The sequence below is a fragment of the Coregonus clupeaformis genome, chromosome 10 (genome assembly GCF_020615455.1).
Source record: "Coregonus clupeaformis isolate EN_2021a chromosome 10, ASM2061545v1, whole genome shotgun sequence".
NCBI lineage: Eukaryota > Metazoa > Chordata > Actinopteri > Salmoniformes > Salmonidae > Coregonus > Coregonus clupeaformis.
In genome coordinates this window covers 50,077,407-50,221,585 of record NC_059201.1, presented here as the reverse complement: position 1 = coordinate 50,221,585, position 144,179 = coordinate 50,077,407, and the positions used below count along the sequence as shown (strand labels likewise).

Here is a 144,179-nt window from a genome sequence, read left to right as displayed (position 1 = left end):
CCCTGTCAATCAAGGAGAGAGCAGTTGATCAGATGGATGCAAGAAGATGTTTGTGCAAGCATGTCACCACCATGTCAACATCTTGTTGCATCTATCTGACCATGCAGACTACTGAGTGAACGGCAAGGAAGTCCTCGTGACTCTGTGGTCGAGCAACTGCTCTCTCCTTGATTGACAGTGGGCATGCAGCAGGAGGAGAGGAAGACCACTCAAATAACAAGTGCAGTCACAAAAACCATCAAGTGCTATGATGAAACTGGCTCTCATGAGGACCGCCACAGGAATGGAAGTCCCAGAGTTACCTCTGCTGCAGAGGATACATTCATTAGAGTTATGGAGTGCTGCATCAGATGACCTGGCCTCCACAATCCCCCGACCTCAACCCAATTGAGATGGTTTGGGATGAGTCGGACGGCAGTGAAGGAAAAGCAGCAAACAAGTGCTCAGCATATGTGGGAACTCCTTCAAGACTGTTGGGAAAGCATTCCAGGTGAAGCTGGTTGAGAGTGCCAAGAGTGTGCAAAGCTGTCATCAAGGCAAAGGGTGGCTATTTGAAGAATCTCAAATATAAAATATTTTGATTTGTTTCACACTTTTTGGTTACTACCTGATTCCATGTGTTATTTCATAGTTTTGATGTCTTCACTATTATTCTACAATGTGTTTTTATTTTTTTTTAAATAAAGAAAAACCCTTTTGAGTAAGTGTGTCCAAACTTTTGACTGGTAGTGTACATACACAAACTAATAGTATGTATTTTTTTGTGTGTATCTTACGGTCTGCTAGTTTATATCTTCTTAGCAAGTTGTGGCTAAAATACATCTGGTTAGCCACTAATGCGAATCACTAGTTAGCTGGCTAGCTAGCTTGCTAAATGTACTAAGAGTCAGAGCAAACATGGCTATCTAATACAGCCTGGTGCTGGTGTAGGCCTAGATAAGCATGTTTGTGCAACGGAATCATCAAAATCAGAGAGAAATAGGTGAAGCATGAATATGTTACTTAGCTACATGAGGTAAGAGAACATGTACCGGTAATGTAACTTGGAAACTTCTGACCAACACTTTGGTTCCTGCCCTGGCTTATTTGTTCGTCATGTCAAACAACAATGTATTCAAGGTGCTGCCCACTATATTCCAACAATAGAATTAGAATAATCATTCTATTTCCATTATTCCACAAATTTAACTGGGCCTAGATATCATACAGCCCTGCGTGGAAATGGTAAGTGCAGGAAATGCAGAAATTAATGAGAAAATGCTTTTTTTTCTCTTTTTTGGGGGGGGGATTGAACAGTATAAAACAATCAGATTGGAGAAAGCCCCATTGAAATCTATTGTAATTTGTTGCCACCCTAGGTTTATGAACTGCTCATAAAGCATATTTAGAACTTATTATTATTCAAAAACATCAAACACCGTCATACCGTGAAAAATGTAAACGGTATCATGATATGATATTTTGCCCATATCGCCCAGCCCAACCACAACCATTCAGTATGTCACTGTCAGATAAACCTTAGGCGTACAGTGCATTCGGAAGGTATTCGGACACCTTCCCATTTTCCACATTATTCATGGTACAGTGGCCAGACGGAAGCCACTCATCAGTAAAATGCACATGACAGCCCACTTGGAGTTTGCCAAGAGGCACCTAAAGGACACTGACAATGAGAAACAAGATCTCTGGTCTGATGAAACCAAGATTGAACTCTTTGTCCTGAATGCCAAGCGTCACGTCTGGCGGAAACCTGGCAACATCCCTGCAGTGAAGCATGGTGGTGGCAGCATCATGCTGTGGGGAGGTTTTTCAGCGGCAGGGACTGGTAGACTAGTCAGGATTGAGGGAAAGATGAACGGAGTAAAGTACAGAGAGATCCTTGATGAAAACCTGCTCAGGACCTCAGACTGGGACAAAGTTAACCTTCCAACAGGAAAACGACCCTAAGCACACAGCCAAGACAACGCAGGAGTGGCTTCGGGACAAATCTCTGAAAGTCCTTGAGTGGCCCAGCCAGAGCCCGGACTTGAAGCCAATCTAACATCTCTGGAGAGACCTGAAAATAGCTGTGCAGCGACGCTCCCTATCCAACGTGACAGAGCTTGAAAGGATCTGCAGAGAAGAATGGGAGAAACTCCCCAAATACAGGTGTGCCAAGCTTGTAGCGTCATACCCAAGAAGACTCGAGGCTGTTATCGCTGCCAAAGGTGATTCAACAAAGTACTGAGTAAAGGGTCTGAATACTTTTGTAAATGTGATATTTCTAAAAACCTGTTTTTGCTTTGTCATTATGGGGTATTGTGTGTAGATTGTTGAGGGGGAAAAAAACAATTTTAAGGCTGTAACGTAACAAAATGTGGAAAAAGTCAAGGGGTCTGAATACTTTCCGAATGCACTGTATATGGTATTACCTTTAGTTAAATAATGCACCGTAAAAAGTGTGACCCGAACACATCCTCTTATTGGTTTACCCTCGAAATCACGGAACACGGAGTTCTTTGCATAGAGACATTTCTCAACCGATGGTCACATTACATCACATTCTTTCACATCACATTACACTGAGTGTCTTTCACAAGATCTGATACTTTTCATTTGCGAAGTGTGAATATTGTCACCAAATAGTCTCAGCTTAATGTAGAGTGCACGTTGGGAATGATTTAAAAATATTTACTTTACAATTGTATTCCACTTAATCATCAAGTGGGAGTTATTGACTACATCATGTACTTGTTGGACCTTTCACTTTACTCTGTGTCCTCGATGCCCTAAACATTTTTCAATCCATCCGCTGCATAATAAAGATCAAATAGGCACCAAAATCAATGTATTCTGCAACCCTGTTCTCATACATAAATGCGTAATTAGTCTAGACCAGGGATCTGCAACTTGTGGCTCCAGAGCCGCATGTGGCTCTTCCACTGCCCCTTTGTGGCTCTATGGGGATCTATAATTAGTCAAATGTGAGTCGCCTGTCATTTTACCCTAGCTAAGCTTCCACTCTCTCAGGAACGGTAAGGTCCCGGTGAACGACGAGGAACAGACCAACGTGCCGCACATCTACGCCATCGGAGACATCCTGGAGGGCAAGTGGGAGCTGACGCCTGTGGCCATCCAGGCTGGCAAGCTGCTGGCACGCCGGCTGTACGCGGGAGCCTCGCTCAAGGTAATTATCGGACAGCGGGCCTCAATTCACCACTTGGGAGTTGACGTGCTTTTCTGTTGATAGACCATGGCAGTTTGTCAGTATGACCCTTCGCTCTGTTGTCCCTCTGCTTTAATAAGATTGGCTTGTGTTGCTTTCAAATGAAAATCGTAATGTTGGCCCTCGTTGATGTTATATGGTGGGGCCTTTGCTCCACACCTAAAATGTAAAAACTAGGAAAAACCCTGTAAAAATTGTCCCTAGCTTTCTATCATCATACTGTAGTATATTCTGTCTAGTGAACCTCAGATGTGACACCACCTGGTACAGACTGTACATTGTCATGTCTTGTTTGTTATTATTAACTGCGGTTGAATGTTGTCGTGTGCAGTGTGACTACGTAAATGTTCCCACCACTGTGTTCACCCCTCTGGAGTATGGCGCCTGTGGGCATTCTGAGGAGAAAGCTATTGAGCTGTACGGCCAAGACAACTTGGAGGTAGCTACTGACGCCACACACACACACACACACACACACACACACAGAGTCCACTTCCAGCCTAGTGGTACTACAGCCACATCACACACTACCAGACCACTTGCACTTAATATTACACATCGGAACGATATCAACTGACATTCAGGCTCTGCTCCAATATGCATTCTAGCTAGCATACCAGTTTAAATGTAGATATTGACTCGCCAGCTATTAGACAGTAATACTTATCATATACAGTTTATTAGGTACACCACCCGGTTCACAAATGGTTCGCTCCTACAGACCGTTAGTGACTTGGTCATGGCTTGCTATATAAAGCAGGCAGACAGGCATCGAGGCATTCAGTTACTGTTCGATTGATCGTTAGAATGGGCAAAACGAGTGACCTAAGCGACTTTGAGCGTCGTTGATCGTCGTGCCAGGCGCGCCGGTTCCAGTATCTCAGAAACGGCCGGCCTCCTTGGCTTTTCATATTGTCCAGGGTTTACAGAGAATTGTGCGACAAACAAAAAACATCCAGTCAGTCTGACCAGTACTAGATAGGTGTACCTAATAAACGGTCCACTGACTGTATATTACTATCTATTACATATAGGCCTAACGTATCACAGGTTAATGTTGTGGTGTTAGTGTTTCCGCAATGAAGAACTCTACATTATGTGTTGAAATGGATCCCACTGCTGACACCGTAATGTAACATATGCACGTGGAGACTGATGCGGTTAGAATGTTTTGGGGGAATCATGTGACATAGCAGGATTTTATCCTGTATTTTAAGCCTTATCCAGAAATGACAATTGCACCTTAAATGAAATATATTGTCTGAGGATGGTGCTGGACCATCTGACATGAAAAGTGGACCAGTTTGATGAAAAATATTGAAATAATGGTTAAATAAAATAAACGTGTCACATGCTTGCGCAAAACACAGGGCCCTAGTTATAACTCCACCCTCTGACAGTCCAGAAACATACATGTACATGCTGCCCTTTCTGTATGTTTATTTAATGTGTCTTTTTGTTAACTGTGTAGGTGTACCACAGTCTCTTCTGGCCTCTGGAGTTCACCATCCCCAACAGGGACAACAACAAGTGCTACTCCAAGATCATCTGCAATAAACTGGACAATGTAGGAACCCCCCTCTCCTAACTCACCTGACTACCTGTTTGATTCATGGATACTGCAATTGTCACTTTTGCTGTATAGAGTTCAGGAAACCTGAAATGATTTTGATGTAGGAACCTACCTTCCACCCTTGTCTCTGGTTAAGAAGCTATGTGAATACCTTGTCACTTTGACACCATGTTTCTGAAAGCTATTTAGAATAACAACGGACACACATGTCAAATTCAAAAGCCATATTGGAGAAGAATACAAGTTCCTATTTGCAGGGTCTGGCTAACATAATGAACTAGTAGATGACCTATACACTTGGTTTATCAGTAACATCACTCTCTCTCTGCAGGACCGTGTGATCGGGTTCCACTACCTGGGGCCCAACGCAGGCGAGGTGACGCAGGGCTACGGCGCGGCCATGAAGTGCGGACTGACTAAAGAGCAGCTGGACAACACCATCGGCATCCACCCCACCTGCGCTGAGGTAAGACTGATCGCACCGCAGCTGCAGGCCGCGTTTCATTCCAGAGAGTTGCTCCCTTCCCTTTTGCCCTCGTTTTCTCTCCTCCTTGAATCGGTTGTAGGCATAGAGATGGATAGAGGGCGCACATCCTATTTTCCCATTAATCGCTTCTATGACTGCTTTTGTAGACGTGAATGTATAACATGCAAGTCCCTCCATGGTGCAAAAAAAGTAAGTCACAGAACTTTTTCTAATTGCCTGAGTCGATCTGGCAGTGAGCCACGACAGGTTATTTGACCTTGGAACCTATCAAATCAAGAATGTAATTATTGTCAACTAAAGGCTGGAAAACTAACCACTGTAACAGCTGACCGTTAGGACCACAGGTAACTATTGCCATAATGTTCAAGGCTAATGTTATCACAGTATTTTGTGGCAAGTACCCCCTCTAGCCATCTCTATGGTTGTAGCTTTAATCGGTTGTTTTTCAATTTGTGAACGAGTCGCAGCGCCTCACCACGCCACGGAGATCAACGGTCGTTCTGCTTCTTCTCTTCCAGATCTTCACCACCATGGAGGTGACCAAGAGCTCGGGCGGTGACATCACCCAGGCGGGCTGCTGAGGTTAAACCCTGCTCGTTTAGCCGGCTGTCCTGTTCTTCATCTTAGATATCTCCATCTCTCCCTCCCTCTCACCTCGTAGCTCTATGCCAACCTGGCTCCCTCTCAAATTCTACATCCAAGACCAATCTCTTCTCAGGAAACAGTGGGTCAATATGGCTAACTGTCTGAAAGATTGAGCCAAAAGATGCACTGAGGGGGCCTGTAGCGTGGACATACAAGGCGAGATAATGAGGTGAGGTGAGTTACGTTCTATGGGACAGCCTACTAGACAGCGGGGTTACTCTGCTGCTTTTACAAGGCGCCTCTTGTGTGTCTTGCTCAGAGGTGCACCACCCCTCTCTAGGGATGGGTGAGCGCTGTTTGACGTCCTGGCCCTTAACCCAGTCACTGTGGTGGGCTAGGACCGATGTCCCTCTGTGTCCAAAGGCACAAGGGGTGAACCGAACCCTTCGTCCAACTCCCCAACTTAAACACACTTTACACACACATACATCTACACACACTCACGTATGATGACTCCTGTAGTATGGCAGGATGTAACTGCTGGCACACAGCCAGAGTTTGACTGAATGGATACAATCATTCTCTAAACTCCTATCGAGTGTTTGGTGGAAACGCCTGGTCATTTTTACTTGGTAGATGTAAGATATTGTTTATTTTGTCATTACGTCTCTTCTGTCAAGCCATCAACATTCCAGGCATTAATTATTGTCAGAAGTGTATTATCAAATATCTCAGATATGAAAAATAAATAATTGAGGTTAATGTGGGGCAATGTATATGTTTGTTTTTAATCAGCCTTTTCTCATGGTGTCGACCTTTCTCCACATCGGGGCCGTTAGCCTTAGATTAAAGACGCCTCCCAGTTCCAATTTCTACCAAAATGTTAACCAAAAAGGTGCATGTGAGAGAAGTCAAAAGAGCCTCCGACATTCAAATCTTTTGGTGTGTGTGCTGCTTTAGAAAACACTTTCTGCTAGAACTGTTAAGACTTCCAAGGAATGAATACATAAAACACGAATTGTACTGGATGGTAAAAAATAAATCATAATCTTAAGTTTACAGTGGAGAATTAAACGAATGCTTCTTTGAATCAGTTTGATCTTGCTGTTTCGTTTGCTCTGCATTATGTTTGTATTTAAGATGTATCCAATGTGGTAGAGGACAGTATTTTAATAAATTCTAATCTTACTACTGTTGTTGAGCGGTGACACCGGTCAAACTGTATACACGACTGCTTCACTGGTATCACTGTTTGTAGATTATCTTTTGAAGACTTTAATAAAAGTTATGTCAACATGCAAGCTATCATCTTGGCTGTTTTTGTTTTGCTGTCTCAAAGTGAAATTGAAGATATCTGTTACTTTTATTTTTGCTTCTATCATGAAGCGACCTGTTCCGTGTGGTTGCCTAAGTGTGGTTAGTGGTTGATGGCGTAATCTTGTGCATGCAAGAATATCATGTCAGGTTTACAGGAAAGCACTGAAGGAAATGTGAGGTGATTGGGGTTTTCCTGAGATAAGGAGCTGGGTGTGTATAGTCTTATCAGTCCGCGGTGTCGTTTCCTTCTTACTGGGAAGGGCCAGCAATGTAGCCTACACCGTGATCCGCTTGTGCTATCTTGCCAAGTGTGACTGACATGGGCGCTGGCAAAATGGACATTTACTTGCATATCAAAAACTATTATTAGTACAAGGTGTATTGGTAGGGGGAAAGATATGTTGTACATTTGTTAAAGCAATTGTTCTTCAATCTATATTATTGAACCTGTAAGTGTAATGAAAATGGCTTAAAGGATCAAGTTTAATGGTTTAATTAGAAATGACAATTTTTGGAAACTTGATTTCTCATTCTGTGTTTGCTGAGAACCCTCTTTCCGTACAAAGTGGGCGTGCTGTTTAATAGTGACGAGATCATTATTGGATTATTTTAATTCATCGGTACAGTGGATCAATCCAGTCTGTTGAAGTGGGCACCCAATTTATTTCCCCGTACATCAGAAAAGGACGTTTGAAACATTTTAAAATAGGGGTATTTCCTTTCATATTTGTGTATTTATTTCAATGGGTCTATTTAGCCAGCCAAGTGGCAGTCATGATCAAAAGAACCTAGACTGGTGTGAAGCTTTTGTTAGGTTTAGTGGTTCCGTCCTACGCTTAGCTGTATGAACGGTGTCACCTGCACACGCTGCCATGACAACTCTGGCCTTTTGTGAATTTTAATTTAATTTAGTCCTACAGTTGAATTGAAACTCAATCTACCAGTGATATGATTCAATTATTTCATCTGTCATTCAGATGAGAGCTTTTTAAACAAACGTGGAGCCAGTGGGGTAAAGTACTTAAGTAAAAATACTTTAAAGTACTACTTAAGTAGTTTTTTGGGGTATCTGTACTTTACTATTTATATATTTTGGACAACTTTTACTTCACTACATTCCTAAAGAAAATAATGTACTTTTTACTCAATACATTTTCCCTGACGCCCAAAAGTACTTGTTTAGCAGGACAGGAAAATCATCCAATTCACACACTTATCAAGAGAACATCCCTGGTCATCTCTACTGCCTCTGATCTGTCGGACTCACTAAACACAAATTATTTGTTTGTAAATGATGTCTGAGTGTTGGAGTGTGCCCCTGGCTATCCGTAATTAAAAAACATAAACGGTGCCGTCTGGTTTACTTAATATAAGGAATTTGAAATGATTTATACTTTTAATTTGGATACTTAAACATATTTTAGCAATTACATTTACTTTTGATACTCAAATATTATTTTCCTGGGTGACTCACTTTTACTTGTCATTTTCTATTTAGGTATCTTTACTTTTACGCAAGTATGACAATTGGGTACTTTTTCCACCACTGCTCGGAGCTCTATCCCTCTGTTAGTCAAGCTTTTCCCAGAGTTTGTTCAGGGTGATATCTGAGTAATTCAAGGCATAAGACAGTTATTAGAAATGTGTGGCAACGAATCACGAACAATCCAGAGGTTGAATGAAGTGGAAAGTAGACTCTCTTCCAGTTTTGTTCTGTCCTTTTGAGATCAGGGCCCATATTCATAAAGAGATCAGGGCCCATATTCATAAAGCGTCTCAGATCTAGGATCTGTCCATACAATCTTATTCATTATGATCTAAAAGGCGAAACTGGTCCTAGATCAGCACTGCTACTCAGTCTTTGTGGATACGAGCCCCCCCGTCCATGTGATCTTATTTGTTATGAGCTAAAAGGCTGATATCATATATCAGCACTCCTACTCTGAGACGTGTTATGAATACAGGCCCAGGTAAGAAAATACTGCTGTTTTGACTAACTTTGTTTCAAAAACAAGGCTTGTTCTCCACACAATCATCTCTCACTAAGAAGGAAGTTGTGTCAAGGATTGCAAATGTACAAAGACCCAAAGCCACAGTGTACTTTCGTTACAGTACTGTACAGAAGGAAATGGACCCAAGGCTGGCTAGATAAAGTGACCCCGAACTTTGCATGCTCTGATGTAGTTAGAAGTATAAAGCTGGCAGTTCCTGTTTTGATTCATGATGTGCTATCAATGACGAGACATATTATTCCTGTCCTACTGCAAACAATGACTCCACAGTTATGGCTGGCCCTCCTAATCAACATGCCCTAACCACATCTTATGTTGTAATGAAGGAGTCGTTTGTTGAAACGTCCTTGTCTCATAGTCTAACACAAAGTATTCTGGTTTTACGTGCCATTATGTTATTATTTTCATCAAACAATCAGTGATTGTTAACTTAATTACATTCAATGGAAATATGCTAAATAGCTTGGATTGCAACCTGAACAGGTAATGTAGTTAACTGTATTACAACTCAATGTTTTTCAAACTTCCTTGAGCTGTAACTGACTCCTGCATCAGTGAATCACTGATCTGATCATTTAGTATGAATGGATTGAATATTCCTTATTACTGAGGTAATGTAGCGTTTGTACACTGCTCAAAAAAATTAAGGGAACACGTAAACAACACAATGTAACTCCAAGTCAATCACACTTCTGTGAAATCAAACTGTCCACTTAGGAAGCAACACTGATTGACAATACATTTCACATGCTGTTGTGCAAATGGAATAGACAACATGTGGAAATTATAGGCAATTAGCAAGACACCCCCAATAAAGGACTGGTTTTGCAGGTGGTGACCACAGACGACTTCTCAGTTCCTATGCTTCCTGGCTGATGTTTTGGTCACTTTTGAATGCTGGCGGTGCTTTCACTCTAGTGGTAGCATGAGACGGAGTCTACAACCCACACAAGTGGCTCAGGTAGTGCAGCTCATCCAGGATGGCACATCAATGCGAGCTGTGGCAAGAAGGTTTGCTGTGTCTGTCAGCGTAGTGTCCAGAGCATGGAGGCACTACCAGGAGACAGGCCAGTACATCAGGAGACGTGGAGGAGGCCGTAGGAGGGCAACAACCCAGCAGCAGGACTGCTACCTCAACCTTTTTGCAAGGAGGAGCAGGAGGAGTACTGCCAGAGCCCTGCAAAATGACCTCCAGCAGGCCACAAATGTGCATGTGTCTGATCAAACGGTCAGAAACAGACTCCATGAGGGTCGTATGAGGGCCCGACGTCCACAGGTGGGGGTTGTGCTTACAGCCCAACACTGTGCAGGACGTTTGGCATTTGCCAAAGAACACCAAGATTGGCAAATTCGCCACTGGCGCCCTGTGCTCTTCACAGATGAAAGCAGGTTCACATTGAGCACATGTGACAGACGTGACAGAGTCTGGAGACGCCGTGGAGAACGTTCTGCTGCCTGCAACATCCTCCAGCATGACCGGTTTGGCGGTGGGTCAGTCATGGTGTGGGGTGGCATTTCTTTGGGGGGCCGCACAGCCCTCCATGTGCTCGCCAGAGGTAGCCTGACTGCCATTAGGTACCGAGATGAGATCCTCAGACCCCTTGTGAGACCATATGCTGGTGCGGTTGGCCCTGGGTTCCTCCTAATGCAAGACAATGCTAGACCTCATGTGGCTGGAGTGTGTCAGCAGTTCCTGCAAGAGGAAGGCATTGATGCTATGGACTGGCCCGCCCGTTCCCCAGACCTGAATCCAGTTGAGCACATCTGGGACATCATGTCTCGCTCCATCCACCAACGCCACATTGCACCACTGTCCAGGAGTTGGCGGATGCTTAAGTCCAGGTCTGGGAGGAGATCCCTCAGGAGACCATCCGCCACCTCATCAGGAGCATGCCCAGGCGTTGTAGGGAGGTCATACAGGCACGTGGAGGCCACACACACTACTGAGCCTCATTTTGACTTGTTTTAAGGACATTACATCAAAGTTGGATCAGCCTGTAGTGTGGTTTTCCACTTTAATTTTGAGGGTGACTCCAAATCCAGACCTCCATGGGTTGATACATTTGATTTCCATTGATAATTTTTGTGATTTTGTTGTCAGCACATTCAACTATGTAAAGAAAAAAGTATTTAATAAACATTTTTCATTCATTCAGATCTAGGGTGTGTTATTTTAGTGTTCCCTTTATTTTTTTGAGCAGTGTATTTGGGGTTTATTTCCCCACTCCTTCCTCCTATGATCGACTGTGTTGTTCACACAGTTGCAGAGTGCGGGACATGAACTCAACATTGCCACCTACTGATGCTTTGGACTGTCAAAGTCACTGATGAAAAGCCTACGTGCTATGTAGTGAAGCTTTTGAAGGCTTCCATTAACCTTTATAGGGTGTATTTAGACTAGTTTAAGGTGTGACCATTCTACCAAACGCCCTTGTATGAATGTGAGCAGTAGAGTAATGAGTAACAATTTCAGTTACAGACTATGAACAAGGAGAATAATTGTGTTTCTCCATGTTTTCTGTTGTCTCAACATGTTTCACTGTTTTATCATTGTTGTCCAGTAGGGGACAGCACAGTCTCACTAATCCCTGGTGTTTAGTCCTATTCCTCTCCAACCACTACCTCCTAGTCCATGAAGGGTTAGTGTGTTCTCATTCCAATACATCAGTAAAGTGATTTCAGAGAGCATTACTGTTATTCCTACACCCTTCAAATACCAGCCTCCTGGTCCCTAAATTGAGGGTGGTCCAAACTGACAGCCAGTGAGCAATTAAGCATGAGAAGGTCATGGTTGTTCATCAGCAAGAGAAGGTAAAGGTTGTTAGCCCAATGATAAACCGGTAAACAGATAACAGTTCGCAACTTGTCCGGCTCAAGAGTGAGAGCAAAACAATTATTTGCAAAAAGACCAATACAGTCTGCATATTTGGACTCCTATTGATTTTATTGTTCTTATTTACCCACTGTATGTGTTTGGAACCATTCAGGAAGCACCATTATCAGCTAATGTCTTGGACTTTCCCCCAGAATTCCCTTGGAATTGCTGCAGTTTGCTGTACTGCCTGGGAACATGATGTTCCCAATAAACAAATGTACCCTTCTTCTCCTCTGGAGAAAATGTGTTTGCAATGAATCCTCGGAGGCAGTGTAGGTTTTTCGAGGAGGAAGAGGTGGTGAGGGGAGGTAAGAAGTGAGGGAGTGAGTGAGCTCATATGCCTCAGAAGGGAGCTAAGACTTGCACAGAGCGAGAGACCATGCCAGGGTTCTTGCTCGCTCGCTCGCTCACTCACACTTTGCCCCACTAATGCCAAAACAGTTACCACAGCAGATGATGTCCTGCTAGTCCTTCTTTAAGTGACAGTCACCACCTACCATCATGGCCTTAGTTTTAAAATACTAGCTCGCACTGTTAAAGGGATGGTTCGGCCAAATTACAAATGTGTATATATATATATATATTGTTTTCTTACCGTGAAAACTCTACGTGCAATCCACGTTTTGGTTTTGTTAAACTAGCCACTGCCACCAACTGCATATATTACAATTTTGTAACCAAAGGCCAATACACTTATATCATTACCAAATCATCTCTAAAAGGGATGTTGTAGCTAACTTTGAGATTATTAATAAAATCCTAATATTGCTTGCTCTGCAGGTGAGTAGTAAAATGGGAAAAACAGTATTGTTGCTTGATGTCTTTGTTTCACTGTTATGTATTTGAAACTGGTTTGCATTTGTCTTTGCTCCTCATTCTTGCTCTCCCCTCTCTTCCATTTCTCTGACAGGTCACCAGATGTGGTGTGACACAGCCGATTGAATCACTGACAATAAGTATTACGGTATAATGCAGACACTGCCCTGGCTTGCTAGTCTAGCATACCGATAACTAAAACATCCTCAAGAACAAAAACGTCAAATATCGAACCCACTTATCGTTTTGTCTTTTGTATTATGTAACAGGTCCGACTTTGGAAACAGTGGTGGGGACTACGCTTTGTTATTGTTTCAACATGCAGATTGCCCCTTTAAGTTTATACTGTATAACAGTCTAATCATTGAGACTCTGGGGGGAAAGCTACATGAAGGGTAGTCAGAATGAACAAGCATTCTTGGATTTTTTTAAGCACATATGGTTTTGCTATTTCCCAACAAGTCTTTTTTTTTATAGCCACGGATTATTGATTTTGGATAAACAACTTTTCAGCATCTTTCCTAAAAGGCCTTGTTTAGAGCTTTTTGAGAATCTCTCTATCATAGCTTTATTACTCTGTCCTCACATCAACCATGTTTATTGGTTAAGAAATATGACCTTGTATTTCATAATCTCTCCCGTTAAAAAAAAATCCCTTGTAAGTTTCTCATAGCAGTGTTTTCCCAAATGATGGGTTGAGATGCATTTGCCGAGATGCATTTGTGGGTTGCGGCTTTCTCTCCTGGGTCATAGACTACTTTCATAGTAAGTGAAAAAATAAAGGTACGATGAAAACAAAGTTAAGGTATCCTGTGTGCTATAGCTACAGTAGAAGTGGCGTTGTTTTTGTTTACTTGTGGGTTTGTCGACATAAGTTTCCAAAAGGTTTAGGAACAACTGCCTTAGTTTCTCTTTAGTTTCTCGTAACTTTCAAAATGAGTTCAGCGAATCTCCTCAGGTCACCGTCTACCTGCTTTACATTTTAGTCATTTAGCAGATGCTCTTATCCAGAGTGACTTACAGTTAGTGCATTCATCTTAAGATAGCTAGGTGAGACAACCACATATCAGTCATAGTAAGTACATTTTTCCTCAATAAAGAAGTTATCAGCAAAGTCAATGCTAGTAGGAAACGACAAGAGCAAGGTTATTATTTTTGCATTTTTTTTTAAACATGTCTAGTCAAACACAACAGAGTAGTTGGCCTCAGAGCTGACACTGACCACTCACCATTATCTACCTCATAAACTGGCAAGCCTCACACCGTCTCCCTACGCTTCTCTTTACCATGTCCCTCATGTGTACACGCCTCTCCAATGGCCCCACTTCTGACACCAATGTAGCAAATTCAGGTCCAGCAAATGTCATACCAACACCTTAACCGCTAGGTCGCTAGGTGTTGAGGTCGCTACTATATGATCAGCAAACAGATGATTAAATCCCTCTGACAACCACATATCCACTTAAGAATAAGTGTCCCTAATACATTTACAGGTATGCTGTAATTACAGGTAGATTGTTGAATATACAAACCTTTGGTGAGAGGGTAAGGGTTACATATACACATGCTGAAGGTATAAGAGATGTATAAGTAGGCTGCTATGCAACAATTTGTACCTAGACTGTAATTACACTATAACAGTTTATGTAGCTACCGTGTAATAGTAGGTGCTAAAATGCATTATTATCTTACATTTAGTCAGCCACTACTGGTAGATGCAGGGTCAATAAACCCATGCCAAATATTGATTGATTTCTAAAAGGCCTATATAGCCTAAATATTACTGTAATCATAAATGTTATACCAGGCATTGATTTGCATTGATACCAGACTGGTTCATTGAATACGTATGATATTTATTTCCCCAATTCTCCAAGGCTTGGGGGTATATGTAGCCTATGCGTCACCCGTGCCATACATGTTTCTGGAAGGTAAAGAGTTAACAGCAAAGCTAACATTTGGAAAGAATTTAAACTCTGAAGGGTTGCTTAAGGGCATATAAACCCCTTCGTCGTAAGAGAAGTCGATTGCCGTTTTAATTTCTAATAAAGTACTCTCTACCCTGGCTAGTACATTTGTTCAGAACGCGAGCGACTGGCATGGCAAGTTGTGTCTGCAACTAATTATTTGCTAACTTCAAATAACTGTCGCTCCTTTTGCGGTTGGACTGTTGTAACTATTCACCGGCGCAGGACATGCGTGGATGTACATCAAAATGACGAATTACACAAGTAACGTTAACAACCAGCAATTTGACTTGAAGGAGAGATGGTTCTATCTGTACCCGGGCAATGTACTCGAATCTCTAAATCCCTAACGTTACTTGAGCGTCGAATGGTCTTTTTTCGCATGAATCACAAAAGGACTTGGGTCGGCTTTGTCGTTCCTAAAGATTCAGGATGAGAAAACCCAAAGTTAATCGGATGGTTCTTGCGATGTGCTTGGGTTGTTTTATAATGGTTATATTCTATTTTCACAGCAACCTGAAACCAGGTGAGTCAAATATCCTGCTGAGCATTTTACTGTATTAATTACTTTGTCATATTTCAGTACATTGAATGGAATATGCTTGTTTTACATGTGTTTTGCGTACACAGTAACTTTTGAACATCTCTATTTAAAGCTCTTACGTGGCATATTTTAGGAAAAAAAATCCATTGTATTCAGACACTTAATGACTAATATTATAATAATAATAATAATGTCTCCTGTGTTCTACTACAGTGTGAATAGATACCAGGGGCATGTCATATCCGAACCATGCATGATTGCCAAGTAGCCTGCAGCCTTCCATGCCAGCACTTATTCATACATTTCATTATAATGGGTTTAAATGGCTGGATAGAGGTGTACACAATGTACAAAACATTAGGAACACCTCTTTCCATTATGTAGACTGACCAGGTAAATCCAGGTGAAAGCTATGAACCATTGATGTCGGTCCCATGTGGCTCAGTTGGTAGAGCATGGTGCAACGCCAGGGTTGTGGGTTTGATTCCCACAGGGGACCAGTATAAAAATTAATGCACTCACTACTGTAAATCGCTCTTCTCCTAAATGACAAAATGTAATGTCACTTGTTAAATCCACTTCAATCAGTGTAGATGAAGGGGAGGAGAAAGGTTAAATAAGGATTTTTAAGCCTTGAGACATGGATTGTGTATGTGTGCCATTCCGATGGTGAATGGGCAAGACAAAATATTTAAGTGCCTTTGAAAGGGGTATGGTAGTAGGTGCCAGGCACACCGGTTTGAGTGTGTCAAGAACTGCAACGCTGCTGGGTTTTTCACGCTCAACCGTTTCCCATGTGTATCAAGAATGGTCCACCACCTAAAGGACATCCAGCCAACTTGACACAACTGTGGGAAGCATTGGAGTCAACATGGGCCAGCATTCCTGTGGAACGCTTTCAACACCTTGTAGAGTCCATGCCCTTAAGAATTGAGGCTGTTCTGAGGGCAAAAGGGGGTACAACTCAATATTAGGAAGGTGTTCCTAATGTTCTGTACACTCAGTGTGTATGCCCATTTACTTAACAGTAATTTTACTTCAGTGAGAAAGTTTGTCATTTTGCAGACTTGGCCAAGTTGGCCTGACTAGGCCTACACCACACACTATACTACTATAGAAACACATTTCCAAAGCCTTGCTGTCAGTGAGTAAACCACAGAGATGATGTGTTTAAAGTGTGTGTTGTTGTTGTACTCTGTCTCCACTCCACTCTTTCAACAGCTTTCACAAATGTTTTACCTCCTGTCCCACCCTCTTTCTCCGTTTCCCTTTGGGACATGGACCAGAATGGAGGAAAACTTTCATTACCAGCCTGATTGGTTCAGTGTTTCCTCTGCTATGTGGAATAACGTGGTGAGAGTTTGCTGCTGTTTGTGTATTCGTTCACTGTGAGACCCGGTCTTCTCCTCTAGCCCACATTGGTCCCTCTTTGCCCATACAATGGCCTCATTCAGACATGCACAACCATACTAAGTCCATATAGGCCTACAGGGTAACATTTGTGGCTTTTTAAAAATCTTTGAACAGAACGGTCACCTTTGTGGAGCTCTGTAGGTGCATGTTGCTCTACTTATGGCATTGTTTTCAAGAACTTGTTCCATTTATCAAATCAAAGTCCTAAACTTAAAATGTTGTTCAAATTACACCCTTTCTATCTAGAATAATGCCATGAAAGGTTAAGGTCGATCAATATGGGTTTGTCACTACTACATTTATAACCATCATGCATTTTACGGGTGTATCTTATTGTAGGTCTTCAGTATGATATAAAGCACACATGTTTGCATGGATTTCTGTAGCAGGAAACGCCTCTGAGCATTCAGATGTCAGTAGATCTACATGGAAGAGCGCACTTTCATACCAATGCACAGGTCTGGAGAACAAAATCTGCGTACTTAATTAATTTAGATAGGCTTCAAAATGTTGCAGTCGGGCGTGCAGATGAGACTTTGGGAACATTTCCATTTCTAAGTCTGTTTTGTCAGACTCCAGTCTGACGTAATGTTTTTCTATGTTAACAAAGGGAGAGTATCATGTCACACTGCACAGCATTGTTTAACTTACAAAAGGACAGTGCCATTATCTTCCACTTGCTAAGTGGGATTTCTGTGTGCACAGTACTCACTCTCAAATTCAAGAAAGATAATTACATAGACTGTACTCCGTTGCCCTGACCCAGGAGACACAAATTACATTTTTGTGGTGGCCACGCTAAAGTCAACGTGAATTCAACCCAATATGCCCTCTGTGGTTTGCAGCGAAAGCCAGTGGTGGATTTTGAGGGTCTGACCAAAGCCTTGCTGGAACAACACAACTTATGAAATGACGTGAGACAGCATGTGTGGCACTAAAACCTCAATGGAATGTTATATCTAGAACACAGACACACTGTCAGGATGCTTCTGTGGTGTACAAGTCGGATGTATGTTTTACAAGTGGAAGGGAGAGAGAAGACACGCAAGGCTCCAACCAATGATTTCACTGATTTAGTGCTGATCTGAGGCCTGATTGCCCTATCTTGGTCCCAACCATAATCATTGTGGCTGATAAAGGAAACCTGGCCGTAGATCAGTGCTTGGGGCAACTATCAGCTTACACTGTGAAGTTGGTCCCCACCTCATACCTGCCTTGCCTGGGCTTGACTCAAGAGCATTGGGGTCATAAAATACTTGCAGTACCCCAGACTAATACAAATATCCTTAGGCACAAATCTGTACATTGTCTTACCTGTCAGAAGAGTAGGAGCACAAAGTGTCTTGAACTTTGATCTGGGGAATGTTCCAGTTTCTCCTATGTTTGTCACTGTTGTTTGACTTCAGTCTAGTACTATGTGTCCCAGAAGAGATACGGGCTGACTGTCTGTCATGTAGATCTCGATGGTACTCTCAGGTGCCAGGTGGAATTAGTTCTGCCTGAGATTACCGTCAGATCTGTAGCCATCTTGGGATATTGATGACAGTTCAGTTCGGCCCTGCTGTTCCAACCTGTTCTTTTCCCCCTGCCAGTTGCATATTCATGTAGAGCACAGGAGGTTGGTGGCAACTTAATTGGGGAGGACAGGCTCGTGGTAATGGCTGGAGTGGAATCGGTGTAATGGCATCAAACACATGGTTTCCATGTGTTTGATGCTATTCCATTCGTGCCATTCCAGCCATAATTATGAGCCGTCCTCCGCTCAGAAGCCTCCACTTATGTAGACCGAGCTCTCCTGGATTAGATTATTTTGTGATGCCAGAACACGGATTTCTTCGCTCACTCTGGGTTTGTTCATAATTGGCTTCAATTACTTCCAGCTGCTCTCACCATGGAACAAATCCCTATGTAGGATTGGATTATCTTCTCACACACAGAGGACTACTGGGAATGGTAATGGGAATTCTCTCCAGAATTTTGTCTTGTGTAATTTTGATGTACTTCGTCAGCCCTGTGTTCTTGTCTTGACCCCAGTCCCCAGTCACCTAAATGTTAGCTTTTGAAGTTAAAACTGTTCCTAGATCTGTGCTGAAGGTCACCTTATCCCCCCTAGACTGCCCAAGCTGACTCAGCAATTTCGCAGATCACCATTGAGGGCTTTGAGAGGCTTGTTCTCCTCACTAGGCGAAACACTTGACTCCTGATCGGCACATAACAGGCGTAGCATGCCAGCCTGGCACGCAATCAATCAAAGACTTAAACCTTGGTGATGACCCAAAGCACAGCTTGGAAGATGACCCTCCTTGTGGAACACCATGGCCTGCTTTGCTTTTTGGGCTGTGTTCTGCCCTAGCAGCCTTCCTCCCACATCTGCTTACACTCTCCTAAGACTCACTCTCGTTAAAAAGATAACCCCCACCACCCACGCGCCTGTGGATGTGCGCTAACACCCTTCACATACATTGCGGCAGCAGCGGGAATCGGCCTCCACACAGCAGTGTCTCTCTCAGTAAAGCTCCTGTCTTTGGCGGACCTGGAGAGCCCGTGGAGGGGGAGGGGGCCCTTGCTCCCCGAGGGACTTCCACACAGAGCAGCGTTCATGGCAGGGACAGGAGAAACACACATTGGCCTTTCTACATTCTGCATCTCCTAAGCCCTTGATTCTGTACCAGAAAGGGAGAGTGGGAAAGAGAGAGGATCAGCATGGGGTCTAGTCAAGTGTAAACTAATAGGACTTGGTCAGCTCACATTAAATGGGTTTTTGGTTGACTGCTATAAACCCTTGTATAGAGTACCACAGTATGAGTCATAATACCCATAAAACCTAGCGGTCAAACAAGGAAATGGTTCCAATCGTTTTTCCGCCATTCATTTTTCCCATAGGGGATTTTAGAAACACTTAAAATAAGGGCTTTGTTTCGTGTAGGCTTACCCTGGCATGACGTTTTAATAACTTTGTAAATCTCTTTAGGACAAGGTGTATTTACCCCCCAAAAATGAAATGCTAATTAGCTGCTAATGTGGGTATCATAAAGAACTACAAATGCCATGATGATCTGGACGAGACTGCCGAAGAGAAGCAAATCTCTGGATTAACTATCGAATGTTAGCTAAATTTAGTATGAATAAATTGGCAACATTTCTTTAAATTGACAATTCTGTGAACTGTCTTGTGCAAGTTTTAAATTGACAAAATTCCTGTTAGCAAAGGTGTCAGCTAGCGATGACGTGCAGGAGCTTGCAAGGATTTGTGGTCTTGCATGATGTCTGAGAGTAAATAGAGCCAAATATATTGATACAAGTCACCTTGTCCGAGAGACATTTACATGGTTATCAAAATGTCACGCCAGGGTAAGCCTACATGAAACCCAGCCCTTATTTTATGTGTTTCAAAAATTCCCTATGGGAGAAATCAATCGTGGAAAAACGATTGGAACCATTTCACTGTTTGACTGCTAGGTTTTATGGGTATTATGACACCTCCACTGTGGGGCTCTACAAGTCTGTACTGTGGGGCTCTACAAGTCAGTACTTGGGTTACATTTTTTGTCACTTAGCTAGCAGATCTTATTCTGAGCAATAGTCAGTCAACATATACAATGAGCAATTCTTGGGCTTTACTTAGGCCTAGATCTTCAGCAGCTGGCTTGCAAGGCTTGCCAATGCAACAACTTATCTTCCGTAATTGGATGGGAAACTCCTGAACATATTGATCATTAGTTTTCATCCGAATAAATGCTAATTAATCAGAGGAATAGCAAATAGAGTGATTTGTAGATTTTTTTTGTAACTTTCCATGGTTGTAGAATGATAATAACTAGGGTGTGACGATACCAGTATCACATTATTTTTTTCATGGCAAAAATGAAAACACGAAGCACGACCGAACTCTTTGGTCCTTTAAAAACCTACTATTTGTAAAATATTGTGTGCTATAGCTTGGGAAATAAATAAATAGGACTCTGGATGACAACATAATGATGTCTGTTTCCAACATTATGGCTGTTTTCCTAAATAGGTTACATTCGCTTCATGTTTTGTTTCCTTGCCACGAAACTAACAAGTATAGTGATACAGGTATCATCCCAGCCCTAATAATAACAACAGGAAGTTAAGGTACTAAGAGCACATTGATTCAATGTGTCATCTCTGCTTCTTCCTGGAATACAGTAGCTATAGTCACATTCAGCCAGGTCCTGCTTCGTATATTCAAAAATAGTACTGACATTACCTGTACTCCTGGCATTTAATCAGGAAAAAATGAAAAGGTTTGGGAGTGGTCATATTTAAAATGTGTGCTGCCTTGACTCACAGTGGCAATTTCCATAAGGAAGTTGTAATGTGTTTAGAAAGCACTTTGAAATACAGCAATGTACTGTATCACTGTTCACCACAAAATGGCCCCACACCTTGGCACATGCTAGGCAAGGGCCAGGCTGAAGTGACAAAATCGCCCTTTGGGGACCCCTTCTTTCTCTGTTATTGTACCAGTTGGCTCCATTGACAACAGTGGCACTGGCAACACTTTTTTAAAATCTAAGCATCAACATTATTTTTGTCATTGTGATTGGCCCACAAATGGTAAACCTATGTCTGTAGTAACCTTTAAATAGTCTTCTATACTGAAATATTTTTACATTTACATTTTAGTCATTCAGCAGACGCTCTTATCCAGAGCGACTTACAGTTAGTGAGTGCATACATTTTCATACTTTTTTCATACTGGCCCCCCGTGGGAAACGAACCCACAACCCTGGCATTGCATGCGCCATGCTCTACCAACTGAGCTACACAGGGCCCAGAAATATCCCAGAAATATTCCATATGCACAAAAAGCTTATTTCTCTAAATGTTGTGCACTAATTTGTTTACATCCCTGTTAGTGAGCATTTCTCCTTTGCCAAGATAATCCATCCACCTGAAAGGTGTGACATATCAAGAAGCTGCTCAAACAGCCTGATCATTACACAGGTGCACCTTGTGCTGGGGACAAACAAATGCCACTCTAAAATGTGCAGTTTTGTCACACAACACAATACCACAGATGTCTCAAGTTTTGAGGGAGGTGCAGAGAATTGTTGCCAGATAATTGAATGTTCATTTCTCTACCATAAGCTGCCTCCAACGTCGTTTTAGAGAATTTGGCAGTACGTCCAACCGGCCTAACAACCGCGGACCACGTGTAAACACGCCAGCCCAGGACCTCCACATCCGGCTTCTTCACCTGCGGGATCGTTTATATTTTTGTTCAGTATAGTTTCAAGTTTCACGGTCACAAGCGCAAGTACAGTGAAAAACCCAACAATGCAATGATTAATATCAATGTAGTACTAAAAATATCATAAGGTAGAACAAAAACACACAAGAAATGAAAATAAGAAATAAAAAAATAAGAAGAACACGAGAAAGTAAGAAGCTACTGAATGTACAAGGTAAATTGTTCAGCATGGAAAAGGTTGTTTCTCCATACAAATAACATGTCATTTCTATTAGCAAGACATCGGTGCAATAAGCAAGTTTTTTCAAAATATAATATTTTGGCATGCAGATGGCAAATCTAGAGACTTGGTTGAATATGTATAGTTGCATCTATTGCTTCTCACACTCTTTCCCTCCCCCTCCCTCCTGGCAGTGCATAGCTTCTAGGTTATCCCCAGCTACAGTGGGCTACAGTATATATTTCCCACATGCCTTGCTGTGGCATGGAGAGTGTGAGTGGGTTCATTGTTCACAAGCGGCTTGGCACTCAGACTTGCCGAGTCTCACACGGGCGTTGAGCGAGAGACACACATCGTCCGTTTGTCTTTTTCCTTGCCACACACACATACACACACTACATTTCCCCTCTATACTCTATTCATCTCACACAAGTATTATTTAATTGCCTTTATCCTTGGTGGAACTACCATGTAATGCAGAACCAGCCTTGTAGACCACAGTGTCTGTCACGTAACCCTAAAACTGCCCCTGACCCTAACCTTATCCCTAACCTTAACTAAACCCTTAACCATGACCCTAACCGTAACCTATTTTAAAAAATGTTTGAAATTAAATATTGGTTTGCAGGTCAGGAGTGTCCATATAGCATTTCCCCTCCTTGACCCTGCTGCACACGTTGCTTCCTGGCTATATGGTGTAGCTCTACAAAAGGCAGTCTCACCTGACTCATGTCACAGCAGCATCATCAAATTGGATTTAATGCTGCTTAGCCTGATGGGTATTTATAGAGCTTGGAGTTCAACAGCGTTATAAATATTGTGATGGCATGCTATTGGTTGATTGGATTGGGCTCAGACAAGATTAAGGTTGCTATCAGTGCGAGTCCATTCGATGTGATAGCATGAATGCTAACAACACTAACGTTGTCCTTAGCCATTCTTTTTGCTAAATCTTATTTGGCATTTTACATCAGGACTCCTAGAGTATATACCGTGCAAACGCACAAAGCACCTATTCTTAACTCTCCCTCATCCTTGTTGCAGGGAAAGCTTTGATTGCGTAGCAGTCTTACTCTGCTGGATTCCTGAGGCACCCAGCCCTTCATCTTCTGTCTCTGTGTGTGTGTGTGTTTAAATTAATCCACACTACAGTTAAGTATCACTTTCCTCCCTCTTTTAGAATGTATGCCTTTTGGGTTAATCCAGCCACTGCACATTGAGTTGTGTCATTTACAGACATGGGGCGCCTGGTTTCAAGTTTTAATGTCACATGCACAAGTACAGTGAAATGCCTTTCTTGCAAGTTCCAAACCCAACATTGCAGTAATCAATATTAATGTATCACTAAAAATAACATAAGGTAGAACAAAATCACACAATAAATACAAATAAGAAATAAGAACACAAGAAAGTAAGAAGCTATATACAGGGTCACTTCCAATACCATATTTACAATGTGCAGGGATACTGGAGTGATAGAGGTAGATACTGTATGTATAGGGGTAAGGTGACTAGGCATCAGGATATATGATAAACAGAGTAGCAGCAGCGTAAATTATGATTGTATGTTAGTGTAGTTAGTATAAATGTGTGTGCATGTTATGTGTGTGTTGGTGTCAGTGTGCGTGAGTGTGTAGAGTCCTGTGAGTGTCCACAGAGACAGTCCAAAATAAAAAATTAAATACAAGGGTCAAGTCAGAGCCCGTTTAGCCATTCTGGTATCAGAGCCCGTTTAGCCATTCTGGTATCTATTTAGCAGTCTTATGGCTTGGGGATAGAAGCTGTTAGTTCAGGAGCCTGTTGGTGTCAGACTTCATGCACAGGTACAGCTTGCCGTGCGGAAGCAGAGAGAACAGTCTATAACTTGGGTGGCTGGAGTCTTTATCGATTTTCCGGGATTTCCTTTCACACCGCTTGGTATAGAGGTCCTGGATGGCAGGGAGCTCGGCCCCAGTGATGTACTGGGCTGTCCGCACCACCCTCTGAAGTACCATGCGATCGAGGGCGGTGCAGTTGCCATACCAAGAAGTGATGCAAACAGTCAAGATTCTCTCAATGGTGCAGCTATATAACTATATAATTTGAGGGCCCATGCCAAACCTTTTCAACCTCCTGAGGGAGAAGAGGCGCTGTCGCGCCTTCTTCACGACTGTGCACGTGTGAGTGGACCATTTTAAGTCCTTAGTGATTTGGACACCGAGGAACTTGAAGCTCTCGAACCGCTCCACTTTAAGGAGCAGTTCTCTCTCTGTGGGTCTAACCCCAAGAAGTTCTGGAAAACGGTGAAAGACCTGGAGAATAAACCCTCCTCCTCACAGCTGCCCATGTCCCTTAATGTAGATGATGTGGTTGGAGCTCATTAATGGTGTGGCTGAGCTCATTAATCACCACTTCATTAAGTCAGGATTCCTATTTGACTCAGCCATGCCTCCTTGCCCATCCAACACTTCCTCATCTCCCAGCCCTTCTAACCCTGATGCTCCTCCCTCTTTTTCCCCTGACCCGCTAAACAGCTTCTCCCTGCAGGCGGTCACTGAGTCTGAGGTGCTAAAGGAGCTCCTTAAAGTTGACCCTAAAAAAACATCTGGGTCAGATGGTTTAGATCCTTTCTTCTTTAAGGTTGCAGCCCCTATCATCGCCGAGCAAATCTCTCACGTGTTTTAACCTGTCTCTCCTCCCTGTTGAGGTTCCCAGTGCTTGGAAGGCAGCCACGGTGCGTCCTTTATTTAAAGGGGGAGATCAAGCTGATCCTAACTGTTATAGGCCAATTTCTATCGTGCCCTGTTTATCAAAAGTGTTGGAAAAACTTGTCAATAATCAACTGACTGGCTTTATTGACGTCTATAGTATTCTCTCTAGTATGCAATCTGGTTTCCGCTCAGGTTATGGGTGTGTCACTGCAAACTTAAAGGTCCTAAATTATGTCACCACTGCACTTGACTCTAAGCAATATTGTGCCGCTATCTTTATTGACCTGGCCAAAGCTTTCTCTGCCCTTAACCTTGTTCTGAACACCTCCAAAACAAAGGTCATGGGGTTCGGTAAGAAGAATGTCTCGACCTTTTTGCCTTTCATGCTGTTGTCTGTGCCTAACAATATTTGTACCATGTTTGTGCTGCTGCCATGTTGTGTTGCTGCCATGTTATGTTGTTGTCATGTTGTGTTGCTACCATTGTTGGGTTGTTGGGTTGCTGCCATGTTGTGTTGTCTTTGGTCTCTCTTTTGTCGTGATGTGTGTTTTGTCCTACTTGTCTTTTTCTTTCTCCCTCGTCCCCACAGGAGGCCTTTTGCCTCTTGGTAGGCCATCATTGTAAATACGAATGTTATCTTAATTGACTTGCCTAGTTAAATACAAATCAAATAAATAAACATACCACAATGTATGTTTACATTTTCTCTGTGTGATGTTGGTTAGGGCCAAAGCAAATTTCATGATATGTAGACTTGTAGAGGACAGGTTGTGTTCTATAAGCATCTAAGGACAGACGGCATATTCTTTCGAATCAATATATTGCACCCCGACCCTCTCTCTTTTTCCCCAACTTACACTCAGGGGACCATGCATGAGGCCACAAATTGCCTATTGACAGAACATCCAGTTACAATAACACTATGTCTGGCATGAGCTAAAGGTTTACCTGAACTCTGAACCTAACTGTTTGGTAAGTGGGAATGCCCTCCGTAACATTGTCCCTTGGGGAGAAAGCTGAGGATAGCATAGGTGAAACTCCACATGTGTGTAACACTAGCAGAAGTGGACAAAGCGAGGTTGGCATTTTAGGAATGCGAGTCCTATTTAATTAGATCCGTAAAGTAGGAGAGATAAAACTGAGGCCCTCTCCTCGGGTTTCTCCGCAGTGCATGGCTACAGGAGAAGGGCGATTTCCTGAATGAGGGACTTGTTTTTGTTGTTGTTGTTGTCTCTCATCGCTTCATCATTTTGGACATTATTGCTCTTGGAATTGTTTCTGCTCAAGCCCCTACCATAATCTGAGTTTTCTGTTTAACTTTATTTGAGTGTGATGACCATGTCTCAGCTACTCCATCAACATTGATAATACATATGGTTTTAACCGTTGCTGATACAGTATGTACAGTAGATAAGCAGCTTTCTTCTTTAAGGTTGTAGCCCCTATCATCGCAGAGCCAATCTCTCACCTTTTTAACCTGTCTCTTATCTCTGGGGAGGTTCCCAGTGCTTGGAAGGCAGCCATGTTGCGTCCTTTATTTAAAGGGGGAGATCCTAACTGTTATAGGCCAATTTCTATCTTGCCCTGTTGTCATTGCTCCTCTGTAATGATCTACAACCTCTTCATCGTCTTTCACAGTAGCTATTACATCCCAGTCAAGGCAGAAGTGGCTCATGCAATAACTGCCTTTCAATAACTTGTATGTGAAAGTTAAAGCAAAGCTTTTAAAGTTACCTCTTAAAACGGGTGAAATGCATAGTCATTTGCATCGGGTTAGTCTCACGTTACCATACTCCCAAGCCTGGAATCGAGGCTAGCGTTGGGTCAACATATAGATGCCACTTAAAATTGTGATGCCAGGTCTTAAACCAGTTCTTTTCTATTAAAGAATACAAATTGTAAATTCTCTCAGTAAAGAAAAACTGACCAAATATAGAAAATACTGGTTTCCCAAGCGTCAAACACTGCATGTGTCAGCGTCTTTAAAAGAGTATGACATAAAATCACATCAAGTTTTGCAGTCAGCGTAAAGTGGACTAAGAAAATTCAGGCAATACAAATGTAAGACAGTCGTAACTTCGCAGGTAAAAGTCAAAGTCTCCTCTATTCCTTTTGACAGGTTTGATAAGTGCCTCTAGCTTTACTCTAGAGTTGAAACATGGCAGATCACTGTCAGAAGAGGCCCTCTCTTTGCCTTTGAACTTGACAGAGACTGACTGCTTTTACAGTCTTAACAGGGCTGAGTTAGTACCATTCATATTGACTTGAACAGTGGTGGTCATTAAAGCAGGGGATAAGATATTAAGATCAGGTGTACTGAAAGCAGGTGTACTGGTCTAACGAGCTGGGAATGATTGTGTAAAATGTAATCTGTGTATATGTAGCCCTATACCTTGATGCAAGGATTTAGAACACACCAAATGGCCTTTATACTGCTAGAAGAGAAGTGTTTCCTGAAAACGTTATGGCCCGGTTACAGTATGTGCTTCAGCTGTTTGCAGTGTCCGATGCGAAGGTTTCTTGTCAACCCACACTGTCTGACAAATGTGACATTGTTTTACCATCTAACTCAAACACAGTCAATAGCATGTTTGCACTGCCAACCCATTTTTTTTTATAGAACATCACATGAGCAACAGCATAAGAAACAGTGGCTACAACAACAACAGTCTAGACAACAACAATCTAAATGCCAGTCACGTTTCTTAAAGGAACTCTAAAGTAGTCCCAGAGGCTTCCTACCTCTGTTTATCCTCCATCAGCCCTCTTGGTTTTCTCTGATTGCTATGCAACTTTTTCCCCCTCGTACTTCCTTCCCCCTCCTCCGCTCCCATAAAGGAGTGCCGTTTTCAGTAGTGTTGCTGCGTTGTATGTTTAGGAGAGAGCTACAGTAAAAAGGTACAGTAGTAGTCTGAATGGATGCACAGTCCTTTTTGAGGCCTGGTTTTACATAAAAGGACTCTCTCTCTTCTCTGTGGGCTTCTATGACAACCCCTAGGTAAGGGTTGGATGGAATGTCGTTTGGGTGTGTACTAGTGTGTTAGTGTTTAACGACCCTCGGGTGTGTAGTAGTGTGTACAATATGTAATAAATTACACATGGGTGAGTTTCTCTTTCTGGTCTCTCCTGTGACTCAATTGGACTTGTCTTGTGACTTCTTTCTATTAGGCTATATAAAAGTCTCTGGTTGTGGTTGCATTCATACCTTTACATTTAACATGGTTCATGATTATCTCTCTTGCCCTTTTTTAGGAAGTTGCACATTTTCACTAACACACTAACTAAACTATGGCACGGACGTAAAGAACATTTTGCCCGAGTTTCAACTAAGCTGGGTCAGAGTGGTCGCTTATGAAGTATTGGACTCAACATTAAAACGAACATGACGTTTGTGTTTAGATTGAATGTTCAGTAATAACTTGCCATACCTGATAATTTGCCACACTGGCATAACATGGGAGTGTGTGGATACCAATTCAGAATGCAGCAGAGATGGCTAGTGGCCACTGATGGTCTTGAGTGTGTACTATAGGTAATCTGCCTGTGCTGACCTTGATGTGTATACCTGTGTGTGTTTTCTCAGCCTCAGCGCAGGGCAGTAGGAGGAGCAGCGGCCAGGGAAAGTCAGGGAGAAGTCCACTCCAGATGCTCTATGACAGTGACCAGGTAAGTCCCGCCCACCATCAGGTAGCGTTCACATCATTGGCTGATGAATATATAGCTACATGAATGTTGATGACCACTGAACTTGTTTTGGTCATGTTTTGGTCAAGTCTACAATCCCGCCATATTTCCCACCCCTACCGTTGACCTACTGTGTCACTGTGAAGGGTTGTAGACTTTGGCTACCGAACTTCGACTTACCTCATGAAAAATGGTTGTGCGCGGACAGATGACATTTTGCATTAATATATGCGTGAACTGTTCCATGTTTCATTCCGTCTCTGATGTGAGCGGTTTGTCTGTAAAATCAGATTTAGATGAAATCATAATTATTAAGCCCACATTGCACTACAGATGTACCTTAAGCTCCAATTGTCGGGTGTCTTGCAATCTGTACATCTCAAGCCTTTGAAACTATCTGCTGTAGTTACCGGTGACAGTCAGTGATTGACACAGGTGCGACCCTTGACCTTTTTTTGTTTGTTTACTGTCTAGTACAGCTCTTTTGAAGTTAGTCATCAGACAAAAGTTGAAACGTCTGCATTTAATTTAGCCGCAGACTGAAGTTTTTTGAAGATGATTCATTCCCAGCCCTGACTTGGCGCTTCCAGACTGCAGTCAGACGTTGATTAGCAAAATAAAATGATTTTGGACGGACGCTTAGGATGGAAAAAGATTAGTTATAATGCAAAGGGCATTCGCTCATTTATTTTAGCCTGCCTACTCGGGTGTTGGTGGGCATAAAACCGTCTTGTTAAAAAGAAAATAACTGACATTGTAACTTTGCTACCATCTGTCTCTATCTCCCCCCTCTTGCTCTCCCTCCCTCTTTTGGCTTGTCATAACACTGTTGAAAAAAAGTCCAGACAGTGGTAGAGTGCAGTATAAAGTTGCAGTATAAGTAGTTAGGGATTAACATGGGTAACTGGCATCCCGGGACTGTCCCAGGAACAATCTTCAAATTTCCTGAAAAAATTGAATGGGAAGACCCGAGAAATTACAAAAAATGGCCCCAATGTTGCACTAATGCAATTCCACAAAATACACAACATGCGCAGCAGCAGTTTAGCAAAAAATTAAATGGCACATTATCCAAACAGGTTGTCGCATGGAAGCCTTAAGCATAGTGTATTTACTTCACACAAATTCACCATAAATTCAAAGCACACGCATATTTGATACTGTCGGACTGCACACGCGACCTGAATGTAGTTGATAAACCCTACAGGAAATCCCTTCAGTATAGACTATAAAATAACGTGTGCCTCTTTGAGCCTTCATTGTGACTCTTCAGACATAGGCATCTCTGTCTGTTAACAATTCAGAGGCATGAGGGAAAATTCTAACTTCTCTTGTCCTGCAGCCTAGGCTATTTTCCTATCCAGTCCCAGTCCCAATGCCACTGAACCCCTGTCAGGCATCAGTGTGTAGCGGTAGGACGGAGTCAGCCGCAGGACACAGAGATAGTAGACAACGTACTTTACTCGTGAAATTAAATTAACATAATCTCCACGCAGGGAGGACAAATCCCGCTCACCAGTCTATGACACCAAACATAGAACAAACACGCACACAACACAGTGGGAGCCAGAGGGTTAAATAGGGAACAAATCAGAACATAATGGGAACCAGGTGTGTACAATAAAGACAAAACAAGTAGAACACAGAAACATAGATCGGTGGCAGCTAGTACTCCGGTGACGACGAACGCCGAATCCTGCCCGTGCAAGGATGAGGGGCAGCCTCGCCTGAATTCGTGACAGTACCTTCCCACATCCTGGTTTACTCTTTCCACCTGCCCATTACTCTCGGGGTGAAACCCTGAGGTCAGGCTGACCGAGACCCCCAGACGTTCCATGAACGCCCTCCAGACCCTTGAGGTGAACTGGGAACCTCGATCAGACACTATATCCTCAGGTACCCCGTAGTGCCAGAAGACGTGTGTAAACAGGGCCTCCGCAGTCTGTAGGGCTGTAGGGAGACCGGGCAAAGGAATGAGACGGCAGGACTTAGAAAACCGATCCACAACGACCAGGATCGTGGTGTTCCCTTGTGACGGGGGAAGGTCCGTAACGAAATCCACCGATAGGTGTGACCACGGCCGTTGTGGAACGGGTAGGGGTTGTAATTTCCCTCTGGCAGGTGTCTAGGTGCCTTGCACTGAGCGCACACGAGCAGGAGGAAACATAAACCCTCACGTCCTTAGCTAAAGTGGGCCACCAGTACTTCCCACTAAGACAGTGCACTGTCCGACCAATGCCAGGATGACCAGAGGAGGGTGACATGTGAGCCCAATAGATCAATCGATCGCAGACATCTAACGGAACGTACATACAACCCTCTGGACACTGGGGGGGACTGGGCTCCGTACGTAACGCCCGCTCGATGTCCGCGTCAACCTCCCATACCACCGGTGCCACCAGACAAGAAGACGTAAGTATGGGAGTGGGCTCCATGGACCTCTCCTCTGTGTCATACAGCCGGGACAGAGCGTCTGCCTTAACGTTCTGGGAACCTGGTCTGTAAGAAAGGGTGAACACAAAACGGGTGAAAAACATGGCCCACCTTGCCTGGCGAGTGTTCAGTCTCCTCGCCGCCCGGATGTACTCCAGATTGCGGTGGTCAGTCAAAATGAGGAAAGGGTGTTTAGCCCCCTCAAGCCAATGCCTCCACGCTTTCAGAGCCTGGACAACAGCTAACAGCTCCCGGTCCCCCACCTCATAGTTGCGCTCCGCCGGGCTGAACTTCTTCGAAAAGAAAGCACGGGGCGGAGCTTTGGTGGCGTACCTGAGCGCTGAGACAGTACAGCTCCTATCCCAGCCTCAGATGTGTCCACCTCTACTGTGAATGCCAAGGAGGGATCTGGATGAGCCAGCACAGGAGCCGAGGTAAACAGGGCCTTCAGGTGACCAACAGCCCTGTCCGCCTCAGCTGACCACCGCAGTCGCACCGGTCCCCCCTTCAGCAAGGAGGTAATGGGAGCCGCTACCTGACCAAAGCCCCGGATAAACCTCCGGTAGTAGTGGGCAAACCCTAAGAATCGCTGCACCTCCTTAACCGTGCTTGGAGTCGGCCAATTACGCACGGCCGAAATGTGGTCATTCTCCATCTCCACCCCTGACGCATACAGGCAGTACCCTAGCAAGGAGACGGACTGTTGAAAGAACAGACATTTCTCCGCCTTGACGTACAGGTCATGTTCCAACAGTCGACCAAGCACCTTGCGCACCAGGGACACATGCTCGGCTCGTGTAGCGGAGTATATGAGAATGTCATCTATATACACCACTACACCCTGTCCGTGCAGGTCCCTGAAAATCTAATCGACAAAGGATTGGAAGACTGATGGAGCATTCATCAACCCGTACGGCATGACGAGGTACTCATAGTGCCCAGAGGTGGTACTAAATGCCGTCTTCCACTCATCCCCCTCCCGGGTACGCACCAGGTTGTTCGCGCTCCTGAGATCCAATTTGGTGAAGAAGCGCGCCCCGTGCAATGACTCCGTCACACTAGCAATGAGAGGTAGTGGATAACTGTACTTAACAGTGATCTGATTGAGACTGTGGTAGTCAATGCACGGGCGTAAACCTCCATCCTTCTTCACAAAAAATTAACTTGAGGAGGCAGGTGAAGTGGACGGCCGAATGTATCCCTTTCCCAGAGATTCGGAGACATATGTTTCCATAGCCGCCGTCTCCTCCTGTGACAGAGGATACACGTGACTCCGGGGAAGTGCAGCGCCTACCTTATCGCACAATCCCCCTGTCGATGGGGTGGTAATTGAGTCGCCTTTATTTTTTACAGAAGACGAGAGCCAAATCAGCATATTCGGGGGGAATGTGCATAGTGGAGACCTGGTTCGGACTTTCCACCGTAGTTGCACCTATGGAAACACCTACACACCTCCCCGAGCACTGACTTGACCATCCCTTGAGAGCCCTCTGTTGCCATGAAATAGTGGGGTCATGAGAGGTTAACCAGGGAAGCCCCAACACCACTGGAAACGCAGGAGAATCGATCAGAAAGAGACTAATTCTCTCCTCATGACCCTCCTGCGTTTTCATCCAAAGTGGAGCTGTGACCTCCCTAATCAGGCCTGACCCTAAAGGGCGACTATCTAAGGCATGTACAGGAAAGGGCACATCAACAGGAACAATAGGAATCCCTACTCTACGGGCAAATATACGATCAATAAAGTTCCCAGCTGCGCCTGAATCTACGTGCGCCTTATGCTGGGAATGCGGGGAAAACTCAGGAAATGTTATGTCAATACACATGTGCGCAACAGGGAGCTCTGGGTGAGTCGGGTGCCTACTCACCTGGGATGGTCCACCAGTGCTCTGCCTGCTGCCTCGACTCCCTGAGGAACCTCCCCAGCACCAACCAGCAGTGTGTCCTCTGCGGCCACAGTTGGTGCAGGAAACGGCCCCCCTTCCGGTCTCCCTTAGAGCAGCACCTCCGAGCTCCATCGGTGTAGGGTCGGAGGTGCTGGGGGATGGAATGGACAGACCCCGATCCGGACGTCCACGTGTGGCCAACAGGTTATCCAGCCGTATCAATAAATCCACCAGCTGGGCCAGGTTAAGGGTGGTGTCCCTGCAGGCCAGCTCCTGACGAACGTCCTCCCGTAGGCTGCATCGGTAGTGGTCAATCAGGGCCCTCTCATTCCATCCCGTGCTGGCTGCCAGGGTCCTGAAGTCCAGTGCGAAGTCCTGAGCGCTCCTCTTCCCCTGTCTGAGGTGGAACAGACGTTCCCCCGCCACTCTCCCCTCCGGTGGATGATCAAATACCGCCCAGAAGCGGCGGGTGAAATCTTCATAGCGCACTCGAGCGCTCTCCCTGACAGACAGGAGATGAGGGTGGACACGCTCTCATATCCCGAGGGAGCCGGGTGGATGGTCGCCAGGTAGAGATCTACCTGGAGCAGAAACCCCTGGCACCCGGCAGCTGTACCATCATATGCCCTCGGGAGCGAGAGCCGAATCCCACTGGACCCAGGTGACGAAGGGGTGGACAGCGGTGTGGGTTGCAGTGTAGTTGAAGGAGGTGTAGGAAAACCCCCTCTCTCCCATCGCTCCATAGTGTTCAACACGCGATCCATGGCTGTGCTGAGAGTCTGTATCATGGTCGCTTGCTGCTGGACGCGTTCCTCCACTGATCCTGAAGGAAAAATGTACCTGCTGACTCCATTTGAGGTGCGTGTTTCTGTCAGGCGTCAGGGTGTAGCGGTAGGACGGAGTCAGGCGCAGGACACAGAGCTAGTAGACAACGTACTTTACTCGTGAAAATAAATTAACGTAATCTCTACGCAGGGAGGAGATTGAACTCTGTGCTCTTGCTATACTCTGAGGAAACGTTTTTGAATTTAGGCAGGCAGCAAGCAAAACTTGCAGAAGATTTTAACACATTTTATTCTGATTTGTCTAACACTTTTGGAACACTAAAGGGTATAATTACTTTATACAGGAAGTTTAACTTAAGCAAAGGTTGCATGGAGGTTGCCCTTGCATGCTTAAGTTACCCTTATATGCTGACTACACTGGCCATGCACGTACGTCCGCATGCGTCATCACATGCATTTTGTCCATCCATACCAGACGCGATCATGACGCGCAGGTTAAAATATCTAAACCAACTGTGAACCAACTATATTAATTTGGGGTCATGTCAAACACACATGGAACATTCATGGACATTTATCTAGCTTGCTATTGCTAACTTATTTGTCCTGGGAGATGAATATTGGGTTTTTATTTTACCCATGCTATTTTTAACCCGAAGTCATACACAATCATATGTTTCTCTACTCCAACTATTAAAACCCTCTATAGTGTAAGCCCAGCCTAAGCCCTGTCTAAGCCCAAATATTGGATTGAATTTGGCTTTACTGCTATTAGCCAATAGAAATGCATTGAATAACAGATTCACTACATGGAACCACAGATAGTCCCCCCCCAAAATCTAAAGGAAGTTTGTTCTGAAGTGTTTGTCCTACATCTGAGAGATATAAGAAAGAGCAGGAAACTATTTTTTTATATATTTTTTTACATGTATTTATCCCCTTATTTTAGACACTAACCTATCTCCATATATACTTCCATTCATTTTTTAAACTGTTACCGGGACCTTCAGACGACTCTTGTGAGCCTTGTGGGCGTTAATTAGATGTAATTATTATGTTAATTAGATTTCCGCGGTAGGCCAAGGGTTAACACTAGAAAAGCTGAGCATTTAGCAACCCCGTTCTTAGCCAATGCATTCTAACAGTCTAATAAATACATTTTATATATGCCATTGCAAAAAATTATAATTTGGTTGTGTTTATTAAGGTTTTAGGTAGGCCTACCATTAGAATACGAACATTTTATTATTTTCATTAGTTTATGTTACTGTAGGCTACATGTAAAAATGAAAAATGACATAACACCACAATTCAAGTATACACCATCCCAAAGAAATGCATCATTATTTCGTTAACGCAGGTATTTAGAAACATAAAAAATAAAAATAAAGATTGTCATTCAAAAGAACAGAATATCATATTTAAAGTTGTATTATGTTACTAGTCTGTGTTTAGTACCCTATGGCTATGCTGCGGCAAGTGCTCACATGTAGAACGCATGGAATAGCGGCTGTATTATTCTACAAAAAAGTGATATTTTGAAATAGAGCCCATGCCCTAATTTTTAAGTTGTTTGGCAAATGTATGTGTTTTAGAAACCTTAGAACCTGCTCTTTCCTCTAGCTTATGAAATCAATATGTCTTACCTGCATAAAATATTATTTGAAAAAGTTGCTTTTTGGTAAGCTCTGTTCCCTTCTTTGTCAATTACCAACGCTGCACTGCAGTCTCTTCATTCACAAGGCAATTGATAATATTGTCGCCCATCAGACTATTATCGATTGAATCTTGTATTTAGGCTTAATCTATTATTATAAGCCCAGATTTGAAATTTGTTTTGAGATAGTTTAGGTGTAGTTTCGATGGACCATTGTCAGATGGCAGCCAACTGGTGAAGGAAGGGCAGGGTGGGGGGGAAATTACATGTCCTCCTAAAACTGCTTATAACACAAACTCTGTTTGTGATATCGAAATTCTAACAATGACAGTGTGTTAAATAGACTTATTTAGGAAAATGACTTTGAAAATGGCAATTAAAATGTTAAATTCAAAGGACCACAAAATGAGGCTCTCTGAATTTTTAGTAATATATCTATGCTCCTGAAAATCAATGAGAAGATGGGAGAGGCGGGATTTGTAGCGCGTCATGTGTGTCAAATAGAACCAAGTTGTATTTTAGCGCTTGGCTATGCAGACGCTCCTTCACGTGTGTGAGCAGTGTGGGTGAAATTATTGAATAATATATACATGTATGTGTAAATGTATTTTGCAATGCTCGCACACGCAACGTGGCCGGTGTGGTTTGCGTGTTGAATCTACTTGAGGTCAATCATAGCCGACAGGGTAAGAGTATGTACCATAAAAATACATATTACACCACAAATTAAACTCAAGATTATCATATAAGATAGTCTTTACACTGTCATTGATAATGAATGACATTGATAAGCAATTACTTACCTGGTGTCTCACTGATGACAAAGATAAAGTAATAGTTTTACTTGATACCTTCTGCTTGACAAAATTGTGTTTGATAGAAAGATAGAACTTCCCAGCTACACAATGAGTGAAGGCTAAGAGTTGGCATCGGTGTGTGGCCTGCTTGAGTGTGTCCTTGATCTTTCAGTGTAAACAGTGTCTTCTCAAACCAGCTCAGAGGACCACACATGCCACCAGACACAGAGGCAAACTGAGAGCCTCTGCATTTGGCTGAGTAAATGGAAGGAGTAAATACAGGTTTTATACAGGAAGGAAGCCAAGTTGAACTGGTTGACCTGTAGTGTTGGTATTGGTGGTGTGTTGATGGGAGAGGTTTAAATATGATTATGACATCCAGCTACAGTGTGTGTGTACGTGGGAGAGAAATGGGTCATTAAAACTCAACTATCAACTCTCATATTTAACGAACAATAAGATAATTTAGAGAAGCTGTCATTTAGAGTCATTCAGCACGAACATACTCTTGTCTCAGTTCCAGATTCCCTAATGCACACATTTTCATCTTATTTTCTACCTCTCCACATACTCTCAATTTTCTGGAGATTAACTCCATTCTTGGACAGATTATGCTCATTATGGTTAATCTCCCAGACATTTATACTATTACATAAGCACATAGCTAACTCCTTTTCAGAATGAATTTTCTGTGGGGGTAAGGACAAGGTGTAGAATGAATTATATGAAGTGACGTTGGAATGCGAGGAGCGTTTCTGCCCATGCAAGTAACTTCCTAATGTCAATAGACTGAGGAGGTCCAAGCATTACTTTTGAAAGGGTGTTTTTTTTCTCATATTCGGGTTGAAAAAGGCCCCATACAGAAACAACCCCTAGCCCCTACAAGGCACTTGTGTATATCTGAAAGGATTTGATGGGTATAAGCAATATGTTAAAAAAATCCATCCATCTAGCCTCTCTGATTCAGAGGGGTTGGGTTAAATGCAGAAGACACATTTCAGTTGAATGCATGCAGTTGTGCAACTGACTAGGTATCCCCTTTCCCCTTCATTTTTACATTTTACATTTGAGTCATTTAGCATACGCTCTTATCCAGAGTGACTTACAGTTAGTGCATTCATCTTAAGATATGTAGGTGAGACAACCACATGTCATAGTAAGTACATTTCTCCTCAATAAACTATCTGCAAAGCCAGTGCTACTAAGAAAATACACGTGCAAATTGTTCGTTTGAGAAAGGCAAGGGTGTTATAATACTTTTTTGGATTAATCAAGATATGGGCAAGGTGGCGCTACAACAACATTGCTTGTACCTATCCAATTATTTTGGATGTACTTGAAGTGTGTTTGGGCTAGAGGTTGTTTTGGGGCCAGTTTCCTGTCTCTCATTCTGCAATCTGATGAGTGTTGAAACTTGTTAATGTGTTACATGTTGAAATATGCCAATGTGTTCAGTAACATGGATAAAAAGTGCATCCCCCAGCCATAACCACTTGCCATCTCACTTTCTACTCACCTCAAGGAAACAAACAATGATTAAACGACACAAGACATTTACCATAACTTCAGACAAATTCAAGCTGTTTTTTTATGTCACTGTCTGGAATACTCACTGAATCCTCTCCTGTCTTCTCCTGTAGCTGGAGCAGTCGGCAGTGCAGGTGACCCACCAGGGTCGGCGGGAGCTGCTGGAAGATGCCTGCCACTCGTACACGCTCAAGCGCCGCGTGCTCATCCCTGAGGACCTCAAGCACGTCATTGTGGATGACCAGCATGGCCTGCTCTACTGCTACGTGCCCAAGGTGGCCTGCACCAACTGGAAGCGAGTCCTCATGGTCCTGACAGGCGCCGCTGGCCCCCACCGCGACCCCCTCGCCATTCCCGCCAACGAGGCCCACGTGCCGGGCAACCTACGCACCCTCTCTGAGTACTCCACCTCCCAGATCAACCAGCGGCTGCGCTCCTACCTGAAGTTTGTGTTTGTGCGCGAGCCCTTTGAGCGGCTCGTCTCGGCCTACCGCAACAAGTTCACACGCAGCTACAACACGGCCTTCCACAAGCGCTACGGCACCAAGATCATCCGCCGGCACCGGCCTGATCCGCAGGCCAAGGCGCTGGAGCGGGGCGATGACGTCTCCTTCGAGGAATTTGTGTACTACCTGGTGGACCCGGCCACGCAGCGTGAGGAGCCCTTCAACGAGCACTGGGAGCGGGTGCACTCACTGTGCCACCCCTGCCTCATCCACTACGATGTGGTGGGCAAGTACGAGACGCTGGAGCAGGACTCCCGCTACGTGCTGCAGCTGGCCGGGGTGAAGGGCCAGGTGACCTTCCCCACCTCAGCCAAGAACACCAGGACTACGGGAGACATGGCCGCCCAGTTCTTCCACAACATCAGCCCCTTCTACCAGAAGAAGCTGTACAACCTGTACCGCATGGACTTCCTGCTGTTCAACTACTCCACGCCAGAGTACCTGAAGTTTCCATGAAGTCACTTTTCTTAGGAGTAGGCTTTGTTTGAACCGTCTGTAATGCAGTTGTAAGCATGACGTTGTGCCCAGCCCCCACTAGCTTATTGCTTGTGTCGTGGCAGCTTGAAGTGGTCAAATATCATACAGCTGATGTCAGCTGTTCGTATGGCTTTTAACAGCTGTTGCTTATAACAACATTTGGTATAACCTATGACAGAGGGTTCAAGATAATTGTTACAGACAATTTTAGCATGGATCCCGGGACTCTCCAAAGCACAATAATGCTCGTTACTGAGAGAACTAACCTGGTGAACTCTAAGCAACTAACTAAAGATATCTTTCATATCAAAGGTAAGAGTGGCTTTAAGATGAGACGTCCTCACAACTAGGAATGGACACTTTCTCAAGATGGAGAAGTTGACTACACTAGGCAAATGATCTTGTACTGTAACAATGAGCCACTGGAGATTGAACTGTTGCCTTTATATGTGCAAAATGCACCTATAGTGCACATTAACTCAAAATGACCAAACTCTATGACACCACCAACAAACTTTTTTTTTTTTTCAAAGTTTCTATTGTCACAAACAATGTTCCATTCTACAGTCAGACTAAGAGGAACACAAGCTGTCTGAAAGTAATAGTTATCTCATAGGGGTGCTGAAAGTCTTCATATTAGTGCCTTTGAGTACGAGCCTTATGACTCAAAGGTGTATGACATCCTTTGGAAATGTGACTGACATCAGTGTCTTCTTTGTACTGTAGAGAGTGTCTCTGGTGTGTACAGAGCATGGCATTGACTCTCATTGGACAGTTTATTTATTGTGATATTTGTGTATCAATGTCAACAAACTGCAGTTAGATAACACTGAGACATTTGGAATAACTACCATAACTTCAGACATATTCAAATAAACACATTTAAGCAGTTTTTGTGTGTCCGTATCTGGAATGCTGCCATACCAGTCAACATAAAGGGTAAGAATCCAGCTGTGCAATATGTTGAATGTACTGTGTGAATGTTTGAAGAATAGAGGTAAAATCATGCTGTTTTATAGTTGCTGTGAAAGAAAGTATGGGAAGAGAGCACTTCTACTGCACTCTAAACCGAGTTGTGTCCAATGTTATGTAAGATGAACTGTCATGATAGGCATTATTATTACCAGTCTTTATGTCAATACTCTTAACATTGTTGTAGTATCAACAGTGACACCCCTGGAGGCTTGGAGCCCTGTCTGATAAAGTATACCTACAGCCCGCACCAACTGTATTATTTTAGCCGTCTTATGCCACGATTTTGCCGTCCCAGACTAAATGTCCACGTCGTGGGCAAATTCTTAGGTCGTAAATGATTGTTGGACGTCATGGCTCGTTCAATGTGACTGGGTCTGCCAATTAAGTACCGCTACATGCGGTCGTAGGCTCCGACACAGTCCTGGCAGTGTCAGATTTTTTTTTGCCTTCATCGTGTAGTTTGGCTGGTGTTACGAGACGATCCCGGTGACTGACCAATAGGAACACGGCCAATGACGCCATGCTGGCGCTCCCATACTGCTCTCGTTCCCAGCCACGAATGGTCCATACCATTTCTTCTTCTCTTTTTCTTGGGTTTCTCGAGACAAAACACCGCCAACATCACAGCAACAGCTTGTTGTTGTTCTTTTGATGCAACGCTTGACACGCCCAGTTGATGTAGCCTACGTCTGTTGACGTAGCCTCGCAAGCCAATCGCAGAATGTGACGACAGAACTGAAGCAAATCTACAATCTGGCCAGGTTGATATCAAGGTTTTAATTTGGTCACATCGCACAGTGTGACATGTAATAATCGTAAAAGACAATCCGAAGTACAGTGTGGGAAATCAAATCAAATCAAATTGTATTTGTCACATGCGCCGAATACAACAGTGAAATGCTTACTTACAAGCCCTTAACCAACAATGCAGTTTTAAGAAAAATAAGTGTTAAGAAAGTATTTACTAAAATAAACAGAAGTAAAATATTAAAATAGAAATGCATTAAGAGAAGGGATAGTACCTAGAAATTACATTTGTTGGCAGTGGCTAGTTTAACAAAACCAAAGTGTGGACTCCTTGTCCATAAACTGCTTTCAAGGTAAAGAAACAAATATCTAAATATGTAATCTCGCCAAAATATCCCTTTTAATAGAGATATATGTAATATTTTTGTATTGTAATTTCAGAAAATGTCCTTAATATACTGTATCTACAACAGTAATAGTGGAATGATAGTGTTTCACAATATTTTTTCCACCAAATGTTTTATTGGGCCCACACAAAATTGCATTCTAATGGTGCAGCCCTCTTATTGGTCAACAAAAGATTCAACAACAGCCCCAGTCAATTTGACAACAAGAGCCAGTCCTTCTTTTGTTGACCAATAAGAGGGCTGCACCATTAGAATGCAATTTTGTGTGGGCCCAGTAAAACATTTGTACACTGAACAAAAATATGAACGCAATGTGTAAAGTGTTGGTCCCATGTTTCATGAGCTGAATTAAAAGATCCCAGACATTTTAGATACGGACAAAAAGCTGATTTCTTTCAAATTTTGTGCACACATTTTGTTACATCCCTGTTAGTGAGCATTTCTTCTTTGCCAATATAATCCATCCATCTGACAGGTGTGGCATTTCAAGAAGCTGATTAAAAAGCATGATCATTACACAGGTGCACCTTGTGCTGGGGACAATAAAAAGCCACTCTAAAATGTGCAGTTTTGTCACACAACACAATGCCACAGATACCTCAAGTTTTGAGGGAGCGTGCAATTGGCATGCTGACTGCAGGAATGTCCACCAGAGCTGTTGCCAGAGAATTGAATGTTCATTTCTCTACAATAAGCCGCCTCCAATGTTGTTTTAGAGAATTTGGCAGTATGTCCAATCGGCCTCACAACCACAGACCACATGTAACCACGCCAGCCCAGGACCTCCACATCCGGCTTCATCACTGCAGGATCGTCTGAGACCAGCCACCCGGACAGCTGATGAAACTGTGGATTTGCACAACCGAATAAGTTCTGTACAAACGGTCAAAAACCGTCTCAGGGAAGCTCATCTTCGTGCTCGTCATCCTCACCAGGTTCTTGACCTGACTGCAATTTGACGTCGTAACCGACTTCAGTGGACAAATGCTCACCTTCGATGGCCACTGTCATGCTGGAGAAGTGTGGTCTTCACGGATGAATCCCGGTCGTCGTGTGGGCGAGCGGTTTGCTGATGTCAACGTTGTGAACAGAGTGCCCCATGGTAGCGGTGGGGTTATGGTATGGGCAGGCATAAGCTACAGACAACGAACACAATTGCATTTTATCTATGGCAATTTGAATGCCCAAAAATACTGTGACGAGATCCTGAAGCCCATTGTAGTGCCATTCATCCGCCGCCATCACCTCATGTTTCAGCATGATAATGCACGGCCCCATGTCACAAGGATCTATACACAATTCCTGGAAGCTGAAAATGTCCCAGTTCTTCCATGGCCTGCATACTCACCAGACATGTCACCCATTGAGCCTGTTTTGTACGACAGCGTGTTCCAGTTCCTGCCAATATCGAGCAACTTTGCACAGCCATTGAAGAGGAGTGGGACAATATTCCACAGGCCACAATCAACAGCCTGATCAAATCTATGTGAAGGAGATGTGTCGCGCTGCCTGAGGCAAATGTTGTCACACCAGATACTGACTGGTTTTCTGATCCACGGTCGTTATGATGTCTTTTCATAGTGTTGTGGGAACAAGGTTAGACGAACCCGGTACCGTATCTATTAAATATTTTGTATTAACTCCCCATATAATTGTTTAAGTATATTCTTGCATCCTGAATTACTTGATACCCGAGAAATTCATCATGACAACGGCCCTAACTTTTTTTAAAAGGTATCTGTGACCAACATATGTATATCTGTATTGCCAGTCAGGTGTAATCCATATATTAGGACCTAATTTATTTATTTAAATTGACTGATTTCCTTATATGAACTGTAACTCAGTAAAATCTTTGATATTGTTGCATGGAACTGACAGCATTTTAACTACTTTGCAGATATGAAACAAACTGACAATAAAAAATATCAAATTCCCAGTTTATGCTACAAAACCAACTTTATACGAGTTTTTAAAAATAGGTTTTAATTGACTCAACATTCCATTACTTACACTAAGGCATTGTTGGCAGAATAGATGGATGCAGTTCACTGCATGATTAATATAATTCACCAATACATTTCTTGGTAGTCGAACAAATATTGCTATCAGGTTGGCCTGGCACGTAGTTTGCTGCCTCCATTCGGGGTGCACCGTTTCAGTTTCAATGACTCAATATTTTGGACAAAAACGATAATATTTTGGACAAAACCTCACTGTACAATAATGTACAGTGAGGTAAAAAAGTATTTGATCCCCTACTGACAAAGAAATGATCAGTCTATAATTTTAATGGTAGGTTTATTTGAACAGTGAGAGACAGAATAACAACAAAAAAATCCAGAAAAACGCATGTCATAAATAATATAAATTGGCTCCCAGGTGTATTTTATACAGGTAACGAGCTGAGATTAGGAGCACACTCTTAAAGGGAGTGCTCCTAATCTCAGCTTGTTACCTGTATAAAAGACACCTGTCCACAGAAGCAATCAATCAGATTCCAAACTCTCCACCATGGCCAAGACCAAAGAGCTCTCCAAGGATGTCAGGGACAAGATTGTAGACCTACACAAGGCTGGAATGGGCTACAAGACCATCGCCAAGCAGCTTGGTGAGAAGGTGACAACAGTTGGTGCGATTATTTGCAAATGGAAGAAACACAAAATAATTGTCAATCTCCCTCGGCCTGGGGCTCCATTTAAGATCTCACCTCGTGGAGTTGCAATGATCATGAGAACGGTGAGGAATCAGCCCAGAACTACACGGGAGGATCTTGTCAATGATCTCAAGGCAGCTGGGACCATAGTCACCAAGAAAACAATTGGTAATACACTACGCTGTGAAGGACTGAAATCCTGCAGCGCCCGCAAGGTCCCCCTGCTCAAGAAAGCACATACAGTGGGGAAAAAAAGTATTTAGTCAGCCACCAATTGTGCAAGTTCTCCCACTTAAAAAGATGAGAGAGGCCTGCAATTTTCATCATAGGTACACGTCAACTATGACAGACCAATTGAGAAAAAACATTCCAGAAAATCACATTGTAGTATTTTTAATGAATTTATTTGCAAATTATGGTGGAAAATAAGTATTTGGTCACATACAAACAAGCAAGATTTCTGGCTCTCACAGACCTGTAACTTCTTCTTTAAGAGGCTCCTCTGTCCTCCACTCGTTACCTGTATTAATGGCACCTGTTTAAACTTGTTATCAGTATAAAAGACACCTGTCCACAACCTCAAACAGTCACACTCCAAACTCCACTATGGCCAAGACCAAAGAGCTGTCAAAGGACACCAGAAACAAAATTGTAGACCTGCACCAGGCTGGGAAGACTGAATCTGCAATAGGTAAGTAGCTTGGGTTGAAGAAATCAACTGTGGGAGCAATTATTAGGAAATGGAAGACATACAAGACCACTGATAATCTCCCTTGATCTGGGGCTCCACGCAAGATCTCACTCTGTGGGGTCATAATGATCACAAGAACGGTGAGCAAAAATCCCAGAACCACACGGGGGACCTAGTGAATGACCTGCAGAGAGCTGGGACCAAAGTAACAAAGTCTACCATCAGTAACACACTACGCCGCCAGGGACTCAAATCCTGCAGTGCAGACGTGTCCCCCCTGCTTAAGCCAGTACATGTCCAGGCCCGTCTGAAGTTAGCTAGAGTGCATTTGGATGATCAAGAAGAGGATTGGGAGAATGTCATATGGTCAGATGAAACCAAAATATAACTTTTTGGTAAAAACTCAACTCAGTCGTGTTTGGAGGACAAAGAATGCTGAGTTGCATCCAAAGAACACCATACCTACTGTGAAGCATGGGGGTGGAAACATCATGCTTTGGGGCTGTTTTTCTGCAAAGGGACCAGGACGACTGATCCGTGTAAAGGAAAGAATGAATGGGGCCATGTATCGTGAGATTTTGAGTGAAAACCTCCTTCCATCAGCAAGGGCATTGAAGATGAAACGTGGCTGGGTCTTTCAGCATGACAATGATCCCAAACACACCGCCCGGGCAACGAAGGAGTGGCTTCGTAAGAAGCATTTCAAGGTCCTGGAGTGGCCTAGCCAGTCTCCAGATCTCAACCCCATAGAAAATCTTTGGAGGGAGTTGAAAGTCTGTGTTGCCCAGCGACAGCCCCAAAACATCACTGCTCTAGAGGAGATCTGCATGGAGGAATGGGCCAAAAAAACAGCAACAGTGTGTGAAAACCTTGTGAAGACTTACAGAAAACGTTTGACCTGTGTCATTGCCAACAAAGGGTATATAACAAAGTATTGAGAAACTTTTGTTATTGACCAAATACTTATTTTCCACCATAATTTGCAAATAAATTCATAAGAATTCCTACAATGTAATTTTCTGGATTTTTTTCCCCTCATTTGTTCTGTCATAGTTGACGTGTACCTATGATGAAAATTACAGGCCTCGCTCATCTTTTTAAGTGGGAGAACTTGCACAATTGGTGGCTGACTAAATACTTTTTTTCCCCACTGTATACAGGGCTGTCTGAAGTTTGCCAATGAACATCTGAATGATTCAGAGGAGAACTGGGTGAAAGTGTTGTGGTCAGATGAGACCAAAATCGAGCTCTTTGGCATCAACTCAACTCGCCGTGTTTGGAGGAGGAGGAATGCTGCCTATGACCCCAAGAACACCATCCCCACCGTCAAACATGGAGGTGGAAACATTATGCTTTGGGGGTGTTTTTCTGCTAAGGGGACAGGACAACTTCACTGCATCAAAGGGACGATGGACGGCGCCATGTACCGTCAAATCTTGGGTGAGAACCTCCTGCCCTCAGCCAGGGCATTGAAAATGGGTCGTGGATGGGTATTCCAGCATGACAATGACCCAAAACACACGGCCAAGGCAACAAAGGAGTGGCTCAAGAAGAAGCACATTAAGATCCTGGAGTGGCCTAGCCAGTCTCCAGACCTTAATCCCATAGAAAATCTGTGGAGGGAGCTGAAGGATCGAGTTGTCAAATGTCAGCCTCGAAACCTTAATGACTTGGAGAAGATCTGCAAAGAGGAGTGGAACAAAATCCCTCCTGAGATGTGTGCAAACCTGGTGGCCAACTACAAGAAACGTCTGACCACCAAGTACTAAGTCATGTTTTGCAGAGGGGTCAAATACTTATTTCTCTCATTAAAATGCAAATCAATTTATAACATTTTTGACATGCGTTTTTCTTGATTTTTGTTGTTGTTATTCTGTCTCTCACTGTTCAAATAAACCTACCATTAAAATTATAGACTGATCATGTCTTTGTCAGTGGGCAAACGTACAAAATCAGCAGGGGATCAAATACATTTTTCCCTCACTGTAACTATAATAATATAATAATAATATGCCATTTAGCAGACGCTTTTATCCAAAGCGACTTACAGTCATGCGTGCATACATTTTTTTTTGTGTATGGGTGGTCCCGGGGATCGAACCCACTACCTTGGCGTTACAAGCGCCGTGCTCTACCAGCTGAGCTACAGAGGACCACTAAGGCTGGGAATGTCATTACAATCAAACTAGCAAGGGCAATGATCACATGTCTGTCATAACGTGACTAATAGGCTAGCGTATATATTTATGTAGCAAGCTAAAAACACGGAGCCTAACGTTAGCTAGATAGCTGCTAGGAGGATGTCATGTCATGTCATTGGAGGAGTGGGTGAGTGACTGACCTTTTCCCCTCATATCGCTTTTCGCTGGCTATATACAGCTAGGGATGCAGGTGTCATTTGGTTAGCTAGCAAGAACTTGAATGACTGCTATCCAGTTAGCATATATCTTGCGTTCGCAAATTCACTCTGGCTATCTACTCCGATTTCAGAGCACTCTCATCTGAGTGTGCCAGAGCGCAGAATAACTGATGAATTTACGAATGCTCAACACCCGCTAGATATGACTGGTGTCAGTAAACCTAGTCAAAAAAAGTAATAGTTAGTCATGCACACTCTAGATAACATGTAAACAGCCTAACCAGCTCTGCTACTCGAGTAAAATGGTCAGAGTCAGGTGTTCATTTGTGTCTGGAAGTAGCTAGCTAGAAAGCGAGCCAACTTTAGCCAGTTAGCTTGGGGGCTTGGTTGGGACAAGAATTTATGCATTGGCAGGCAAGCTGCAGAAGGACGAATAGGCTACAATCCCCATAATTTATTAGTGCAATTTTGACAGGCAACTAGTTAAAAAGTTTGAGGGTTTATCTAATGTTCCTTCGTTAGATTTTAGCTCATCTTGCTCTGGCTAGCATTAGTTGTTGATCTTGTTGTTGCTGATGTGCATAACTGAGGGAGAGAGATCCTAGCTTTTCATGGTTGTTAGATCAATAGGACTGTAAAGTTCCAAAATGTAAGAAGACTCCCGTGGTATTTACATATTTGCAGAAATCCATTCAGGTGTATTTTGTGGCTTTTTGGTGAATGCGTTGTAATGATCTAAAGTCGCACTGTTGCAACTGCCTGTAAACACACAGTCCAGTTTAAAGTGAATGATTGCAGGACGGTGTGGCAAATGGCTTTTTTGCATAAACGCCTACTGTAGCTCTGATTGGCTATGGCGCACCGGTCTGCGTAGACTCCAGTCTTGGATGAGACAGATGGTTTTTATTAGGTTTTATTTACGGCAGTGTCTATTAATTGTCCAAATGAAAAGGCCGCTTTCCCACTCTATATTGCTATAGAATTTTCACAAATACATTTACATTACATTTACGTCATTTAGCAGACGCTCTTATCCAGAGCGATTTACAGTTAGTGAGTGCATACATTTTTCATACTGGCCCCCCGTGGGAAACGAACCTACAACCCTGGCGTTGCAAGTGCCATGCTCTACCAACTGAGCTACACGGGGTCCTCTTTTATTGTATGAGAGCATGGTTCACACACGCTTGTGAAATGCCTTAGTATATGTAATTCCATTCTAAGAATTTATGAAGACCTGAACATGATCATATCTAAGTGCTCGCCAGCAGTTTAAAAAAAAAAGGTCATATTCTTCCTGGGTGTGTATATGAAGAGATTTTTTAATACGATTTCATGTTGCTAAAATGCTGTCAGTTCCACTTTAAGCAAAAGCCATTTGTCAAAGACTTCACTCAATCTGAATACCTGTCATGTTCTCTGACACAAGGTCAACAAGGCTCTTATACACTCTTAGAAAAAAAAGGTGCTATCTACAACCTAAAGGGGTTCTTCAGTTGTCCCCATAGGAGAACCCTTTGAATAACCCTTTTTGGTTTCCACAGAGGGTTTTCCATGGAAACCAAAGGGGTTATCTTATGGGGACAGCTGAATAACTCTTTTGGAACCCTTTTTTCTAAGAGTGCTGTATGTGTACTCTTCTACAGTATGTGTACTGTATGTGCTCCACACACAGCCGAGAGCCACAAACCTTGACCCCGACACGGTTCTATACCTACAGCACCAGCATGGGCATCGCTTTAGGAAATCTGCACAGTTGTAACTGGCATTTTACCGTGTTGTGTGAAATAACTATTGGGATAACTGTGTTCAGCACAGGTATTTACAGTATATCCTCTGGGCACATTCTGGTCTGGAGGTGGAGACTGACGAGCTTCGCCCCGCGTTGCAGATGATCGGCCAGAGCAATGCCCAGTTTGCACCGATTTCCTAATCTACATCACTTAGGATGTAGTTGTTTGGAACGCAAGGTGATTTGTAGATCAGTGATTCTGCGCACCACTCAAACGTGGAGATAGTTTAGTAGTTCATTCCCATCATGCACTGTGTGCTGTGGTGTTGAAATACAGGGCTGCCACATGCATGCGTATTTGAGTGTTAGTGGTGAGGTCATATTTTTTTAAAATCTGTTTTGTAAAATCATTGTAAAATCACATGACATGTATTGATTGTACTGTAATGTAAGTGGGGTCATAAAATGGAAGACAGGCATTGTATGTGAATGGTTTTATTCCAACAATGGAACACATTGAAACAAAGTAATTGTGTTAGTAAAATAACCTGCTCTAGGTATGATCTAGTCAGATGAGTGAGTAGCATGCATACAGTGCCTTGCAAAAGTATTCATCCCCCTTGGCATTTTTCCTATTTTGTTGCATAACAACCTGTAATTTAAATTGATTTTTATTTGGATTTCATGTAATTGACATACACAAAATAGTCCAAATTGGTGAAGTGAAATGAAAAAATAAATAACGGAAAAGTGGTGCGTGCATATGTATTCACCCACTTTGCTATGAAGTCCCTAAATAAGATCTGGTGCAACCAATTACCTTCAGAAGTCACATAATTAGTTAAATAAAGTCCACCTGTGTGCAATCTAAGTGTCACATGATCTCAGTATATATACACCTGTTCTGAAAGGCCCCAGAGTCTGCAACACCACTAAGCAAGGGGCACCATGAAGACCACGGAGCTCTACAAACAGGTCAGGGACAAAGCTGTGGAGAAGTACAGATCAGGGTTGGGTTATAAAGAAATATCAGAAACGTTGAACATCCCACAGAGCACCATTAAATCCATTATTAAAAAATGGAAAGAATATGGCACCACAACAAACCTGCCAAGAGAGGGCAGCCCACCAAAACTCACGGACCAGGCAAGGATGGCATTAATCAGAGAGGTAACAAAGAGACCAAAGATAACCCTGAAGGAGCTGCAAAGCTCCACAGCGGAGATTGGAGTATCTGTCCATAGGACCACTTTAAGCCGTACACTCCACAGAGCTGGGCTTTACGGAAGAGTGGCCAGAAAAAAGCCATTGCTTAAAGAAAAAATAAGCAAACACGTTTGGTGTTCGCCAAAAGGCATGTGGGAGACTCCCCAAACATATGGAAGAAGGTACTCTGGTCAGATGAGACTAAAATTGAGGTTTTTGGCCATCAAGGAAAATGCTATGTCTGGCACAAACCCAACACCTCTAATCACCCCGAGAACACCATCTCCACAGTGAAGCATGGTGGTGGCAGCATCATGCTGTGGGGATGTTTTTCATCGGCAGGGACTGGGAAACTGGTCAGAATTGAAGGAATGATGGATGGCGCTAAATACAGGGAAATTCTTGAGGGAAACCTGTTTCAGTCTTCCAGAGATTTGAGACTGGGACGGAGGTTCACCTTCCAGCAGGACAATGACCCTAAGCATACTACTAAAGCAACACTCGAGTGGTTTAAGGGGAAACATTTCAATGTCTTGGAATGGCCTAGTCAAAGCCCAGACCTCAATCCAATTGAGAATCTGTGGTAAGACTTAAAGATTGCTGTACACCAGCGGAACCCATCGAACTTGAAGGAGCTGGAGCAGTTTTGCCTTAAAGAATCTGCAAAAATCCCAGTGGCTAGATGTGCCAAGCTTATAGAGACATACCCCAAGAGACTTGCAGCTGTAATTGCTGCAAAAGGTGGCTCTACAAAGTATAGACTTTGGGGGGGGTGAATAGTTATGCACGCTCAAGTGTTCAGTTTTTTTGTCTTATTTCTTGTTTGTTTCACAATAAAAAATATTTTGCATCTTCAAATTGGTAGGTATGTTGTGTAAATCAAATGATACAAACCCCCAAAAATTGTTTATTCCAGGTTGTAAGGCAACAAAACAGGAAATATGCCAAGGGGGGTGAATACTTTCGCAAGCCACTGTACTAAGTCAACATGTGTCCTGTACAATTTAAAAATACGACTCTAACAACTGACATCTTTAGTGGAAGTCATATTGTTATGTTCCATGCAGAACAGCTAATATGATTTAAGCCTGTTTTTAAAAGTGCATATTCATTTATTTAAAAGGCCCCATTTATTTGAAGAGAAATTCATAACACTTATTTTATGCAAAAAAAATTTATCATTTAGAAATGTGTGTCAAGCAGTGGTATGTCTTAGATACATTGATACAAACATTCACTTTTAAACCAATGAAATGCGTCAGACTAACTGACGATTAAGCCTAACAATAGAAAGAAATACATGACTCCTCTAGCTTGTACAGTAATAGTTTGAAGGCACAAATGAAAATCGCAGTGTTCGATCATTGAAATGGTGACATATACACCCTGTGTCATCTATTGACTAATATTGTGTAGAGAGTGCTGTTGTGACTAAACTCACAAGGGAACCATTTTTGAGCATGAGGATAAATGTATAGACAGACAATATTATTGCTCAATACAGAGCATTTGCCAGTTTACTATAAAGCATTTACAGACATCAGAGCACTTCTCAACAGTAAGTGTCGATATGGTTATTGGGTGCTCAAAGCATATCGAACTACAGTATACAGGTACTCCCTTAGCAGCATTCATTTCTTATCGGAGAGACTATGTGAAGTCAAGCGTGGTGGTTGGAAGGGAGGCCTGTGAAACTACAGTGTGTAAACTATGTTGTTGAAACTTTTCTCCCTCACTTCTTAATTCCAGCCACTTGCATACAGTAGTTTATACAACGGGTGGGTCTAATCCTGAATGCTGATTGGTTAAAACTGCATTCCAGCCGGTGTCTATTCCACAAATTACCACCGGCTAAATCTATGACCTTAAAATGCCTATTTACTCTCTCATCAACCCAGCCAAGCAATTTATAAACGTATCTCCACTATAAAAAGCATCTAGACATTATCTCACATTTCTTTTAGACTAACATTTAGTTTTCAACAACGGAGATTTGTATAAACCTTGCTGTCTGTCTCGCCGACATTTGCAACATTGTTTCAATATTCAAATTCGATCTCCAGCTGTCCCATAGTAATGAATGTGTCTGGACGAGATGGGCAGACAGGCAGCGTTTCTCAGCCAGTCGAAATCATGAATCAGTTGGCATCATTTTAATGGATATATACAAAGAAATGTAAATTGAAAAAAGGTCAAACGAAACCAAGTGCAGCTAGTTTGCAGTCTTTCCAGCTTCAGTTTGAAGTGATTGTGTTAGCTGTGTTGTTGGCTAGCTCCTCTGAACAACAGTGTCCTGACAAGTGAGCACATTTTCTATGCCAGGTGAAATCGCGCCTCATTAGCCCATTGTTATGGATGTATCCAAATAAATGTCACTAGAAAAAAGCTTAAACAAATACAAATGCAGTTACTTTGCTGTTGTTCTGACTGCACTTTTTGACATGACCGTAAGTTAGCCGTAGTTGGCTAGCTAGCAAGCAAGGAATAAGAACGTTGCCAGCCAATATGGCAATGGAACATTTAGAACGAACGACTGGGTCGCGTCTATAGATATAGAACAAAAAGACTGAACGACTGGGTCGCATCTCTGGCAACCGAACCCATAGAACGGCTTGGGTAGCAACCCTAGATTTGTGTCGGGACTATATCCTGTGGAAGGATGAAATAGTATGAATAAATTCATATAAATACAGTTTTTAATGAAAATATGTCAATCATTATTTGAATATGTTGGTAACCTGTTGTATAAAAGTGATAATGTCCTCGAAGCCGGTGTTTGGAGGATATATTGGCACTTCGTCTCGGGCCTAACAACACCCATGCCAATATATCCTCCGAACGCCAGCTTCTCGGGCATTATCACTTAAATGTAATACTAAATTGTAATTATTTTGCACTATGGACTATTTATTGCCTTACCTCCATAACTTACTACATTTGCACACACTGTACATACATTTTCTATTGTGTTATTGACTATATGTTTTGTTTATCCCATGTGTAACTCTGTGTTGTTGTTGTTTTTATCGCACTGCTTTGCTTTATCTTGGCCAGGTCGCAGTTGTAAATGAGAACTTGTTCTCAACTGGCTTACCTGGTTAAATAAAGGTGAAATAAAAAATATGACCTGAACAGAGTTGCTTATGGATGAACAGAACCACATATAATACGTCAGCATAAGTGACATATAACTACAATAGCTAAATGTCACTATTTTAATATATTCAATGAGACCATGTAGGATAGAAATAGGCTGATGGATTAGCGCCTTCCTTCTCTCAAACCCCCTTCATCCCAGAGGAAATGCCCAATAGAACGGCTCTGAATGTCAGGGCCAGGAAGCCGGTCCCCAACAGGTCCCCCAGAGCCGTGAGGTACGGGATAGAGTAGTTGTCCGGGTCCATCCCGCGCCGCCACATCCAGCGCACCATCAGGTCAGCCGTGTACAGCAGAATCACCACCTGTGAATAACAATAAACATATGTATTGTTCACACTACCAGCATCAACTTATTTTTTCTTGTGCAAGTATTCATCCCCATTTTCAAAGGGCACCTCTTGTCGGACAACTATAACCAAACAAGCGCTCCTCTGTTCCATTGTATGCCACTGTTATGTTCATACTGGTTGGAACTGAACGATTAAGCTTTGGTTATGTGCATGGAGCAATGTTGAGAAGAGCTGATACAGTATTTGGCTATGCTGGGCCTGACAACCCACTGTGTATGTTGGATTTTAGTCAAAACCAATCCTTGACTCTTTATTGAGCAGTAATCATTCTATTGCCTCTTGGTTTAGATCTTGTTTTTATACGGTCTAGGTTTAAATAGTTACTATTACACATATGCTCTTGCACAAGTCAGCACAGTTATATCACATATGGTTTTTGTAAGCCACATCTGTCTGTTGCTGTATACAGTGTATCGTAATTTTTATACGTCCCCTACTGATAAGTGGCTATCAAGTTAACACTAAAAAGTTGCAGATGACAACACAGGTAATTTCAACTCTACTGAAAAAGACAATTCGATGTGATAAACAGCAGGACTAAAACACTGTTGTGGTCTAACCAGACGTGTCAGTCTGTTGGTCGACCTGTTTCAGCAACATGTGGTTTGAATTGCAGCGCTGGAGTTCGGCCAAGCAAGAGGGCTGAGAAACTGTAAATCTTTTATGAAACATTTCTACTAAGGCCGTTGTTTATCTTGACGTGATAAAGTCAGCCCAATGATTTTAGTGTAAGCCTATGATTCCCTCGACCCAAACCCCCCTTAATGTGCGAGATCCAAACAAAAAAGAGCTGCAGAGAAAATAAATATTCACCTAACTTTTTCACAAAGTTCACAGGTTTATGGCAATACAGTTGTCCTACTTTCTTTTTGCAGTGCGTCACTATGGAATAACTCGGTTAAATGAAATGATATAGAATAAAATATTATAACACAGGGGTGTTATAATATTTGAAAAAGCACCATTATCATTTCTACACAATTCCTAATTGGTTTCAACCATTGAAGTTTAGTTATAGACCAAAAAACCTAAATAAATAATTGCACTCTAATTAATTATTATTATGTCCAAATGTCAGCTTTTCTTGTGATATTTTTTATTTATAGATTTTTCACTACACAGTATGCAGCTGTTACAGTAGGAGTTGTATACGGTCTATGGTTTAGATAGTTTCATGTCTGTGGTACATATACATTTGACCTCTGACCTGTAGCAGGGCTGCACACAGGTAAAGGCAGATGAAGGCAGGCGTGAGGGCGCCATGGCCACCCTTCAGTAAGTGGATGGTGTAGAGGAAGATCAGGTGACCCGGAACCACCAGGAAGATCAGAACCCTGGCTGACTTGGAGTTGACCCCTGTGGATATAAACAGGAGACTTAGAGGACTTTAAAACACCCTAGGTAAGTCGAACATAATCTAAAACTTAATACATTTTTCCCATAACTGGTTGCCTTTCAATTACAAAATCGATTCAACAAAAATGCTTTCTCCTATCCTAAGGTGGTGGAGCACTGTTCCCTTGCCCCCAATTTGCCCCCTGTGCTTGTTTGTGTTACTTTTGAAGTGTGTTTTGACTGCTGACCTGAGGAGCAGAAGGTCAGGCAGGGGCCAGGCCAGTGTTGTGCCATCTTGGAGGGCAGGGTCCCAGGCATGCTCCAGTAGTGGAGGTAAGTGGAGATGCGGCTGGCCTGGATGGCCACCAAGTTACCTCCCACACCTGGGTGAAGGGAAGGAACAGAACAATCATTGGAAATAGAGGTAGAGGTTTTTTTGTGGTATCATTTGTTGAAATTGTCTGTTACATATTTAGGCTTGAGCTTTAATAAATGATATGTATTTTCAAGGTTATGAAGCATCTTTAAGGTAATTGTAGGGCTTATTCTGCTGTAACTGTAATGGCATATCTGTAAAGTGAGTTTGTGCACAGAGAGAGCATGATCTTGTGTCCATGAGTGTGGTGATGTGATTTGAAGGAGTCAGGCGCAGGAGGGTAAATCACAGAAGAACAGGTTTATTCCGTTGACACAGCAGTACGCAGCAATGCGTCAAACACTGCAGAAATATACGGCGCACTGGAAACAACAAGGCACACGGGTGAATATCCCGCCGATACAAAATACAAGAGCTCCACCGAGCTCAACTAACCTCCACAATAAACAATCACACACAAAGACAAGGGGGCAGAGGGAACACTTATACCAGGTACTGATGAGGGGATATGAACCAGGTGTGTGTAATAACCAAGACAAAACAAATGTAATGATGAGATGAGGAGCGGCAGTGGCTAGAAGGCCGTTGACGACGAACGCCGAAGCCTGCCCGAACAAGGAGAGGAGGCAGCTTCGGAGGAAGTCGTGACAATGAGATTATACCGCTTCTCTTCAAATCAGAGAAGCATTAAAAGAGTGGTAGCAAGCACAACGCTACAGGTGTTGTTGAAGTCTGCGCGTTGGTGCAGACTTCATCAACTGTTCCTCTACTCAATCCTTTGTATCATCCAGTCATGAGAAACTCAATATGATCCTTATAATCCTAACCACATCCTCACTCAGAAACATGGAAGGACCAAATGAGAGGGATAATAAATGCATATCTTATAGCCTTGAGCGCGTCTCTCTGAGAGGGATAACAATATGTCTAATAGCCTTGAGCGCGTCTCGCTGTAGTTCCCTGCAATAGCTCTTAAAATCACATTCTCAACAGCCATGCTTCCACAGCCTACAGCTAAGTCAATGAGTTTACCCATTTAGACACTATATTATTGGATGGGGGAAGAGGAAGGGAGAGAGGTGGAGAGGGAGAGAGTGATTGAGGCAGAAGGAGAGAGAGAGGAAGAGAGAGATTGTGAGGGAGGCAGAGGGAGAGCGGTGAGAGAGACATAAACAGGGATGGAGGGAGAAAGAAAGAGCGAGTAAGAGAGAGAAAGAAACACTGAATGGCAATGCAAATGTACTTCCTGTCTTGAAATGCAGATAAAAGCGAAAAGCTTTAGTATCGCTAGCTGAGGCTGGCAAAGATGCAGTATAGAGGAAATCCGAAGCAGAGAATGTATAGTTTTCATTCAAAACAGGCTGAGGTTTATGTAAACCCTATTGTTATTCCTCTCCAGTGATGGTGGCTAGCCATGGGTTACAAACATCGCCATACTAAAGAGTCTTATTTACTGATGTGGGAACTTCAAAACATTCCTCCTTCCCCTCTGATGTTCTGACTAGGCTGCTGAGTGGTTTAAATTAGTGTCCTTTTATTCCATATAAGTAATAAACATCTCGGGAGGCCACATAGTCATGGCTTTCAAGACTCATAATGCATTTATAAGTGATATTCTTCACAATTAATAGGTATATATCACTAACTTAAATGATCAAAAATGTCTGTAAATATCACAGACTAGGCCTTTAGTGACTTGGCACTCTGCAACTTGTGTGGAGCTGACTTATGACTAATGAAATAAAATGTTGATGCCATTTAGATGCTTTACATTAAGCTGTTGTGCTTTGTAAACAATCACACAAATTATAGTAATTTACTGTCACACTTCAAAGACAGTTTAAATGTAACAGGACAAGATCCCACGCCCATCTATTTTCTCATACGTCATATATCTCTCTACCAAGACAACCAGATGTTGTCTTTGAGGGAAAGGAGTACCAGATTTGACATTTAAGCTTACATAATATGTTACAGTAGTGGACAGGCTAGGGATAACAGATATATAAGGAAAGTGATGCTCTGTTTATAACCACTTGAGACCAATTAAGCTATGGCTTCTTGACTCAAACCCATTTCCCGACATGAGCACAAATGAGATTTAATGGTGGTTTTACGAGAGACATATTTAGTAAGGGTAAGCAGCATTGCAAAAAGGTTAAACCTGTTTCTAGTTTTTCCCATATCCCACTGGGCACAGACGTTCAACCTCTAGTTTTGATTTACATTTGGTTGAGTTGTCAACTAACATGAATTCAACATGAAATCAACAACGTCACCATATCATTGGATTTAGGTTAAAAGTTGGGTGAAAAAATGACTAAATGCCCTTATGTTGATGACTTTTTGCAAATCCAATCAGTTTTCCACGTTGATTCAACGTCATCACATTGATTTTCTTGGTTGAAATGACGTGGAAACTACATTGATTCAACCAGTATTTGCCCAGTGGGACAGCTGTTTCTCGGGTGGATTCTTGAGGATATTTGTTAGTTAGGAGGAAGTAGGAACTATTCAACATTGAAATAAGATTTAAATCTGAGCATTGAATTATACGAAGGTCCCACCCTTTGATTTGTTTGAGGAGTATGGTTCGGTCCACTCACCGTTGATTACTGGGGTGAATACCGCCATGCCCTCAAAGTTCGGGTCGCTCACGGTCTTGTCCAGTATAAGGCCTCCGATACTGTGGTTTAAAAGGACACAATGGGACACAAACGCCACTTAACATGTTCAAAGCTGAAAAGTGTCTAAGGGACATGTCATAATATGTCATAATAAAGTTCTAAAAAAATTTATCTGCATTGATCTGAAAGGATAGGATAGATGAAAGCGAAATGGTGCATGGAAGCCTACTGAGAAGTATCTTTTACCTGTCCAGTTATATCAAATCAGTTTAGATGAAGGTGACAAAAGAGGAAGCAATTAAGACCTTCAAGATACACTTTATGTGAATATACTGCATATTTGTCTCCTTGAAAGCTAGTTGGAAGCTCCTGAGTCTTTTGTATATCATTAATAGAACATTGATTGAATATTGATAGAATGTTGATTGAATTACAATAGATTGTTGAAAGTCCCAGGCCTTTACCTGCTGATGGACATGGCCACGATGACGGGCTGCCACCCAGACCTCAGGACCTCTCTAATTGGAGGAGAGCGCCGGGCAATGACCACCCACAGCGGGATGAGAACCAGGAAGAAGCCACACACCAGCACAGGCAGGTACCACATCTCTGGAAGACAGGACAGGTAGCGAGTGTGTGTGAGAAGGTGAGCAGATTCCACATACAAATTTTTTACACAGGTATAAAATAAGTGTTAAAATTTGTATCTGGAACACACCCAATACACTGTGTTAGACATTTATCAAGCAGACCTGCAATAACCAGCGAACGTAACATTATGACTGTAACTACTGTTCCCTGAAGGAGGGAAACGAGGTACAACCCAACTATGGGGAGTCGCACTCTCGCGACTTCGATTGAAGAACTGAAATCACGCCTGACAAGGATAATGAAATCAGCGCCTCGCTGGAAGCCCAGCCTTCCACAGGTGATAAGCCGAGGCTCGGATTCATTCCTTTAATTAATTTCCCCATAGTTGTGTTGTACCTCGTTTCCCTCCTTCAGGGAACAGTAGTTATAGTCCTAACTTTACAATGCTTTTCAGTCGGTACAACACAACTATGGGGAAATGAAATCCCGCCCCAAACCGGCCCCAATGGATACCAAATGAAATGGCCCATGGCAGACTACCCGACCTCTACCACGCAAGATGCGGTAGTCTGGGTATTGTGCACACTGCGTGCTGCCTAATGACCCACTCCTGTCCCAGCTGTAAGCAGACTGTGGGCTACACTGGGAGCAGTGACATCCAAGCGATAAAACTCACAAAAGTGTGTGGTGAGGTAACTCTTGCCCCTTGAAGCCATATGCCAGGGAGATAGCCTTCACATTCCAGTGGGAGAGACACTGCTTAGAGAGCGCCCTGCCGTGAACTGGAAGTGCAAAACAGACAAAAAGCTGGTCACATAACAGGATATCCTGGGTCCGCTCAATGTACTTGTGTAAAGCTCGTACTGGACAAATGGCATGTAACCGCTGTTGCTTCTCGAGAATGAAAAGCATTGCGCTGGAGACAGACAGCTCATTTCAGGGTTCATATGAACCACAGAGTGTGTGTGTAACAGTAATGTTTTTGTGGAGGGGCGCACTGGTCCCTCAGACCCGTGCTAAGGCCCCTCGCTCCGGGGTTACCCAAGCCAAGTGCTCGGGGGCTGCTTCCTTATTGGAGGTGCACGCAAGCCCTGCTTCCTCCACTCCCTCCAACTCCAGGAATTGGAAATAGGAATGAGTTGCCATAATGCCGGGGGAAAGCTAGGATGTTTAATTTGCCAGAAGTTATGCATGCTAGCCGACTTTAGCAAATGTTTTGTCTAAGCTAGGCTAGATAGCCTCTTTGATTGCAACACGGTCCGTTTAGAATAACCAAGCGACTTAACGTTACTGTGATGAGTGTGATAGAAGGAGTCAGGCGCAGGAGGGTAATCACCGAATGCAGAGTTTATTCCGTCGTACACAAATAGCGCTGGATAGCGACAAGCGAAACAGGCACAGGGGAAAATCTACCCTGGCAATACAATGTAACGGTAGCTCCAACAATAACAGGCACAGGGGAAATATCTACCCCGGCAATAATAATAATAAGGTACGAGTAGCTCCACCGAGCTACACTACTCTCACAAAAAAAACAATCACCCACAGGACAAGGGGGGCAGAGGGAACACTTATTCACGGACTAATGAGGGGATAAGAACCATGTGTGTGTGATTGACCAGACAAGACAAATGGAATGATGAATAATGGAGCGGCAGTGGCTAGTAAGCCGGTGACGACGAATGCCGAAACCTGCCTGAACAAGGAGGGGAGGCAGCCTCGGCGGAAGTCGTGACAGTACCCCCCCCCCCTTGACACGCAGCTCCAGCAGCACGCCAACCCCGGGGACGGCCAGGAGGACGCGGAGCAGGGCGAGCCGGATGGCGACGGTGGAAATCCCGCAACAGGGAGGGATCGAGGATATCGGGACCCAGCACCGTTCCTCCAGACCGTACCCCTCCCACTCCACGAGGTACTGAAGGCCCGACGCCTCGAATGCAGGATGGAACGGACAGAGTACGCCGGGGCCCCCTCGATGTCCAGAGGAGGTGGAGCGGACCAACCACCACCGGCCTGAGGAGAGACACATGAAACGAGGGGTTAATACGGTAATCAGGGGGAAGTAATAACCTATAAGTGACCTCGTTGATTCTCCTCAGGACTTTGAACGGCCCCACAAACTGCGGGCTCAGCTTCCGGCAGGGCAGGCGGAGGGGCAGATTCTGGGTCGAGAGCCAGACCCGATCCCCCGGTACGAAGACCGGGGCCTCACTGTGGTGACGTCAGCATTGGCCTTCTGATGACGCACGTCGCGCTGAAGGTGAATGTGGGCAGCGTCCCACGTCTCCTCTGCGTGCAGAAACCAGTCATCCACCACAGGAGCCTCGGTCTGGCTCTGGTGCCACGGTGCCAGAACCGGTTGGTAACCTAAAACACATTGGAATGGCATTAGGTTAGTAGAGGAGTGGCGGAGAGAGTTCTGGGCATATTCTGCCCATGGCAAGAACACCGACCACTCCCCCGGCCGGTCCTGGCAGTAGGACCGCAGGAACCTACCCATATCCTGATTCACCGTTCCACCTGCCCATTTGACTCGGGGTGGAACCCAGAGGTCAGGCTGACCGAGACCCCCAGACGTTCCATGAACGCCTTCCAAACCTTGGACGTGAACTGGGGACCTCGGTCGGACACTATATCCTCTGGCACCCCGTAGTGCCGGAAGACATGAGTAAACAGGGCCTCCGCAGTCTGCAGGGCCGTGGGGAGACCGGGAAGAAAAAGGAGGCGGCAGGACTTGGAAAAGTGGTCCACAACAAGCAGGATGGTGGTGTTACCTTGGGAGAGGGGAAGATCAGTCAAGAAATCAACACTAAGGTGAGACCATGGTCGTTGTGGAACTGGTAAAGGTTGTAACTTACCCGCTGGGAGGTGCCTAGGTGCCTTACTCTGGGCACACACCGAGCAGGCGGAGACGTATACCCTCACGTCCTTAGCCAAGGTAGGCCACCAGTACTTTCTTATCAGGCAGCGCACTGTACGACCGATACCTGGGTGACCAGAGGAGGGTGACGTGTGTGCCCAGAAGATCAGACGATCATGGATAAGAACACGCACTACCGCAGCCCAGCTGGACACTGAGGTGGAGATGGATCTGTGCGTAATGCCTGCTCTATATCCGCGTCCATCGCCCATACTACCGGCACCACAATGCAGAAGGCCGGGAGTATGGGGGTGTTGTCTCTGGGCCTCTCCTCTGTGTCATACAGCCGGGACAGTGCGTCTGCCTTCACGTTCTTCGTACCCGGAATGTATGACAGTGTAAAATCAAACTGGGTGAAGAATAGGGCCCACCTGGCCTGGCGAGGATTCAGCCTCCTCGCTGCCCGGATGTACTCCAGGTTACGGTGGTCCGTCCAGACGAGGAAAGGGTGTTTCGCCTCTTCGAGCCAATGCCTCCACACGGTCAAAGCTCGGACAACAGCCAACAGCTCCTGATCACCAACGTCGTAGTTCTGCTCCGCCGTGCTGAGCTTCTTAGAGAAGAAGGCACAGAGGCGGAGCTTGGGTGGCGTGCCCGTGCGTTGGGATAGGACAGCGCCTATCCCTACCTCAGATGCATCCACCTCCACTACGAATGTATGATGGATCGGGGTGGGCCAGTACCGGGGCTGAGGTGAACAGACCCCGCAGTTTGCTGAAGGTCAGGTCAGCCTCAGCAGACCAGCAGAGCCAGGAAGGCCCACCCTTCAACAGGGATGTAATGGGAGCTGCAACCTTGCCAAAGCCCCGGATAAATCTCCGATAGTCATTGGTGAAGCCAAGGAAGCGCTGCACCTCCTTAACCGTGGTTGGAGTCGGCAAATTACGCACGGCTGAAATGCGATCTCCCACCATCTCCACACCTGAGGTGGGTGATTCTGTGATGAGTGTGATAGAAGGAGTCAGGCGCAAAAAAAACAATCACACACAGGACAAGGGGGCCAGAGGGAACACTTATACACAGACTAATGAGGGGATAAGAACCAGGTTTGTGTGATTGACCAGACAAGACAAATGGAATGATGATTAATGGAGCGGTAGTGGCTAGTAAGCCGGTGATGACGAACGCCGAAACCTGCCCGTCGGCGGAAGTCTTGACAGCTACATACACTACTCATTCAAGGGTTTTTCTTTATTTTTACTATTTTCTACATTGTAGAATAATAGTGAAGACATCAAAACTATGAAATAACATAATAATAATCATGTAGTAACCAAAAAAGTGTTAAACAAATGAAAATATATTTTATATTTGTGATTCTTCAAATAGCCACCCTTTGCCTTGATGACTGCTTTGCACACTCTTGGCATTCTCTCAACCAGCTTCACCTGGAATGATTTTCCAACAGTCTTGAAGGAGTTCCCACATATGCTGAGCACTTGTTGGCTGCTTTTGCTTCACTCTGCGGTCCGACTCATCCCAAACCAGGTTGAGCGCGGGAAGCTACCGCATACACCACGCCCAGGCAGACAATACATTTGCATCCGACCAGACCCAATCCATCTCTACGTCCCGCAACTCAGATTCAGCCAAGGTACGGGCACCCTTGAGAGGAAGTCACTATCAGAAACACCAAGCCTCCTCAAGAATGCTACACAATTGTCAAGAGAACCTGCGCCGCGGGCAAGCCACTGTTACTGACATCGTCCCCTAGTCCCGCACACAAACTGATTCAAGCGAGGGCAGCCAGAGCATGCGCTGAGACATACAAGACAATAAACGTGAGTATCTTTTTATTCATTTGGGCATGGTCGTGAACCCAAACCTGGCTTGTTAGCCTTCGTCTTTTCGTTCGCGTTAGCCATCTTACTCTTTGCTACAGCCAGGCCAAGCAATCCGATTAACTAATTGGTTTGTGGTTAGGAAACTAGGAGAACAAATAGAAAAACTCCAGCACACAAAGTCAAGGGAGTGAGCACGCTCTACCACAAAGTGATCCAAAAATGTTTGTTTTTAGTAGCGTGAATCGTTCCTGCTCACATCGAAGTGAAGAGCAGAAGAATTAAAGGAATCCGAGCCTTGGGCTTATCACCTGTGGAAGGCGGGGCTTCCAGCGAGGTTCAGATTTCATTGGCCTTGTCAGGCGTGATGTTAGTTCTTCAATCGAAGTAGCGAGAGTGCGACTCCCCATAGTTGTATTGTACCGAGAGTATCGACTGAAAGGGAACCAGACTTTGCTGCCCTCTACTAATGGCAGAAAATAAGTACTGAATATGAATTGTCTTTCGAGAGATTTGACAGGATATTTAATTTGGAAAGTGTAATTTGATTTTTTATTCACTGCAAAGGTCAATAAAACATTTTCTTGCCTGGAAAGGAAATTAAACGTACAATGAAATAACGATGAAGTAATGTAAAATATCTACTTTGTGATCATAGTCTATTCCAGCTGGAAATAATGAGAGATCAGTTTCAAATCAACCCTTTTCTACCAAGCACTTTCCTACAAAATCTGAAAGAACTGGGCTACTGTCTCATTCTTTACCCTTCTCGTCAAAGTGTGCACTCATTAATTCCCCCTCATGGACTGGTGTAAAACATATTGTGGAAACTCCATCTAGTCTAGCCCTTGCCCGTGGGAAGGTGTTATGGGGTGGGGTGCTGTTGACGGGGGTGCAGTCGACAGGGGGGGTTGCTGAGTATTTTTCTCCGCTCATACAGGAGTAATAAAGGTACTCATTTAGTAGGGCATTTAAAAACAAAAAATAAATTTACCAGGAGGTGCTGCAGCACTCTCAGCACTCCTACTTCCCGTGGCTATGGTCTAGCCCATGCATACATTAATCCAATACTTTTAAATACATGAGGGGGGAACAAGTGCCCATTTTGGGGAGAAGTGTAGGGAATCGGAACCTAGGCATATGAAAATAGCTCTACCCAGAGCCATATATTTAGTATAATATTGGCTCTGGCTCCACCTAGGCATTGTTCAATATTGCATCCAGTCCTGGGAATCATCAAGATGGGCCTAGTCAGAGATTCAAACATCCTTTTGTACTTTTACAGTTTTTTTCCCCCCGACAGGACAGTATGAAGTGAGGGGTACAGACAATGAAGGAGGAATGACAGGAAGGAAGGGCACAGAGAGCGGCCGAGGCTGGAACCCCGTTGCCGGGGGGAGCATAAGTGGTCCGGTGGTTGAGAGAGTTACCGCTCAACCAGATTCAGGCACATTCTAGTTATTTTGTGGCGATTCATCTGACCTTTGAACCTGAAGAGGAAGCTGCTGACCCCGGCCAGCAGAGAGAGGGTGATGAGGTCACCCAAGCTGGCAGCGATGGGTGTGGCCACATTGTCAGGGTTGATGCCCACCTTCCTGGAGCCAATGATCACTCCCACCATCACTAGTCCTACCGACACAGAGAGTGGACACACATACTATGGTCTACTGTCAATCTAAAATAGAATCATCAATATCAAAGTGCATATCTAGTTTCATTTATATATTCAAACATTTCAGCAGGACAACTCTTACGGTTTGTAGGGTTCCTGACTGTGATCTATTGCCAAAAGATAGAAAAGATCACTCTCAATTTCTGGTTTACCTAATAAATATGCAGCTGCTAAACATCTGAACAATCGAAGTGATAACATGGTGTAGCAATCTTCACTAATGAGCCCTGTTACAATTCCCACAAAGTGGCTTAACCGTAGTTGGTATATGGTGTTACACTTATTGGCGCAATGGGTAGGACGCTTGCCTTTCACGCTAGCGACCTGGGTTCACGTCCCCGTTTATCCGTTCGCTACAATACTACCTAGAGTTACTGGTGTCAGTCAGAGCTTGTATATCAGCTAGTGGCAAGTATACTGTTGTGGTTTTGTCCCGTTGACCTACCCAAGGACAGGGCAGCTACAAAGGCTGTGGTGACACTACTGCCACATAGGACAGCAGCCTGTAGCAAGTCTACATGACCCCTGGTCAACGCGCCCAACCCCACTGCAGCTACTGCAGCCAGGAAACCCACCACTGTGGCCTGGACCTATGGAGGAAGAGAGAGGGGGAATAACAAAGAGAGAGAGAGAGAGAGAGAGAGAGAGAGAGAGAGAGAGAGAGAGAGAGAGAGAGAGAGAGAGAGAGAGAGAGAGAGAGAGAGAGAGAGAGAGAGAGAGAAACAGAGAGAGAGAGAGAGAGAGAGAGAGAGATAGAGAGAAACAGAGAGAGAAACAGAGAGGGAGAGAGAGAGAGAGAGAGAGAGAGAACAGGAGAGTCAGCAAGGGAAGGGTATGGGGACAGGAAAGGAAGGAGGGGGATAGAGAGAGAGAGAGAGAGAGAGAGAGAGAGAGAGAGAGAGAGAGAATGAATTAAGCATGGTACTGAGACATGTCATTGCCTTGATACAATGACACCATCTTGTGCCCTCTGTTGGATTCACAGATAAACTCACTCTATAATAACTTGTGTGGTTGACATTACAGGCTAGCCAAAGTGACAGCACTGGGTTGATAAAATGCCATTGGTGTTTGCTGGACAGAGAGGTCAGTGTCACCTGAATGAGAGCCAAGTTGCTACACACCATCCTCCACTGCTGCTTTGGGTCATCCATCTGCCCAGTGTTAGCCTGATAGGGAGGAGGGAGGGGAAGTTAGAGAGGAGAGGGGGAGAGATATAACATTTAAATGGTTGTGTGTTTGTGTGTAAAATCACGTTTTCGTTTGAGCTTTAAACATGTCGTGCCAGCATTGAGTGTGTGTGTGTCAGTGTCTGTGTGTGTGCATGCGTGCCTATGAGTGTGTGTGAAATTGTGCGTCCACTCACTGCTGTAGACAGTCTGGATGCCAGTGTCATCTCTAGGTTGCCTTTCAGTCCCACCAGGGCTGGCACCAAGATAAACACCTCTGTGATCTCCTTAAACACCTCCCAGTGCTGAAAAATACACAATTAAACACTAGCTAGTACTGAAACAATCTACTCTGCTTAATATCCATAAAAACTTGCCAGTGCTGAAACATTCACAATGATCTCCTTAAACACCTCTCAGTGATGAAACATCCCAATCCCTCCCAACATATTTTCTGCTAGCCTGGTTGCCAGATATACAGTACTTCTGCTTTAGCCAACTGCTTGGTCGTTGTCATGCCAAAACAGAAAGGAGTTGGGTCAAGCACAAACAGATCTGGCAAGCAGAATAATTCACTGTAACAGGACAGGATTATTACCGGTATTATATAATTTCTTTATTCAGATTAAAAGCATACTCTTGCTGTTATCATCTCATAACAATCTAATAACTATAATTTGAAGATTGAGGTTATAGTGAAACTAAAATGACAGTCTTACTGTAACTCAGTATGTTTTGCTGTTTTGCCTTGATAACTATTATGGGTTACAGGTGAATGTTTGAATGAATCCAACCAGTGTTCATGGTTGATGTATTTGGGGTTTCCCCCCACACATTTTTGTCATTTCCAATTAAAATGGAACAAAATTGAGCTTTCAAGGCTGACTTCAGTCAAAGTGACTACCAACCCACCAACCTATTCCATTATTCAGCGAGTTAGTCATGCCATGCGACTGCTGGGATCTTTCCAAAAGGTAAACCAGGGAAAGAGCTATTGCGCTGCTCTACTCTTATCTGCCTCTGTGTCCTTTGTGCTACACTACTAGCTACACGCGCTATGCCTATCTGCATGTCTTACAGAGTACACAAAAAATACTAAAAAAGTGTCATCATCTCCTAAATGTTCCATGGGGTACAGCCACAAGTACCCTGAGTCCCAGATCTGTTTGTGCTGTCTTGCCAACTCCTATTGAAAATAACATATGAATTGGCAAGACAGCACAAACAGATGTAGGACTTAGGCTAAGCCTCAAGTGCATTATCTATCAGATATTGACACGTTCTATAGGCTGCAGCACTCTCATGTCATGGATGCTCTTTCTAGCTGTAATTTACAGGAAGTGTCAAGGGTCTTCTGACTGCACTTTGAATCAGCTTAATGTCCCCAAATAGATCGATTTGGCACTCTCTTCCTGTCGTCTGTTTATCAGTCCCTCCTACATTTTCCATACGATCCATGTTGAAACACCTACATTTAAATAGATGTCCTTTGTTTTTAGTACAAGAAGTCCCGCTATGACCTCTGCAAAGCCATCAAACAAGCAAAAGGACAATACAGTGCATACGGAAAGTATTCAGCCCCTTTGACTTATTCTAAAATTGATTTATTTTTTATTTTTTCTCATCAATCTACACACAATACCCCATAATGACGAAGCAAAAACAGGTGTTTCTAAATTTTTGCAAATGTATATATATATATATAAATAAACTGAAATATAACATTTACATAAGTATTCAGACCCTTTACTCAGTACTTTGTTGAAGCACCTTTGGCAGCGATTACAGCCTCGAGTCTTCTTGGGTATGACGCTACAAGCTTGGCACACCTGTATTTGGGGAGTTCCTCCCATTCCTCTCTGCAGATCCTCTCAAGCTCTGTCAGGTTGGATGGGTAGCGTCGCTGCACAGCTATTTTCAGGTCTCTCCAGAGATGTTCGAACAGGTTCAAGTCCAGGCTCTGGCTGGGCCACTCAAGGACATTCAGAGACTTGTCCCGAAGCCACTCCTGCGTTGTCTTGGCTGTGTGCTTAGGGTCGTTGTCCTGTTGGAAGGTTAACCTTCACCCTAGTCTGAGGTCCTGAGCGCTCTGGAGCAGGTTTTCATTCATAATCCCTCTGTACTTTAATCCGTTAATCTTTCCCTCGATCCTGACTAGTCTCCCAGTCCCTGCCGCTGAAAAACATCCCCACAGCATGATGCTGCCACCACCATGCTTCACCGTAGGGATGGTATTGGCCAGATGATGAGCGGTGCCTGGTTTCCTCCAGACGTTACGCTTGGCATCCAGGCCAAAGAGTTCAATCTTGGTTTAATCAGAGCAGAGAATCTAGTTTCTCATGTTCTGAGAGTCCTTTACGTGCCTTTTGGCAAACTCCAAGCGGGCTGTCATGTGCATTTTACTGAGGAGTGGCTTCCGTCTGGCAACTCTACCGTAAAGGCCTGATTGGTGGAGTGCTGCAGAGATGGTTGTCCTTCTGGAAGGTTCTCCCATCTCCACAGAGCTCTGGAGCTCTGTCAGAGTGACCATCTGGTTTTTGGTCACCTACCTGACCAAGGCCCTTCTCCCCCGATTGCTCAGTTTGGCCGGGCGGCCAGCTCTAGGTGGTTCCAAACTTCCTTTCATTTAAGAATGATGGAGGCCACTGTGTTCTTGGGGAACTTCAATGCTGAAGAAATGTTTTGGTACCCTTCCCCAGATCTGTGCCTCGACACAATCCTGTCTCAGAGCTCTACGGACAATTCCTTCGACCCCATGGTTTGGTTTTTGCTCTGACATGCACTGTCAACTGTGGGACCTTATATAGACAGGTGTGTGCCTTTCCAAATCATGTCCAATCAATTGAATTTACCACAGGTGGACTCCAATCAAGTTGTAGAAACATCTCAAGGATGATCAATGGAAACAGGATGCACCTGAGCTCAATTTCGAGTCTCATAGCAAAGGGTCTGAATACTTATGTAAATATGGTATTTTAGTTTTTTCTAAAAACCTGTTTTCGCTTTGTCATTATGGGGTATTGTGTGTAAATTGATGAGGGAAAAAAAAAACATATCCAGAAGAAGGCTCTAACGCAACAAAATGTGGAAAAAGTGAAGGGGTCTAAATACTTTCCGAATGCACTGTAACTTCCTTACTTTCTTATTATTCTTCTCGTGTGTTTTAGTTCTACTTGACTTTTTAATGTTTTTTAATTTTTTATAGTACTGCTGATATTGATTACTGCATTGTTGGGAAAGGCATTTCACTGTACTTGGCCTGAGGGAACACACTAAATGTATTGGGTAAAGTGTTATGAAATGTAATGTCATGTAATATTTTAAATTGTATATAACTGCCTTAATGTTGCTGGACCCTAGGAAGAGTAGCTGCTGCCTTGGCAGCAGCTAATGGGGATCCTTAATAACTACAAATACAAATGACAATAAAAACTTGAAATGTATCATTTCATGGTACATTTTCCACTGTCCTCAATGCTTTGTTGATAGTTTTTCCTACATTTTCCATAGTAAACAGTTCAGCTTCTCTCATGACACAAGCATCACATTGCCACAGATTACTCATTTGGGGTTTGTCTCAAATGGCACCCTATGGGTCCTGGTCAAAAGTAGTGCACTTAAATGAAACACGATAGACAGCCGATAGACTGCTGATTGGTACTTATCACAGTAGGAGGCCGTTCCTTCTCTTGCTAGAACTAAATATGTACCTGCTGCGTACCGACCTGGTACCGATGAACCTGCCTACTTGTAGAATCGCAAAGCTAGGCAGTGTCAGACAACTTGACTTTGAGCCAATCAGAGTGTAGTGTAGTAAGCTCAGTAACATGAGGACAGGATGTGTATAATTAAGGGTAAGTTTACTCGGCAAGCTTAGCACTCCATCACAGCATACATCATCAGCACATACATCCTCTTCTTCTCCCTATCTGAAATCCTGTTCTTATTATACTTCTGTTCTCTGACAGAATATGTAGAATAAAATACCTGTTGTCTCTAGTGGTAAACGTGGGTAGTGCACCAGAACACAACATATTTCCACAATTCTTGAATTGAACAGTTATTCTTATACAAAGCACATAATAATAACACTGTTAAAACGCACAGTACAATAACCATAACGACAGTAACATCAGAATATCACACTGACACTTCAGCAGTCAATTACATTACTCACAACCTTTCAGATTTTACTGAATATAGTCCTTTAGCCAAGCCGGGCTTCTTCTGACTCTCTGTTTGAATAGTCTGTTGTGAGTGCAAGGGTACTTGGGGATGAGCAGCACCGTTTAATAGTGTGGCCTGCTCAGGACACAGTGAGAGATGCGACGCATTCCATGTCTTTCCGTTCTGTCGTCAAGGTCATATGTGTATGGTCCTTTCCTTTGGATAACTTCGTGTGGCGCACTGTAATTTGGTGCACCCTTTTTGACATGAAAGGGAAGTTTTACCCGCATATGATCTCCCTCTTTGATGATTGATCATTTCGCCCCCCGTTTGGCGTCCGTGTAGGATTTCACTTTTTCTTGTATGGCACACACTCTGGTACGCAAGGCATAGTGGGAGAATGTTCAGTTTTGTGCGCAGCATTCTGTTGTTCAACAGCACACAGGGCGCAACTCCTGTAGTGGCATGAGCTGTCCTCCTGTAGTGCATGAGAAATTGTTGGACATATGGTTTCCAAGGCTTTACCCTTCGGATCGCCGTTTGGAAACAGTCTTTTAGAACGCGGTTCCAGCGTTCCACCTTTCCATTTGTTCGTGGGTAGTACACAGACACTTTGGAGTGTTTAATGTCCATTCTTTTGAAGTAAATTGGGCAACATTATCGCTTACGATTTCGTAGCAATTTCCGTTGCGACTGAACACATCAGTTAAGAATTTGATGACAGCCTGGGTAGTTCCATTACTGGTGAACGCAGCCTCAGGACATTTACTGTAGGAATCCATGAGGGTGATCGCGTCATGACAATCTGCTGGGGCAGTTTCAAACGGACCAACAATGTCAATTCCAAGTTTTTACCAATGGCCTTCAGGAAGGGGAACAGGCTGGAGAGGCGCGAAATGCGTCTTTGCAGTTTTGTCATTTGTCTGACAGTGTGTCGTAGTAAATATAATTTGTCGTAGTAAATATAAAATGTTATAGATTGGTCTGACTAAAATGTTGTGCAAGACCAATTTGTGTTAGGAGCCTGTTTTTAATAAATGCTGTTTTAGGTCAGAGAACAAAGGACAGAGGAGAACACCATATCTTGTCACCAGATGGCCTAGTCTTGCAGGAATGCGATAACAGGACAACACCCCCACCTCCGGCCATAAACCACCATACTCCCCACGAGTTCCCTTGACACACACCAATATTTCACTTTCACGCACACTCATTCTCAACTCCTCACGAGTTCCCTGGACACACACAAGACATTTCATTTGCACGCACACTCATTCTCAACTCCCCTGTCTACTGGTCGGGTGCCAAGGGCAGAGGACTCTGCCGTGCACCAATGGGGCATCTGCTCTGGACAGAGCAGACCCGCCTCCTACGCCTCGGGAACCAATCAAGGGACTAGAAGAAGGACCCCTTCCTTTATGTTACATTGTATAAAGTAATGCTGTAAACTCTGTTTAAACATCCTTCTCAACTGTCTCCATAAGAGGCAATTGATTGGGTCCATGCATGTAGCTAACAGTAACAGATATCTCTGTGTTTAATAAACTGCCTTTTTGCTTAAGCAAATTCCTCTCTGTCTAGCGTCGTTGGTTTGTACTCCCTCTCCTTATTATGTGTTCACCAACAAATTGGTAGCAGAGGATGGTTTCTTAATTCGATCTAAAGAGTTGGTGCGAGAGGAAAAGGCAAATCATCGATCTAAAAACAGACGGAAGAGTGACCTGAAATCCAGGAGACATCAACTATTCGTCTTGCCTCAGGAACCTGATCAGAGCGCTCTTCTAAAAAGGTATGCAGAGCCTGTTAAAACGAAATCTTGCATATTGTATTATAGACCAATACCAAATTTTGATCAGAAGTACTGAGTGTGAGTATGAATACTTATAAAATAATTTTCCATCCTAATGATTTAAGGCATACATGAGATATCTGGTACTGTGTTTTATAATGGAATAATGGATCTGGAATAATGGATCTGGAATAAGGAATAAAGGAATAAGGAATAAAGATAAACGTATCCAGAATGTGTCAAACTACGGATTGACGCATTGGTGGATAAGATTTGACCCATAAATCTAGATTCCTAAAGGGACCCAGTTTGTTCTGAAATCTCTCGCATAAAATATATCCTATAGGGGAGGTCCTACCCTATAGGTTGCGAGGAGGTTGAAGTTAAACTGTGGCAGAGTTCTAGACATTAGGTGGGGGAGAATCACCGAAATTGACCAGAGGTACTAAATTCCCGGGGATGCCAGTTATCTCTGTGATTTCACACTTAAAACGTTCCATATAAATGGTTGTGTGAAAGGTACAATTAAGCTGAGACTAAGTCCTTCCTAGTGATCGAGTTGTCTAAAAAAAAATCCTTTGATAGGGATCCAGTTGCTTCTGTGACTTCACATAAGTATAAGGTTGTGTGAAGGGTAGCAGTCGAACTGAGAGTATGTTTTAGGACGCTCTGGTAACCTAAATTTTTTAAGGTATTGAATTCTAATTGGCAGTTTTGTTTTGCTGTGTTTATATTTTAACGTGTCTGTGTTGTATTATAACGTGTAATGGATGATGGGAAGTTATAGTGAGACTTATGAAACTGAATACCAAACTGTGGAATTGAGTGAATTTGACTTAGGCTTTCAGGAACCAGGGATTGGGGGACTGATATTGGATCTGTGCATATTCTTGAACAAGAACTGAGACAATTGAAGCGTGTTGTGTGCTGTGGAGGAATTACTGCATTGGTATATGTGACTGGAATTCTGATTTTTTATGATAATAATTGCATTACAAATTATATAAATCAGCCTCTTTATATACGAGGGTGTCGTACATGAGATAAGTCTGTATTGATACCGATAATACATCCTTGGAAATAAAACACCAGGGACGGGATAAGTGTATAAAGATAGAGAAAGCAAGATGGCAGGGCCAAACCCAACCAAACCCAAATTTTATGAATATCTAGAACAACGAATGACAGACAGAGCAAGGGGAAAAGTACAGTATAGGAAAGTTAAAAAAGTGGCGTTGGAGAGCAGGAGGGTGCAACCAAAGAAATCAGATACGATGTGTGTGGCCACTGAAGCAGCTTCCCCAGAGGCCAGTACCAGCACCACTCCTGGCCCCACCTCACTATACAGCCTAAAAGGCACCATGACTTTTGGCCCACAACCACAACCATGGCCTCAGCAAGGCACTCCACCAGGTCCTCCTAGAAGAGGGAACTACCTGTGCTACAACTGTGGAAAAACTGGACATTTTAAAAGAGACTGTAGAGGAAAGGGAGGACCCCCACAACAACCATAAACCCACCTGTCTGAACTCCAGGTGCCCGAAGGCGTGATCCTCATCCAATACTACTACCACCGACATCACAGACTGAACTCAACCAAGGCGATATAGCACAGTTACAGAGCTCAGCAGGACCCTATGAACACTCAGTCTGGGCCCAGGAGGGGGCGGCAGAGGACAGGACGAACTCTGGAGGTGCCATGATGGAAGACTAGTTGCACCAGCTAGACTCTGCCCAGAACTGTTGAGTGAGGCCCACGGGCCCACGCACAAGGGAAAGTTTAAGACCCTCCAAAAGTTCCCACACATCTGGTGGCACCCTCACATGACAGAAACTGTAGACAGGTTTTCAAAATGGGTAGAGGCAATTCCTACAGAAACTACAGAATAAGAGGATGCTAGGTCAGTTATTAAGTGGCTACAAACTGAATTAATACCCAGATATGGTATACCAAGGCAGATAAGATCTGACAACCACACATTTTAGCAAAAAAAAAAAAAAAAAAAAAAACACCTGAAAAAGGTGGAGGTAAGATTCGGAGTCATGCACAGATCCGGTTCAGTAACATCCACAGTCCCAGGGACTCGTGGAACGTGCCAACCAAACATTTAAAGCTAAAATAACAAAGGTTTGTGCAGGAACAAAATTAACATAGGTCGAAGCCCTGCCTTTGGGTCTGTTGGCTATGAGAGCCTCGCCAGGGGCAGGCACCCATCTCTCTCCTCATGAGATAATGTAAGGGAGAGAAATGCTAGGTCCACCAAGGGAGGGAGGTCATATGCCCTCCCTTGATGTACAACAGATAGAGATGACTGATTATGTGATGAAATTGACGGAATTTTCTGCAGCACTCTCTTCTCAGGTGCAGAAGGCCCAAGAGGGGGAGCTGTCGGGGAGTACGCTGCCACTGAAGGTAAAAGTGGGAGACTGGGTGAGGGTAAAAGTCCACAAGAGAAAGTGGCTGGAACCCAGGTGGACTGGACCGTACGAAGTGAAGGAGGTTACTTCACACTCAGTCCAGGTCAGAGGTAAATCAGGCGCACCCTGGCACCATCTAACTCATTGCACACCAGCCCCCACTCCTTCTAGATCACTGACAGAAGTCAGGGCTGATTTGAGCAGCCAAAACCAAAATTTGACACCAAAATGAAGTTTCCCTTATGGGAAAAATAACCTCGACCAGGTAGAAGGAGAAATCTTTGCCATCGCACCCACTCCAAACGAACAAGCTCAAATCTACCCCTTTCAGGGGAAGATGAAATAGAATTTGAACAACAGCTTTGATGTATTTAATCGTGCACTAGAGGGGGACTAACATTGTTTAATTAACTGGCCATATAATTAGTATGCTAGAGGGGGATGGTTGAATTTTTTTACAATTGCATTATGCGTTATCATGTGTTGTTTTCTTTTCTGCATTATTGTTTTTCTTTTAAGACTGATTTAACTATGCTTAATGCCAACATAATTAATGGATCACGTCTAGTAGACGTGAAGAGGGGGATTTGTCGTAGTAAATATAATTTGTCGTAGTAAATATAAAATGTTATAGATTGGTCTGACTAAAATGTTGTGCAAGACCAATTTGTGTTAGGAGCCTGTTTTTAATAAATGCTGTTTTAGGTCAGAGAACAAAGGACAGAGGAGAACACCATATCTTGTCACCAGATGGCCTAGTCTTGCAGGAATGCGATAACAGGACAACACCCCCACCTCCGGCCATAAACCACCATACTCCCCACGAGTTCCCTTGACACACACCAATATTTCACTTTCACGCACACTCATTCTCAACTCCTCACGAGTTCCCTGGACACACACAAGACATTTCATTTGCACGCACACTCATTCTCAACTCCCCTGTCTACTGGTCGGGTGCCAAGGGCAGAGGACTCTGCCGTGCACCAATGGGGCATCTGCTCTGGACAGAGCAGACCCGCCTCCTACGCCTCGGGAACCAATCAAGGGACTAGAAGAAGGACCCCTTCCTTTATGTTACATTGTATAAAGTAATGCTGTAAACTCTGTTTAAACATCCTTCTCAACTGTCTCCATAAGAGGCAATTGATTGGGTCCATGCATGTAGCTAACAGTAACAGATATCTCTGTGTTTAATAAACTGCCTTTTTGCTTAAGCAAATTCCTCTCTGTCTAGCGTCGTTGGTTTGTACTCCCTCTCCTTATTATGTGTTCACCAACAAATTGGTAGCAGAGGATGGTTTCTTAATTCGATCTAAAGAGTTGGTGCGAGAGGAAAAGGCAAATCATCGATCTAAAAACAGACGGAAGAGTGACCTGAAATCCAGGAGACATCAACTATTCGTCTTGCCTCAGGAACCTGATCAGAGCGCTCTTCTAAAAAGGTATGCAGAGCCTGTTAAAACGAAATCTTGCATATTGTATTATAGACCAATACCAAATTTTGATCAGAAGTACTGAGTGTGAGTATGAATACTTATAAAATAATTTTCCATCCTAATGATTTAAGGCATACATGAGATATCTGGTACTGTGTTTTATAATGGAATAATGGATCTGGAATAATGGATCTGGAATAATGGATCTGGAATAATGGATCTGGAATAATGGAATAATGGATCTGGAATAATGGATCTGGAATAAGGAATAAAGGAATAAGGAATAAAGATAAACGTATCCAGAATGTGTCAAACTACGGATTGACGCATTGGTGGATAAGATTTGACCCATAAATCTAGATTCCTAAAGGGACCCAGTTTGTTCTGAAATCTCTCGCATAAAATATATCCTATAGGGGAGGTCCTACCCTATAGGTTGCGAGGAGGTTGAAGTTAAACTGTGGCAGAGTTCTAGACATTAGGTGGGGGAGAATCACCGAAATTGACCAGAGGTACTAAATTCCCGGGGATGCCAGTTATCTCTGTGATTTCACACTTAAAACGTTCCATATAAATGGTTGTGTGAAAGGTACAATTAAGCTGAGACTAAGTCCTTCCTAGTGATCGAGTTGTCTAAAAAAAAAATCCTTTGATAGGGATCCAGTTGCTTCTGTGACTTCACATAAGTATAAGGTTGTGTGAAGGGTAGCAGTCGAACTGAGACTATGTTTTAGGACGCTCTGGTAACCTAAATTTTTTAAGGTATTGAATTCTAATTGGCAGTTTTGTTTTGCTGTGTTTATATTTTAACGTGTCTGTGTTGTATTATAACGTGTAATGGATGATGGGAAGTTATAGTGAGACTTATGAAACTGAATACCAAACTGTGGAATTGAGTGAATTTGACTTAGGCTTTCAGGAACCAGGGATTGGGGGGACTGATATTGGATCTGTGCATATTCTTGAACAAGAACTGAGACAATTGAAGCGTGTTGTGTGCTGTGGAGGAATTACTGCATTGGTATATGTGACTGGAATTCTGATTTTTTATGATAATAATTGCATTACAAATTATATAAATCAGCCTCTTTATATACGAGGGTGTCGTACATGAGATAAGTCTGTATTGATACCGATAATACATCCTTGGAAATAAAACACCAGGGACGGGATAAGTGTATAAAGATAGAGAAAGCAAGATGGCAGGGCCAAACCCAACCAAACCCAAATTTAATGAATATCTAGAACAACGAATGACAGACAGAGCAAGGGGAAAAGTACAGTATAGGAAAGTTAAAAAAGTGGCGTTGGAGAGCAGGAGGGTGCAACCAAAGAAATCAGATACGATGTGTGTGGCCACTGAAGCAGCTTCCCCAGAGGCCAGTACCAGCACCACTCCTGGCCCCACCTCACTATACAGCCTAAAAGGCACCATGACTTTGGCCCACAACCACAACCATGGCCTCAGCAAGGCACTCCACCAGGTCCTCCTAGAAGAGGGAACTACCTGTGCTACAACTGTGGAAAAACTGGACATTTTAAAAGAGACTGTAGAGGAAAGGGAGGACCCCCACAACAACCATAAACCCACCTGTCTGAACTCCAGGTGCCCGAAGGCGTGATCCTCATCCAATACTACTACCACCGACATCACAGACTGAACTCAACCAAGGCGATATAGCACAGTTACAGAGCTCAGCAGGACCCTATGAACACTCAGTCTGGGCCCAGGAGGGGGCGGCAGAGGACAGGACGAACTCTGGAGGTGCCATGATGGAAGACTAGTTGCACCAGCTAGACTCTGCCCAGAACTGTTGAGTGAGGCCCACGGGCCCACGCACAAGGGAAAGTTTAAGACCCTCCAAAAGTTCCCACACATCTGGTGGCACCCTCACATGACAGAAACTGTAGACAGGTTTTCAAAATGGGTAGAGGCAATTCCTACAGAAACTACAGAATAAGAGGATGCTAGGTCAGTTATTAAGTGGCTATAAACTGAATTAATACCCAGATATGGTATACCAAGGCAGATAAGATCTGACAACCACACATTTTAGCAAAAAAAAAAAAAAAAAAAAAACACCTGAAAAAGGTGGAGGTAAGATTCGAGTCATGCACAGATCCGGTTCAGTAACATCCACAGTCCCAGGGACTCGTGGAACGTGCCAACCAAACATTTAAAGCTAAAATAACAAAGGTTTGTGCAGGAACAAAATTAACATAGGTCGAAGCCCTGCCTTTGGGTCTGTTGGCTATGAGAGCCTCGCCAGGGGCAGGCACCCATCTCTCTCCTCATGAGATAATGTAAGGGAGAGAAATGCTAGGTCCACCAAGGGAGGGAGGTCATATGCCCTCCCTTGATGTACAACAGATAGAGATGACTGATTATGTGATGAAATTGACGGAATTTTCTGCAGCACTCTCTTCTCAGGTGCAGAAGGCCCAAGAGGGGGAGCTGTCGGGGGAGTACGCTGCCACTGAAGGTAAAAGTGGGAGACTGGGTGAGGGTAAAAGTCCACAAGAGAAAGTGGCTGGAACCCAGGTGGACTGGACCGTACGAAGTGAAGGAGGTTACTTCACACTCAGTCCAGGTCAGAGGTAAATCAGGCGCACCCTGGCACCATCTAACTCATTGCACACCAGCCCCCACTCCTTCTAGATCACTGACAGAAGTCAGGGCTGATTTGAGCAGCCAAAACCAAAATTTGACACCAAAATGAAGTTTCCCTTATGGGAAAAAGAACCTCGACCAGGTAGAAGGAGAAATCTTTGCCATCGCACCCACTCCCAAACGAACAAGCTCAAATCTACCCCTTTCAGGGGAAGATGAAATAGAATTTGAACAACAGCTTTGATGTATTTAATCGTGCACTAGAGGGGGACTAACATTGTTTAATTAACTGGCCATATAATTAGTATGCTAGAGGGGGATGGTTGAATTTTTTTACAATTGCATTATGCGTTATCATGTGTTGTTTTCTTTTCTGCATTATTGTTTTTCTTTTAAGACTGATTCAACTATGCTTAATGCCAACATAATTAATGGATCACGTCTAGTAGACGTGAAGAGGGGGATTTGTCGTAGTAAATATAATTTGTCGTAGTAAATATAAAATGTTATAGATTGGTCTGACTAAAATGTTGTGCAAGACCAATTTGTGTTAGGAGCCTGTTTTTAATAAATGCTGTTTTAGGTCAGAGAACAAAGGACAGAGGAGAACACCATATCTTGTCACCAGATGGCCTAGTCTTGCAGGAATGCGATAACAGGACAACACCCCCACCTCCGGCCATAAACCACCATACTCCCCACGAGTTCCCTTGACACACACCAATATTTCACTTTCACGCACACTCATTCTCAACTCCCCACGAGTTCCCTGGACACACACAAGACATTTCATTTGCACGCACACTCATTCTCAACTCCCCTGTCTACTGGTCGGGTGCCAAGGGCAGAGGACTCTGCCGTGCACCAATGGGGCATCTGCTCTGGACAGAGCAGACCCGCCTCCTACGCCTCGGGAACCAATCAAGGGACTAGAAGAAGGACCCCTTCCTTTATGTTACATTGTATAAAGTAATGCTGTAAACTCTGTTTAAACATCCTTCTCAACTGTCTCCATAAGAGGCAATTGATTGGGTCCATGCATGTAGCTAACAGTAACAGATATCTCTGTGTTTAATAAACTGCCTTTTTGCTTAAGCAAATTCCTCTCTGTCTAGCGTCGTTGGTTTGTACTCCCTCTCCTTATTATGTGTTCACCAACAAGTGTCCATTCTAGGCTACCAGTAGAGCTCACGGAGCCTTTGTTTTGTTCGGACGACTCCCTGGTGGATGTCATGAGCTAGTGAAACCAGTCTGTGACGCAGCGTAATAGGCACTAGCAGGCGGTTTGGACCATGGTACACTAAACAGTCTTGTACAGGGAGTTCCTCCCGAATGGTAAAGTAAGGTAACAGGTCTGGGGAAACATTTTTTCTCGTTTTGGGCCAGCCTTTTTCAATCTGGCTGCGTAAAGCAGTTCTGGGCATGTAGCACATTCGGAGGAGAACTCAGCCACTGACAGAGCGTTAAGCTCAGTGGATAGCAGTGCCACTAACTAAGGTTCAGTGACGGGGACAACATTTTCATCTGAGGGGAGGGGCAGATGCGACAGGCAACCAGCAATTAAGTTTACTGATCCAGGCCTGTCCAGAATGTCATATGTGAAGGACAGTAAGCGAGCAGACCATCTCGCAATGCGCAATCCAGTGCGACCTACGCATTTTGATGCCAATAGGGTAGTAAGGGCCTGATGATCAGTTCGTAGTGTAAAACCCCACAGGAACGTTCACCACCGCTCAACCGACCACACACAGGCAAGCGCTTCCTTTTCTGCTATAGAGTATTTGCGCTCGGCTGAGGAGAGGGAACGGGATGCAAACGCCACTGTGCGTTCTGTTCCATCTGGATGTACTTGCGTAAGCACACCACCCAAGCCATAATCTGATGCATCAGTGGACACCAGGATAGGAAGAGCAGGGTCGAATATAGCCAGGGCAGAGCTATCAACAATCAGCTGCTTGACTTTCTCGAAGCTATCCTGCGCAGCATCCGTCCACGTAAAAGGGCCGTCTGTCCTGAGGCAGGCGCGCATATGCTCGACCTCTGTAGAGTAATTACGGATGAATTTGGAGTACCACCCAGTTCAGTCAAGGAAGGAGCGCAGGGTGGTAGCATCGGAAGGAGCAGGGGCCTTAAGAATGGCACTGACATGTCCATCATCAAGTAGTAGTCATTGTGCTGTGATGGTATGACCAAGGAAGGTCAGGCTCATTTTGTTGAAATGACATTTTTCTTTGTTTAGCAGCAAACCAGCGTTCTCCAAGGTGCTGAGAACGCCCTGCAAGTTGCAGTCATGTTCCTATTTCATTTTTCTGTATATTATGATGTTATCCAGGTAGGCTTGTGCACCTTGTATGTTCTGCAGTAGGGAGGAAATCATATTTTGAAAAGCAGCAGGGGCTGAGGCCAAACCGTAGGGGACCTGAAAAGGCTGTTGTGCGTAATGAACGCTGTCAAGTCCCGGCTCTCGTCGTGAAGGAGGACCTGATGGTAGGCACTAGCCAAATCAATGGTTGAGAACACAGTAGCACCTTGTAGCTCAGCAAAGAGATCTTCCATGTGAGGAAGTGGATAACTGTCAATGATCACTGCTTTGTTTGGCTTGCGCAAGTTCACACACATGCGTATATCTCAATTTTTCTTTTTGGTAACCTGGTAACCACTATGGGTGAAACCCACGGGGAGGCATCGATTTTCTCAATAATATTAGAGGTTAGCAATTAGCAAGCGAACCAGGTCAGCAGAGACCACTTTTTTAACAGACAGTGGTAGTCAACTTAGTTTTTGTTGCACATCAGTAACATCCTCTTTAACTTTCACGCGGTGCGTGAACCCTTTGAGTGACTTACAGTTAGTGAACGCATACATTGTTTTTTTCATACTGGCCCCCCGTGGGAAACGAACCCACATCCCTGCCGGCCAAACCCTCCCCTACCTTGGACGACGCTGGACCAATTGTGCGCCGCCCATGGGTCTCCCGGTCGCGGCCGGCTGCGACAGAGCCTGGACTCGAACCAGGATCTCTAGTGGCACAGCTAGCACGGCTTTACGGAAGAGTGGCCAGAAAAAAGCCATTGCTTAAAGAAAAAAATAAGCAAACACGTTTGGTGTTCGCCAACAGGCATTTGGGAGACTCCCCAAACATATGGAAGAAGGTACTCTGATCAGATGAGACTAAAATTGAGCTTTTTGGCTATCAAGGAAAGCGCTATGTCTGGCGCAAACCCAACACCTCTCATGACCCCGAGAACACCATCCCCACAGTGTAATGTTCACAAACGTAGCACTGTTTCTTTGTGTTCTTGAACGTAGCCCTGTCTTTCATTTTTGTTCATTGATTTAACCTGTGTTTGTTACTCACCTGGTCTCATTAGCTCCTTATTTAGTTCAGTTCATTCTGTTTGTGCCTTGTGAGTTATTGTTCGTTTTGACTCTACTAAGCCTTTTCCTAGCTCGTTTGTGAGAACCAGTTATAGCCTTCAGTCCTAGTTTTTGATTATCCTGCCTGTTTGCCTACCTGTGTATGACCATTGCCTGCCTGTGACCACAATTCCTGCCTTTGTGAAGGTGTAATAAACACCTGCCGTGCTCTGCACGTGAATCTACACCTTTTTCTCCTTGAGTATTCATTACACACAGTGAAGCATGGTGGTGGCAGCATCATGTTGTGGGGATGTTTTTCCATCGGCAGGGACTGGGAAACTGGTCAGAATTGAAGGAAATGGATGCCGCTAAATACAGGGAAATTCTTGAGGGAAACCTGTTTCAGTCTTCCAGAGATTTGAGACTGGGACGGAGGTTCACCTTCCAGCAGGACAATGACCCTAGGCATACTGCTAAAGCAACACTTGAGTGGTTTAAGGGGAAACGTTTGAATGTCTTGGAATGGCCTAGTCAAAGCCCAGACCTCAATCCAATTGAGAATCAGTGGTATGACTTAAAGATTGCTGTACACCAGTGGAACCCATCCAACTTGAAGGAGCTGGAGCAGTTTTGCCTTGAAGAATGGGTTATGCACGCTCAAGTTTTCTGTTTTTTTTTGTCTTATTTCTTGTTTGTTTTACAAGAACAAATATTTTGCATCTTCAAAGTGGTAGGCATGTGGTGTAAATCAAATGATACAAACCCCCCCAAAAATCAATTTTAATTCCAGGTTGTAAGGCAACAAAATATGAAAAATGCCAAGGGGGGTGAATACTTTCGCAAGCCACTGTAGTAGCACTGCACGCTTCCTATCATCTGGCCAGTCATCTCCTGTAGTATTGATATCCACCAAGTAGTTGTTGAAGATTTTCAACCACATGGTCAACGGGAAGGGCAGGAACAGAGTAGGTGTTGATGCTAATGCTGCTGCCATCCTCGTCGCCAATTTTGTTGTGTAGTAGGCTCAGTAACATACATTTACATTTTAGTCATTTAGCAGACGCTCTTATCCAGAGCGACTTACAGTTAGCACATACATTATTTTATCGAACCCACAACCCTGGCGTTGCAAACGCCATGCTCTACCAACTGAGCTACATCCCCTGCCGGCCATTCCCTCCCCTACCCTGGACGACGCTGGGCCAATTGTGCGCCGCCCCATGAGTCTCCCGGTCGCGGCCGGCTACGACAGAGCCTGGATTCGAACCAGGATCTCTAGTGGCACAGCTAGCACTGCGATGCAGTGCCTTAGACCACTGCGCCACTCGGGGACACGATGGGTGTAATTAAGGGTATGTTTACTCAACAAGCTTAGCACTCCATCACAGCATACATCATCAGCACATGCATCCTCTTCTTCTCCCTATCTGAAATCCTGTTCTTATTGTACTTCCGCTCGCTGTCAGAATACGTAGAATAAAATATATTTATGTCTCTAGAGGTAAACTTGGGTAGTGCAGCAGAATACAACACAGAGAGCACGAACCTCCAAGTGGGGGAGCCGATAAGAGTGACAAGAAAAAGGAAAAAATAGGTAACTTTTTCAGGTCTAATCCACCCCCTTTTCATCAGAATTGTTCTAACTAAAACAATAAAGCTACATAATACATATTCTTTCTAGAGGAAGTCTTTACATCTTTTACATCTAGGTAAGGAGTTTTGCGCTTGAAGAATGATTATTTTGTGAGGTTTGATAATGTGTACTAGCTTATTAGTTAGCTAGCTAGCTAACTGAGCAAGGCAGTCACACACACTTCATATTAAACTAATGGGGTGGTAAGTGAAGCACAATGCACACAACACTTCATGCTTTACCAAGCTAGCGATCTGGCCACTGTAGCTAGTAACATTATAATTAAATCACAATGGATTAATTTCGATGTAGCAGCTGCTTGTAGCTGGCTGCCGAGAGTCAATGCAGTGTCTTTACCTAACACAACAGCTAGTTAGCGAATCATGCTAACCATTTAGCTAACATTAGCCAGATTGCTAAAAACGTATCTATGGGCTGTATGTGATTATGGAGAGTGAATTAAATTGTTTATTTGTGATCTTGCTAGCTAGTTACAGTATATAGCTGTGGCCATCTGGCTAGTATCAACAAGGGCTTTCTACAACAATAGCAACATTAGAGCAGCTAGCTAGCTAACACTGAATAGACCATAAAGCAACACACATGGACATGCATTGCCAAACAACAATACTGCCACCTTCTGGTTTGGAGTTTCTTAACAAGGCTGAGTGGCTGACGACTTCAAGGTCTTTGCTGTGTAAACATAAAAGAGATTGACTGCCGACACTGTGCTAAGTACTGTGGCAGACAAACCGGTGTGTCTGAGCTTTAAAGGGAATAGCCATTTAGGATGCAGCCAGTGTGCCCTTTTCTAACCCTACCAGTCCCACCACTGGTGTGTTATCTACCAGGGAAGGTGGGCTATCACTGATACAAAGCAATGTACATTTGTAGATGCCTAAACATCTGTGGAGCTGCACCTCTCTCCCCTGTTTTTTGCTTAAATGCAAGGGGATTTACAACACATCACAGCATGCCCTGATACACACAAATATACTGTTTCAAAGCGTAACAATAGGTCAATAATAGATCAAGACACACATGGATATTGTTCACAGACATTACATACACACACATGCACACACACACACAAATGTACTTTACAAGACACACAAACAAACACACAAACAAAGTTAGCCCATACTTGCACCACGTCCATGACTATGCCCGCCGCCACCATGCCCAGGCCAGCCACCAGGAAGGGCAGTAGGATCTGGGCTGTGATGAGCCAGGCACTCTCAGGCAGGTAGCCATGGGGGGAGCGGGTCAGCTTACAGGTGAAGCCCCTCAGCTTCTTCCCCTGGTAGCACAGCTCCAGCTCCAGATGGGTGACCACCATTGTCTCATCAGGTCCCAGTTACCCCATCTCTGCCTGGGAAGATGAGTGGGGGTTTAGGGAGCAACAGCTGCCCCTTGTCACATTAACCCCCAACAACCTCCACCACTAATATCTCCTCTATGGTAACTTGATAGTTTAGTTTCGTGAGTGGAAGTTTCTTCAGAGTAGGGAAGCCTGGCTTTGACGACAACAAGAGGAGGGCAGAGAGTCCTTCCAGTCGACAGCAGCACGTCGCCAAACGTTCTTCAGAGGCTTTCAGAGCCTTTTGAATGACAGTTTGTTGCCGTAATGTTCTGAATGTGAGGTCAAAGGAACAGTTCAGCTGCTGCCTAACGCTTTCCCATAAGGTAAAGAGTCCGGAGGGAGCCAAGAAAAGAAGAAGAGGGCATTTGACGAACCTCCCTCCCTCCTCTTGTCCTTCACCTGTCGCTCTCTCTTGTCCTTCTGTCTTTAGCCAATGTTACTAAGATAACAACAACAAAAATGTTTTGCTAATGGTGGATGAAGCTGAAGAATGGCACGGACTGCCTTTGGCCTCTCGCACTCCTCACACCTCGCTCTTCAGCAGGCGAGCTGCCGAGGGGCTCCGCTGGAAGTAGCCGGTGCGTTCACCGCCGCGGGGCCTGAAAAACGTCCACGTCCTCTGGGACAAGGACAACCAGAAGGCTGCTAACTTTTTCTCTGCCCTCCCCAGCTGCTGCTGCTCGTGATGCCTCTCCACTTTCCTCTCCTTCTCTTCCCACTGCCCTGTGTGAGCAGCCTGGCTTGCCTGGAGCCCCTTCCTCATGTTGGGCCGGAGAGACGTGACGGAGGTTGTTTGTCGGTGTGTCGCAGAAGAGAAATTAGGTAAAAAGGGATGGTGATGGTCCGTGGTTCTAAGGCTCTGAAGGAGAAGGACTGCAGGGAGACATTGAGTGAGGACGATAAGGTGTGAGTCGCAAGGCAAAGTGTAAGAGTACCTGTACCATCGCCACCAGAGGTTTCCTGTACTCTGTTATGCAGACAGATTGGATCGTGATGGTGCTTCTGTGAGAGAGGGAGGGAGGGAGAGGGAGGGGGTGCTGCTGCTGTCGGTACAAGCAGGGCTATCAGACTGAAACGGGGTCTCTTTCTTTCTCTCTCTCTAGTTCTATCACTCTTCTTCACTCTGTCTCTATTTCTGGATCTCTCTCTCCTTTGCTCTCTTTCTCTTTTCTATCTATCTCTGCCTCCTGATAATTCTTTCTCTCAACTCTGTTTTCTTTATTCTCTGTCTTTTCTCCCTCCTCCCCTCTCTGTCCCCACTCTGTGACACATCATCTGTGCCAGCAGGTGTTGCACCTCTCACAAACACGTGGCACTAGCCCGGTCTCCTCTAAAGGACACCTCTCCTTTCTGATTGGTGGGTTGATTTAGTAAATATTAGCAAAACACTGGAAGTGAAGTAAAAATCAATAACTTCTTAATCATCCATGACCATGACAGAGGTTTGAGGCCTGCATGCTGTTAAAGAGGGAGAGAGGGAACTGAGCCCAGCTCTTTATCTCTCCCTTCTAAGTGATTATGCATGCACGCACACAAAATCACATGTACACACACACACACACACACACACACACACACACACACACACACGAATGACTCAGCTGAAAGGTGTCCCTGACACGTGATGTGGACTGTCTGCTCTCTCCTTCCTGCTCCCCCACTGACACTGTGTTGTAATTCAGACTGTAAACTCAAGGCTTAGAGGACTCCTGGACACAGTTATAATTGAGGGATTATGTGTTGCTTGTGCCCACAAGATAATTCCCATAGAAATATAATTTCGTAATTAGTAATTCTATTTATATGATAATGCCTGCTCTGATTAGCCTGGAATAAATAAATAAAAGCGTATCTAATTGTTAAGGGACACAGAGATAGTCTCCCGGAAATGCAGCTTCTTGTACTTTCTCTAAATGTTCTAGCTATTGTAGATATCTCTACATCGGAGTCTCACAACATAAGCTTCTGAAGGATTAGTTGTGGTACAGTAAATCCAGTTCTTGAGATTCCACAAGGACACATTTAGGAGAAGGGTAGCAGGAGCTTAACGGTAAGTGCCAGGAGCTTAACGGTAAGTGCCAGGAGCTTAACGGTAAGTGCCAGGAGCTCATCGGTAAGTGCCAGTAAGTCCCGGTAGGGGTTTCCTCTATGACCAGAAAACAACTACCAAAACGAAGTCAGCGGAAAATACCAAATCTAAACCTGAAATCTAAAAATTCCATCCACTTTAGCGTCGATGGCCCCATACACACACAGGTTGTACAACTAACTGATCTGTCTCACTTCACCATACAGTCATCTGGAGATGACTGTAACATATAACGAAAAGTCAAGGCTGTCACGGTTGCTGAGGCGACATATGTATGGGACTCCGTTCACTGGGTGAATGGCTCCAATCTGGTGTGACTCTTTCTTTTTTAATGAACAACTCCACCAAGGCTAACATTATACCGCAAGAGACCCAGTATGAACCACTGGGTGGTATCTGTAACATATTACGATTAACGAACGAGTATGTGCCGGCGTCTGTGTAATGTTATTAAGTATGGAATGTTCGACTTAAGTGTATGAAAGTGTGAATTCTGATTTTAAATCTATATAGTTCTGGCCTTGAGTTGTTATTGTCTATTAATGTTCTGTATTATGTCACGTTTTATGTTTTGTGTGGACCCCAGAAAGAGTAGTGGCTGCGTTAGCAGCAGCTAATGGGAATCCTAATAAAATTCTAAAATACTAAACGCATTTGACACAATGGTTGTGGTACAACTGCTATTATTGTGATACAACATAAATGTAAACACAATGCTTGTGTAATCATTTTTCTGAAGAAAACATTTGCTGTATCAAAACCATTGTACCAAATGTGCGGTACATCAGTTGTACAAATTGAGTGTGTGCGTGGCCTATTTGAACCATATACAGTGAGGGAAAAAAGTATTTGATCCCCTGCTGATTTTGTACGTTTGCCAACTGACAAAGACATGATCAGTCTATAATTTTAATGGTAGGTTTATTTGAACAGTGAGAGACAGAATAACAACAACAAAATCCAGAAAAATGCATGTCAAAAATGTTATAAATGTATTTGCATTTTAATGAGGGAAATAAGTATTTGACCCCCTCTCAATTAGAAAGATTTCTGGCTCCCAGGTGTCTTTTATACAGGTAACGAGCTGAGATTAGGAGCACACTCTTAAAGGGAGTGCTCCTAATCTCAGCTTGTTACCTGTATAAAAGACATCTGTCCACAGAAGCAATCAATCAATCAGATTCCAAACTCTCCACCATGGCCAAGACCAAAGAGCTCTCCAAGGATGTCAGCTTGGTGAGAAGGTGACAACAGTTGGTGCGATTATTCGCAAATGGAAGAAACACAAAATAACTGTCAATCTCCCTCGGCCTGCGGCTCCATGCAAGATCTCACCTCGTGGAGTTGCAATGATCATGAGAACGGTGAGGAATCAGCCCAGAACTACACAGGAGGATCTTGTCAATGATCTCAAGGCAGTTGGGACCATAGTCACCAAGAAAACTATTGGTTACACACTATGCCGTGAAGGACTGAAATCCTGCAGCGCCCGCAAGGTCCCCCTGCTCAAGAAAGCACATATACAGGCCCGTCTGAAGTTTGCCAATGATCAGATGAGACCAAAATTGAGCTCTTTGGCATCAACTCAACTCGCCGTGTTTGGAGGAGGAGGAATGCTGCCTATGACCCCAAGAGCACAATCCCCACCGTCAAACATGGAGGTGGAAACATTATGCTTTGGGGGTGTTTTTCTGCTAAGGGGACAGGACAACTTCACTGCATCAAAGGGACGATGGACGGGGCCATGAACCGTCAAATTTTGGGTGAGAACCTCCTTTCCTCAGCCAGGGCATTGCAAATGGGTCGTGGATGGGTATTCCAGCATGACAATAACCCAAAACACACGGCCAAGGCAACAAAGGAGTGGCTCAAGAAGAAGCACATTAAGGTTTTGAAGTGGCCTAGCCAGTCTCCAGACCTTAATCCCATAGAAAATCTGTGGAGGGAGCTGAAGGTTCGAGTTGCCAAACGTCAGCCACGAAACCTTAATGACTTGGAGAAGATCTGCAAAGAGGAGTGGGACAAAATCCCTCCTGAGATGTGTGCAAACCTGGTGGCCAACTACAAGAAACGTTTGACCTCTGTGATTGCCAACAAGGGTTTTGCCACCAAGTACTAAGTCATGTTTTGCAGAGGGGTCAAATACTTATTTCCCTCATTAAAATGCTAATCAATTTATAACATTTTTGACCTGTGTTTTTCTGGATTTGTGTTGTTGTTATTCTGTCTCTCACTGTTCAAATAAACCTACCATTAAAATTATAGACTGATCATGTCTTTGTCAGTGGGCAAACGTACAAAATCAGCAGGGGATCAAATACTTTTTTCCCTCACTGTAATCCTCAGTGTGTGCAGTGTGCAGTGTGCAGAAAACAAAGTTTAGGGCTCTATTGAATCTGCATCGCGGAAGTTCAGCTTTACACCGTGATGGAAATTTAACGGCAATGTTCCCGCTTTAGTGGAGACTGCATTCATCGAAAACGCTGCAGATGTCGGCTCAATCAGAAATTACCTTTACATTTATATAGTGGAATCTGTAACGCTTCAGTTTTACAGATTGAATAGAGCCCTTAGTCAAACGTACACAGTATAAATGTAGTACACACTGGATTATTTATAGCAATGGCCTTTCGGGGTTTGTTGTTAAATGGCAAAGTGACAAGTCTATGGGACCGTATATCACAGCTTAGACACCCCATTGCAAACACATTGACTGGGTTCCAGGATTGCATAATGAAATCCAAGGGAATACTGTCTGGCACTTGCTATGCAGAGCTTGCCTCTGGTCTGAGTTTGTACTTGGTGGCATTTTTTTTATAGGGCCTGTAGAGACAGAGACGGATGTGATGCATTTATGTATGCTTCAGTGGAGGCTCCTCAGAGGAGGAAGGGGAGGACCATCCTCAGTGAATTTCATAAAAACAGAAATGGTAAAACATTGAAAAAGTTATCCTTTTTAGATAAAACTATACTAAACATATTCATGTCACCAAATAATTCATTAAAACACACTCTTTTGCAATGAAGGTCTACAGTTGCCTCAACAGCACACTGTAGGGTAGCACCATGGTGTAGCCGGAGGACAGCTAGCTTCCGTCCTCCTCTTGGTACATTGACTTCAATACAAAACCTAGGAGGCTCTTGGTTCTCACTCCCTTCCATAGACTTACACAGTAATTATGACAACTTCCGGAGGACGTCCTCCAACCTATCAGAGCTCTTGCAGCATGAACTGACATGTTGTCCACCCAATCAAAGGATCAGAGAATTAATCTAGTACTGAAAGCATAAGCTACAGCTAGCTAGCACTGCAGTGCATAACATGTGGTGAGTAGTTGACTCAAAGTGAGAGAAAGACAATAGTTGAACAGTTTTCAACAAATTAATTTCTTCAAAAATGAAGGAGAAGCAAGAGAGAGAGAGAGAGAGAGAGAGAGAGAGAGTCATTTTTTTTTCAGTTTCACTTACTTAGCTAGCAAATGCAGTTGGCTAGTTTAGTTACTCAAACACCAGGCTCAAACAGAGGGATGCTACGTTAGCTAGCTGGCTATGACTATTCAACACAACACTGGAAGTCTTCTATTAATGTGTTGCCACCGGGGCCCGCCGGTCTAATTGCTTACTGACTATACACTGTAATATTACTGCATGATTGTAGCAAGTTTACTAACGCATTAGTTATATTGACTAGGATGTTACTTTAGCTACTATGGGGACAATGATGTAGGCTGTGTGTAGCGGTTATGACCTGCTTTGGAATGGTTTTTTTCGCCTGGTCACATACAGCTGATGTGTTGTTCATTGAAGTCCACAAACGAAGGGAAAAGGTGAGAGGAGGAGAGTGCATAGAGGCTAGAATGAATCCAACGTGGCTGCTACGTTTATGCGTGATCAGGGGTGTATTCATTCCGCCGATTCTGTTGAAAAACGTTTCTTAAGCGGAAGCAAACGAAACAGGGATAAAAATACCTGAATTTGTCCAATAGAAACTCTCGTTTGCAACTGTTGGACTAATGATTACACCCTAGATAAGCTAGATGCAGGCAAGAGTGTGCAAGGTGGTATTGAATGTGTCACTGTCTGTCATCTCAAATGTTTCTCTCGACCTGTGTACACCTACGTTGTAAACTTTTAATAGGCTAGGTTGTAGCAACCTCATGATGGGTATAGGGAAAATGTGAGTATCATGTAGTAGCCTAAACCTATCGATGTTACATTGAACTGGGTGAATGGAATAAGAATGACAGTCATCCAATAAGCTGTAATAGATATAAGACCATGCTCATTAAAAAAACACATTGTCCTCCCTCATCATAAACGCCACCGACCGCCACTGGTATGCTTATACATCCTTCTTTGTCTGACTGTGGTCCATGAAAAGTTAAACTCTTCTAAACTTTTAGACGTATGTAAAGGCTGCATTAAGTTTAAGCTGCGTAAAAACTGTGCACTGTACACAAAGTAACAGACCTCGCTCATCCCATTGTGCCAAGACTGATGTGTTAGTAACGGTGTGCCAGCGAGGTCACCTTATCAGGTCCAGCACGTCACAGCGACCTGACCCCCCACAACCCCCCAGCTCCCCTCTTCCACTGTTCAGCCACCTCACAGCAACACAAACAGAATCGGGAAGATAAGCGTCTACGGTCTACACAGACTACGTGAGAGAGGGAGTGAAAGGCTAAATAGAAAGACACTTGTCAAATGTGCAAAATGTGAACACCTAAGCGTCACAGATTATTCACTCTACTAGTATGGCCTATTACTGTGACTTAAAAATCTGTAATGTGTTACTACCCACTCTTATTTGATGTGTTATGATTGAATAAAGTTATATTAAAAGTAAGAAGTAAATGAGTGTTGGTAGGCCAGTTTTTTATGTAGTACCTCTTCTTGGCATCTATCGTAATTATCTTTCATTAAGCCAGACAAATATACTGTATTTCAACTGAATATATAAAGTATGATCCATGAAAAGTTAAACTCTTCTAAACTTTTAGACGTATGTAAAGGCTGCATTAAGTTTAAGCTGTGTAAAAACTGTGCACTGTACACAAAGTAACAGACCTCGCTCATCCCATTGTGCCAAGACTGATGTGTTAGTAACGGCGTGCCAGCGAGGTCACCTTATCAGGTCCAGCACGTCACAGCGACCTGACCCCCCACAACCCCCCAGCTCCCCTCTTCCACTGTTCAGCCACCTCACAGCAACACAAACAGAATCGGGAAGATAAGCGTCTACGGTCTACACAGACTCCGTGAGAGAGGGAGTGAAAGGCTAAATAGAAAGACACTTGTCAAATGTGCAAAATGTGAACACCTAAGAGTCACAGATTATTCACTCTACTAGTATGGCCTATTACTGTGACTTAAAAATCTGTAATGTGTTACTACCCACTCTTATTTGATGTGTTATGATTGAATAAAGTTATATTAAAAGTAAGAAGTAAATGAGTGTTGGTAGGCCAGTTTTATATGTAGTACCTCTTCTTGGCATCTATCGTAATTATCTTTCATTAAGCCAGACAAATATACTGTATTTCAACTGAATATATGTATGATGACATTACAACATGTAGCCTACATACTGTCTATCAAGCCAAATCAACACAAACGTTTCCCCTCCAGACCTAGAATCCCTTCACCCACCTGCACAGCATCCAGAACCATGCCTGCAGTCATTATCCCCAGCCCGGCCACAAGGTACAGAGTCACCACCTGTAGACAAATCTTCCTGGAGCTCTCTTTGGCAACCATGATGGGCTTGTCTTTTTCATCTTCCATCCTATTATTAGTCCAGGTCAGGATACCTCCACTGAGTATCATCCTCGGTATGTGAGACAAACTGCCGAACACATGAAAGTATGCACAAACTCACACACACACAAACACACTTGCTGCCAACCAGGGGTCCTCCCTGACTGTTGTCTGTTGACCTCACAGTGTAAACAGCCTGCCCTCTCTCTTTGGTACAGTCCTCACATGAGCGATAAAAAGCTCAAAGCAGACTAATTAAGAAGGAAATTTCTCTTACATGTACTAGGAATGACTTCAAAAATAATGTCACAACAACCCAAGATTTGTGACGTGAAATTCAATGTGTTTAATATGAAGGGGGAATACTCACACATTAGATATTATTCTATGGTGAGAAAATATTTCATTGAATTCATTTGTTTAAAATAAACAACATTGTGTCTATCAGGGTGCATGATGACATGTATAACAAACCAAAAAATGAATTTTTCAGATTTTACAGTTTTGTATCAAATGTACATTGTGTAAGTAACAAAAACTGTAGACCAGACAATTCATATTATAAACCTTTGTGATTTTAATATCTGGAAAAAAAGTTAAACGGCACATTTACTCAGTCAGATGATCATTTGTTCGAGCTCTGATCTGGCAATCATCATTCATAAAGTTCCATTGAATTGTCATCCAATATTGCCCATGAATCCAATAAATCTATTGCATAGAGTAGACAATTTCAAACCAATGATGTTGTATACATCATTGTTTTAAAATATTTTGTGAACATTTCATATTTCTAAGAGGGGATTCAATTTCACATTGTATTTCTCATTCATAAAAAAAAACGTTTTATAAAAAATTTACATTTCATAACATTGTGCTAACCAACAGTATATACATATAAAGTCAGTATGTAAACATTATTAAAGTGACCAGTGTTCAATGACTCTATATACATTGGGCAAAGCAGTCTCTAAGGTGCAGAGTAGAGTACCAGGTGGTAGCCGGCTAGTAACAGTGACTAAGGTTCAGGGCAGGGAACTGGTTGGAGGTCGGCTAGTGGTGACTGTTTAACATGCTGATGGCGTGGAGATAGAAGCTGTTTATCAGTCTCTTGGTCCCAGCTTTGATGCACCTGTACGGTCTCCTCCATCTAGATGGTAGCAGAGTGACTCAGGCCGTGGCTCAGATGGCTGAGGTCCTTGATGATCTTCTTGGCCTTCCTGTGTGCTGTAGATGTCCTGGAGGGCAGGTAGTGTGCCCCCGATGATGCGCTGGGTTTGACCGCACCACACTCTGGAGAGCCCTGCGGTTGAGGATGGTGCAATTGCCGTACTAGGCGGTGATATAGCCTCACAGGATGCTCTCAATGGTGCATCTGTAGAAGTTTGTGAGGTTCTTAGGGGCCAAGCCAAATTTCTTCAGCCTCCTGAGGTTGAAGAGGTACTGTTGCGCCTTTTCCACCACACTGTCTGTGTGAAGGGACCATTTCAGGTCGTCAGTGATGTGCACGCCACTGCGGACCTGTCGATGTGGATGGGGGCTTGCGCTCTCTGCTGTCTCCTGTTGTCCACGATCAGCTCCTTCGTTTTGTTGACATTGAAGGAGAGGTTATTTTCCTGGCACCACTCCGCCAGGGCTCTTACCTCCTCCCTGTATGTTGGCTCGTCATTGTTGGTAATCAGGCCTACCACTGTTGTGTCGTCAGTAAACTTGATGATTGAGTTGGAGACGTGCGTGGTCACGCAGTCATGGGTGAACAGGGAGTACAGGAGGGGGCTGATCACGCACCCCTGTGGGGCCCCCGTGTTGAGGATCAGCGTGGCGGAGGTGTAGTTGCCTACATTCACCACTTGGGGGCGGCCCGTCAGGAAGTCCATGACCCAGTTGCACAGGGAGGGGTTCAGACCCAGGGCCCTGAGCATAGTGATATTCAATTACATTTCTGAATGGACTGGAATTGGATTGACATTGCCCAAACTCTGCATCACAGCTTATTTTAGTAAAATCTAGAGCGCTATGAACTGAAAACGGGTCCATGTGTCTAACCTGGGCGGGAGACCGGTCTTCCCCCACACAACAGAGTGGCGCCCTCCTTCACGCCAGTCTGGCATTACTGCACCAGCTTTTCCAGGTGGACCTTGTGGTTCTGGGGTCTGTGGTCTGTGAAGCAATCCAGAGGATCCCCAATCTTTATATTTTTAACCTCCACTTGAGATAAGGTAGTGGATGGCTAAGTTAGCATAGCGCTGTGAGATAAGGTAACAGATGGCTAAATTAGCATCATGCTGTAAGATAAAATAGCACGTGGCTAAGTTAGCAGCACGCTGTGAGAAAATGTAGTAAGGTGGCATAACGTTGTGAGATAAGATGGCAGAGAGCTAAGTTAGCGCTTGAGGCACATACCACTCTTGACATACTGGTCATAGATGTTCTCTCCCACATAGAGTCTGCCTGCTTCAATGCAGTTCTCTCCCTCGTTGAAAAACACAGAGCTCATGGTCTGAAATACACTGTTATTGATGCCTTACAATATTCAGAAACATTTATATTAAAGAATATATCAAATATTCATATTTGTATATTACTGTTAGGTAGTGACCATCATTGAAATTGCGGTAACATTTGAATTATTTAATGAAGATACAGTGAAGGTCCACTGACCCTGCGCACAGCCTTGTCCATGTCACTGAAGATGATGAGAGGAGATTTATCCCCCAGTTCTAGGGACACCTTCCTCACATTACTGACTGCACAGCTAGGATAGAGGAAAACAAAAAACAGGTGTCAAGGTACACACACACACACACACACACACACACACACACACAGAACTACATACACAAACAGTATACTATTAAAAGTCAAGGTCAAGGCCAACCACCCAAAGCCTAAGGTCTCGACCTCTCTGGACTGAGGTTAACCCGCAAAATAGTGACCTCGCACCTCTTCATGATGTGTTTGCCTATCTCTGTGGAGCCGGTGAAGCCCAGCTTCAAGATGTCCGGAGGGTCGGACAGACGCTGGCCCACCAGAGCACCTGACAGACAGCAGAAGATGTACCAGCAGACTGTCAGCATCACAACACAACCTTGTCAACCTGTCAGGCATCTAGGAATTCTTTTTGCACTTTCCCAGATTCTCTATTGCAGAGGGTGAGAGGAGAACTGAGATGCAGCTGAAAATCGAAGGTGTGTAAAGAAAAACATAGGTGCAACTCTCTCTCGATATTAACATTTTTGTCAAATGTACAGTTGAAGTCAGAAGTTTACATACACTTAGGTTGGAGTCATTAAAACTCGTTTTTCAACCACTCCACAAATGTCTTGTTAACAAACTATAGTTTTAGCAAGTCGGTTAGGACATCTACTTTATGCATGACACAAGTAATTTTTCCAACAACTGTTTACAGACAGATTATTTCACTTATAATTCACTGTATCACAATTCCAGTGGGTCAGAAGTTGACTGTGCCTTTAAACAGCTTGTAAAATTCCAGAAAATGATGTCATGGCTTTAGAAGCTTCTGATAGACTAATTGACATAATTTGAGTCAATTCGAGGTGTACCTGTGGATGTATTTCAAGGCCTACCTTCAAACTCAGTGCCTCTTTGCTTGACATCATGGGAAAATCAAAAGAAATCATCCAAGACCTCATAAAAAAATGTTGTGGTAGCCATGCTGGTTAAGTGTGCCTTGAATTTGAAATAAATCACAGTGTCACCAGAAAAGCACCCCCACACCATCACACCTCCTCCATGCTTCACGTGGGAACTACACATGCGGAGATCATCCGTTCACCTACTCTGCGTCTCACAAAGACACGGCGGTTGCAACCAAAAATCTCCAATTTGGACTCATCAGACCAAAGGACAGATTTCCACCGGTCTAATGTCCATTGCTCATGTTTCTTAGCCCAAGCAAGTCTCTTCTTATTATTGGTGTCCTTTATTAGTGGTTTCTTTGCAGCAATTCGACCATGAAGGCCTGATTCATGCAGTCTCTTCTGAACAGTTGATGTTGAGATGTGTCTGTGACTTGAACTCTGTGAAGCATTTATTTGGGCTGCAATTTCTGAGGCTGGTAACTCTAATGAACTTAACCTCTGCTGCAGAGGTAACTCTGGGTCTTCAATTCCTGTGGTGGTCTTCATGAGAGCCAGTTTCATCATAGCGCTTGATGGTTTTTGTGACTGCACTTGAAGAAACGTTCAAAGTTCTTGAAACTTTCCGGATTGACTGACCTTCATGTCTTAAAGTAATGATGGACTGTCGTTTCTCTTTGCTTATATGAGCTGTTCTTGCCATAATATGGACTTGGTCTTTTACCAAATAGGGCTATCTTCTGTATACCACCCCTACCTTGTCACAACACAACTGATTGGCTCAAACGTATTAAGAAGGAAATAAATTCCACAAATTAACTTTTAACAAGGTACACCTTTTAATTGAAATGCATTCCAGGTAACTACCGGATGAAGCTGGTTGAGAGAATGCCAAGAGTGTGCAAAGCTGTCATCAAGGCAAAGGGTGGCTACTTTGAAGAATCTCAAATCTAAAATATATTTTGATTTGTTTAACACTTTTTTGGTTACTACATGATTCCATATGTGTTATTTCATAGTTTTGATGTCTTCACTATTATTCTACAGTAAAACAGTAAAAATAAAGTAGGTGTGTCCAAACTTGACTGTACCTTGACAAATGTTTTCATTTTCCATTGCAAAACGTTTTGCTACTGTGTGGCCTAATGAACACCTATCTCTCCTCCAACACCTATCTCTCCTCCAACGCCTATCCCTCCTCCAACACCTCTCCGTCCTCCAACGCCAAGTGTTCATATTTATTTCTTAATCTTTTCTTACCATCATCTGCTCAGCGAAGGCCTTCTCCTCCTCAGTGAGCTCCACAGAAGCACTGCTTCCCGAGCTGAAGGACTGTGCCGCCACAATCATCTTCCCATCCTCAAACTGCAGGTTTCACTAGCAACTGGACAGACAGACAGACAATAGAAACATCAGATATAAAGTGCACAGATATTCACTCGAAAAGAAGCATGCTGTTCAACATGTCTGCATGCACTGCAGTTTATTCAGTTTATTCCAAAGTCATGCCTTCATAATACCCTGAATCAGGATTCAACTGTCTATTCTACTGTCTATTCAACTGTATTCATTAACAGTGTGCAGTACTAGGACAGCGGCCAGAAAGGTTCTTGACTATCTTTAGACCAAAATCTTAACCAATAGCCAGGGTGCAGCCCAAGTTCCAGTCTGGAAAGTGTTTTTGTTATAAATAGCCATTTGAGAGTCATGTCTGTCTCTGCTCACAATTGAACCAAAAATATAGTTTGAAAAACGTCAGCATATTGGTCAACCTTTGTTTCCACTCCGGACAACAGGCGGCGATAGTGCGGTATTGTGTTGCCATGCACGCACTCTAAAAAGGTAGAGCGAGCAGTGTTTACTTCCAGGCACGCACATTTAACAAGAAGGATTTGAAATAAGTTTTCAATTGATCTACCTTGCTAATAAAATACTAGCGACACTGCATTCCCAAAATGTCAAAAATACAATTGCTCAATGTGTTTCTGCGCGAGCGATTGATAGCGACTGCTGTAGAGATATTTGGAGTAGTTGAAAAGACGATAGTCGAGTATCAAGAAGAAATCTCCCGTTCGAAGGAGGAGAACGAACGGTTACAGAAGCTGTTGGATTTGGTCATTAAACCACAAATCAAGTTACATAGAGCAGGTTTGTAAACGACGACTACTTCAACTTACTGTTTGACTGGCTTGTAGCCTACTCTCTTTCAGTGCCGTCGCTTGACGTTCTGCAAGCCCACAATGTTTGTCACTTCTCTTGTCGCCTGTCAATCAATTTACTAGAACCCAATATCAGTGGATAGTTTTGTGTTCGACAACACCTAAAGCGAGACCGATTCAAGACCGGACCGAATCGAGTCAAGACCGAGACCAGAAAATGTTGTAATAAGAGTTCAAAATGTTAAGTATTTCAGTTTATATTTCAGAAGAACGTGGATTATTTATGGACATTAAGAATGGTGAAAAAATGCATGCTGAGAGCAAATAGAGCCACTCTACAAATGCTTACTAACCCAAACACAGTGCGGAACAATGAGGGCCTTCTACGCTTTCAGAGAAAGGCTAAGGATTTATAAAATAATAATAATATAATTATTTTCAATGATGTTTTGATTGAATCTTTTCATTTTTTGTTAGAAAGTAAAGGGTTAACGCTGAAGAGAAAAAAGATCCAATCAGGATTTTTCTTTGGTGGTCTCTGGGGAGATAAATCTAGCTAGCTAAGTCAGCCATTGGCTAGGCCATCAGAAGCGTGATAGAAGGTACACTATATATCAAAAGTATGTGGACACCCCTTCAAATTTGTGGATTCGGCTATTTCAGCCACACCGTTGCTGACAGGTGTATGAAATCGTGCACACAGCCATGCAATCTCCATAGACAAACATTGGCAGTAGAATGGCCTTATTGATGAGCTTTAGTGACTTGCAACGTGGCACCGTCATAGGATACCACCGTTCCAACAAGTCAGTTTGTCAAATTTCTGCCCTGCTAGCGCTGCCCCGGTCAACTGTGCTGTTATTGTGAAGCGGAAACGTCTAGGAGCAACAACAGCTCAGCCGCTAAGTGGTAGGCCACACAAGCTCACAGAATGGGACCGCCGAGTGCTGAAGCGCATAGCACGTTAAAATCGTCTGTCCTCGGTTGCAACACTCATTACCAAGTTCCAAACTGCCTCTGGAAGCAACGTCGGCACAATAACCATTCGTCGGGAGCTTCATGAAATGGGTTTCCATGGCCGAGAAGCCGCACACAAGCCTAAGATCACCATGTGCAATGCCAATCTGTAGGCTGGAGTGGTGTAAAGCTTGCCGCCATTGGACTCTCTGGAGTGATGAATCACACTTCACCATCTGGCAGTCCGACGGACAAATCTTTGTTTGGCGGATGCCAGGTGAACGCTACCTGCCCCAATACATAGTGCCAACTGTAAAGTTAGGTGGAGGAGGCATAATGGTCTGGGGCTGCTTGTCATGGTTGGGGCTAGGCACCTTAGTTCCAATGAAGAGAAACCTTAACGCTACAGCATACAATGACATTCTAGACGATTCTGTGCTTCCAACTTTGTGGCAACAGTTTGGGGTGGGCCCTTTCCTTTTTCATCATGACAATGCCCCCGTGCACAAAGCGAGGTCCATACAGAAATGGTGTGTTGAGATCGGTGTTGAAGTACGTGACTGGCCTGCACAGAGACCTGATCTCAACTCCATCTAACACCTTTGGGATTAATTGGAACGCCGACTGCGAGCCAGGCCTAATCGCCCAACATCAGTACCTGACCTCACGAATGCTCTTGTGGCTAAATGGAAGCAAGTCCCCACAGCAATGTTTCAACATCTAGTGGAAAGCCTTCCCAGAATAGTGGAGGCTGTTACAGCAGCAAAGGGGGGACCAACAACATATTAATGACCATGATTTGTGTGCTAAACGTGATTTTTTTTTTTGCTATGGGAAGTAATAGTTGTACATTTCGATTGAGAAATGCTTAGCCTAATGGTTGTGTTTTTGTATTCTTATGATTGGGACCTACTGGCTTATTATGTCAGAGTGAATGGACTGCTGTCTTTCCATCGGCCCAGTGCAGTGGTGTAGTGGTGCCTGGAGAAGTGGGTCCTGTGTGAAGGAAAGGCGCCCTGTGTGAAAAATCCTATGTTTTCCTATAGATTTTTTAAAATGTTCACTCTCAAAATCACACTTAAAAAAAATAAAAGTACAAAAAAAAGACAAACGTGATCTATGTCCACAACAATGCTTAAACCACATCAGGATACAATTTATGAGGTCTGGGAAAAATCGAAATAATATATTTTTGGAGGGTGTAGTTGCCCTTTAATTCTTTAACCCTCCACTACACGCTGGCCCTTTGTTTTACAAAAAGTGCACTCTCCTACACGGTATTATGGTTGCGGTTCTTTCAGCATCACGAGCCTGTTACACACTGAAATCCTAGGTCCAATAGGTTCGCCACTGCGCAAACATGTCTATAATAGATATAAAGACGTTACAATTTCACCCGTCTCCCCTTACTAATAGTGAGCGCGCAACTTTCCAACAATTTCCCCCACTCTTCCTTACCAGCAAGTCAAGGGAATTCGGACAAAGTTTGAGGGATATTTTTCAATGAAAGTAAAGGAAAGTAATGTTACCAGTAAAGTAGGAATCCCAGTTTTCAATAGGGGAAAATATATAAATGTTTCAAGAAAGGAGTGTGTCCTTTAGGAAGTATTCAGGCCCCTTGACTTTTTCCACATTTTGTTTACGTTACTGCCTTATTCTAAAATGGATTTTAAAAATAAAATAATCCTCTACACACAATACCCCATAATGACAAAGCGAAAACAGGTTTTTAGAAATGTTTGCTAATTTATTAAAAATAAAAAAGAGATACCTTATTTACATAAGTATTCAGACCCTTTGCTATGAGACTTGAAATTGAGCTCAGGTACATACTGTTTCCATTGATCATCCTTGAGATGATTCTCTACAACTTGATTGGAGTCCACCTGTGGTAAATTCAATTGATTGGACATTATTTGGAAAGGCACACACCTGTCTATATAAGGTCCCACAGTTGACAGTGCATGTCAGAGCAAAAACCAAGCCATAAGGTCGAAGGAATTGTCCGTAGAGCTCCGAGACAGGATTGTGCCGAGGCACAGATCTGGGGAAGGGTACCAAAACATTTCTGCAGCATTGAAGGTCCCCAAGAACACAGTGGTCTCCATCATTCTTAAATGGAAGAAGTTTGAAACCTCTTCCTAGAGCTGGCCGCCCGGCCAAACGGAGCAATCGGGGGAGAAGGGCCTTGGTCACCTCCCAGACCAAGAACCCGATGGTCATTCAGACAGAGCTCTAGAGTTACTCTGTGGAGATGGGAGAACCTTCCAGAAGGACAACCATCTCTGCAGCACTCCACCAATCAGGCCTTTATGGTAGAGTGGCCAGACGGAAGCCACTCCTCAGTAAAAGGCACATGACAGCCCGCTTGGAGTTTGCCAAAAGGCACCTAAAGACTCTCAGACCATGAGAAACAAGATTCTCTGGTCTGATGAAACCAAGATTGAACTCTTTGGCCTGAATGCCAAGCGTCACGTATGGAGGAAACCTGGCACCATCCCTATGGTAAAGCATGGTGGTGGCAGCATCATGCTGTGGGGATGTTTTTCAACGGCAGGGACTGGGAGACTAGTCAGGATTGAGGCAAAGATGAACGGAGCAAAGTACAGAGAGATTCTTGATGAAAACCTGCTCCAGAGCGCTCAGGACCTCAGACTGGGGTGAAGGTTAACCTTCCAACAGGACAACGACCCTAAGCACACAGCCAAGACAACGCAGGAGTGGCTTAGGGACAAGTCTCTGAATGTCCTTGAGTGGCCCAGCCAGAGCCCGGACTTGAACCCGATCTAACATCCCTGGAGAGACCTGAAAATAGCTGTGCAGCAACGCTCCCCATCCAACCTGACAGAGCTTGAGTGGATCTGCAGAGAGGAATGTGAGAAACTCCCCAAATACAGGTGTGCCAAGCTTGTAGCGTCATACCCAAGAAGACTTGAGACTGTAATCGCTATCAAAGGTGCTTCAAGAAAGTACTGAGTAAAGGGTCTGAATACTTATGTAAATGTGATATTTCAGTTTTTTTATTTTTAATACATTTGCAAACATTTCTAAAAACCTGTTTTTGCTTTGTCATTATGGGGTATTGTGCGTAGATTGACGAGGGGAAAAAACTATTCAAATCAATTTTAGAATAAGGCTGTAATGTAACAAAATGTGGAAAAAGTCAAGGCGTCTGAATACTTTCCGAATTCACTGTATCTGCTCTGTTATGCGCTGACTGAATGGAAGCTGATAATTATGAGTTTTTTTACTTGGCTGGTCTCGGGATGAAATTACGAGTCCTCACAGTTTGAGACCGAGTCTAGACCTAGTAAACATGTATCCGAGACAAGACAGAGACACTCAATATGTGGTCTCGAGCCAAGACCAGTCTCGAGTACTACAACACTGTCAGTGGAAGATTTGTTTTCGTATTTAAACATGTAATTTTACAATAAACATTGACAATTTTAGTATGACTGTGTATTGACTAACATTTATTTGCCTGTCCTTCCCTCCAGACCCTAGGCAGCATGTCTCTGAAGAAGAGGTTCCCCTTGAGCAGGAGATGAGGAGCCCCAGTCTGCGGCAAGAAAGTTCAGAGCCCACACAAAGTACAGAGGAACAGGACCTCAGGACAAGACTGGTAGAAGAGCAACTGCAAAGGTCTGAGTCTCATAGTCAAAACATAGAGTTTGTGTTCACTCCTCCTTGTGTGAAAAGTGGGTTTGACCAGGACCCTTGGCCCTTGCACCTTTTCCAAACCCAGATTGTGGAGGACAATGAGAATAATAATCTGTCGAGCACCCTAGTGGAACACATGAAAACAGAACCTGATGGAGAGGGCTACGGAGTACCAACGAGTGACCCACAGTTCCTGTTTGCAGGAAACGCACACTGTTCTGCAGCTCCGAGTGAAAATTTGAACCGAACAGAGATTGGAAGCCCTATTCAACGGAACACAAAGAGAGGACGACCATTTAGACATATAGGAACGCTGTCAGAACTTATGAAGAGACGCGCTTTGTATGAGCGATTTCGATGCCATGTCTGTGGAAAGGGGTTCCCAGCAAGGAAGGGTCTAGGGGACCACATGACGACTCACACAGGGGAGAGACCACACAGCTGTCACCTCTGTGGGAAAGGTTTCAAAGTGAAGAGTCATCTGAACGAGCATATCAGGGTTCACACAGGGGAGAAACCGTTTGTCTGCCCAGTCTGCGGGAAAGCGTTCAGACAGGATGCTCATATGAAAGGACATTTGAGGAGGACTCACAAGGAGAACCCATACAGATGCCATGACTGTGGCGAAAGCTTCAGTCAGATGGGAGAGCTGCAAGTGCATAGCACTGTGGGCTGTGGTCCGATTGTGCTGGGCCTTTGACGTTACTGTCCTTTCCCTGATGCCTTTGGTGACACAGATATTCTAGTCTGGCAGCCATGAGAAGGACCATTGAAATGTGTTATTGAACGAACACAGGAAGCATCTGTCCACAGAGTTAGAAAAGTTTGATGGCGAAGCTCCTTTCTTTGCCAAAATTCATTAAAGGGAGGGCGTTTCTAGAAAGCATGTAGCCTATGTGGGTGGTTGTCTGTACAGTGCTGTGAAAAAGTATTTGCCCCCTTTCTCTACTTTTACATATTTTGGGTACTGAATGTTATCAGATCTTCAACCAAAACCTGATATTAGATGAAGGGAACCTGAGTGAACAAATAACACAATAATTACATACTTTTGTATATATAGTGTATGTGGACACCCCTTCAAATGAGTGGATTCGGCTATTTCAGCCACACCCGTTGCTGACAGGTGTATAAAATCGAGCACACAGCCACACAATCTCCATAGACAAACATTGGCAGTAGAATTGCCCGTACTGAAGAGCTCAGTGACTTTCAATGTGGCACCGTCATAGCTGCCCCGGTCAACTGTAAGTGCTGTTATTGTGAAGTGGAAACGTCTAGGAGCAACAACGGCTCAGCTGCGAAGTGGTAGGCCACACAAGCTCACAGAACGGGACCGCCGAGTGCTGAAGCGTGTAAAAATCGTCTGTCCTCAGTTGCAACACTCACTACCGAGTTCCAAACTGCCTCTGGAAGCAACGTCAGCATAATAACTGTTCGTCGGGAGCTTCATGAAATGGATTTCCATGGCCGAGCAGCCACACACAAGCCTAAGATCACCATGCGCAATGCCAAGCATCGGCTGGAGTGGTGTAAAGGTCACCGCTATTGGACTCTCACTCTCTGGAGTGATGAATGACGCTTCACCATCTGGCAGTCCGACAGACAAATCTGGGTTTGGCGGATGCCAGGAGAACGCTACTTGCCCCAATGCATAGTACCAACTGTAAAGTTAGGTGGAGGAGGAACAGTGGTCTGGGGCTGCTTTTCATGGTTCGGGCTAGGCCCCTTAGTTCCAGTGAAGGGCAATCTTAATGCTACAGCATACAATGACATTGTAGACAATTCTGTGCCTCCAGCTTTGTGGCAACAGTTTGGGGAAGGCCCTTTCCTGTTTCAGCATGACAATGCCCCTGTGCACAAAATGAGGTCCACACAGAAATGGTTTGTCGAAATCGGTGTGGAAGAACTTGAATGGCCTGCACAGAGCCCTCACCACAACTCCATCGAACACCTTTGGGATGAATTGGAATGCCGACTGCGAGCCAGGCCTGATCGCCCAACATCAGTGCCCGACCTCACTAATGCTCTTGTGGCTAAATGGAAGCAGGTCCCTGCAGCAATGTTCCAACATCTAGTGGAAAGCCTTCCCAGAAGAGTGCAGGCTGTTATAGCAGCAAAGGGGGAACCAACTCCATATTTATGTCCATGATTTTGGAATTAGATGTTCGACAAGCAGGTGTCCACATACTTTTGGTCATGTAGTGTTTTTCATAAACAAAGTTATGTAACACCCAATGCCCCTGTGTGAAAAAGTAATTGCCCCCTTACACTCAATAACTGGTTGTGCCACCTTTAGCTGCAATGACTCCAACCAAACGCTTCCTGTAGTTGTTGATCAGTCTCTCACGTCACTGTGGAGGAATTTTGTCCCACTCTTCCATGCAGAACTGCTTTAACTCAGCGATATTTGTGGATTTTCAAGTCCTGCCACAACCTCTCAATTGGGATTAGGTCTGGACTTTGACTAATTTGATGGAAACATCTCTGGTGGGAAAATGTTTGAATATTCACATGAAAATCTGTCGCCAATTGGATGGAAACCTAGCTAGTGAGTCCCATGAGAAATAGTTAAGTCAATGTAACTAGTTCTCTGGTACCTTGTATTGTATCTATCAATTTTGGATCCTTGGAGCACTTCAAGGTAGTCAGACAGATGGATATCCATAGCTCGGGGAAGTCACTGATGGGGTGCATATCACTGGGTCTAATATAAAAAAATCTGTACATCTTGGATATCATTCTCTTCCCTCCTAGCGTTCTGTGTGGAAGACCGAGAGGTTTATATATTTAAAATGTAAACAACGTAGCCTAACATTTTACTTACGCCTGTTTAAAGAATTCCAGTAATCAATCTGAGAGCTACAGTATGTTAGGAAAATATTACATATTATTGAAGGGAATGGACGTATGTTCACCAATTAAATTATGGAGGGAACTTTATTACCAATATGTTCACTGAAAGGTTCCTGGCGCCGACGAAGATGGCGGCCTCGCGACAAGCTCTTAGGAAACTTTGCAGTATTTGTTTTTTTTATGTATTATTTTTTACATTATTAGCTCAGAAAGTGTTTTGCATCATTACATACAGCCGGGAAAAACTATTGGATATCAGAGCGGCGGTAACTCACCAGCATTACGACCAGGAATACGACTTTCTCCTTTGTTTGCTCTCCCCAGGGCAACTGAACTGATTCCAGCGGCTGACCCAAAACATCGCCGGCGGAGGAGAGGCACTCGGAGCGGCCTGCTGGTCCGACTTAGTAGGCGCGCACACCACCCACCGCTTCCAAGTATTCTACTCGCTGATGTTCAATCTTTGGTTAACAAAGTCGACGAACTACGGTTAAGGATTTCTTTCCAGAGACATCAAGGCCTGTAACATCTCTGTTTCACGGAAACATGGCTCTCTTGGGATATTCTGTCGGAATCGGTCCAGCCAGATGGGTTCTGGTCTGACCAATCGGAATCCACGCTCCAAGATTGTTTTGATCACGCGGACTGGGTTATGTTCCGGGTAGCTTCCGGAAATAATTTAGACATATACACTGAAACAGTGACTGAGTTTATCAGGAAGTGTATAGGTGATGTTGTGCCCACTGTGACTATTAAAACCTACCCTAAGTGGTCCTCTGTAGCTCAGCTGGTAGAGCACAGCGCTTGTAACGCTAAGGTAGTGGGTTCGATCCCCGGGACCACCCATACACAAAAAAATATATATGCACACATGACTGTAAGTCGCTTTGGATAAAAGCGTCTGCTAAATGGCATATTATTATTATTATTATTATTATTATTATTCTCAGTTCATCGCGCAGACAGGAATAAATATCCCCTCGGAAGGAGAAAGGCGGAAGTGTGTGTTTCATGATTAACGACTTATGGTGTAATTGTAGTAACATAGAGGAACTCAAGTCCTTCTGTTCGCCCGACCTAGAATATCTCACAATCAAATGCCGACCGTATTATCTCCCAAGGTAATTTTCTTCGGTTATAGTCACAGCCGTGTAAATCCCCCCTCAAGCCGAAACCACGACGGCCCTCAAAGAACTTCACTGGACTTTATGCAAACTGGAAACCACATATCCTGAGGCTGCATTTATTATAGCCGGGGATTTTAACAAAGCAAATTTGAGGACTAGGCTGCCGAAGTTCTATCAACATATCGACTGTTGTACTAAAATCCTCGACCATTGCTATTCAAACTTCCGGGATGGTTATAAGGCCCTCCCCCGCCTTCCTTTCAGCAAATCTGTTTGACTCCATTTTGTTTCTCCCTTCCTATAGGCAGAAACTCAAACAAAGTACCCGTGCTAAGGACTATTCAATGCTGGTCTGACCAATCAGAATCCACACTCCAAGATTGTTTTGATCACGCGGACTGGGTTATGTTCCGGGTAGCTTCCGAAAATAATTTAGACATATACACTGAAACAGTGACTGAGTTTATCAGGAAGTGTATAGGTGATGTTGTGCCCACTGTGACTATTAAAACCTACCCTAACCAGAAATCGTGGATAGACGGCAGCATTCGCGTAAATCTGAAAGCGCGAACCACCGCATTCAGCCATGGCAAGGTGACTGGGAATATGGCAGAATACAAACAGTGTAGCTACTCACTCCGCAAGGCAATTAAACTGGCAAAACATCAGTATAGAGACAAAGTGGAGTCGTAATTCAACGGCTCAGACACGAGACGTATGTGGCAGGATCTACAGACAATCACGGACTACAAAAAGAAAAGCAGACACCGACGTCTCGCTTCCAGACAAGCTAAACACCTTCTTCGCCCGCTTTGAGGATAACACAGTGCCACTGACGAGGCCCACTACCAAGGACTGTGGCCTCTCCTTCTCCATGGCCGACGTGATTTAAGACATTTAAGCATGTTAACCCCTGCAATTCTGCCGGCCCAGACGGCATCCCTAGCCACATCCTCAGAGAATGCGCAGACCAGCTGGCTGGTGTGTTTATGGACATATTCAATCTCTCCCTTTCCCAGTCTGCTGTTCCCACATGCTTCAAGAGAGCCACCATTGTTCCTGTACCCAAGAAAGCAAAGGTAACTGAACTAAATGACTATCACCCTGTAGCACCCACCTCTGTCATCATGAAGTGCTTTGAGAGACTAGTCAAGGATCATATCACCTCTACCTTACCTGTCACCCTAGACCCACTTCAATTTGCTTACCGCCCCAATAGATCCACAGACGACGCAATTGCCATCACACTGCACACTGCCCTATCCCATCTGGACAAGAGGAATACCTATGTAAGAATGCTGTTCATTGACTATAGCTCAGCATTCAACACCATAGTACCCTCCAAGCTCATCATTAAGCTCGAGGCCCTGGGTCTGAATCCCGCCCTGTGCAACTGGGTCCTGGACTTCCTGACGGGCCACCCCCAGGTGGTGAAGGTAGGAAACAACATCTCCACTTCGCTGATCCTCAACACTGGGGCCCCACAAGGGTACGTGCTCAGCCCCCTCCTGTACTCCCTGTTCACCCATGACTGCGTGGCCAAGCACGCCTCCAACTCATTCATCAAGTTTGCAGACGACACAACAGTAGTAGGCTTGATTACCAATAATGACGAGACCGCCTACAGGGAGGAGGTGAGGGCTCTGGGAGTGTGGTGCCAGGAAAATGACCTCTCACTCAACAACAACAAAACAAAGGAGATGATCGTGGACTTCAGGAAACAGCAGAGGGTGCACCCCCCTATCCACATCGACGGGACCGCAGTGGAGGAGGTGGAAAGCTTCAAGTTCCTTGGCGTACACATCACCGACAAACTGAAATGGTCCACCCACGCAGACAGTGTGGTGAAGAAGGCGCAACAGAGCCTCTTCAACCTCAGGAGGCTGAAGAAATTTGGCTTATCACCTAAAACCCTCACAAACTTTTACAGATGCACAATTGAGAGCATCCTGTCGGGCTGTATCACCGCCTGGTACGGCAACTGCACTGCCCACAACCGCAGGGCTCTCCAGAGGGTGGTGCGGTCTGCTGAACGCATTACCGGGGGCAAACTACCCGCCCTCCAAGATACATACAGCACCCGATGTCACAGGAAGGCCAAGAAGATCATCAAGGACATCAACCACCCGAGCCACTGCCTGTTCACCCCGCTATCATCCTGAAGGCGAGGTCAGTACAGGTGCATCAATGCTGGAACCGAGAGAATGAAAAACAGCTTCTATCTCAAGGCCATCAGACAAAGCCATCACTAGCACAGAGGCTGCTGCTGCCTATTGAAATCACTGGCCACTTTAAGAAATGGAATACTAGTCACTTTAATAATGTTTACATATCTTGCACTACTCATCTCATATGTATATACTGCATTCTATTCTATAATATTATTCTGTATCTTAGTCAATGCCGCTCTGTCATTGCTTGTCCAAATATGTATATATTCTTAAATCCCATTCCTTACTTTTTTGTGTGTATTGGGTATATGTTGTGTAATTGTTAGATATTACTGCACTGTCGGAGCTAGAAGCACAAGCATTTCACTACACCCGCAATAACATCTGCTAAACACGTGTATGTGACAAATAACATTTGATTTGAAGTGTGTTTTCAAACAGACTTCAAATGTGACTTTACTGTCCACATGCAGGGGAAGTGTATAAATAGTTATAGCAAGTCCTGTCTATTGCAGCATGATTTTGGGAACTGTTAAATCTCCAGGGGGTGTTCATTACATTGAACTGTTTGCAATGTAAAAAAAAAAATACATTACTGAAATGTTGATTAATGTTAACTGTCCCTGTAAAAATTAACTAAATCAAGTAAAGTAAAACAGAAATTAGCATTTCTTATTGAACAATTTCTTATTGAATACATTTTCTTCAGTTTCGTGCCTAATGGACACGACTAGATTCTCCCTGTTTTTACAATGACGTGAAGTTTGTATGCGGGAAGGAGGTCCCCATTGAATTTAGCTCCACTTGTACTACAGTTATATGACCAGCAGAGGCCAGAAAAGCCTGTCTTTCTTTCAAAGAGTAGTAGAGAAGAGTAGTGTATTTCCCCTAGCTAGACCGAGACCATGTGTAGTAGACTTGGGTCAAAACTGACACGGTCTGCTCAAAACTCCTCAGCCCAGATTGGGCAAATAAACCCCTTTTATTGCAGCACTCATTCTGGGCTTGGATACATCACGTATGCATATAAACCCTGTATGGTTTGCAGCACAATAGCATATCTTAAAAACATCTTAAAAATATAGCTAGTCTTTATACTCATGTTGGGCAATTCAGGCGGATGTGTTTGTTTCATATGATTGTGTTTTGCTTTTCGTGTTTGCTTTTCATGTCTTGTGTAAACAGATATGTATAGTGTAATTGTTGTTTATTGATGTGTTCATGCATCTGCGAAAGAGACCGGGGTCTCAGCATAACTCCCTGCTTAAATAAAGGTAAAAAATAAAACAAAATAAAAAATCCACATGCACAAAAAGCTTATTTCTCTCAAATGTTGTACACAAATGTGTTTACATCCCTGTTAGTGAGCATTTCTCATTTGCCAAGATAATCAATCCACCTGACAGGTGTGGCATTTCAAGAAGTTGAATAAACAACATGATCATTACACAGGTGCACCTTGTGCTGGGAACAATAAAAGGCCACTCTAAAATGTGCCGTTTTACCATAAGCCGCCTCCAATGTCATTTTAGAGAATTTGGCAGTACGTCCAACCGACCTCACAACTGCAGACCACCCCAGCCCAGGACCTTATCCGGCTTCTTCACCTGCAGGATGGTCTGAGACGAGCCACCCGGACAGCTAATGAATCTGTGGGTTTGCACAACAGAATAATTTCTGCACAAACTGTCAGAAACCGTCACCAGGGTCTTGACCTGACTGCAGTTCGGCGTCGTAACCAACTTCAGTGGGCAAACGCTCACCTTCGATGGCCACTGAAACACTGGAGAAGTGTGCTCTTCACGGATGAATCCCGGTTTCAACTGTACCGGGCTGATGGCAGACAGTGTGTATGACGTTGTGTGGGCGAGCGCTTTGCTGATGTAAACTTTGTGAACAGAGTGCCCCATGGTAGCGGGGGGTTATGGTATGGGCAGGCATAAGCTACGGACAATGAACATAATTGCATTTTATCGATGGCTATTTGAATACACAGAGATACTGTGACGAGATCCTGAGGCCCATTGTCGTGCCATTCGTCCGTCGCCATCACCTCATGTTTCAGCATGATCATGCACAGCCCCATGTCACAAGGATCTGTACACAATTCCTGGAAGCTAAAAATATTCCAGTTCTTCCATGGTCTGCATACTCAGCAGACATGTCACCCATTTAGCATGCTTGTGATGCTCTGAACGGACGAGTACGACAGCGTGTTCCAGTTCCCGCCAATATCCTGCAACTTCACACAGCCATTGAAGTGGAGTGGGACAACATTCCACAGGCCACAATCAACAGCCTGATCAACTCTATGCGAAGGAGATGTGTCGTGCTACATGAGGCAAATGGTGGTCACACCAGATACTGACAGTTTTTTTTAAGGCATCTGTGACCAGCAGATGCATATCTGTATTCCCAGTCATGTGAAATCCATAGATTAGGGCCTAATGAGTTTATTTCAATTGACTGATCTCCTTTTATGAACTGTAACTCAGTAAAATCTTAGAAATTGTTGCATGTTGCATTGATATTTTTGTTCTGTGTAGTATGACATGCATATTTCTCTCCCGGTGCGGCACTCGCAATTTGAATGAACCTCGAGAGGAATATTATTTTCTCGCATAGAATGCGATATGCTGAACAATTGAATGGGTAAACTATTCTACTATGTTGTCGTCTGATTTTGCTGTTGCTTCTCGTGTTGTTGGCTGTTGAAAATTAAATGTGGACAACAATTTCTCCTTAGATAATTCAAATAACCATAGGTGCGGGGTCTCGGACCCGGAGGGACCCGGCCCAATTTCCCTGCTTCCACACACACAGAGCCTAATCTCCAACCCTTTGTGATGCGGCCCTCTGTCCCCAATATTTTTTATCAACACATTTGCCGTAACGGATGCAACACTAACAAACTCTCACTCAAATCGGCCTCAATCTTTCTTAACTTCCTTGACTCAATCTCTGAAACATTCTCTCTATCCCCTGACTCTTTCTCTCAGTTGCTCCTACAGAATACGTAACACCACACAGAGATTTTCAGCGCAGGCCTAACGTTAGACTGGAAAACATCCAAAGACTTTACAGTAACAGCCAGTTATTTCTCCTGCCAATGAGGGAACCGTCAGAATCGGTGCGGGAACCAGTCCCTGTGAGATTGCAGGGTATGAACACCACTACAAACTGCACCATAATAGTCCTGACCTCAGGGCCAGATAGTACAGCATGTCTACATGCAGGGATGCTACATAGGCCTATGTTTATAGCCAAAAAGTTAGATACAAATGCCCTCAAAAAGATTTATTTTGAATTTGCAAAAATAGACAGGGTTTCTTCTTCCAAAGCATAGGGCCAAATAAAAAAAAAGTTGAAAGGTTTTAAAAAACAGACAATCTACGGTAGCAACCCTGGTAATAACATCTATGTCTAAATAACATTTTGTGTAACGTTAGGTGACTTACCGTCGTGGCCAAACAGCACCAGGCCCGCCTTAGTGACCAGACCGGGTTGACTGGCACCAGGGAGTACTTGAGTGGTTCACTGTTCTTGTGAGTTGAAGATAATGTTAGATGGCAGGAGCAGGAGCAGAGCATCCTGCCTTGGTCAGGGTCAGGCCTACCTTGGTGTTGTCTTTCTTCTGAATCCTGTGATGCAAAATGTTATCTTGTGAAGAGACAGCCTTGAAAATGTTAATCTTGTCTTAGTGTCATAAATAATCATTGGTTCCTGCCTGTGCTTGGTAAAGATATGAGAGGGGGGGGCGACATGACCCCATCCTTCGGACCATCTGGCAGAACGCCCAGAATATGTTCTATAAGTTAAGATAGGAGACGGTGCCAGACACATGCCGGAACCAACCCTATGAACTATGCCTATGTAACGTGCCTGTAAGCAGTATATAAGGGATCTAACGGGACTGCCCTGAGAGAGCTCCTGATAGACGTTCACTATGGTGCAGCAAGTTTGTTGGAAACTCTCCAGTTAACTGTTAATAAACAAATGATTCATTTAAGATTGACTTTGAGTGTTCCGTGTGTAGAATTTCCATGACAATTTGGCGTCAACAAACAGGATGATTGATTCTGCCTGTGGAGCTTTCCAGTGGGGGTCTGCGAGGAAAACCGGTGGCGCATTTTATGAAGCGTGAGGGAAATTCCTGTCTGACCTGACCAAAAGACAACAAGACCCGCCCAGACCAGACCCTTACTGTAAGCTGCCCAGGAGGAGACACATCATCCGCGAACAATGGATGGACAAGGCAACTGATTTCAGTAAGTCAATTTAAATGAATTTGTATAAAAAAAAGCTGATAAAACCAATAAATTAAGGCGAGTAATGCATAAAAAGGTACCAATAGTCTTATAGAGAGAAGGCTATTCACTAGTCTTATGAGAAGACTAGAGCGAGGGCATAACGGTACCATGGAAAGCTCCGCTGCCAGCTGTCTGTAGGCATTTATAAGAGAAGTATCTACGTGGTCTGCAGCCACTACTAATAGCACGAGGTGTTATTATATATGTCTGTGAAAGATACATATGGTGCATCTAAAGTAATGACAGAGAATCGTTGAAGATGCACATGGGTAATAAGGGAGATTACCGAGTGTGTTTGGGAATAGTACTAAGTGAATGTGGATGTGAAAGTTGTGTATGTGAGATTACATATTAAGCTGATTGAAATTTGGAAAACAATTGGTGACTATAGAGGAGCCGTTGAAGAAATGTGGATAATAAGCTGATTGAAATTTGGATAATAAGATGATTGATTGAAATTTGGATATTAAGCTGATTGAAATTTGGATAACAAGATAATTGAAATTTGGATAATAAGCTGATTGAAATTTGGATAATAAGAGATTAAAATTGAGAATACTAAGAGATATTATTACTATTAAGTACTGAGTGAATGAAAGCTGTCAGGGGACTAGCTCTGGTGTGAAAGAGGATTACTGAGTGCATGTCTGAACCCTAACCAGTTCTGTGTGAGCTGAGTTTTTAGATCTATAACGTTATCTAGGGGTTCTGTCCACCACCGCTCGTCGATCTACAGGTAGTGAGCACTGACAGGAGAAGCCATTGAAAAGTTTGAGAGTGTAACAGCTGAGATGGGTAAGGGCTGTAACAATGTTCATTGATGCCCCCATACACTGAGATTTCTTCGAGGACATGATGTGTACCTCTCGGGCTGCAGCGCTGTGATCGTTGCTTGTTGTGTGGATGTGAATACCTAAGATTTATAACGTTATATAGGAATTCTGTATGGAGATATGAAAGAAAAGAGTACTATTCCCAAATATGCTGTTAAATAGAACACTAGCGTGAATATTTAAACCCCTGTATGAATAGAACACTGGTGTAGAGGAGGAATTTGTGATGTAACAGAAATGTATAATGGGTTACTATAGATAAAGTAACACAATATTGAGTATAATGGGTTGCTAGAGATCTGATGAAGTAACAATAGAAAAAATTATATAATATACAACTTGCACACCCATACGTAGACGTACGTAAGTGGTGTAAAAAGTGTTAAGAGAAATTAGTAGTATAATGGGTTACAAGATATGATAAAGTAACAATGTATGAAAGTTTAATGGGTTACTAGAGTTTAACTTGCTAGGTAGAGACTTAGTATGGACAGAGCACGCCATCTATAGGGGACTGATAGACAGTGCCAGCCCAGTTATTGTGAAAGTTGATCCCAGAAAGATCAACACATGCCCAAGATGCAGTAAACTCAATTAAGATTAAGAATTATTAGGACTGATTAAGATGTGCAAACTAAGTACATTATTATTTTCTTTCTTCCAGGTCTGATGGAATGTCCGCTACCAAGTTTTTTTGACATGTTTATCAACGATTCTGTATCTCTCCCTTTGAAATGTTTTCTGAGGCAGGTGCCTTGGGAGTTAGTATAAAGGTACCCGGATCCTGTTGTTAAGGGAACTCCCAAATTAAGTAAGGCCTGACCATTTTGTTTCCTTTTACCTGTTATGACTATTTGTTAGTGGTGTTTTAATACTGATTTATTGTGTGGGGTCTTTTTATTTTAGTGGGTTTTTCACGGGTTAGAAAGGACGCACCATAAAGAGCACACAAATGAAAATCTCTGAAGTATCTAATGTCAGAGTTTTGGTTTCACTCATGTAAATTCTCTTGATAAGAAATGTACTGAAAAACCCAATGTAAACCTGATACACAAAATGTTTGAAATATCTTTAAATAATGTCTGAGGTACAGGGAAAGAAACACTCACGTAATGGGGTTGAATGACCTCTGACCTCTGTTCCGACTTTCTGGTGAGATCACCCTCACTAGAAAGAATAGAGACATTGGGTGAGATTTAAATGGGCAATGTAAACACTAATAATTAGAAGTTTATAATTTATCAATAGTCCTGTGTGAGATTCGGAACAAGAGAAGAACAGAGAGAGAGCGCTGCCCCTGAATGAGGGACACCTGTCTCTAGTCTATTTTACTATTCCTTGAATTACCTTATGGGATACAATTAAGTTAAGAAGGAGTTATCAATGGTTGTAATTATAATTGTATTTGTTGTTTTGATTTAACAGGCAGTGTTGGGTTTTTTTGGGGACATGAATCAAGATGTGAGTCGTGTCCAAAGGGGGAATTACCGGTCCCCTGGGGCCCTTTGGTAAATATGCAAATTGTTTTCTTCACATGCCTGGATATAAAAGGAAAAAATATATGTTGGTAATGGTTGACAGTTACTCCAAATTGATTGAAGTTTTCCCCACCTCTAGTTTTATATGAAGAAGTGTATTGCTTTTGTTGTGTTGTTTGTTTGTTTTTGTCTTGTTTCAATACAAATCTCACCAGATTGGGTCTGCTGGATCCCCTCATAGGTGGCGCCTTCCTCTGGCTGGAAGGCGCCTTCCTCTGGCTGGGTGATCTTTGGGGTCTTCCCCTCTGCGATCACCCTCATTGCATCCACCTGTAAACAGCCAAACATACTGTACATGCTCAAAGATTCCCCAACAGTAGGTGAGAGTGGGGTAAGTTGAGCCAAAGGGGTAAGTTGAGCCTCTCTTGTTTCTAGGAAACCATACACAAAATGTATATTTCGACCAAATATTTAGGAATAGGTCATCATTTCATGAAAAAGTGGTAAGTAAGCAAGTTAGGTCCAAAAAACAGATTTTCACAAAGTCAAATTAATGTATTGTGTTACAGGTTTCATGATGCTTGTATCTAAACCAAAGTAGATAATTTTAAGACAGTTCTATACATCAGTTGGGTTCTCTATAAGCTTCAATATAAAGGCCTGATTGGTGGAGTGCTGCAGAGATGCTTGTCCTTCTGGAAAGTTGCCCCATCTCCACAGAGGAACTCTGGAGCTCTGTCAGAGTGACCATCGGGTTCTTGGTCACCTCCCTGACCAAGGCCCTTCTCCCCCGATTGCTTTGTTTGGCTGGGCAGCCAGCTCTAGGAAGAGTCTTGGTGGTTCCAAACTTCTTCCGTTTAAGAATGATGGAGGCCACTGTGTTCTTGGGGATCTTCAATGCTGCAGAAATGTTTTGGTACCCTTCCCCAGATCTGTGCCTCGACACAATCCTGTCTCAGAGCTCTACGGACAATTCCTTCGACCTCATGGTTTGGTTTTTGCTCTGACATGCACTGTCAACTGTGGGACCTTATATAGACAGGTGTGTGCCTTTCCAAATCATGTCCAATCAATTGAATTTACCACAGGTGGACTCCAATCAAGTTGTAGAAACATCTCAAGGATGATCAATGGAAACAGGATGCACCTGATAAAGTCAAGGGGTCTGAATACTTTCTGAATGCACTGTATGTAGATATTAGAAAGAATAGTATATTTCCCTTGACGGGGTGATGCTGAATGTAAAAAAATGGCTAAACTTATCTCGCTCTCCCCTATGGTATGGGTCTCCATTTATAAACCTACTCAAGTGTTTTGGTGTTTATGTACTGTTACAGTTTTTTGTATTCATGAACGGTGAAAGTATCTGTTCAAACAATCTTTGTTGATTTGGCTGGCCAAATGGTGTGACTTGTAGGACAGAATTTGCAGACAGACAGGCAGGCAGACAGAAACATAGGCAGACAGACAGACAAAATATAAGACAGGTAGGCAGACAGACAGACAAAACCCTGCATTCCTCTCAGTAATTAAATGGCTCCACCTCACACTCCCTCTGCAGCAGCAGGATTGGTCCGGTGTCAAGTCCGTCATCTGCCCAGAACACTGTGAACCCGCCCTTCTTGTCACCGTGGATCAAGGTCTTATGGTCAAACCCATTGAGAGGGTAAAGTAAGCCAAACACACTAATCCTACTCAGAACTGTTAAGTGTTTCAGTTGGTCCATTCAAACCTTTCACCTCTTTTGTCCAATCAGTAATTTTTTACCATGTGCAAATCAACCAATCAGTCAACCTACAAACTAACCCAATCAATCATCAATCATATAAACAAACAAACAAACTACAAAACATTGTGCCTCCTGTGGAAACGAGAGCAATAAATCAACCAACCAAAACACCCACCAACCAACCCACTAGTGACCAACCCACCCAACCACCAACATTTCCAATAGAGCCAAAGTAATGGTAATTACCATGGGCAGACTATATTGATAACTGTTAATTTCATTAAGAAAATGCATTTAAGAAAGAGCACATGGTGGAAAGGCTTTGTGTGATGTGTCTAATGTCTACAACAGACACGAGCACAACTTGTATTAGTGTTCAGATGACATGATCAACTCCAAGGCCACTGTTTCCTTTCAGCTTCTTAAGAAGAATCCATTAAGAATCAATTTTCTGGGGCCTGGAGTTTTTCCTGATCTCATGGCCTGGTCAGGTAAAACTCTGGGTCCTATTCGTAGGCTATGACAAGGCGTCCCTTTTCATCTGTGCTATGACTTTAGGGCTGGGGGTTTTCTTGTCAGGTCATGTGAATTGGAAACACTACTGTCCTAAGGTGGATCAACCCTTTCAAACTACTACAAACCTTGTTATTAGTATTTCTGAATCTGATATAAAAAAAGACTGATGCCATGATTGCTGCCTGTCTCTGTATTTGTGAAAGTTATGGTGGTGCTAGAATCTCTTTCTGCATTAGCCATCCATCTGTTATGGTTGGACAAATGTGTTCATATTGTCTGTGTAGACTGCTCTGTGGTGGAATTTGTAAGTTTTTTACTTTTAAGACAGTGAAATCTGCGCCACAAACATTTGTGAATAATCACCAACGAACATTATTGGCTAACAAACTGGCTGACTAACCTTTTCAGGAACTTCAGTATCCCTTGGCCTTGGGTGGAAACAGCATATTGTTTAATCTTCTTTATCCTGTGCCAAACATTTATTCAGTGAGTCTAAACTAATATTAACGTTAGCTGCTGGCTGCATGATTGCATCAACCTAGCAAAGCTAGGCTTCTTTAAAGCTGACGTTAGTAGTTTTGTTAGCTAGCTATAGATTGGTTCATTCTAGCTAGTTTTAGAGGACGACTAAACAGCTTTTATTAACCGCTTTTATTAACCCTGCATTACACTCGTGGGAATTGGCCTATATGGATAGGGCTAAATTTGTATGTTTCTTCCAGAATAAATATGAAAAGCATGTTTATAACCATGGTAGCAATTGAAAGGGAACAATTTGGAGATCATGGGAAAATTATTTGACCAAAAGGTGAGTACACAACAGTTCACCTTACACAAGACTGAATACAAACATTACACTGTTGATTTTATGTGCATTTTATACTTACTGTATTTTTTGCCGCATACTCTGGATACATTTAGTAACATGATAAGACTATTCCTGGCTAATGTGGTGTTGGTGCAACATAAGCCAAAGAAATCACAAGGGTTTGAGTGAGAGGACCAAGGCATTGCCACAATCATACCCTGGATCTAGTTTTGTCCCGTGGAATAGATATTGTGGATCTAAATGTTTTCCTCATAATCCTGGACTATTGGACTACCATCTTATTATTACGTTTCCAATCGCAACAAATCATTTTCTCAGGATTATCAAAAGCTGCGCTATAAATTCTCGGACAACCCAAAGATTCCTAGATGCCCTTCCAGACTCCCTGGACGATGGAGTAAAAAGTCACTTAACCACCTAACCGAGGATCTAAACTTAACCTTGTGTCGCTCCGCAAAAAAACAAAACAAAAAAATTGGTCACAAGAAACTAGCTCACTGGTATACAGAAAATACCTGAGCCTTGAAGCAAGCTTCCAGAAAATTGGAAGTCTTCCGACTTGCTTAGAAAGACAGTAGAGTGCAATATTGAAAAGCCCTCACTGCTGCTTGATCAGCCTACTTTTCCGACCTGATTGAGGAGAATAAAAACAATCAATCATTTATTTTTGATACTGTCGCAAAGCTAACTAAAAAGCAGCATTCCCCAAGTGAGGATGGCCTACACTTCAGCAGTGATGAATTCATGAACTTCTTTGACTAAAAGCAAATTACGGACTCCTCTTTGAATTTGCGTATTTCTCTAAAACTTAGTTGTCCTGAGTCTGCACAGAACTGCCAGGATCTTGGATCAATAAAGCCACTCAAGTTTTTTAATCCTGTATCTCTCTAAACATTCCCAAAAATAATCATGGCCTCTAAACCTTCCAGCTGTCTACTGGACCCTATTCCAACTAAACAATTTAAATGATTATACAAAATTCTTGCAACCAATAGAACGTTATATATATGGGGTATACAACCATCCCAGCTCTCCAGATTTTGCTGTGAAGAGACAGAATCATTAGATCATTTGTTTTGGTACTGTCCATATGTAGCTTGTTTTTGGTCGCAGGTTCAGGAATGGCTGAAGAATCGCAACATTTACCTGGAGCTAACTCTGCAAATAGCACTGCTGGGTGATTTGAAAAGTCATAGTCAATCGATCAATAATACTCTTAGCAAAAATGTTTTTCTTCCATTTACAATCTGCAGAGACTTTGAGAATAGAAAGGTTCAGAACTTTTGTGAAACATCACAGCACAGTTGAAAAATGTGTGGCAAATAGAAATCAAAAATGGATGGTGTTAAGAGATAGATGGGAGGGGTTGAGGGGAGCTGAATGGTGGGACTAAAAATATATATATAAAAAAAAGATAACTAATGTAAAATATACTGTGTCCGTAAAATGTATATAGTATGTATAAGCTGGAAGTAGAAGCCTAAGTGTTGTTATTTTGCCCTGGAATTGCGTTCCCATGCAAAACTAGACAGATAGCGAACTACTGATTCTTCAATAAAACTTCCAAGGCGTGACTTTCCTTGAACAAATGTATTGTAAACGTTTATGTTGTGAAACTGCAAAATACAGAAAATAATATACTTTAGTATTCAATTCACATTGACATACTGTAGCTGTACATTATACAGTTCAAATTGAAGTTGCATAAATACAAAGCATGTGCCAAGGTACCATGTACCTGACATGACGCCAAACTAGATAGATAATTACCATATGAGTAGCAACTAGCCAACTCCTTTCATTACTCTAATAATGTGTAAACACCTCTGTACAATAACAAAGCATATTACACTAGAAACAGTAACTAAACTAGAGTATGTTTTACAATTTGCTTACATGACGCACGAGCAAACTAATACAGCTGACGGCATCCATGAAAGGCAAGGCAATTTGCGTGAGTAAATGCAACACCTAACATTGATAAGTAAGCAATTCTATGAATAACAATATTATCATCACTAGCAATATGCTTGAATTGAACTTACAAACAAATGTTTTCCGAGACTGAAGCGTGACAAGAAATAGCTGCACTGAAAGAACTGCACCGTAGCGCTGTTTTTAGCTGCTTGTCTGCGTGCAGAATGACTACTCTACTTCCTGCTTTCGTGCTAAGTACCAGAAAGCTCCACTAGGGGGCGATAAACACAATGGAACACAATGAAAGTCAATCTTAACCACTATAATAAAATGTTCTGTTACCTTCTAACAGGATGGCAGCAAACTCCCCATCTGGTATAATTAAATTGTGCCACTATGAAATAAAACATGTATCAAGAAACAAATAATGCTCCTTTAAAAAAACATTTGTCTCTAGGATGCTTCAGAAAGAAGAACAACAATCTCTGAGATTGGTCTCAGAAACACCTTAGCAGTCCCTTGCTTGACAACTTTAAGTTCTACTTTCCAGACCTTTTCGTCAGTACTGGGAAAGATTTTGACCACAAGTCCGACTGGCCAGTAATTTCTGTGCGCCTGACTGTCTTTCAATAAGACAACATCTCCCACTTTTACATTTGGCTTTTCTGCTGTCCATTTTCTGCGTCTCTGCAGTGTTGTCAGGTACTCCTGTCTCCACCTTTCCCAAAAGGTGTCAGCGAGACACTGGACTTGCTTCCACTGTTTTTCATGAAGGTTGTTCATGTGGAAATATCCAGAAGGGGCTGAGGTAGCACTGGTCTTTTGTGTCAGTAACATTGAGGGTGTGAGAATGGCAGGCATGTCAGAATCGGTTGACACTGACACTAGGGGTCTTGCATTGATTATTGCCATAACTTCAGACATAAGAGTGCTCAAGACCTCATGTGTGAGACGAGTGGAGCCCGTCTGAAACAGCATAGCATCAAGGATACGTCTGGCAACCCCAATGAGTCTCTCCCAAGAACCACCCATATGAGACGAGTGTGGGGGATTAAATATCCAAGTACATCCCTTGTCTGAGAGGTATTTAGTCAGCTCTAAGACATTTGTGTTGATTCCCAGTTCCCTGCAGGCACCTATAAAGTTTGTACCTCGATCAGAGCGTAGCACTTTTGCTGGACCACGGATGGAGAAAAAAACTCCTCAGCGCATTGATGAAGCTGGATAGGGACATGGATTCGATGAGCTCAATATGGACTGCTCTAGTAGACATACATGTAAAGAGTACCGCCCAGCGCTTGGAGTCTGCACTACCACCTCTAGTGCGACGAGTCATGACATTCCATGGTCCAAACACATCAAGTCCAATGCTGGTGAATGGTGGCTCAGATGTGAGTCTGTCTGCAGGTAAGTCAGCCATCTTTTGGTCAACTGACCTCCCTCTAACTTTGCGGCAGGTGACACACTTGTGGATGATACCAGAGACCAGATGTTTGCTCCCAATAATCCAGAAGCCTGCTGCTTGAATAGCTCCATCTGAAAAATGACGGCCCTGGTGAGCCACTTGCTCGTGATAATGTCTTACCAGCAGAGTGGCGACATGGTGTGTCCGTGGGATGATGAGAGGATGTTTTTCGTCTTGTGACAGGTCTGCAGAGGATAATCTGCCTCCCACCCTCAGCAACCCATCCTCATCAATCACTGGTTTCAGCTTTTGGAGTGTACTTTATTTTGGGAACTATTTTCCTTTCTCAAGGCATTTGAAATCCTCTTTGAAGGCTTCATTACATTTACATTTGACATTTTAGTCATTTAGCAGACGCTCTTATCAAGAGCGACTTACAGTTAGTGAGTGCAAAAAAATATTCATACTGGCTCCCCGTGGGAAATGAACCCACAACCCTGGCGTTGCAAGCGCCATGCTCTACCAACTGAGCTACACAGGGCCGTATTCATGTTGCTCCAGAAACCTTAGTGGCGAAGGCAGTGACGTCTGGCCGAATCTCTGCGTCTGCGTCAGGCTCTACAAGGTCAAAATTGATGGTCTCAGACTCACTTGAGTTTGCCTGGGCCAGGAAAGGTGGACCTGAGAACCAACTGGTGTGCTTTAAGAGTGCGGCTAGTATGGGCATGGTTGCATGGTCTGCTGGATTGCTGTCAGTGTTTACGTAACACCAGTGGTCTGGATAGGTAGACTTCCTGATACGAGTTACCGTATTGGCAACATACACATAGAATATTTTGGTGACATTGTGGATGTAACCGAGACCTATCTTACTGTCTGTGTAGAACTTGGCTGCATTTACATCAATGTCCATTTAGTCTCTGATCAGTTCATACATCTCAACAGCTAGCACAGCCGCACACAGTTCTAGGCGTGGGATAGTGTGGGCCGGTCGAGGGGCCAATTTAGAATTCCCCATGACAAATCCAACATGGCATTGACCATCCGAGTCTCAGATAGGCTACCGCTCCTATGGCTACTGTAGAGGCATCTGAGAAAATGTGCAGCTCTCTTCATTGAGTGGTAGACAAGGAGACTGGGATGTAGGGCCACTGAATATACAGATGTTCCAACTCCATCAAAGATTCCTTCCACATTTTCCATTCCTCTTCTTTTTCTCTGGGAAGGGGGGCATCCCACTCACTCTGATCAGAAGAGAGTTCTCTGATTAAGGCTTTACCTTGCATTGTTATTGGAGCCACGGACCCAAGAGGGTCATAAAGACTATTCACTGTGGACAGGATGCCTCTCCGCGTAAAAGGATTCTCATCGTGGGACACCTGGAATGTGAAGCTGTCTGTTTCCAGATTCCAGGAAAGTCCCAGGCTCCATTGAAAGGGGAGAGGATCCACTCCGAGGTCCAGGTCTTTTAACATTTTAAAAGTCTTTAGCACTGTTCTCCACGGGGAAGGCTTCCATAACTGTTTTGCTATTGGATGCAATCTTGTGTAGTTTCATGTTGGACTCCGCTAACATTGCTTGTGTTTTTCTCAGAATGTTGATAGCTTCTTCTGAAGTAGCTACTGATATCAGCCCATCATCGACGTAAAAGTTCCTCACTACAAACTGCTTGGGTTCTGACCCGTGTTCCTTCTCACCCTGTAGAGCTGCTCCTCTCATGCAGTAGATGGCTACGGCTGGTGAGGGACTGTTCCCAAATACATGGACTTTCATCCTGTACTCAGTTATGTTTCTATCTGGGTTGTTGTCTTCATACCAGAGAAACCCTAGGTAATCTCTGTGATCCTCATGTACACCAAAACAGTAAAACATTTGTTGCACATCTGTCGTTAGTGCAATGCAATCCTTGCGGAAGCGCATTAGGACGCCCAAGAGTGTGTTGTTTAAGTATGCACCCCTGAGCAGGACTTCATTCAGTGACACGCCTTGACACTCAGCGCTGGAGTCAAACAACACTCTTATTTGTTCAGGCTTTTGTGGATGGTAAACATCAAATATTGGCAGATACCAGCGTTCTTTGTCTCTCTCTAGTGGCGGAGAAGGTTCGGCTTGGTCGTTATTCAGCATCTTTTGCATGAAGTTTCATGTCAGGCTTTTTGTCTAAAGTCCTACGAAGTGATGTGAGACCTTTCATGGCCTGCTACCTGCTATTAGGAAGGCGACGTCTAATGGCGCGAAAGGGTAGTGGAGCCACCCAGTTGTTTCCATCATCCTGGAAAACCTGTTTGTCCATAATGTCCAAGAAGGCTTTGTCCTCCACAGATGGTGCTGGTTTATCATCGTCTTGTGTTTTGTCGAACACGGAACATCCCAGGCTGTCTGTGTTCACAGTTGTGCTTGGATCTCTCGAGTGCACTGTAGAGAGAGAGAGATGTGTTGCTGAGCTACGCTGCTGTAGTTCTCTTTCACCTGGATGATGTCAGGGCAAGGGCTCAGATAGGATGTGCGACCATTGTGAAGTATGTTTGTCCTGAACACAATGAAAGTCAATCTTAACCACTATAATAAAATAATCTGTTACCTTCTAACAGGATGGCAGCACAGTTGTTGTCCATTAGTTTACTCCAATTAGGGGAGGGTTGGTAGGGTTAGGGGGAAAATAATATATATATATATACAGTGAGGGAAAAAAGTATTTGATCCCCTGTTGATTTTGTACATTTGCCCACTGACAAAGACATGATTAGTCTATAATTTTAATGGTAGGTTTATTTGAACAGTGAGAGACAGAATAACAACAACAAAATCCAGAAAAACGCATGTCAAAGATGTTATAAATTGATTTGCATTTTAATGAGGGAAATAAGTATTTGACCCCCTCTCAGTCAGAAAGATTTCTGGCTCCCAGGTGTCTTTTATACAGGTAATGAGCTGAGATTAGGGAGTGCTCCTAATCTCAGCTTGTTACCTGTATAAAAGACACCTGTCCACAGAAGCAATCAATCAATCAGATTCCAAACTCTCCACCATGGCCAAGACCAAAGAGCTCTCCAAGGATGTCAGGGACAAGATTGTAGACCTACACAAGGCTGGAATGGGCTACAAGACCATCGCCAAGCAGCTTGGTGAGAAGGTGACAACAGTTGGTGCGATTATTCGCAAATGGAAGAAACACAAAATAACTGTCAATCTCCCTCAGCCTGGGGCTCCATGCAAGATCTCACCTCGTGGAGTTGCAATGATCATGAGAACGGTGAGGAATCAGCCCAGAATTACACGGGAGGATCTTGTCAATGATCTCAAGGCAGCTGGGACCATAGTCACCAAGAAAACAATTGGTAACACACTACGCCGTGAAGGACTGAAATCCTGCAGCGCCCGCAAGGTCCCCCTGCTCAAGAAAGCACATATACAGGCCCGTCTGAAGTTTGCCAATGAACATCTGAATGATTCCGAGGAGAACTGGGTGAAAGTGTTGTAGTCAGATGAGACCAAAATCGAGCTCTTTGGCATCAACTCAACTCGCCGTGTTTGGAGGAGGAGGAATGCTGCCTATGACCCCAAGAACACCATCCCCACTGTCAAACATGGAGGTGGAAACATTGTGCTTTGGGGGTGTTTTTCTGCTAAGGGGACAGGACAACTTCACCGCATCAAAGGGACGATGGACGGGGCCATGTACCATCAAATCTTGGGTGAGAACCTCCTTCCCTCAGTGAAGAGAGGGTTTGTGTGGACACCCTTGCTCTTTATTCAGCCTGGTCTCATAGACTAGATGTAACATAGTAAATGTAAATCCGAGACACTTAAATTAGTATGATATGTTACGTTTGGTATGGTTACTTAAGGCAAAAACAAAAGTAGGGTGATTGGTCGGGGTGGAGGGGTGGGCATATAACACGAACGTTTAGCAACCCAAAGGTTGTGAGTTCAAATCTCATCATGGACAACTTTAGCTAATTAGCAACTTTTCAACTACTTACCACTTTTTAGCTACTTTGCAACTACTTAGCATGTTAGCTAACCCTTCCCCTAACCCTAACCCTTTTAGCAAACCCTTCCCCTAACCATAACTCTTTAACCTAATTCCTAAACTTAACTCTTAACCCTAGCCTAGCTAACGTTAGCCACCTAGCTAGAATTCGTAACATATCATACATTTTGCAAATTCGTAACATATTGTAAGTTTTTTGCAAATTCATAACATTTAATACGAAATGTAATTCATAACATATCATACGAAATGGGTGATGGACATTGACAAATTAATACATACCATACGAAACGTAAAATATCATACTAAATGGTGTGTCTCGGATTTATGTACAGAATAATACGAAATACTCTGAGACCAGGTTGCAGCTTTCGGTTGAGAATTTCAAAAGGCTGGCTGCTGCATGCGAGCAACTGTAAGTACACAACAGTTGAAATCGTGTGAAATGATAGGGTGGTCTGTGAGTTGTGAGGGACTGTTGTAAACTTTGGAGGACTTCCAAAACTGTATTGCCGTAGTAACGTTTACACACTACTATCCATTGTATGGTAATTCTTTGCAGTTTAAAACTTTTTCTGTAGAACTGTCAAGTCATTCTTTAAAGGGGCAATCTGCAATACAAACAAAAAAAAGGGTACTCCCCGCCACTGTTTTACTGTGGGTCAAATTCTTGAGAAATGTAACCACTCTTAAATTAATTGACAGAGATATGGATGCGAGGACTGACCATCCATGATATCAAAATGATAGTTTTAACCTTGTTTTGAGGCTTCACAATTTAATAAAACAAGCTTATTTCTGGTTCTGATGGGGTATGACAGTTGAACTAAGCCAGGGATGGGCAACTTTGATGGGGGTGGGGGCCACAAAAAATCTGAACTCATCATGAGGGGCCGCAGAGGCTCCTGGTTCTGCACACCCATATCCATACCCACACATGCAGTCAGAGCCCACCAACTGTAACCAGTTGTGGTTAATGAGTGATAGGACTAGAGTTACCTGACTGCATCAGAACAGCACAGCAGACAGTGGTGGTGATATACCTGTGTGTGTATATGTGCACTTAAGGACAGGTATCGGGCTTTGTGGAGGGACACAGTCTATTGATTCTTGATCAACAATGTCCAACGACGTTGAGATCAGAGTCAAGTTGCTGGCTAGTTAGTCGAACTGCCTGCTTGGGACCTCGTCTCTATGTAAAATTAGATGAATAGGGCCCATATAAAGTATTCCACAATTATTCAGTTTATTCTTTTTGAAGTTTAAATGAACCAGATGAAATCAAATGTAGATGATTCAACAGGTCAGTTTCCATCGTACAACAAACAGATATAACATGCTGTTACTGTATGAAACACTTTGTATAGAAAGAAAGAATGAAAGTGGCACATTCTAATTATGCTACCAAACATTTAATGGGAGCATCATTCTAACATTTGAATGGGTATACTAGCAACTATGGTTGCTATACCCATTAAATGTTTGGGAGCATAATTAGAGGGTGCGACTTTCTTTCTTTCTTTTTAGTTTCATTTTTGTGTGTGCGTCAGCTTATGCCTTTAACTGAAACGTTTTGTACTGTATGTCATTACAAAGTTATGTCAGGTGCCACAGCTGTTGTGTCTATTGCATTGATCTATGCTGCCTTATGTTTTTTTGCTATGCCATTCATTTAAATGCCATTCATTTTATTGGCCATATTACCATGTTCATAAGGCACCAAACAGAAGACAACGGACTGAAACAGGGAGGGACTACCTGAACTTGTCCAATGAGAAACGCAATTTTTTGTTTTCTGTTGCAAAATGTTTTGCTACTGTGAGGCCTAATGAATACAAGATGTTAAACAACCCAGTTACCTTGATCTAACAGGCTGGATGTTATATCTATTTTAGCCACAGAGGGGCAACACTGTATCATAAAATAACCCCACCTTCTGCTTCAGGTTCTAATCTCCAATCCTAACAGCGCATGAATACTTTACACATGTTTAAAGACTCCTCGACAGTAGGTTGAAATAGCCTAACCCCAGGAGTTCAACCTCAAATCTCTGTTGTTTGAATCCAACCTTGGAGCAAGTGGATTGTTTTGCTTGGGGTTATAGAGGAATCGCTGACATCCAACCCCAGGCATTGAAGACCGTCCACACGTCTGCTCTGTTTATTTCCCCAGTAAAGCAGTACCTTAGTGTTGGTGTGTATTCATGTTAGTGTATTAAACTCATCAGGGTTACAGTAGAGTGAGGTAGTATGGGTCTTTCAACACTTCATTGGCAACTTTTGTCATGGATATGTGTGAAATGTATCTAAATAACCCCATTACATCATGTAATATAATAGTCACATTATATACAGTGGGGGAAAAAAGTATTTAGTCAGCCACCAATTGTGCAAGTTCTCCCACTTAAAAAGATGAGAGAGGCCTGTAATTTTCATCATAGGTACACGTCAACTATGACAGACAAATTGAGGGGAAAAAAAATCCAGAAAATCACATTGTAGGATTTTTTATGAATTTATTTGCAAATTATGGTGGAAAATAAGTATTTGGTCACCTACAAACAAGCAAGATTTCTGGCTCTCACAGACCTGTAACTTCTTCTTTAAGAGGCTCCTCTGTCCTCCACTCGTTACCTGTATTAATGGCACCTGTTTGAACTTGTTATCAGTATAAAAGACACCTGTCCACAACCTCAAACAGTCACACTCCAAACTCCACTATGGCCAAGACCAAAGAGCTGTCAAAGGACACCAGAAACAAAATTGTAGACCTGCACCAGGCTGGGAAGACTGAATCTGCAATAGGTAAGCAGCTTGGTTTGAAGAAATCAACTGTGGGAGCAATTATTAGGAAATGGAAGACATACAAGACCACTGATAATCTCCCTCGATCAAGATCTCACCCTGTGGGGTCAAAATGATCACAAGAATCCAAGCAAAAATCCCAGAACCAAACGGGGGGACCTAGTGAATGACCTGCAGAGAGCTGGGACCAAAGTAACAAAGCCTACCATCAGTAACACACTACGCCGCCAGGGACTCAAATCCTGCAGTGCCAGACGTGTCCCCCTGCTTAAGCCAGTACATGTCCAGGCCCGTCTGAAGTTTGCTAGAGTGCATTTGGATGATCCAGAAGAGGATTGGGAGAATGTCATATGGTCAGATGAAACCAAAATATAACTTTTTGGTAAAAACTCAACTCGTCGTGTTTGGAGGACAAAGAATGCTGAGTTGCATCCAAAGAACACCATACCTACTGTGAAGCATGGGGGTGGAAACATCATGCTTTGGGGCTGTTTTTTCTGCAAAGGGACCAGGACGACTGATCCGTGTAAAGGAAAGAATGAATGGGGCCATGTATCGTGAGATTTTGAGTGAAAACCTCCTTCCATCAGCAAGGGCATTGAAGATAAAACGTGGCTGGGTCTTTCAGCATGACAATGATCCCAAACACACCGCCCGGGCAACGAAGGAGTGGCTTCGTAAGAAGCATTTCAAGGTCCTGGAGTGGCCTAGCCAGTCTCCAGATCTCAACCCCATAGAAAATCTTTGGAGGGAGTTGAAAGTCCGTGTTGCCCAGCGACAGCCCCAAAACATCACTGCTCTAGAGGAGATCTGCATGGAGGAATGGGCCAAAATACCAGCAACAGTGTGTGAAAACCTTGTTAAGACTTACAGAAAACGTTTGACCTGTGTCATTGCCAACAAAGGGTATATAACAAAGTATTGAGAAACTTTTGTTATTGACCAAATACTTATTTTCCACCATAATTTGCAAATAAATTCATTAAAAATCCTACAATGTGAATTTCTGGATTATTTTTCCTCATTTTGTCTGTCATAGTTGACGTGTACCTATGATGAAAATTACAGGCCTCCTCATCTTTTTAAGTGGGAGAACTTGCACAATTGGTGGCTGACTAAATACTTTTTTCCCCACTGTATGATATAATACAGTGTATAGCACCATTATATGTGAATAATGTACATATAAGCCTAATATATGTGTCATATAATTGTATCATTATGTCTAACTTTTACCTAATAATACACCAACTTCAACAACAACTACTTGGATTGTACACTAGTTTTGACCGATATACAGTTGCACTACATTTTTGGACTGGCACAGACAAGGTCACTTTATCTTGAAAAAGACCACAGTCTTTACTGCAATCTATGGTCCAGTCAAAAGCCATCATATGTACAGTATTACAGTATTTGCAGTGCTGTATATACGGTACATACAAATGAAACATTCTCCATCTTGTGTGTTTGCTGTGTATAAAATGGACTCTGAGAGGATGCTCTGTGCCGCGTTGTTTGGCTCTTAACCCCACATATCCATCATACACTGTAATTATAATTTCTATCCCTGGCCACAGCTCAGTGCTTACCACCCATTGGCTTAGATCTGGCCACTAGGGTCACTGTTGTGTGTCCAAGTTTCTGACTCTGAGAGGACTTTCATATAGTGTTTTCTCTCTCCACAGAGGTGCAGATTCATTTGCTATAAATAAATGCTATGCAAACGGCGTCCGCCATCTTTCTTCCTGGAATAACCTTAAACACCTGTCCAGTCCTACTGTATGTACACAGAACAATTTCAGGTCTAACTTTGGTACTTTCGGTTTTAACATTACACAGAGCTTTAAATAGAGCTCTAAGTACTCTGAAAGAGCCCAGTCTATCCAGGAATATAAAGCCTTAAGCATAGTAATAATCTGAGAGCAAGTGTGTTGATACGACACTGAGGTTACATCAATATGACGATTTTTAATTGTAATATGCTACCCAGTTAACATTCACTTAGATTAGAACCTCTTTATTACCCGTCAAGGAGCAACTGAGTGTGTCTTTAATTCATACCTAGCACCTTGTTAATTTGGATGTGTGAATCTTATAGGTACAGTGGATTGCGAAAGTATTCACCCCCCTTGGCATTTCTCCTATTTTGTTGCCTTCCAACCTGGAATTAAAATGAACTTTTTGGCGGGTTTGTATCATTTGATTTACACAACATGCCTACCACTTTGAAGATGCAAAATATTTTTTCTTGTGAAACAAACAAGAAATAAGACAAAAAGAGTGTGCATAACTATTCATCCCCCCAAAGTCAATATTTTGTAGAGCCACCTTTTGCAGCAATTACAGCTGCAAGTCTCTTGGGGTATGTCTCTATAAGCTTGGCACATCTAGCCACTGGGATTTTTGCCCATTCTTCAAGGCAAAACTGCTCCAGCTCCTACAAGTTGTCTGGGTTTCACTGGTGTACAGCAATCTTTAAGTCATACCACAGATTCTCAATTGGATTGAGGTCTGGGCTTTGACTAGGCCATTCCAAGACATTTAAATGTTTCCCCTTAAACCACTCGAGTGTTGCTTTAGCACTATGCTTAGGGTCATTGTCCTGCTGGAAGGTGAACCTCCGTCCCAGTCTCAAATCTCTGGAAGACTGAAACAGGTTTCCCTCAAGAATTTCCCTGTATTTAGCACCGTCCATTCCTTCAATTCAACCAGTTTCCCAGTCCCTGCCGATGAAAAACATCCCCACAGCATGATGCTGCCACCACCATGCTTCACTGTGGGGATGGTGTTCTCGGGGTGATGAGAGGTGTTGGGTTTACGCCAGACATAGCGTTTTCCTTGATGGCCAAAAAGCTCAATTTTAGTCTCATCTGACCAGAGTACCTTCTTCCACATGCCTTTTGGCGAACACCAAACATGTTTGCTTATTTTTTTCTTTAAGCAATGGCTTTTTTTCTGGCCACTCTTATGTAAAGCCCAGCTCTGTGGAGTGTACGGCATAAAGTGGTCCTATGGACAGATACTCCAATCTCTGCTGTGGAGCTTTGCAGCTCCTTCAGGGTTATATTTGGTGTCTTTGTTGCCCCTCTGATTAATGCCCTCCTTGCCTGGTTTGTGAGTTTTGGTGGGTGGCCCTCTCTTGGCAGGTTTGTTGTGGTGCCATATCCTTTCAATTTTTTAATAATGGATTTATTGGTGCTCCGTGGGATGTTCAAAGTTTTTGATCTTTTTTTATAACCCAACCCTGCTCTGTAATTCTCCACAACTTTGTCCCTGACCTGTTTGGAGAGCTCCTTGGTCTTCATGGTGCCGCTTGCTTGGTGGTGCCCCTTGCTTAGTGGTGTTGCAGACTCTGGGGCCTTTCAGAACAGGTGTATATATACTGAGATCATGTGACACTTAGATTGCACACAGGTGGACTTTATTTACTAATTATGTGACTTCTGAAGGTAATTGGTTGCACCAGATCTTATTTAGGGGCTTCATAGCAAAGGGTGTGAATACGTATGCATGCACAACTTTTCCGTTATTTATTCGAATTTTTTGAAAGTAGTTATTTTTTTCATTTCACTTCACCAATTTGGACTATTTTGTGTATGTCCATTACATGAAATCCAAATAAAAATCCATTTAAATTACAGGTTGTAATGCAACAAAATAGAAAAGGGGGATGAATACTTTTGCAAGGCACTGTAAGTAAGATAATACTCCAAACCCGTTGAACTGGGAGCTAAACTGTGAAGGTCAACGCAGCAAGTGGGATCAGAGCAGCTCGTTAACGGCAAAGCCCTGTCTAAGTCATCCTGTCCTGTGACTGTCCCATCCTGTCCTCTGCTCCTGTTGATAAATCAGCCCAATACAGTAAAGCCGTCAGCATGGGATCAGGCCATGTGGATTTGGGAGGAATGGAGAGGGGGAGGGGGCATGTGTCTGTGTGTGAGTCATTGAGAATATGTATGTGTGTTTGCGCGCCTATCGCTTTATGTGTCAGGAGTTTGTGACTATGTGCTACTGTGTATGTGTGTACGTGCGTTAACACCATGCTACTTGGAATGCGATTTACCCCTCAGTTGGTCCCTGTATAAACCCCATGCCCAAGTAGGGCCTCACCTTGGCACTGGGCAGTGGGATGGCAGGCGGGCTGGCATTGGCGTGGGGTATAAAAATAATATATAGCTTTTAATAGGACTCTCAACCCACTACCAGAGATCGGGACCAGCTTGACTTATGTAATGTTGGCATCAAATTACAGCTCCCATAGAACGACATGGAGACAGATCAAAACAAGTCCCTGTGAGAGGGAATGAGAGAGCATGCAAACAAAGTTTCCTCCACATTTTCTAGTGGGAAAGAATGACTGGAAATGACTGGACTTCACTGCTGCATCAATGAATTCAAGCTAATCGGTGTACACTTTACTAAGGAAGATTTCGATCCCAGCGAAGCGTAACGCCCCATTCACATCCCAACTTTGCAGTCCATTGCGTTGTGCCGGATGTCATTCGTTTCAATGGGGGAACGTCCGCAACAGAGTGGCAAAGCAGCACCCCCTTGCGTCACAAGCTCCGTTGCAAAAAGGATGCCGCATACTTTCAATTTTTTCCAAACTCTGCGTCATCTTCAGTCCAGTCAGGGTCCGTCAATAGAACAGGAAATTACCAAACCACAGAATGAGGTACTATAAATGAGTATTATTTTAATAAAAATGTTGAATAATACATTGGATGTCAAGCCAATTATAATATATGACTGTAGCTTCCCGTTTAAATTCTGAAAAGTTTGTGATTGTAATGACGTTTGTTTATGTTGACAATTATTAGGTGTCGCTACAGTATCTTCAACCTGCCACCCAGTAGAGTGGTGAGGAGGAGCAGTCTACCGTGTCCGGAAGTGAATTCACCATTCATTTTATGTATTCAGGGTTCACTCAAACATCGTGTTAAGCTTTGTTTTACTATTGACAGTTACAGCTTATTTCTGGATTGTATATCGATTTGCTCTCCTTAAATATAGGTCATCTGATTTATTTGTTTCAATCTCTTTTCACCGCCAGCTCCTGATTTCAGGTCATAAAAACTACAATCTGTCTCCTGAATTTGCCTATTGCTTGTATGCGCCCAGCTGGCGCACATGCACACTAGGCCCGAGCTCGTTTTCCCTGGCTAAACTAGCTGGCTAGCTGAACTATGCTAGTTTTCGTCCTCTTTGCCAAATACTGCACCTTCAACTTCAAAACTAATTTGCTAGTTATACAATAATTTAACTCAGAAATCCACTGGAAAGAAACTTCAAAATTATGTATTGTTTTGTTGAATAGTCATGACTGGTTCGAGATATCTGTCGTAAGACGACGGAGGCAAAGGATATCATTGCTACTTAACGCAGATCCAAGTTCAGTTTTGAGATCCACTAGCGTTATTGCCGTAGTGTTAGCTGGACGTTTCTGACTGGTCTTGGAACTGTGGCAACGGACAGCCTCTCCCCGCTTGTCTCGATTGGATATGTAGTGTACATACAGCCAGATACTGTATGTACACAGTCTTGTACCCTTAACCTTTTTTCAACTGACTATCGTATTTGTTGATTAAATCGGATTTTAGTAATATAATGAGTAATCCAGAAATGTCACGAGTTAATTGACACGAGTTAAATAGAAACTCTACAATAAATGGCTAAATTACTTCCGGACACTAAGGGTCTGCGGATCTCCTCCTCCTCACCACACTATAGGCTTCAGGAACCAGCGGTTTAGATAGGATTTCACCATGGGCAACATGGGCAACAACAACTGGCTACTCGTTCATTTTAAGCCAAATATTTTCAACTCATAGCAAGTTCATCCAGTGACCATCGCATTTATAAGAATAGCTACTGACTGAAATGTAGCTGGCTAGCTAGCTAGCATGCTGGCTCACACTGGCCATGCAGTAGCTAACTAGCTAGCTAGCTAATCGTGGATGCCAAAAGACACAGCTATCTAGACATGGGAGCTCATGGGCACACAGGTTACATTAGCCAACTGGTTAGACATGATTACACTACGGGCAACAATAACTGCCGACTAGTTTGTTTTCAGACAAATATTTTCAACTCTTCAACTTAGTTTATCCACTGACCACCGCCTTAAGGAGAATAGCTAATTACTGAAATGTAGCTAGCTAGATCACTGGCAAGGCAGTAGCCACTAACTAATCACGGATGCATTACCTATTCTTTGATATACACTGCTCAAAAAAATAAAGGGAACACTTAAACAACACAATGTAACTCCAAGTCAATCACACTTCTGTGAAATCAAACTGTCCACTTAGGAAGCAACACTGATTGACAATACATTTCACATGCTGTTGTGCAAATGGAATAGACAACAGGTGGAAATTATAGGCAATTAGCAAGACACCCCCAATAAAGGACTGGTTTTGCAAGATGTGACCACAGACCACTTCTCAGTTCTTATGCTTCCTGGCTGATGTTTTGGTCACTTTTGAATGCTGGCGGTGCTTTCACTCTAGTGGTAGCATGAGACGGAGTCTACAACCCACACAAGTGGCTCAGGTAGTGCGGCTCATCCAGGATGGCACATCAATGCGAGCTGTGGCAAGAAGGTTTGCTGTGTCTGTCAGCGTAGTGTCCAGAGCATGGAGGCGCTACCAGGAGACAGGCCAGTATATCAGGAGACGTGGAGGAGGCCGTAGGAGGGCAACAACCCAGCAGCAGGACTGCTACCTCTGCCTTTGTGCAAGGAGGAGTAGGAGGAGCACTGCCAGAGCCCTGCAAAATGACCTCCAGCAGGCCACAAATGTGCATGTCTGCTCAAACGGTCAGAAACAGACTCCATGAGGGTGGTATGGGGGCCCGACGTCCACAGGTGGGGGTTGTGCTTACAGCCCAACACCGTGCAGGACGTTTGGCATTTGCCAGAGAACACCAAGATTGGCAAATTCGCCACTGGCGCCCTGTGCTCTTCACAGATGAAAGCAGGTTCACACTGAGCATGTGACAGACGTGACAGAGTCTGGAGACGCCGTGGAGAACGTTCTGCTGCCTGCAACATCCTCCAGCATGACCGGGTTTGGCGGTGGGTCAGTCATGGTGTGGGGTGGCATTTCTTTGGGGGCCGCACAGCCCTCCATGTGCTCGCCAGAGGTAGCCTGACTGCCATTAGGTACCGAGATGAGATCCTCAGACCCCTTGTGAGACCATATGCTGGTGCGGTTGGCCCTGGGTTCCTCCTAATGCAAGACAATGCTAGACCTCATGTGGCTGGAGTGTGTCAGCAGTTCCTGCAAGAGGAAGGCATTGATGCTATGGACTGGCCCGCCCGTTCCCCAGACCTGAATCCAATTGAGCACATCTGGGACATCATGTCTCGCTCCATCCACCAACGCCACGTTGCACCACAGACTGTCCAGGAGTTGGCGGATGCTTTAGTCCAGGTCTGGGAGGAGATCCCTCAGGAGACCATCCGCCACCTCAACAGGAGCATGCCCAGGCGTTGTAGGGAGGTCATACAGGCACGTGGAGGCCACACACACTACTGAGCCTCATTTTGACTTGTTTTAAGGACATTGCATCAAAGTTGGATCAGCCTGTAGTGTGGTTTTCCACTTTAATTTTGAGGGTGACTCCAAATCCAGACCTCCACGGGTTGATACATTTGATTTCCATTGCTAATTTTTTTGTGATTTTGTTGTCAGCACATTCAACTATGTAAAGAAAAAAGTATTTAATAAGATTATTTCATTCATTCAGATCTAGGATGTGTTATTTTAGTGTTCCCTTTATTTTTTTGAGCAGTGTATTTGGGATAACTTGCTCCCTATCTAGCAAAACATACCAGACCATTTGCGGAAAGGTAAAAATAACAATTAGTGGGCTCGTTTTTTAAATGATCGGACAGTGAAACTAAAATAGATTGTTAAGTAGCTGGTGAGGCTTTCATTTATTTCCCAATTCATTTGGTGATCTAGCTGAAGCTGGGTTTCCCAAGTCGTTCGGTCGGTGCTAACTACTCATGCCGGCAGCATGACAGACGGTTCTGGAGAGCATCTGAAGTCACGCACTAAAGAAGGCTCGACCAATCACCCGACGGGTTTTATGTCGAGACTCATGCATATTCATTAAATTGCCCCCTGCTTTCCTACGGAAGGAAACTTCCCGCCCGGGCAGGCCTGCCCCTCCACTGCATAAAGCCAGTGTGAAAAACTTGCTAGCAAATGTTTGGGCTATGAAACGAAATAAATACTGCACTCTGACCCAATAAACGAATTTGCTAGATTCATGATAGTGTTGTTAGACAGAGCAAGGAACGTGAACTTCATAAAATTATGTAGTTTTATTGTGATTTGCAGTTGTTGTTGGTAAGTAATGAATCTGCTAGCTTCTGAAATAACTTATAGGGTGTCCAATCAAAAACAGATTTTTTGACCAATGGGTAAAATCCGTTCAAATGTTATTGGCACTTGATATACAGTACATTGATTGGTATGTTACACTATATTTAGATACTTCAAATACTGCCTGAGACACTTTTTCTATTTGTCTCCATACTCAATAAATGGTGAAACATTATTTGTGATGATGTTCTTTGTTCAAATGTGTACTGAACAAAAATAAACGCAACATGCAACAACTTCAAAGATTTGACTGAGTTACAGTTCATATAAGGAAATCAGTCAATTGAAATAAATTCATAAGGCCCTAATCTTTGGATTTCACATGACTGGGAATACAGATATGCATCTGTTGGTCACAGATACCTTTAAAAAAAGGGTAAGGGTGTGGATCAGAAAACCAGTCAGTATCTGGTGTGACCACCATTTGCCTCATGCAGCGCGACACATCTCCTTCGCATAGAGTTGATCAGGCTTGATTGTGGCCTGTGGAATGTTGTCACACTCCTCTTCAATGGCTGTGCGAAGTTGATGGATATTGGCGGGAACTGGAACACGCTGTCGTATACGTCGATCCAGAGCATCTCAGACATGCTCAATGACATGTCTGGTGAGTATGCAGGCCATGGAAGAACTGGGACATTTTCAGCTTCCAGGAATTGTGTACAGATCCTTGCGACATGGGGTCGTGCATTATCATGCTGAAACATGAGGTGATGGCGGCGGATGAATGGCACGACAGGATGAATGGACCTCGGGATCTATTCACTGTATCTCTGTGCATTCAAATTCAGAAAAAATACAATTGTGCTCGTTGTCCATAGCTTATGCTTGCCCATACTGTTCACGACGTTGACATCAGCAAACCGCTCGCCCACACGACGCCGTACACGTGGTCTGCGGTTGTGAGGCAAGTTGAATGCCAAATTCTCTCAAACAACGTTGGGAGGTGGCTTATGGTAGAGAAATTAACATTACATTCTCTGGCAACAGCTCTGGTGGACATTTCTGCAGTCAGGATGCCAATTCCTCACTCCCTCAAAACTTGAGACATCTGTGGAATTGTGTTTTGTGACAAAGTGGCCTTTTAATTGTCCCCAGCACAAGGTTCACCTGTGTAATGATCATGCTGTTGAATCAGCTTCTTGATATGTCACACCTGTCAGGTGGATGGATTATCTTGGCAAAGGAGAAATGCTCACTAACAGGGATGTATACACATTTGTGCACAAGATTTGAGATAAATAAGCTTTTTGTGCACACTTTACATGCTGCGTTTATATTTTTGTTCAGTGTATATGCATGAAACGTACATTATGGAAAACATGTCTCACACTCAGTCATAGTTAGTAGAATAATGAATGGATTGGTAAGATTTTGAACCGTCAACCTTTAGAAGATTAGTAGGAAAGTTAATAATTCAAACTACCTAAATATACTCACATTCACTGAACATTTAGTATTTAAAACTCAAACATACATTTCCCAACAGTTTTTTCTATAATCCTACAGGCTCTTTATCATTCTCCATACCGTATATTCCAATGCATCCAACATTATGCATGCCCATCATGGGTATTGGGCAGCTGCTATTTGAGAACTCATCTGGTTTAGAAATCAAACTCTGGTTATATTATTGCAGAACACATTGCACAACTATTTTTAGAGAAGATTGTATTGCAAGGTATGCTATGAGTGTAGGCTATGCCATATGTATTGGCTAACATGCATATGCAGATGTCGTTTTTAAACCTCCATCTAGCATACAGTGCTTTGCAAAAGTATTCATCCCCCTTGGCGTTTTTTCTATTTTGTTGCATAACAACCTGTAATTTAAATTGATTTTTATTTGGATTTCATGTAATGGACATACACAAAATAGTCCAAATTGGTGAAGTGAAATGAAAAAAATAACTAGTTAAAAAAAAATCTAAAAAATAAATAACGGAAAAGTTGTGCATGCATATGTATTCACACCCTTTGCTATGAAGCCCCTAAATAAAATCTGGTGCAACCAATTACATTCAGAAGTCACATAATTAGTTAAATAAAGTCCACCTGTGTACAATCTAAGTGTCACATGATCTGTCACATGATCTCAGTATATATACACCTGTTCTGAAAGGCCCCAGAGTCTGCAACACCACTAAGCAAGGGGCACCACCAAGCAAGCGGCACCATGAAGACCAATGAGCTCTCCAAACAGGTCAGGGACAAAGTTGTGGAGAAGTACAGATCAGGGTTGGGTTATAAAAAAATATCAGAAACTTTGAACATCCCACAGAGCACCATTAAATCTATTATAAAAAAATGGAAAGGATATGGCACCACAACAAACCTGCCAAGAGAGGGCCGACCACCAAAACTCACGGACCAGGCAAGGAGGGCATTAATCAGAGAGGCAACAAAGAGACCAAAGATAACGCTGAAGGAGCTGCAAAGCTCCACAGCGGAGATTGGAGTATCTGTCCATAGGACCACTATAAGCCGTACACACCACAGAGCTGGGCTTTACGGAAGAGTGGCCAGAAAAAAGCCATTGCTTAAAGAAAGAAATAAGCAAACATGTTTAGTGTTCGCCAAAAGGCATGTGGGAGACTCCCCAAACATATGGAAGAAGGTACTCTGGTCAGATGAGACTAAAATTTAGCTTTTTGGCCATCAAGGAAAACGCTATGTCTGGAGCAAACCCAACACCTCTCATCACCCCGAGAACACCATCCCCACAGTGAAGCATGGTGGTGGCAGCATCATGCTGTGGGGATGTTTTTCATGGGCAGGGACTGGGAAACTGGTCAGAATTGAAGGAATACAGGGAAATTCTTGAGGGAAACCTGTTTCAGTCTTCCAGAGATTTGAGACTGGGACGGAGGTTCACCTTCCAGCAGGACAATGACCCTAAGCATACTGCTAAAGCACCACTCAAGTGGTTTAAGGGGAAACATTTAAATGTCTTGGAATGGCCTAGTCAAAGCCCAGACATCAATCCAATTCAGAATCTGTGGTATGACTTAAAGATTGCTGTACACCAGCGGAACCCATCCAACTTGAAGGAGCTGGAGCAGTTTTGCCTTGAAGAATGGGCAAAAATCCCAGTGGCTAGATGTGCCAAGCTTATAGAGACATACCCCAAGAGACTTGCAGCTGTAATTGCAAGTTCTAGTTTTTTGTGTTATTTGTTGTTTGTTTCACAAGAAAAAATATGTTGCATCTTCAAAGTGGTAGGCATGTTGTGTAAATCAAATGATACAATCCCCCCAAAAAGCAATATTATTTCCAGGTTGTAAGGCAACAAAATAGGAAAAATGCCAAGGGGAGTGAATACTTTCGCAAGCCACTGTACATGACACACACACACACCTTTCTATCTACATGCAATCTATGAATGTTTCTTTAAGCCTGCAGCTAGTTACTTGAAATGAGACATATAATCATGCCAAAACATCATTAAAAAATTGTATTCACTGACGGAGAGAGAGCTATCTAATGAAACACAAATTGACATTTACAGTAGCTGGCTAGGCTAGTCAAACTGTAACATTGGCTAGCTTTCAATAAATTGGCTAAATGGTCAACGGAGTTACCTTTTCATACGATCAAGACAATGCGTATCGCATGCGGCATATTTCAAGTGCACTCGAAAACAGATATTTATCTTATTTCAGTCTTTGGGACCTAGCAATATCTGTTCCTCCTCCTCAGACTGCAGCTTACGTTTTCACAAGAGGCTGTGTTTACATCATAGATAGAAGCAGGCCATTGGCTGCCTTCATCACGAGGTATATCTACGGGAGTTCTGATTGGTTCCAAGTTTAGCGGTTCGGCAAATTTGCCTGAGCAGACAGTGTTGAAATATATTTTTAATGCGAAAATGTGCAAGAATTTAAGGTGCGAACAAATGTTATAGTCATCATAAGAATGTTTTATTGTAATATGCCAACAAATCGTCACTTCCCTTGACGGGGATTGATCAACTTCACGTTTTTCGGCTTTGGTCCACCATCTAATATCACGAAAACAGCTGAATGTTACGGTGGCATATTGCTCAGATTCTGTTATTTTTTAAATCTTATTTCTCCTCGGTTTGAGCCATTGGAAAATATTAGTGTCATTGAGCAATATAGATGGTGTTGTCATGAGTTTACCTACATTGCGGACAAATCTGAATTCTCTATGGCTCTACAGCAGATGGAAAAAATTATCGGACCTCCTTGACATAGCATTGTTCCTTCCTGATCAACTGGGAAGGACATGGGAAGCTTCATGGATACAAACTAATGCATTTAAATGCATCCAAACGGGTTATGTGGTGACCCTAAACACAGCGGAAGTCTCTGGAAAGGAGATTAGCTAGCTACCTTACCTTCACAACCAAGAGGACATAGAGGAACAAGTGTCCTTTTCATCTTGTAATTTCACATTTGGAAGGTGCATTGAAACAATTAGCTAACATGATTTATATGATTTCAAGCACAACCAACTAGTTAGCTAGCAAGCTATATCTGAATGCTGCACTGAAATTAGCTATGGTAGCTATGGCTATGCTCAAGAACAAGCAAGCCCCTATCTGAGAAGCATGTCCGACTGATTGAGCATACTCAATGAGCGCTGATTTCATCAAAAGTGCATTACAGTGGCTTAGAAATACAACACCATTACAAAGGGAGTCAAATAATTAGTAGGAAAACCTATAGTAATCATTTTGATGTCACCAGATTGACTTTAGTTGCAGTATAATGTTAGCTAGCTAGTTAAGACTGAGGGGAGACCAACTCAGATTTTAGCGAGCTACCATTAGCATTGCTAACTATTTTTGATTAACTTTGTTAGCTAATGACAACATTGCCATCCATTTGACGACATAATAATTATGGCAACGTTGTTTCCTACTAAACATTTGCCTACTTTAGCAATGTCATCATATCGTCATTAGCCTCCATCTGTCACGACTTTTGGGCACCACTATGGCACCGCTGGCAGAGGGCTGCTTGAGAACGTTCATAACAATGGTGGAGTTTGTTTTGCATGGCCAGGTTCCCCAACACTTTACATGTTGCGTTTACATTTTTGTTCAGTATAGTTGACGAAGTTCAATCAGGAAGGCTGGTCTGAATTCTCATTTAACATCATCAAGTAAGCATAACATAATTCACTTTGTTTCCTATTATACGGGCATGAATACAAACGTATCATCATCAGCATAGCGTCTTGCTTCTTCTCTTCTTTCCTATTAGCCTCGTGCAGAATGTCATTCACCAATTTACGTTATTGTCTATAAGCAAGGCACAATAATACATATTCCTCATGCTTGCTGGTCAACCTCACTCTTGCAATTATCACCTTCCTCTCAATCAATGGCCGTAAATCATGGGATGTATTTATGTCAACTTACCCATGTTCTCTCACTTGCTGTTTTTGAGCAACAGTTGTCGACAGCCATCCACCTCCCCACCACCACCAGCATAATAACCTTAAGGCCTGTCATTGGAACTCCTTTGCATTCTGTCTCTGTTGTTCATTCAGTTAAGCCTGTACTTGACTGAACTATATATCTTTATCTTATCCGACTTGCCACAACTGAAGTTCCTTCTGGAAAAAGAAAAAGTAATTCAATAACTCACAGACTGAGTTAAAAGCAAAGTGGCATTTGGAACATAACCTATGGCAAAAGGCACATTTGCTAACAAAGGGACTTTTTCCACCTCAAAAAGCACAAGAAAGAGGATTTTGACACCCACCATCTCAGATTGTTCTGAAATTGTTTCTGTAGTTAGTAACAGATACGATTAGCATTCCTGAAACATTACTTTGTTGAAATATAATTTTGATCCCTAATAAACTGGCCATTGTGTATATTTGACAAAGAAGAAAATCACAGAATAAATGCTTTATAGATTACCATTGGCTTATATAATACCTTATGACAGCCTAACTACATATTTCAAATTAGTACATGTCATGTGTTCCCCCCCTGCCCACGTAGCTAAGTGTTTAAATATTAGGCTACATATTATTCAATAGAAGAAAAGGGAGAGAGCGAGACTGCCAGTTCCTTAATGTTTTGGCTGTATAATACAGCCAATGGCTACATTAAGGAACTGGCAGTCTCTCTCTCTCCCTCGCTCTGTTTTCTTCTACATAGTTTATGTGGATGTGGATAGATCTCCAGCGTTGTACTGTGTTTGACAGGGCCGTGCGCGTTTGTGTATCTTTCTGCCAAGAAGTGACAGGCCTTTTAGAGAATGAAATTGGCGGAAGACTTTCCAGACTTTCCAGCTTCCAGTGGTGGTGGCTATGTAATGTAATCCGACACCAGAGTCACTCGTTATTACAGCTCATAAGCCCACTTGCTGGGCTGAAGAGAAAGATTAAAAAGCCAATAAACATTGATAAAACAATTAAAATACACAGACAGTCCCCAAATTCACCTTTATTGTAAGACATGATGATTTGTGTATAATAATAAAAAACGGTATAAATGTCTAGGAGATGGCTATTGCCTTACCTACAGATGTTGGATCTTAATTTGATCACTCTTTTGTGCTGAGAATTTTCCTGCACAGCAGGAAATGCAAACTTGTAGTGGATTGAGGTGTAAAAAGGCGTCTAAAGTTTGTAATTTCCACTTTAACATTTCAGACTTGATTTGCCCTAACAAAAACTGTATCAACCCCTACAAAAAAATCAATTAATTATAATCCACATAATAATTCACATTTCCTGTTGCTGCAGGATTATTTTCCTGTTGTAGCAAACTGGCTCAAATTAAGATCCTACATCTATATGTGTTATAAAAGCCAATCTAACAACATGTTAGGCTACAGTATATTGCAAGTAGTCTAGGGTCTAAATGTTCCCCCAAATCCCCCCTTCCCTAATTAGCCTACTATAGTAAGTATGAAATATATTTCATACAATATACAGCCAAACCATTAGGCCTAACTGGCAGCAGAAGGCTACATGATCTGTGTCAGTGTGCGTGAGAGTGTCTTTCTCTGTTTTCTTCCTATCTCGACCACTGTCGTCTGCTGCAGCGGCAACAGCAGCTGATCTGTCATTTCTCACAGACACAGCACTCGGACCAGCAGAACCAGAACCTTTAACAAATAAGTTGGTTAATTTCACACATTTAGCAGCGTCGGCCTCAAGAGCCCTTTTTTTGGTCTCCAACTTTTTCTGCACCATCTTTCAGTTTTTCCTGTTCTGACTGAGTGACTGCCAGAGAGTCAGAGTGGGTCTCACTCTCTTAGATGATGCGCGTTTGACTTTGAATGTGCTCCTATTTCGCTCCAATACTGCCCGGCCCAGCATGCATTTGTAGTCTACTTGGGTGCTGCTATAGCCCCTTGCTTTAGCTACTGTCATGGAGTTCAATAAATA

The 144,179-nt window shown here is 43.3% G+C and overlaps 5 protein-coding genes and 1 long non-coding RNA gene across 9 annotated transcripts in view; 3 read left to right on the top strand and 3 right to left on the bottom strand.

The window, feature by feature from the left end:
* LOC121575544 (thioredoxin reductase 1, cytoplasmic) overlaps positions 1-7,155 on the top strand; it is a 28,012-nt gene extending 20,857 nt beyond the window's left edge. For both annotated transcript variants that reach the window (XM_041888714.2, XM_041888713.2), the window contains exons 12-16: positions 3,010-3,166; positions 3,537-3,644; positions 4,677-4,772; positions 5,110-5,244; positions 5,784-7,155. In XM_041888714.2, the coding sequence (XP_041744648.1) occupies positions 3,010-3,166; positions 3,537-3,644; positions 4,677-4,772; positions 5,110-5,244; positions 5,784-5,846 (559 nt within the window). In that variant the 3' untranslated portion in view covers positions 5,847-7,155. The remainder of the gene's footprint in view (positions 1-3,009; positions 3,167-3,536; positions 3,645-4,676; positions 4,773-5,109; positions 5,245-5,783) is intronic.
* Positions 7,156-14,840: 7,685 nt separating this feature from the next.
* Positions 14,841-39,566, top strand: LOC121575545 (carbohydrate sulfotransferase 11). The gene is made up of 3 exons (XM_041888715.2): positions 14,841-15,363; positions 28,506-28,588; positions 37,805-39,566. Exons 1-3 carry the CDS (start codon positions 15,270-15,272, stop codon positions 38,651-38,653), a joined length of 1,026 nt encoding a protein of 341 aa, XP_041744649.1. The 5' UTR covers positions 14,841-15,269; the 3' UTR covers positions 38,654-39,566.
* Positions 39,567-52,510: 12,944 nt separating this feature from the next.
* Positions 52,511-92,141, bottom strand: LOC121575546 (solute carrier family 41 member 1-like). 2 transcript variants are annotated; one of them, XM_041888717.1, is made up of 10 exons: positions 91,946-92,141; positions 65,625-65,732; positions 65,356-65,427; positions 64,704-64,848; positions 64,069-64,215; positions 57,759-57,903; positions 57,274-57,353; positions 54,540-54,674; positions 54,164-54,312; positions 52,511-52,908 (listed from the first exon to the last, which is right to left on the bottom strand). In XM_041888717.1, exons 1-10 carry the CDS (start codon positions 92,120-92,122, stop codon positions 52,726-52,728), a joined length of 1,341 nt encoding a protein of 446 aa, XP_041744651.1. In that variant the 5' UTR covers positions 92,123-92,141; the 3' UTR covers positions 52,511-52,725. The 2 variants fall into 2 exon arrangements, with proteins under 2 accessions (XP_041744651.1, XP_041744650.1); XM_041888716.1 differs by lacking the exon at positions 91,946-92,141 and adding an exon at positions 83,989-84,616.
* Positions 92,142-93,919: 1,778 nt separating this feature from the next.
* On the bottom strand, positions 93,920-112,312 carry LOC121575548 (cytosolic 10-formyltetrahydrofolate dehydrogenase-like). 2 transcript variants are annotated; one of them, XM_041888720.2, is made up of 6 exons: positions 112,047-112,312; positions 96,916-97,039; positions 94,997-95,090; positions 94,715-94,808; positions 94,457-94,553; positions 93,920-94,213 (listed from the first exon to the last, which is right to left on the bottom strand). In XM_041888720.2, exons 3-6 carry the CDS (start codon positions 95,002-95,004, stop codon positions 94,164-94,166), a joined length of 249 nt encoding a protein of 82 aa, XP_041744654.1. In that variant the 5' UTR covers positions 95,005-95,090; positions 96,916-97,039; positions 112,047-112,312; the 3' UTR covers positions 93,920-94,163. The 2 variants fall into 2 exon arrangements, 1 of the variants encoding a protein (XP_041744654.1); XR_006002351.1 differs by lacking the exons at positions 94,997-95,090; positions 112,047-112,312 and adding an exon at positions 97,833-97,917 and having other exon boundaries at positions 93,920-94,808.
* LOC121575547 (zinc finger protein with KRAB and SCAN domains 5-like) lies at positions 97,518-103,459 on the top strand. The gene is made up of 2 exons (XM_041888719.1): positions 97,518-97,803; positions 102,272-103,459. Exons 1-2 carry the CDS (start codon positions 97,611-97,613, stop codon positions 103,132-103,134), a joined length of 1,056 nt encoding a protein of 351 aa, XP_041744653.1. The 5' UTR covers positions 97,518-97,610; the 3' UTR covers positions 103,135-103,459.
* Positions 112,313-114,857: 2,545 nt separating the features above from the next.
* LOC121576018 lies at positions 114,858-120,501 on the bottom strand. The gene is made up of 3 exons (XR_006002403.2): positions 120,329-120,501; positions 115,422-115,539; positions 114,858-114,898 (listed from the first exon to the last, which is right to left on the bottom strand). It is a non-coding gene; the product is annotated as an uncharacterized LOC121576018 (long non-coding RNA).
* Positions 120,502-144,179: the final 23,678 nt, after the last annotated feature.

Coding starts and splice junctions, on each gene's coding strand:
- LOC121575546 (XM_041888716.1), bottom strand. CDS start 84,183: ATGGTGGTCACCCATCTGGAGCTGGAGCTGTGCTACCAGGGGAAGAAG. Junction 65,428..65,624: donor CATCCAGACTGTCTACAGCA/GTGAGTGGACGC, acceptor CCTCCCTATCAG/GCTAACACTGGGCAGATGGA. Junction 64,216..64,703: donor TGTAGCTGCCCTGTCCTTGG/GTAGGTCAACGG, acceptor CTGTGTCGGTAG/GACTAGTGATGGTGGGAGTG.
- LOC121575548 (XM_041888720.2), bottom strand. Junction 94,554..94,714: donor TGGACAAGGCTGTGCGCAGG/GTCAGTGGACCT, acceptor AGTGTATTTCAG/ACCATGAGCTCTGTGTTTTT. Junction 94,214..94,456: donor TGACCAGTATGTCAAGAGTG/GTATGTGCCTCA, acceptor ATTGCTTCACAG/ACCACAGACCCCAGAACCAC.
- LOC121575547 (XM_041888719.1), top strand. CDS start 97,611: ATGTCAAAAATACAATTGCTCAATGTGTTTCTGCGCGAGCGATTGATA. Junction 97,804..102,271: donor AATCAAGTTACATAGAGCAG/GTTTGTAAACGA, acceptor CCTTCCCTCCAG/ACCCTAGGCAGCATGTCTCT.
- LOC121575545 (XM_041888715.2), top strand. CDS start 15,270: ATGAGAAAACCCAAAGTTAATCGGATGGTTCTTGCGATGTGCTTGGGT. Junction 15,364..28,505: donor TCACAGCAACCTGAAACCAG/GTGAGTCAAATA, acceptor GTGTTTTCTCAG/CCTCAGCGCAGGGCAGTAGG. Junction 28,589..37,804: donor TGCTCTATGACAGTGACCAG/GTAAGTCCCGCC, acceptor CTTCTCCTGTAG/CTGGAGCAGTCGGCAGTGCA.